At 52.0% G+C, this 141661-nt stretch overlaps 3 protein-coding genes across 5 annotated transcripts; 1 reads left to right on the forward strand and 2 right to left on the reverse strand.

Annotated features, from left to right (window-relative positions):
- Window positions 1-8888: 8888 nt before the first annotated feature.
- On the forward strand, window positions 8889-74840 carry LOC149433178 (putative sodium-coupled neutral amino acid transporter 10). Of its 2 annotated transcripts, XM_089664550.1 has the most exons (11): window positions 8889-8985; window positions 12957-13139; window positions 15345-15456; window positions 30960-31066; window positions 39712-39871; window positions 57453-57620; window positions 58439-59017; window positions 60064-60153; window positions 62232-62255; window positions 66216-66365; window positions 68785-74840. In XM_089664550.1, exons 1-11 carry the CDS (start codon window positions 8932-8934, stop codon window positions 69795-69797), a joined length of 2640 nt encoding a protein of 879 aa, XP_089520676.1. In that variant the 5' UTR covers window positions 8889-8931; the 3' UTR covers window positions 69798-74840. The 2 variants fall into 2 exon arrangements, with proteins under 2 accessions (XP_089520676.1, XP_089520677.1); XM_089664551.1 differs by lacking the exon at window positions 62232-62255.
- Window positions 74841-76987: 2147 nt separating this feature from the next.
- On the reverse strand, window positions 76988-104789 carry LOC149433179 (Fanconi anemia core complex-associated protein 100-like). The gene is made up of 10 exons (XM_089664552.1): window positions 104735-104789; window positions 103881-104059; window positions 102087-102205; window positions 94791-95677; window positions 89602-89755; window positions 86463-87136; window positions 81964-82088; window positions 81068-81184; window positions 80516-80599; window positions 76988-77715 (listed from the first exon to the last, which is right to left on the reverse strand). The coding sequence occupies exons 2-10, from the start codon at window positions 104022-104024 to the stop codon at window positions 77584-77586; spliced, it is 2436 nt and encodes an 811-aa protein (XP_089520678.1). The 5' UTR covers window positions 104025-104059; window positions 104735-104789; the 3' UTR covers window positions 76988-77583.
- A 14261-nt stretch (window positions 104790-119050) lies between these two features.
- Window positions 119051-135015, reverse strand: LOC149433180 (uncharacterized). 2 transcript variants are annotated; one of them, XM_089664554.1, is made up of 4 exons: window positions 129769-129869; window positions 129122-129282; window positions 127372-127501; window positions 119051-120088 (listed from the first exon to the last, which is right to left on the reverse strand). In XM_089664554.1, exons 2-4 carry the CDS (start codon window positions 129216-129218, stop codon window positions 119815-119817), a joined length of 501 nt encoding a protein of 166 aa, XP_089520680.1. In that variant the 5' UTR covers window positions 129219-129282; window positions 129769-129869; the 3' UTR covers window positions 119051-119814. The 2 variants fall into 2 exon arrangements, with proteins under 2 accessions (XP_089520680.1, XP_089520679.1); XM_089664553.1 differs by lacking the exon at window positions 129769-129869 and adding an exon at window positions 134688-135015 and having other exon boundaries at window positions 119052-120088.
- Between the last annotated feature and the right edge of the window lie 6646 nt (window positions 135016-141661).

The following is a 141661-nucleotide window of genomic DNA, read 5'->3' on the forward strand; positions in this document are numbered from 1 at the left end:
CACTGTTGGAGGTAAGGGGCCCTGTGGGGGGGCTGGGATGCACTGTAGATCACTGTTGGAGGTAAGGGGCCCTGTGGGGGGCTGGGATGCACTGTAGATCACTGTTGGAGGTAAGGGGCCCTGTGGGGGGCTGGGATGCACTGTAGATCACTGTTGGAGGTAAGGGGCCCTGTGGGGGGCTGGGATGCACTGTAGATCACTGTTGGAGGTAAGGGGCCCTGTGGGGGGCTGGGATGCACTGTAGATCACTGTTGGAGGTAAGGGGCCCTGTGGGGGGCTGGGGTGCACTGCAGTGGGGTGGAGGCTCTTCAGGTCTGCATGGCCTGGCTGTTGAGAACCACTGGATTAGAGGGAGCCACCAATTGGCCCGCTCTTCCTGAACTTCGGTCCCCCCCAAAATTCTCTGGTACCACCTAACCAGGTCATGTGACCAACTGCCACATGTAGGTTAGGTTGCCATTCTCTCCACAAAGATGTCTTTTGATGCTCAGTTACCTTCTCTTTGTCCTTCTGACCCCCCCCCCCCCCCCGCCCCCTCCCCCAGTTACATAATGTACTCTAAAACAGGTGCCACTTAATTGCACTGCATACCCTTCACCTGACCGCCCTGTTACAGCGCTGACATCCGAAGACATGTCAATAAAGATTCCACGTCCGTGTCGCACCCCCCCCCCTCCCCCGACCATTGACAGAAGGTCATCTCTTCCCTTTCATCTCATCTGCTTTGCGGCCAACCCAAGTCTTAGAACTTCCCAAACGCCGACACAAACTGCCGCGTTCCACAATGTGAGCTATCTCTGCAGTTAAAGTGACGGTCAATCATCCGGCTGGTCCCGCGGGCCCCAGTTGTGCTGCAGCCGTTGACGTACCCCGATGACACATGTCACCCATCTGCTGTCCTGAACCCGGGCCCATCTGCAGTCCCCGAACCGATGACACGTCACCCATCTGCTGTCCTGAACCCGGGCCCATCAGCAGTCCCCGAACCAATGACACATGTCGCCCATCAGCAGTCCCCGAACCGATGACATGTCACCCATCTGCTGTCCTGAACCCGGGCCCATCAGCAGTCGTGTTTTCCTGGAACAGCCGCCATAAAACCATTGCCGCAGGAAGGTGCTTTATGGGATCTCACTGTGACCGAGGTGCAGGCCAGCTTCCTCTCCGCCACCGTGCCAGAGATCAGGTTGCATGGCCTGGCATATAACACTCCATCCTGTCACTGGAGGGGGGGGGGGTAATCACATGGGGACTGTGACTGTAACCAGATCATGGCCCAGCCATGGGGGGGGGGGCTGCTCTGTGTCCCTCAGCACCTCCGCTAAGTGTTCACAATTATGGAAATCCTGCTGACAACATTGACTGACCAAGTGCAGCCTGTGGAATGAGGTGTAAACAAAACAGCATTCTGTACCCCTTCCGCCCCCTCCCACCCCACCCCCGCCCGGCCCCTCATGGTGATAACACTGATATCAGCGCAGAAGGCCAGGAAATCCCAAATTGTAATTTCATCCGTAATAAAAGAGGCCATATTGTCAGAGAAATGTCGGAGCGATTCTTAAAGGATACGTTCACCTTTTCCAAAACACGCGCCCGGTACACACGCACCCGGTACACACGCACCCGGTACACGCACCCCCGGTACACACGCACCCGGTACACACGCACCCGGTACACGCACCCCCGGTACACACGCACCCGGTACACACGCACCCGGTACACACGCACCCGGTACACACGCACCCGGTACACACGCACCCGGTACACACGCACCCGGTACACACGCACCCGGTACACACGCACCCGGTACACCCCCCCCCGGTACACCCCCCCCCCGGGTACACGCGCCCGGTACACCCACCCCCGGTACACCCACCCCCGGTACACCCACCCCCGGTACACACACCCCCGGTACACCCCCCCCCCCCGGTACACGCGCCCAGTACACCCACCCCCGGTACACCCCCCCCGGTACACCCACCCCCGGTACACCCCCCCCGGTACACCCCCCCCGGTACACCCCCCCCCGGTACACACCCCCCCGGTACACGCCCCCCCGCTACACACCCCCCCGCTACACACACCCCCGGTACACGCACCCCCGGTACACGCACCCGGTACACGCACATATATGTTTGCAGGAAAAAAATACGCATTTATGATTTTTTTTGCAAATGAATTTGCAGCACATTCAACGATTGGGTCCACGTGGCACCGTGTGACGTGTCACGCCCTAAATGTGGTTGTAGCATGTAACACGGTCTGTAAAGGTGGGCCGAGCCATTAAAGCCTGACGGTTTCCGTTTCAGCACCAGAATTTTCATTTCGGTGCAGCACTAAAAAATATTACTTTTTTTTCCTCTAAATTGTTGGTTTTTTTTGTTTATAGCGCAAAAAATAAAACTGCAGAGGTGATCAAATATCACCGAAAGAAAGCTCAATTTGTGGAAAAAAGGACGTAAATTTAATTTGTGCAGCGTTGCATGACCGCGCAATTGTCAGTCAAAGTAATGCAGCGCCGTAATGCAAAAAGTGGCCTGGTCGGGGGGGGGGGGGGGGGATCCTCTGCAGGGGGGAAGGGGAATCCTCTGAAGGGGGGGGGGAATCCTCTGCAGGGGGGAAGGGGAATCCTCTGAAGGGGGGGGGGAATCCTCTGGAGAGCAAGTAGTTAATGATGTGGTTTTAGTGACACCTTTGATGGTACACGACTCATTCATTTGAAATTTTAGTTTTGCCTGGAGTGAAGTATTTTCTAACAGCAGATTTTGCAGCCCCCCTGTGTTCACAGTCCTGGAATATTCTGCAGAGCCGCAAGGGTTCATGTACACTGCAGCTCCTAAACTGACGTTCAGCAGCAGTTGTGCGTTTTTTCAGCAACCCCTGAACTGTCCTTTGTCTTCCTCTGTCTCCATGTACACGTCGTCCTTTACAGGCAGTTGAGTTTACAGTCCTTTTTTTAAACGCACCAAACTTGCTTTCAGGAGCAGATTTTACTGGCGTTTCAAACGCTTGTAAACGCGGATAACCACGTTTAGAAGCATCATCTCAACACATACTACTCTCCCCGCCTCTGCTCTCTCTCCCCCGCCTCTGCTCTCTCTCCCCGCCTCTGCTCTCTCTCCCCGCCTCTGCTCTCTCTCCCCGCCTCTGCTCTCTCTCCCCGCTTCTGCTCTCTCTCCCCGCCTCTGCTCTCTCTCCCCGCCTCTGCTCTCTCTCCCCGCCCTTGCTCTCTCTCCCCGCCCTTGCTCTCTCTCCCCGCCCTTGCTCTCTCTCCCCGCCCTTGCTCTCTCTCCCCGCCCTTGCTCTCTCTCCCCGCCCTTGCTCTCTCTCCCCGCCCTTGCTCTCTCTCCCCGCCCTTGCTCTCTCTCCCCGCCCTTGCTCTCTCTCCCCGCCCTTGCTCTCTCTCCCCGCCCTTGCTCTCTCTCTCCCCGCCCCTGCTCTCTCTCTCCCCGCCCCTGCTCTCTCTCTCCCCGCCCCTGCTCTCTCTCTCCCCGCCCTCTCTCTCCCCGCTTCTGCCCTCTCTCTGCCTCTGCCCTCTCTCTGCCTCTGCCCTCTCTCTGCCTCTGCCCTCTCTCTGCCTCTGCCCTCTCTCTGCCTCTGCCCTCTCTCTGCCTCTGCCCTCTCTCTGCCTCTGCTCTCTCTCTGCCTCTGCCCTCTCTCTGCCTCTGCTCTCTCTCTGCCTCTGCTCTCTCTCTCTCTCCCCGCTTCTGCTCTCTCTCTCCCCCCCCGCTTCTGCTCTCTCTCTCCCCCCCCCGCTTCTGCTCTCTCTCTCCCCCCCCCCGCTTCTGCTCTCTCTCTCCCCCCCCCCGCTTCTGCTCTCTCTCTCCCCCCCCCCGCTTCTGCTCTCTCTCTCTCTCTCTCCCTGCTTCTGCTCTCTCTCTCTCTCCCCGCTTCTGCTCTCTCTCTCCCCGCTTCTGCTCTCTCTCTCTCTCTCCCCCCGCTTCTGCTCTCTCTCTCTCTCTCTCCCCCCGCTTCTGCTCTCTCTCTCTCCCCGCTTCTGCTCTCTCTCTCCCCGCTTCTGCTCTCTCTCCCCGCTTCTGCTCTCTCTCTCTCCCCGCTTCTGCTCTCTCTCTCTCTCTCCCCGCTTCTGCTCTCTCTCTCTCTCCCCCCGCTTCTGCTCTCTCTCTCTCTCTCTCTCTCTCTCCCCCGCTTCTGCTCTCTTTTCCTCTCAAAATGTCTGAAATTGTTAATTTTTGTACTAATTTTCAGTGCATTCAGGGCATTTGTTAAGGTCTCCTGAGATCATATTTTAAAAACGCTCATATATTCTAAACGCAAACGCACATAAACTTGGTATGCAAACGCGGCTAAAGTGACATTTTTTAACCTCCGTTTTCCATCAGTTTCCATTGTTCAGAAGAGTTTTCCCAACGCCCCGCGTACATGAGCCCTAAGAGAGCCGTCTCCATACAATGACATCTTTATGTCGGTGTTGCTGTTTTCACCTTTACAATGTCCAGAGATGTAAATTCGGTGGATTCATTATAACGGGGAAAGCTGGGCGATGTCATGTGCAGCCGCTCTGTCTGTGTTCGGAAGGCACAGCGCAGCCTTGGTGTCCCTCCACCCCCCCAGTCATCTGTCAGCGCCTGTGCCGGCCTCTCACATCCAGCGGCAGCTCGTACATTTTCTCACACTCCGATAATGAAATGTTAACATTATCATGCTGCGTCTAATGCTCCATCGCAGCAGAGAGGATGGGGGGGGGGGGGGGAGCTGGACTCGGCCAGAAAATTCTTGAATACATCGAGTCACTTGGGTTAGTATGAAGGATCGCTCTCGTTGTATCAGAAAGGTAGCAGCCCAAAGATTTCTACTGTCTACCATTGGGGAACAGACAACCCTCCCCCCAACCCCCCCCTGAAAGTGATTCCTGCTTTACCCCTCACTAAGATACCCGCCCACAACCAGACATTTGGGGTACACGAGTCCAGCGCTGCACTCCGCTCACACCAGGTGGATGCATCTAGTGTCTGCCATCTGAAATCTATTTGGTGGCCTCTAACCTGGGGTTCTGGGTACACCTCATCAGGTGTGGTTCTGCTAGCTTGGGATTCCCAACTCCACCCATTTCTATGGAGACACCAGAACTAGGACCGCCCACTAACTATCCCTGGAACTAACTAAGGGAGCTGCATGTCCATTAAAGGGTTAGTTCACCTTTATAGGAAAACAATAAAAGATCAACACCATAAACCCCCCCAAAGTCCCTGCTGTACTTACCTCCCTGCGTGCTGAGCTGTTGGTTGGTGCAGCAGTCTGCGAATACGAAACCCCCCCGTTCCTTACCCTCTTCTCTGTGCTGCACTTCCAGGACGGATCAGAGTGATTCTGATTGGTCAGTGCCAGAACAGAGCATCATTCTGATCCATCCCAAGCACTGAACAAAGTAGAGCAAGGATTTCAAATCCCTGAACCGCTGCACCAGCTGTGTGGACACTCAGCAGCTATTGGGCCCCATTCACATCCGAGCGTTTGCGATCTCGGGCAGAATCGCTGTGGTCCTGTCCCATATTCCCCAAACTTTCTGCAAAAGGTGTACCGGCTCCTCCCCTTCAGTCTCACACTGATGTACCGCCTCCTCCCCTCCAGTCTTGCACAGGTGTACCGCCTCCTCCCCTCCAGTCTCGCACAGGTGTACCGCCTCCTCCCCTCCAGTCTCGCACAGGTGTACCGCCTCCTCCCCTCCAGTCTCGCACAGGTGTACCGGCTCCTCCCCTTCAGTCTCGCACAGGTGTACCGGCTCCTCCCCTTCAGTCTCGCACAGGTGTACCGGCTCCTCCCCTTCAGTCTCGCACAGGTGTACCGGCTCCTCCCCTTCAGTCTCGCACAGGTGTACCGGCTCCTCCCCTTCAGTCTCGCACAGGTGTACCGGCTCCTCCCCTTCAGTCTCGCACAGGTGTACCGGCTCCTCCCCTTCAGTCTCGCACAGGTGTACCGGCTCCTCCCCTTCAGTCTCGCACAGGTGTACCGGCTCTGCCATCACTTTTCTGTTTCTAAAATGACAAATCACACCACGCCTGTTCGGGGGCTATTCATGTTCAAGGGCACCAAAACGCAGTGCATTTCTGTCGTGCTGCAATTGAGGCGAAGTGGCATGCTCTTCTTTTGGGCGACAAGCTTTGCGTGATGGGGTTGGCCGCGATTGCAGAGCGATTTGCCTGAGATCACAAACGCCCAGATGTGATCTACTTTTAGGGCCCATTCACATGCGATTCAGTGCGGAGCAATTTGAGCCCTTCATTGTAAATCGGCTGAATTGCACCGGAACGCAGCAGAAGTACATGCAGCACTTTAAAAAATGCACTGCACCAGATCACATGATACTTCTGTATCCTGCGATCCGATACAAGGTGATATAATGTGCTCGTATGTACCGCATAGGAAAGACTTGCCTGCAAACGAAACCCTCCAGCGGTGCCCTGTCATGGTTGCAGAGGCTTCCATCCGATCCTTCTTCCGGGTTCTCAGGCTGCGGCTGCTTGAATGGCTGACGTCACGCCTGCACATGCACAGGAGTCTCGACCGCGCGCGCAGTTTGATTTGAACGTGGTGCCGATAACGGGCTTGGAACGTGGTGCCGATAACGGGCAGGGGACGTGGTGCCGATAACGGGCAGGGGACGTGGTGCCGATAACGGGCAGGGGACGTGGTGCCGATAACGGGCAGGGGACGTGGTGCCGATAACGGGCAGGGGACGTGGTGCCGATAACGGGCAGGGGACGTGGTGCCGATAACGGGCAGGGGACGTGGTGCCGATAACGGGCAGGGGACGTGGTGCCGATAACGGGCAGGGGACGTGGTGCCGATAACGGGCAGGGGACGTGGTGCCGATAACGGGCAGGGGACGTGGTGCCGATAACGGGCAGGGGACGTGGTGCCGATAACGGGCTTGGAACGTGGTGCCGATAACGGGCAGGGGACGTGGTGCCGATAACGGGCAGGGGACGTGGTGCCGATAACGGGCAGGGGACGTGGTGCCGATAACGGGCAGGGGACGCGGTGCCGATAACGGGCAGGGGACGCGGTGCCGATAACGGGCAGGGGACGCGGTGCCGATAACGGGCAGGGGACGCGGTGCCGATAACGGGCAGGGGACGCGGTGCCGATAACGGGCTTGGAACGCGGTGCCGATAACGGGCAGGGGACGCGGTGCCGATAACGGGCAGGGGACGCGGTGCCGATAACGGGCAGGGGACGCGGTGCCGATAACGGGCAGGGGACGTGGTGCCGATAACGGGCAGGGGACGTGGTGCCGATAACGGGCAGGGGACGTGGTGCCGATAACGGGCTTGGAACGTGGTGCCGATAACGGGCAGGGGACGTGGTGCCGATAACGGGCAGGGGACGTGGTGCCGATAACGGGCTTGGAACGTGGTGCCGATAACGGGCAGGGGACGCGGTGCCGATAACGGGCAGGGGACGCGGTGCCGATAACGGGCAGGGGACGCGGTGCCGATAACGGGCAGGGGACGCGGTGCCGATAACGGGCAGGGGACGCGGTGCCGATAACGGGCAGGGGACGCGGTGCCGATAACGGGCAGGGGACGCGGTGCCGATAACGGGCAGGGGACGCGGTGCCGATAACGGGCAGGGGACGCGGTGCCGATAACGGGCAGGGGACGCGGTGCCGATAACGGGCAGGGGACGCGGTGCCGATAACGGGCAGGGGACGCGGTGCCGATAACGGGCAGGGGACGCGGTGCCGATAACGGGCAGGGGACGCGGTGCCGATAACGGGCAGGGGACGCGGTGCCGATAACGGGCAGGGGACGCGGTGCCGATAACGGGCAGGGGACGCGGTGCCGATAACGGGCAGGGGACGCGGTGCCGATAACGGGCAGGGGACGCGGTGCCGATAACGGGCAGGGGACGCGGTGCCGATAACGGGCACGGGACGTGGGTTTCCCGCACTGCATTCTGGTGTGAACGGGCACCTAAAAGCCCCTCGAAGCTGGCAATTTAAAGGCGGTGGTGGGTGCAGTGTCATCACTTTCCGTATGGTGTCGGCCGGGGGTGTCAAACTCCATTCCATCGTGGGCCGTGCCGGCATCATGGTTGCCCTCAAAGGGCCGGTTGTATCTGTAAGCCTAGATGTCCAGCTCACCCCATCCCACCCCCAATACATCAGATGTCAAGAATCCCACCCCCTCCCTAACACCACCATGCACACCTATTGGGGGCGGAGCTGGAAAGCAGAAAGTGCCGGGTCTGGAGGAGGACCAGAGGAGGAGTGGAGTCAGTTACCAGAGTCTGCTGAATGCTGAGACCGGGGGGGGCAGAGATGAGGGGGAGCTGCAGCTGCACTGAGAGGTGCAGGATTTGGCAGAGGAGTTCTATTCTCCTCTCTGCTGCCGACTGCTGAGACAAGGTGGGGGCGGAGACTAGGGGGTACCTGCAGGAGAGGTGCAAGGGCCACATGAAATGGCCTGGAGGGCCGGATTTGGTCCCTGGGCCCTGTGTGTGACACCTGGGGGTGTAGGCAATGTTCACTAAGATTTGTTTTTATTGGGCTACTTGGCTATTAAAGCCCCATTGCCGGGATGATCGCCTGGCAACCATGAGAACCGCCTGGGCTTCCCAAGATCCCGGCACCCCTGCCAGACAGCACAGCGGAGTCCTGGAGCTTCCTGCAGATTGCATTGCAGCAAAAGAAATCCATCCTCCCCCTCCCCCAGTCTGTGCAAATCCGCATGCCTGCAGTCCTTTCCTCACTGCATAATGCTGCGACTGGCTGGTCGCTGGATCCGTTCCGGGGAGAGCGGCCCCAACATTCTGTGATGTCAGCTGCTGCCGTCCTCCTCATTTGGGGGTTTGTTGGGGACGTTTGCGTGGAGTTGACCTTTAAGTCTCACTTTATTCTGTATTATCTCTTCTTCTAGCCAAGTTCTACCCACATATGACAGCCTGGATGAACCTTCTGTGAAGACCATGAGTTCCATCTTCGCCCGCTCCCTAAATGTCGTCACCACCTTCTATGTGCTGGTGAGTATCCGCCCTCCCTGGACCCCGCGTTCACTGTATCCGCCCTCCCCGGACCCCGCATTCACTATATCCGCCCTCCCCGGACCCCGCATTCACTATATCCGCTCTCCCCGGACCCCGCGTTCACTGTATCCGCCCTCCCCGGACCCCGCGTTCACTATATCCGCCCTCCCCGGACCCCGCGTTCACTATATCCGCCCTCCCCGGACCCCGCGTTCACTATATCCGCCCTCCCCGGACCCCGCGTTCACTATATCCGCCCCCTCCGGACCCCGCATTCACTATATCCGCCCTCCCCGGACCCCGCATTCACTATATCCGCTCTCCCCGGACCCCGCGTTCACTATATCCGCCCTCCCCGGACCCCGCGTTCACTATATCCGCCCTCCCCGGACCCCGCATTCACTATATCCGCCCTCCCCGGACCCCGCGTTCACTATATCCGCCCTCCCCGGACCCCGCGTTCACTATATCCGCCCCCTCCGGACCCCGCGTTCACTATATCCGCCCTCCCCGGACCCCGCGTTCACTATATCCGCCCTCCCCGGACCCCGCGTTCACTATATCCGCCCTCCCCGGAACCCGCGTTCACTATATCCGCCCTCCCCGGACCCCGCGTTCACTGTATCCGCCCTCCCCGGACCCCGCGTTCACTATATCCGCCCTCCCCGGACCCCGCGTTCACTATATCCGCCCTCCCCGGACCCCGCGTTCACTATATCCGCCCTCCCCGGACCCCGCGTTCACTATATCCGCCCTCCCCGGACCCCGCGTTCACTATATCCGCCCTCCCCGGACCCCGCGTTCACTATATCCGCCCTCCCCGGACCCCGCGTTCACTGTATCCGCCCTCCCTGGACCCCGCGTTCACTGTATCCGCCCTCCCCGGACCCCGCGTTCACTGTATCCGCCCTCCCCGGACCCCGCGTTCACTATATCCGCCCTCCCCGGACCCCGCGTTCACTATATCCGCCCTCCCCGGACCCCGCGTTCACTATATCCGCCCTCCCCGGACCCCGCGTTCACTATATCCGCCCTCCCCGGACCCCGCGTTCACTATATCCGCCCTCCCCGGACCCCGCGTTCACTATATCCGCCCTCCCCGGACCCCGCGTTCACTATATCCGCTACCCCGGACCCCGCGTTCACTATATCCGCTCTCCCCGGACCCCGCGTTCACTATATCCGCCCTCCCCGGACCCCGCGTTCACTATATCCGCCCTCCCCGGACCCCGCGTTCACTATATCCGCCCTCCCCGGACCCCGCTGTTCACTATATCCGCCCTCCCCGGACCCCGCGTTCACTATATCCGCTCTCCCCGGACCCCGCGTTCACTATATCCGCTCTCCCCGGACCCCGCGTTCACTATATCCGCCCTCCCCGGACCCCGCGTTCACTATATCCGCCCCCTCCGGACCCCGCGTTCACTATATCCGCCCTCCCCGGACCCCGCGTTCACTATATCCGCCCTCCCCGGACCCCGCGTTCACTATATCCGCCCTCCCCGGACCCCGCGTTCACTATATCCGCTACCCCGGACCCCGCGTTCACTATATCCGCTCTCCCCGGACCCCGCGTTCACTATATCCGCCCTCCCCGGACCCCGCGTTCACTATATCCGCCCTCCCCGGACCCCGCGTTCACTATATCCGCCCTCCCCGGACCCCGCGTTCACTATATCCGCCCTCCCCGGACCCCGCGTTCACTATATCCGCCCTCCCCGGACCCCGCGTTCACTATATCCGCCCTCCCCGGACCCCGCGTTCACTATATCCGCCCTCCCCGGACCCCGCGTTCACTATATCCGCCTCCCCGGACCCCGCGTTCACTATATCCGCCCTCCCCGGACCCCGCGTTCACTATATCCGCCCTCCCCGGACCCCGCGTTCACTATATCCGCCCTCCCCGGACCCCGCGTTCACTATATCCGCCCTCCCCGGACCCCGCGTTCACTATATCCGCCCTCCCCGGACCCCGCGTTCACTATATCCGCCCTCCCGGACCCCGCGTTCACTATATCCGCCCTCCCCGGACCCCGCGTTCACTATATCCGCCCTCCCCGGACCCCGCGTTCACTATATCCGCCCTCCCCGGACCCCGCGTTCACTATATCCGCCCTCCCCGGACCCCGCGTTCACTATATCCGCCTCCCCGGACCCCGCGTTCACTATATCCGCCCTCCCCGGACCCCGCGTTCACTATATCCGCCCTCCCCGGACCCCGCGTTCACTATATCCGCCCTCCCCGGACCCCGCGTTCACTATATCCGCCCTCCCCGGACCCCGCGTTCACTATATCCGCCCTCCCCGGACCCCGCGTTCACTATATCCGCCCTCCCCGGACCCCGCGTTCACTATATCCGCCCTCCCCGGACCCCGCGTTCACTATATCCGCCCTCCCCGGACCCCGCGTTCACTATATCCGCCCTCCCCGGACCCGCGTTCACTATATCCGCCCTCCCCGGACCCCGCGTTCACTATATCCGCCCTCCCCGACCCCGCGTTCACTATATCCGCCCTCCCCGGACCCCGCGTTCACTATATCCGCCCTCCCCGGACCCCGCGTTCACTATATCCGCCCTCCCCGGACCCCGCGTTCACTATATCCGCCCTCCCCGGACCCCGCGTTCACTATATCCGCCCTCCCCGGACCCCGCGTTCACTATATCCGCCCTCCCCGGACCCCGCATTCACTATATCTGGTCTCCCACAGGACACACAACATGGAAATGCAATTAATTTAGTAAATATAAATTGCTAAACATCTTTCCCATCAGCAGTATATAGCAGTCTTGTGACTTCTATCAGTGTACAGCAGAGCACTGGTTAAAGCTTGTAGGAGGAGTTTTCTTTTTTCTCTAGCAGAATGCAGGACCCCCTGACCTTTTCCTGGACAGTGCTGATTGGTTCTGTTCTGATCACATGCACTCTCCCAGGGTAAACAAAAAAACCCCCCTTGCAATACACACTAAACTGAGCATGTTCAGCATGGCTATGGGTTCAGTCTGTTTTATCAGGAGATATGAGGTGGTAGCTTAAACAAGGTGAGGAACAGAGCAATCAGGATTAAACTGTCTTCTCACCCAATTCGGAGGGTTAACCCCCTTCGGTCCCACAGTATAACCAGCACACTTTCCTGCATCTACAGACGGATTGGACTGTTGGGGGTTCAGGAACACGCTAAAGTCTCTGCATTAAGGTAAAACGCCTTTCTACGTCAGGTTGCCCCACCCCCCCTTAAATACGTACCTGAGCCTGATCTCCATCCAGCGCTGTGCCTGTCTGCAGCAGCTCTTCTCTCTCCTCTTCTCATAGGACGCTTGGTAGCAGCGGAACCATTGGCTCCTGCTGCTGTCAATCAAAACCTGTGAGCAGAGAGTAGGAGGTGGGTCTGAGCTGCGCTGTGTGTGTCAGTAGACACACACAGCCTGGCTTGGGATTGAGCTTGTGGCTTGCTATGGGGGGGGGGGGGGGGGGGGGCATTTTAATGAAGAGGAGGAGCCAAGGCTGTGGGAAGGGGACACCAAAAGTGGAAGTTTGGGGCCACTCTGTGCAAAACCATTACACAGAGCAGGTAAGTGTGACATGTTTGTTTTTAAATTGTAAAGATTTAATTTCTATCACTTTTTTAAATAAATGTTGCTTGGGTTGTTAAATATGGAGCAGAGAAGGGGGTGGAGCCTCTGTCAGATGTTTACTGCCATCTACTGATCTGCTGTCACTTCCTGTAATGTCAGGAAGTGACAGTTAGTATTTCTGAAAGAGGGAACAAACAAAACCAAAAACCACAAAGTTACAACTCCTGACAATGTTTCTGTCCCGCCTTCCTGTCCTGGTGACAACTGCCCCCCCCCCCCCCCTCCAGAAAAGTGACCCTGTGCTTGCTCTGTCCAAAAAAACCCAAAAGCCGTAATCCTTGGATGGTGATTGGCTGTGAGTCTCCTGACATTGCGGCGTTCTCTCCCTTCCAGGTCGGCTTCTTTGGTTACGTCAGTTTCACAGAAACAATAGCTGGCAATGTTCTGTTCAACTTCCCGTCCAATCTGGTGACCGAGATGATCCGCGTTGGCTTCATGATGTCGGTGGCCGTCGGGTTCCCAATGATGATCCTTCCCTGCCGGCAGGCGCTGAATACGCTCCTATTTGAGCAGCAGGTGGGTGTGGCTATTGGGTGGAGGAAAGCGGAAACAAAGCGGAACTCCGCCACAAACCGAAAACACTGTTTAATGTATTGGTATTGAAAACAAACTCCCCCCATCCGTCCATCCCTCCCTCCCATCCGTCCATCCCTCCCCCCATCCATCCATGTCTCCCTCCCCCCATCCATCCGTCCATCCCTCCCTCCCTGTCTCCATCCCTCCTTCCATGTCTCCATCCCTCCTTCCATGTCTCCATCCCTCCTTCCATGTCTCCCTCCATGTCTCCCTCCATGTCTCCCTCCATGTCTCCATCTCTCCTTCCATGTCTCCATCTCTCCTTCCATGTCTCCATCTCTCCTTCCATGTCTCCATCTCTCCTTCCATGTCTCCATCTCTCCTTCCATGTCTCCATCTCTCCTTCCATGTCTCCATCTCTCCTTCCATGTCTCCATCCCTCCTTCCATGTCTCCATCCCTCCTTCCATGTCTCCATCCCTCCTTCCATGTCTCCATCCCTCCCTCCATGTCTCCATCCCTCCCTCCATGTCTCCATCCCTCCCTCCATCCATGTCTCCATCCCTCCCTCCATCCATGTCTCCATCCCTCCCTCCATGTCTCCATCCCTCCCTCCCTCCATGTCTCCATCCCTCCCTCCATGTCTCCATCCCTCCCTCCATTTCTCCATCCCTCCCTCCCTCCATTTCTCCATCCCTCCCTCCATGTCTCCATCCATCCCTCCCTCCATTTCTCCATCCCTCCCTCCATTTCTCCATCCCTCCCTCCATTTCTCCATCCCTCCCTCCATGTCTCCATCCCTCCCTCCCTCCATTTCTCCATCCCTCCCTCCCTCCATTTCTCCATCCCTCCCTCCCTCCATTTCTCCATCCCTCCCTCCATGTCTCCATCCATCCCTCCCTCCATTTCTCCATCCCTCCCTCCATGTCTCCATCCATCCCTCCCTCCATTTCTCCATCCCTCCCTCCATGTCTCCATCCATCCCTCCCTCCATTTCTCCATCCCTCCCTTCATGTCTCCATCCCTCCCTCCATGTCTCCATCCCTCTCTCCATGTCTCTATCCATCCCTCCCTCCATGTCTCCATCCGTCGGGGTTGTGCCATAGCCGACAGCAGCTGGGTGACCACCTTCCTTGTTTTACTATTAAAGCGGAACTCCGGGTACAGAAAACAATTCCCGGCTGCCAATACCTTAGTGCCAGGGTTCATTGCTTGTCTTTGTCTCTTGGAGATAAAGGGAGACATCTGATTCTCTGATACTTACCTGATTCTCCCCACACAACACCAGTCCCTGCAGCTCCTCAACCCCCCCAGTCTTCAGCAGTGGACTGTTCTGACATCATCAGCCCCACAGCATGCTCCATAGACCTCTGTGGATGTGAGGACAGCAGGAACAGTCCACCTCTGGATTGTGGGGGAGCACCGTTTGCTTTGCTGGTGGAGCAGAGGATCGGGTGAGACTTTCTCCTCTCCCCTAGACACAACCAGCGCTTAACACGTGCAGCATGACCACGGCCCCGCTCCAAGGGAAAACTTTTCTTATTGCTCAGAGTTGGGCTTTAGGGCCAGTTAACTACAAAAACGCATTCCGACTACATTTTTGCTGACCGTTCACACCACGCGCAGTTCCGGTGCAGTTTTGATGCAGTTTGCTATGTTCAGTACGGTTCTGTGCAGAAAAAATGCCGCGTGTTCTACTGACTGGAACTGACTGCACTGGTGTGAACTAGAGCCATAGGAATATATGGAAAACACTGCGCAGGCATTTTTGATGCAGAAACAAAGCGCACTGAGCTGCATCTAATGTGAACCAGTTCTTAGGGCCGGTTCACACTATAGAAACGCAGTCCAGCTGCATTCCGGATGTGTTTCCGCATGCGCGGTTTTGAAACGTTCTGGTGCGTTTTTTATGCATTCCATTCGGGACATGTGCTTTCCAGTGCATTTTTGATGCGTTTTACCACGTTCCAGTGCAGAAAAAATGCCGCCTGTTCTACTTTTTTCTTTTTTTTTTTTCTGCAACCGGAACGCACTGGAACTGCAAGCACTAATGTGAACTTCGACACCAACAACCATATCACCGACTTTCTGTGCGTTTTGGAGGCAGAAAAAAAGCAACTGAAACGCATGGAGTGTGAACCGATCCTTAATGTTTGGAGGACCTCTATCATCACATTAACACCTCCAATGTTCTTCTTTCCCACAGCAAAAAGACGGCACGTTTGCAGCTGGTGGGTACATGCCGCCTCTGCGCTTCAAAGTGCTGACGTTAGCCGTGGTGTTCGGGACCATGATGGGCGGGATTCTCATACCGAATGGTGAGTGTCGCTGCTTGTAAGGAAGGTTTGTAGTCTGTGACCACGGATGAGCTCTGATCCTAGTCTGCACCCACGTGAGAGAGCCCACCAAGGAGCTGCCACAGTCCTGAGACACTCCCCGCCCCTCGGCCACATATATACACGCTCCGCCCCTCCGCCACATATATACACGCCCCGCCCCTCCGCCACATATATACACGCCCCGCCCCTCCGCCACATATATACACGCCCCGCCCCTCCGCCACATATATACACCCCCCGCCCCTCCGCCACATATATACACGCCCCGCCCCTCCGCCACATATATACACGCCCCGCCCCTCCGCCACATATATACACGCCCCGCCCCTCCGCCACATATATACACGCCCCGCCCCTCCGCCACATATATACACGCCCCTCCCCTCCGCCACATATATACACCCCCCGCCCCTCGCCACATATATACACCCCCCCGCCCCTCGGCCACATATATACACGCCCCGCCCCTCGGCCACATATATACACGCCCCGCCCCTCGGCCACATATATACACCCCCCCGCCCCTCCGCCACATATATACACGCTCCGCCCCTCCGCCACATATATACACGCCCCGCCCCTCCGCCACATATATACACGCCCCGCCCCTCCGCCACATATATACACGCCCCGCCCCTCCGCCACATATATACACGCCCCGCCCCTCCGCCACATATATACACGCCCCGCCCCCTCGGCCACATATATACACGCCCCGCCCCTCGGCCACATATATACACGCACCGCCCCTCCGCCACATATATACACGCCCCGCCCCTCCGCCACATATATACACGCCCCGCCCCTCCGCCACATATATACACGCCCCGCCCCTCCGCCACATATATACACGTCCCCCCCCTCCGCCACATATATACACGCCCCGCCCCTCCGCCACATATATACACCCCCGCCCCTCCGCCACATATATACACCCCCCGCCCCTCCGCCACATATATACACGCCCCGCCCCTCCGCCACTTATATACACCCCCCGCCCCTTGGCCACATATATACACTCCCCGCCCCTCCGCCACATATATACATGCCCCGCCCCTCCGCCATATATATACACGCCCCGCCCCTCCGCCACATATATACACCCCCCGCCCCTCCGCCACATATATACACGCCCCGCCCCTCCGCCACATATATACACCCCCCGCCCCTTGGCCACATATATACACGCCCCTTGTGTACATGTGGGTAATGCCCTGGCTGCAAAGGACTGGCCAAGTACAGGTGACCCTTCCTGCTGGGCTTGCTGACACGGGGTCACACTAGGATCCAAACAGGCTTTCAGATCCATGCTGCTTGTAACACCTATATTTTCCCTTCCCTATACCCAGCGAGGCGACTGGCCTCAGGTGATACACAGAGAGGAAACAAATCCTACACAGTGCAGGAAATGTGTATTTGCCCCCCCCTGATGCTGAATGTTGGCCCCTCACACAGAAATGATCGGTCTAACAATGGAATGTTCGCCCCTCACACAGAAATGATCGGTCTAACAATGGAATGTTCGCCCCCCACACAGAAATGATCGGTCTAACAATGGAATGTTCGCCCCTCACACAGAAACGATCGGTCTAACAATGGAATGTTCGCCCCTCACACAGAAACGATCGGTCTAACAATGGAATGTTCGCCCCTCACACAGAAATGATCGGTCTAACAATGGAATGTTCGCCCCTCACACAGAAATGATCGGTCTAACAATGGAATGTTCGCCCCTCACACAGAAATGATCGGTCTAACAATGGAATGTTCGCCCCTCACACAGAAACGATCGGTCTAACAATGGAATGTTCGCCCCTCACACAGAAATGATCGGTCTAACAATGGAATGTTTGCCCCTCACACAGAAATGATCGGTCTAACAATGGAATGTTTGCCCCTCACACAGAAATGATCAGTCTAACAATGGAATGTTTGCCCCTCACACAGAAATGATCAGTCTAACAATGGAATGTTTGCCCCTCACACAGAAATGATCAGTCTAACAATGGAATGTTCGCCCCTCACACAGAAACGATCGGTCTAACAATGTAATGTTCGGTGTAACACTGAGAGACAGAATACAACAACAAATTCAGCAGAAATGCGTCTAACAAATGATGACGGATCTGCATGTTCATGAGGGAAAGAAGGATTTGATCCCCTATCATTCAGCAGGATTTCTGGCTCCCAGGTGTCTCTCATACAGGTAACAAGCTGAGATTAGAAGCAGTCTCTTAAAGGGAGTGCTGCTAATCTCATTGCGTTACCTGTATAAAAGACACCTGTCCACAGGAGCCATCAAACCATCAGATTCCAAACTCTCCACCATGGCAAAGACCAAAGAGCTGTCCAAGGAGGTCAGGGACAAGATGGTAGACCTACACAAGGCTGGACTGGGCTACCAAACTATGGCCAAGCAGCTTGGTGAGAAGGTGACAACAGTTGGTGCAATCATTCGCAAATGGAAGAAACACAAAACAAGTGTCAGTCTCCCTAGGTCTGGTGCACCATGCAAGATCTCACCTCGTGGAGTGTCAATGATCATGAGAACAGTGAGGAATCATCCCAGAACTACACGTGAGGATCTTGTCAATGATCTCCAGGCAGCTGGGACCACAGTCACCAAGAAAACAATTGGTAACACACTACGCCGACAAGGACTGAAATCCTGCAGTGCCCCCGCACGGTCCCTCTGCTCAAGAAAGCCCATGTCCAGGCCGTCTGAAGTCTGCCACTGAACATCTGAATGATGCCGAGGAGGACTGGTGGGAAGTGTTGTGGTCAGAGGAGACCAAAATCCAGCTCTTTGGCATCAACTCAACTCGCCGTGTTTGGAGGAGGAGGAATGCTGCCTATGACCCCAAGAACACCATCCCAACTGTGAAACATGGTGGTGGAAACATTCTGCTTTGGGGGGTTTTCTGCTAAGGGGACAGGACAACTGCACCGCATCAAAGGGACGATGGACGGGGCAATGTACCCTCAAATCTTGGGGGAGAACCTTCTTCCCTCAGCCAGGGCATTGAAAATGGGTGGTGGATGGGTGTTCCAGCATGACAATGACCCAAAACACACGGCCAAGGCAACAAAGGAGCGGCTCAAGAAGAAGCACATTAAGGTCCTGGAGTGGCCTAGCCAGTCTCCACACCTTCATCTGATGGAAAATATGTGGAGGGAGCTGAAAGTTCGAGTTGCCAAACGTCAGCCACCAAACCTTAATGACTTGGAGAGGATCTGCCAAGAGGAGTGGGCCAAAATCCCTCCTGAGATGTGTGCGAACCTGGGGGCCAACTCCAGGAAACATCTGACCTCTGTGATGGTCAACAAGGGATTGGCCACCAAGTACTAAGTCATGTTTTGTGAAGGGGATCAAATCCTTCTTTCCCTCATGAACATGCAGATCCGTCATCATTTGTTAGACGCATTTCTGCTGAATTTGTTGTTGTATTCTGTCTCTCAGTGTTACACCGAACATTCCATTGTTAGACCGATCGTTTCTGTGTGAGGGGCGAACATTCCATTGTTAGACCGATCATTTCTGTGTGAGGGGCGAACATTCCATTGTTAGACCGATCATTTCTGTGTGAGGGGTGAACATTCCATTGTTAGACCGATCATTTCTGTGTGAGGGGCGAACATTCCATTGTTAGACCGATCATTTCTGTGTGAGGGGCGAACATTCCATTGTTAGACCGATCATTTCTGTGTGAGGGGCGAACATTCCATTGTTAGACCGATCATTTCTGTGTGAGGGGCGAACATTCAGCATCAGCCGGGGAGCAAATACACATTTCCTTCACTGTATATGTTGTACCTAACAGTAACCAGAAAGCGGCGCTCAAATCTCTCTTGCTGCACTCAAAACGGAATCCTGCCCTTGCTGAGGGTTCTGTAGCACAAAACGGGGCGCACTCTCCTCCTGCATTACCGTGATAATATGAAAATTATTTATAAATACAAAAACATTCTCACAAGCCAAAAAGGTCATAAAAACAGAGACAAGAAGTCAAAGGATGCCAGTCGTGGACAGTATGGGTCCTCCGGTAAAGTGCTAACGCGTTTCGGCAGTCGAACTCCCTTCCTCAGAGCAATAGATGAAAACGCAATGCGTGGGAAGGATTCTTATATGTGGAACTAAATGGTAATGAGAACCCCGGCCACTCCCCCTCTGTAACAAAGGAGGGGCTGGATTCTGCAAGAAACGCCTCCAATGACGCTAAAAAAAATGAAATACATTGTACCAGTTTATCTGCAGCCTTCTCTCCTCTATGTGCACAGATCAAAGGATATTTCTGTGCAGGAGACAAGGGGGAGGGGATCTCACTTCACACACTACCCAAGTCTTTGGTATTACAGAACAAGTCCCGGGTCATACCGGTGAGATTTGCAAATTGAAATCGCATCTCATGAATGTGAATGTCTGAACACGTGCGATTTGCTGCAACGTCATTCCTCAGGTAGTTCTCGCATGACTTTTGCTGCAGCGTCATTCCTCAAGTAGTTCTCGCATGACTTTTGCTGCAGCGTCATTCCTCAAGTAGTTCTCGCATGACTTTTGCTGCAGCGTCATTCCTCAGGTAGTTCTCGCATGACTTTTGCTGCAGCGTCATTCCTCAAGTAGTTCTCACATGACTTTTGCTGCAGCGTCATTCCTCAGGTAGTTCTCACATGACTTTTGCTGCAGCGTCATTCCTCAGGTAGTTCTCACATGACTTTTGATGCAGCGTCATTCCTCAAGTAGTTCTCACATGACTTTTGCTGCAGCGTCATTCCTCAAGTAGATCTCGCATGACTTTTGCTGCAGCGTCATTCCTCAAGTAGTTCTCGCATGACTTTTGCTGCAGCGTCATTCCTCAGGTAGTTCTCGCATGACTTTTGCTGCAGCGTCATTCCTCAGGTAGTTCTCGCATGACTTTTGCTGCAGCGTCATTCCTCAGGTAGTTCTCGCATGACTTTTGCTGCAGCGTCATTCCTCAAGTAGTTCTCACATGACTTTTGCTGCAGCGTCATTCCTCAAGTAGTTCTCACATGACTTTTGCTGCAGCGTCATTCCTCAGGTAGTTCTCACATGACTTTTGATGCAGCGTCATTCCTCAAGTAGTTCTCACATGACTTTTGCTGCAGCGTCATTCCTCAGGTAGTTCTCACATGACTTTTGCTGCAGCGTCATTCCTCAGGTAGTTCTCACATGACTTTTGATGCAGCGTCATTCCTCAAGTAGTTCTCACATGACTTTTGCTGCAGCGTCATTCCTCAAGTAGATCTCGCATGACTTTTGCTGCAGCGTCATTCCTCAAGTAGTTCTCGCATGACTTTTGCTGCAACGTCATTCCTCAAGTAGTTCTCGCATGACTTTTGCTGCAGCGTCATTCCTCAGGTAGTTCTCGCATGACTTTTGCTGCAGCGTCATTCCTCAGGTAGTTCTCGCATGACTTTTGCTGCAGCGTCATTCCTCAGGTAGTTCTCGCATGACTTTTGATGCAGCGTCATTCCTCAGGTAGTTCTCGCATGACTTTTGCTGTAGCGTCATTCCTCAAGTAGTTCTCGCATGACTTTTGCTGCAGCGTCATTCCTCAGGTAGTTCTCGCATGACTTTTGCTGCAGCGTCATTCCTCAGGTAGTTCTCGCATGACTTTTGATGCAGCGTCATTCCTCAAGTAGTTCTCACATGACTTTTGCTGCAGCGTCATTCCTCAGGTAGTTCTCGCATGACTTTTGCTGCAGCGTCATTCCTCAGGTAGTTCTCGCATGACTTTTGCTGCAGCGTCATTCCTCAAGTAGTTCTCGCATGACTTTTGCTGCAGCGTCATTCCTCAGGTAGTTCTCGCATGACTTTTGCTGCAGCGTCATTCCTCAAGTAGTTCTCGCATGACTTTTGCTGCAGCGTCATTCCTCAAGTAGATCTCGCATGACTTTTGCTGCAGCGTCATTCCTCAAGTAGTTCTCGCATGACTTTTGCTGCAGCGTCATTCCTCAGGTAGTTCTCGCATGACTTTTGCTGCAGCGTCATTCCTCAGGTAGTTCTCGCATGACTTTTGCTGCAGCGTCATTCCTCAGGTAGTTCTCGCATGACTTTTGCTGCAGCGTCATTCCTCAAGTAGTTCTCACATGACTTTTGCTGCAGCGTCATTCCTCAGGTAGTTCTCACATGACTTTTGATGCAGCGTCATTCCTCAAGTAGTTCTCACATGACTTTTGCTGCAGCGTCATTCCTCAGGTAGTTCTCACATGACTTTTGCTGCAGCGTCATTCCTCAGGTAGTTCTCACATGACTTTTGATGCAGCGTCATTCCTCAAGTAGTTCTCACATGACTTTTGCTGCAGCGTCATTCCTCAAGTAGATCTCGCATGACTTTTGCTGCAGCGTCATTCCTCAAGTAGTTCTCGCATGACTTTTGCTGCAACGTCATTCCTCAAGTAGTTCTCGCATGACTTTTGCTGCAGCGTCATTCCTCAGGTAGTTCTCGCATGACTTTTGCTGCAGCGTCATTCCTCAGGTAGTTCTCGCATGACTTTTGCTGCAGCGTCATTCCTCAGGTAGTTCTCGCATGACTTTTGATGCAGCGTCATTCCTCAGGTAGTTCTCGCATGACTTTTGCTGTAGCGTCATTCCTCAAGTAGTTCTCGCATGACTTTTGATGCAGCGTCATTCCTCAGGTAGTTCTCGCATGACTTTTGCTGCAGCGTCATTCCTCAGGTAGTTCTCGCATGACTTTTGATGCAGCGTCATTCCTCAAGTAGTTCTCACATGACTTTTGCTGCAGCGTCATTCCTCAGGTAGTTCTCGCATGACTTTTGCTGCAGCGTCATTCCTCAGGTAGTTCTCGCATGACTTTTGCTGCAGCGTCATTCCTCAAGTAGTTCTCGCATGACTTTTGCTGCAGCGTCATTCCTCAGGTAGTTCTCGCATGACTTTTGCTGCAGCGTCATTCCTCAAGTAGTTCTCGCATGACTTTTGCTGCAGCGTCATTCCTCAGGTAGTTCTCGCATGACTTTTGCTGCAGCGTCATTCCTCAAGTAGTTCTCACATGACTTTTGCTGCAGCGTCATTCCTCAGGTAGTTCTCGCATGACTTTTGCTGCAGCGTCATTCCTCAAGTAGATCTCGCATGACTTTTGCTGCAGCGTCATTCCTCAAGTAGTTCTTGCATGACTTTTGCTGCAGCGTCATTCCTCAAGTAGTTCTCGCATGACTTTTGCTGCAGCGTCATTCCTCAAGTAGTTCTCGCATGACTTTTGCTGCAGCGTCATTCCTCAAGTAGTTCTCGCATGACTTTTGCTGCAGCGTCATTCCTCAGGTAGTTCTCGCATGACTTTTGCTGCAGCGTCATTCCTCAGGTAGTTCTCGCATGACTTTTGCTGCAGCGTCATTCCTCAAGTAGTTCTCGCATGACTTTTGCTGCAGCGTCATTCCTCAGGTAGTTCTCGCATGACTTTTGCTGCAGCGTCATTCCTCAGGTAGTTCTCGCATGACTTTTGCTGCAGCGTCATTCCTCAGGTAGTTCTCGCATGACTTTTGCTGCAGCGTCATTCCTCAGGTAGTTCTCGCATGACTTTTGCTGCAGCGTCATTCCTCAAGTAGTTCTCGCATGACTTTTGATGCAGCGTCATTCCTCAGGTAGTTCTCGCATGACTTTTGCTGTAGCGTCATTCCTCAAGTAGTTCTCGCATGACTTTTGCTGCAGCGTCATTCCTCAGGTAGTTCTCGCATGACTTTTGCTGCAGCGTCATTCCTCAGGTAGTTCTCGCATGACTTTTGCTGCAGCGTCATTCCTCAAGTAGTTCTCGCATGACTTTTGCTGCAGCGTCATTCCTCAGGTAGTTCTCGCATGACTTTTGCTGCAGCGTCATTCCTCAAGTAGTTCTCGCATGACTTTTGCTGCAGCGTCATTCCTCAAGTAGTTCTCGCATGACTTTTGCTGCAGCGTCATTCCTCAAGTAGTTCTCACATGACTTTTGCTGCAGCGTCATTCCTCAAGTAGTTCTCACATGACTTTTGCTGCAGCGTCATTCCTCAGGTAGTTCTCGCATGACTTTTGCTGCAGCGTCATTCCTCAAGTAGTTCTTGCATGACTTTTGCTGCAGCGTCATTCCTCAAGTAGTTCTCGCATGACTTTTGCTGCAGCGTCATTCCTCAAGTAGTTCTCGCATGACTTTTGCTGCAGCGTCATTCCTCAAGTAGTTCTCGCATGACTTTTGCTGCAGCGTCATTCCTCAAGTAGTTCTCGCATGACTTTTGCTGCAGCGTCATTCCTCAGGTAGTTCTCGCATGACTTTTGCTGCAGCGTCATTCCTCAGGTAGTTCTCGCATGACTTTTGCTGCAGCGTCATTCCTCAAGTAGTTCTCGCATGACTTTTGCTGCAGCGTCATTCCTCAAGTAGATCTCGCATGACTTTTGCTGCAGCGTCATTCCTCAGGTAGTTCTCACATGACTTTTGCTGCAGCGTCATTCCTCAAGTAGTTCTCGCATGACTTTTGCTGCAGCGTCATTCCTCAAGTAGATCTCGCATGACTTTTGCTGCAGCGTCATTCCTCAAGTAGTTCTCGCATGACTTTTGCTGCAGCGTCATTCCTCAAGTAGTTCTCGCATGACTTTTGCTGCAGCGTCATTCCTCAGGTAGTTCTCGCATGACTTTTGCTGCAGCGTCATTCCTCAGGTAGTTCTCGCATGACTTTTGCTGCAGCGTCATTCCTCAGGTAGTTCTCGCATGACTTTTGCTGCAGCGTCATTCCTCAAGTAGTTCTCACATGACTTTTGCTGCAGCGTCATTCCTCAGGTAGTTCTCACATGACTTTTGATGCAGCGTCATTCCTCAAGTAGTTCTCACATGACTTTTGCTGCAGCGTCATTCCTCAAGTAGATCTCGCATGACTTTTGCTGCAGCGTCATTCCTCAAGTAGTTCTCGCATGACTTTTGCTGCAACGTCATTCCTCAAGTAGTTCTCGCATGACTTTTGCTGCAGCGTCATTCCTCAGGTAGTTCTCGCATGACTTTTGCTGCAGCGTCATTCCTCAGGTAGTTCTCGCATGACTTTTGCTGCAGCGTCATTCCTCAGGTAGTTCTCGCATGACTTTTGATGCAGCGTCATTCCTCAGGTAGTTCTCGCATGACTTTTGCTGTAGCGTCATTCCTCAAGTAGTTCTCGCATGACTTTTGCTGCAGCGTCATTCCTCAGGTAGTTCTCGCATGACTTTTGCTGCAGCGTCATTCCTCAGGTAGTTCTCGCATGACTTTTGATGCAGCGTCATTCCTCAAGTAGTTCTCACATGACTTTTGCTGCAGCGTCATTCCTCAGGTAGTTCTCGCATGACTTTTGCTGCAGCGTCATTCCTCAGGTAGTTCTCGCATGACTTTTGCTGCAGCGTCATTCCTCAAGTAGTTCTCGCATGACTTTTGCTGCAGCGTCATTCCTCAGGTAGTTCTCGCATGACTTTTGCTGCAGCGTCATTCCTCAAGTAGTTCTCGCATGACTTTTGCTGCAGCGTCATTCCTCAGGTAGTTCTCGCATGACTTTTGCTGCAGCGTCATTCCTCAAGTAGTTCTCACATGACTTTTGCTGCAGCGTCATTCCTCAGGTAGTTCTCGCATGACTTTTGCTGCAGCGTCATTCCTCAAGTAGATCTCGCATGACTTTTGCTGCAGCGTCATTCCTCAAGTAGTTCTTGCATGACTTTTGCTGCAGCGTCATTCCTCAAGTAGTTCTCGCATGACTTTTGCTGCAGCGTCATTCCTCAAGTAGTTCTCGCATGACTTTTGCTGCAGCGTCATTCCTCAAGTAGTTCTCGCATGACTTTTGCTGCAGCGTCATTCCTCAGGTAGTTCTCGCATGACTTTTGCTGCAGCGTCATTCCTCAGGTAGTTCTCGCATGACTTTTGCTGCAGCGTCATTCCTCAAGTAGTTCTCGCATGACTTTTGCTGCAGCGTCATTCCTCAGGTAGTTCTCGCATGACTTTTGCTGCAGCGTCATTCCTCAGGTAGTTCTCGCATGACTTTTGCTGCAGCGTCATTCCTCAGGTAGTTCTCGCATGACTTTTGCTGCAGCGTCATTCCTCAGGTAGTTCTCGCATGACTTTTGCTGCAGCGTCATTCCTCAAGTAGTTCTCGCATGACTTTTGATGCAGCGTCATTCCTCAGGTAGTTCTCGCATGACTTTTGCTGTAGCGTCATTCCTCAAGTAGTTCTCGCATGACTTTTGCTGCAGCGTCATTCCTCAGGTAGTTCTCGCATGACTTTTGCTGCAGCGTCATTCCTCAAGTAGTTCTCGCATGACTTTTGCTGCAGCGTCATTCCTCAGGTAGTTCTCGCATGACTTTTGCTGCAGCGTCATTCCTCAAGTAGTTCTCGCATGACTTTTGCTGCAGCGTCATTCTCAAGTAGTTCTCGCATGACTTTTGCTGCAGCGTCATTCCTCAAGTAGTTCTCACATGACTTTTGCTGCAGCGTCATTCCTCAAGTAGTTCTCACATGACTTTTGCTGCAGCGTCATTCCTCAGGTAGTTCTCGCATGACTTTTGCTGCAGCGTCATTCCTCAAGTAGTTCTCGCATGACTTTTGCTGCAGCGTCATTCCTCAAGTAGTTCTCGCATGACTTTTGCTGCAGCGTCATTCCTCAAGTAGTTCTCGCATGACTTTTGCTGCAGCGTCATTCCTCAAGTAGTTCTCGCATGACTTTTGCTGCAGTTTTGCCGTTTCACATACATCGTATATAATGGAAATCGCAGGAAATTGTTGAAACTCTTCACAAGTAGCAATAAATTCTTCAGAGATCACACCTGAAATGCACACAAATTGCGCAGTTTTATTGCAGCGGCGTGACCCAGTTGGATGGAAATAGCTACTTTTAGCTCCTCCGTGATCCCCGAATAAATGAGAACCTTACTGGGGGGCCGAGTTTAGATGCAGATGGGACTTGCGGAGTTCCTCTTTAATGTGCCCCTCTATAGCCTCAATTCCTAATATGTCCGGAGAGGAGAGATCCTATAGAAATATTCTGTGTAGTTCGGGAAGGTGATCTATCTCTGCCCCCCCCCCCCCCCCAGCCAGCTGTGTTCGCAGCGACGGTCTGTTCACAGATCACACGGAGCCATGATAACTCTCCCACAGCTGGTTCAGGAATAATGGATGTTTGTGAATCCGAAGCATTAATGGGAAGAAATGAAATGTTCCATTGTTGGGGAGGCCAGGAAATCTGTATCTTACCCCCCATCACAGGAGTGGTCCTGGACTTCGGTCCTCAAGGATTCCCGTCCGCCAGGCCCTACAAGGAACAGACCCGTCCGCTGCAAACAATACGTCTGTCATCACCAAGCCCATGTGCTCCGGAGATCCTTCCAGTGCTGCAAAATGCGATTATTTGGGGGGCGGGGTGTCGTCCCAGTTCTTCAGTTTAAAGTAGAACTCTAGGCAAAACTTGTTTTCATTTTGGATGGAGTGGGGGGGGGGGGGGTGTATAAGCCCGGTCCGATTTACTTTTTTGTCATCTGTGTCCCCAATGGGGAGGTTTCCCTTCACTTCCTGTCCCTTAGCCAAACAGGAAGTGAGAGGAAATCCCTGCAAATAAAGGGAATTGCTTGGGGGGCCCCCAGGTCATCAGAACCTGTGTCCCCATTGGAGGATTTCCCCTCTTACTTTGCTGGGGACAACCCAAAATTTGTGATTTTATTTTACTTTCACCTTCAATGATAATGTAGAGAGGGGGAATCTCCGTAATGGGGGCAGCAATAAAAAGCTGACAGGGGGTCCAATCCCTCTCCACTCCATCCAAAACTAAACAAAAGTTTTGCCTTTATTCTTTAATATACAAATCGATGAAGTACAGATTAATGGGTTAGTCCATCCACACACAGATGTACCGACTCCTCCCCTCCAGTCTTGCCCAGGCGTACCGGCTCCTCCCCTCCAGTCTTGCACAGGTGTACAGGCTCCTCCTTTCCAGTCTTGCCCAGGCGTACCGGCTCCTCCCCTTCAGTCTTGCCCAGGCGTACCGGCTCCTCCCCTTCAGTCTTGCCCAGTTATACCGGCTCCTCCCCTTCAGTCTTGCCCAGTTATACCGGCTCCTCCCCTTCAGTCTTGCACAGTTATACCGGCTCCTCCCCTTCAGTCTTGCCCAGTTATACCGGCTCCTCCCCTTCAGTCTTGCACAGGTGTATGGCTCCTCCCCTTCAGTCTTGCACAGTTATACTGGCTCCTCCCCTTCAGTCTTGCACAGTTATACTGGCTCCTCCCCTTCAGTCTTGCACAGTTATACCGGCTCCTCCCCTTCAGTCTTGCACAGTTATACTGGCTCCTCCCCTTCAGTCTTGCACAGTTATACTGGCTCCTCCCCTTCAGTCTTGCACAGGTGTATGGCTCCTCCCCTTCAGTCTTGCACAGTTATACTGGCTCCTCCCCTTCAGTCTTGCACAGTTATACTGGCTCCTCCCCTTCAGTCTTGCACAGTTATACTGGCTCCTCCCCTTCAGTCTTGCACAGGCTTACCGGCTCCTCCCCTTCAGTCTTGCACAGGTGTATGGCTCCTCCCCTTCAGTCTTGCACAGTTATACTGGCTCAGGGTCAGGTCAGATTTTACATCTGGATCAGACGAGAAGCCGTACTGAAATCGTGTCCACAAGCTCATGATGTGCGATTCAGAAGCGGTTCCCATAGAAGCCAATGAGCCTGTGACTTGCACCTGAAGGATCGCTCTGCTCAGAAATCGGACGGGACTCTTTTTCAGTCCACATTAATCTGCACTGGCAGTGCACCGGACATATGTGAACAGGCACCATAGGAAGCAGTTATTTCACATGTTGTGGATTGGATACGGTTCATACTCCATGCAATCCACATGTATGTGAACCGGCTCTCTGGGAGCTCATACAGAGTGCTGTAGATGTCTGCCCCTCAGTAGTGAGACAAATGTTGGAGCGATGGCCTCATACATGTCAGACGGAGATATCTGATTCTGTTGCCAAGTTACAACTCTTGACAGGTCTGTCATGCAGCAATGCAGCGCCCCCACCAGGTGACAGGCTTTCATACGTCGGGTAGGTATGTGGGAAGCCTCAATAGTGTTAACCCCTCCCCCAATCTCTATATTGTGGGCATTCAATGTCAAATCCTGGTCATGTAGCCTCTCTTCAGAAGAGGAGATTAGGGGGGGATGTGATCTCCATGTATAATACATAAGGGGGGATATGATCTCCATGTATAATACATAAGGGGGATATGATCTCCATGTATAATACATAAGGGGGGATATGATCTCCATGTATAATACATAAGGGGGGGATGTGATCTCCATGTATAATACATAAGGGGGGATATGATCTCCATGTATAATACATAAGGGGGGGATATGATCTCCATGTATAATACATAAGGGGGATATGATCTCCATGTATAATACATAAGGGGGGATATGATCTCCATGTATAATACATAAGGGGGGGATATGATCTCCATGTATAATACATAAGGGGGGATGTGATCTCCATGTATAATACATAAGGGGGGATATGATCTCCATGTATAATACATAAGGGGGGGGGATATGATCTCCATGTATAATACATAAGGGGGATATGATCTCCATGTATAATACATAAGGGGGGATATGATCTCCATGTATAATACATAAGGGGGGGATATGATCTCCATGTATAATACATAAGGGGGGGATATGATCTCCATGTATAATACATAGGGGGGGGGATATGATCTCCATGTATAATACATAAGGGGGGATATGATCTCCATGTATAATACATAAGGGGGGATATGATCTCCATGTATAATACATAAGGGGGGGATATGATCTCCATGTATAATACATAAGGGGGGATATGATCTCCATGTATAATACATAAGGGGGGGGATATGATCTCCATGTATAATACATAAGGGGGGATATGATCTCCATGTATAATACATAAGGGGGGGATATGATCTCCATGTATAATACATAAGGGGGGATATGATCTCCATGTATAATACATAAGGGGGGGATATGATCTCCATGTATAATACATAAGGGGGGGGTATGATCTCCATGTATAATACATAAGGGGGGATATGATCTCCATGTATAATACATAAGGGGGGATATGATCTCCATGTATAATACATAAGGGGGGGATATGATCTCCATGTATAATACATAAGGGGGGATATGATCTCCATGTATAATACATAAGGGGGGATATGATCTCCATGTATAATACATAAGGGGGGATATGATCTCCATGTATAATACATAAGGGGGGGATATGATCTCCATGTATAATACATAAGGGGGGATATGATCTCCATGTATAATACAAAAGGGGGGGATATGATCTCCCTGTATAATACATAAGGGGGGGGGATATGATCTCCATGTATAATACATAAGGGGGGGGATATGATCTCCATGTATAATACATAAGGGGGGGATATGATCTCCATGTATAATACATAAGGGGGGGGGATATGATCTCCATGTATAATACATAAGGGGGGGGGGGATATGATCTCCATGTATAATACATAAGGGGGGGGATATGATCTCCATGTATAATACATAAGGGGGGATATGATCTCCATGTATAATACATAAGGGGGGATATGATCTCCATGTATAATACATAAGGGGGGATATGATCACCATGTATAATACATAAGGGGGATATGATCTCCATGTATAATACATAAGGGGGGATATGATCACCATGTATAATACATAAGGGGGGGATATGATCTCCATGTATAATACATAAGGGGGATATGGTCTCCATGTATAATACATAAGGGGGGATATGATCTCCATGTATAATACATAAGGGGGGATATGATCTCCATGTATAATACATAAGGGGGGATATGATCTCCATGTATAATACATCAGTGGTTCATATAGTGATCTCGGTGTAGTTATTCCCCCTGAGGTCATCACAGAGGACAAGGGGGCGCTCTTTATGTCTGGAGGAAAAGAAATGTCATCTCCAAACACGGAAAGGTTTCTTCACAGTAAGAGCTGTGAGAATGTGGAATAGACTCCCTCCAGAGGTGGGTGTGGCCAGCTCAGTGGATTGCTGTAGGAAAGTCCTGGATTCTTTCTTGGATACACAGAATATAACTGGATATAACATTTATAGGGAAAGGTGATCCAGGGAATATCCGATTATCGATCCGGGAATATCCGATTATTGATCCAGGGAATATCCGATTATTGATCCAGGGAATATCCGATTGCCTCTCGGGGGATCAGGAAGGAATTCCCCCCCCCCCCCCGCAGGAGGAGATTGGATTGTGCTTTGCTGGTGTTTTTGCCTTTGTCTGGATCAGCTGTGGGTGAAGGATTATAACTTTTTTTTATGGATGGACTTTTTTTATCTGCCAGACTAACTATGTCACTGTGTAATAAATGTGTTGGAAATGCCGTACTGAGCGCCCCGCCTGTGTAAAGTGACTTGTTGTTGTTTTTCTCTTGATACTGAAAGTGATTTCTTTGCATTTCTCAGTGGAAACCATTCTGGGTCTGACTGGAGCAACCATGGGAAGTCTCATCTGCTTCATCCTTCCAGCCCTCATTTATAAGAAGATCCATAACAAGGGCCTGTCCTCACAGGTATGGAAAACATGGAAATTTTACCCAAATATACATGTTCCCCTCCCCCTCCCGTGTTCGCAAAAAGAATATTGAAAAGCACCTTTTTTTGGGGGGGGGGGGGAATTTTTTTTTTTTTCCTGGGTCTGGCGTAGGCCAGAAAGAGGCCGGGTACCACCAGAGGTAAAGGTTACAGTTCACTTTTAGGAACTTGTTACAGATTAAACCTATATTTATAAAGCTATAGTCATTTTTGTAAAAATTAACCCCTCCCCCTCCAGAGTATTCTCCCCCCCCCCCCCCCCTCTTCCTGACCAAGCCATCTTTTTGCAATACGGCGCTGTGTTACTTTAACTGACAATTTGCGGTCGTGCAACAGTGCACCCAAATTACATTTACATCCTTTTTTTTTTCCCCATAAATGGTGATTTATTTAGATGGTATTTGATCGCCTGTGTTTTTTATTTTTTGCACTATAAAGGAAAAAAAACCTATATTTTGGACTTTTGGCTATTAAACACGTCCAGTAAAAAAATGTAAAAATCAAATTTTGCGGCCAAAATGTCTCCCGCTCCGTGTCTTTGCTAAATAAAAATCCCCATACGTGTAAATTAATTGGTTTACGTGAAAGTTCTAGCGTCTACAAATGGCGGTATAGGTACTAGGGATTTTTTTGTTTGTTTGTTTATTTTTACTAGTAATGCCGGCGATCAGCGACTTATAGCGGGACTGCAGCGGGCATTCTGACACTGGGGAGGAAACTGGCTTGGTGTCACTGACATCCCCAGTGACACCAATGCAGTGATCAATGCTGATAAAAAGCACCAACACTGTACTAATGACACTGGAGAGGAAAGGGTTAACATCAAGGAGATCAAAGGGTTAATTGTGTGCTGTGTATGCGTGTTTCACTGTACGCATGCTGCTATGCTGATCCATACAAAGCAGTGTGCAGGAAGAGCTGACAGGGGAGAGATCTGTGTTGTTTGTACTCAGGTCTCTTCCCTGTCGGAGATATTCAGCAATCACCGGCCGGGACCCAGTGATTGACAGCCGAGGCCGCGAATGGCGGTGCTGGTAGGCCGCACACGCCCCCCACCTGGAACTGCAAAATCACATGTGTATATACGTGATCCACTGATCATGTTTCCAATGCTTTGCAGGATTCTGTGGGAAAAAAATAGAAAATGCCCATTTTGTTTTTTTTCTTGGAGAAATGTATTTATTTTTTTCATAAAGGTGAACGTATCCTTTATATTCCCCTTTAACTCCAGAACGTCATTCTCAGCTTCTGTGTTCAACTTTCATGCTGACACTCCAAGGATGCGATTACCTAAATTATAATGAGAAGCCCACAGTATATACTCCATACATGAGGCGGAAGGTCCTCTGAGTCCTCCATTAACCTCCTCAGTACAACAACTGCATGTATTGATTGCTGGGATACCCATGAGGAGAGTCTGTAGATGGCGGGGTGACTTCACCAATGCGTTTCACTCATAGCTTCATCAGGGATACCCATGAGGAGAGTCTGTAGATGGCGGGGTGACTTCACCAATGCGTTTCACTCATAGCTTCATCAGGGATACCCATGGGGCGAGTCTGCTGATGGCTGAGTGACTTTACCAATGCGTTTCGCTCATAGCTTCATCAGGGATACCCATGAGGAGAGTCTGTCAATGGCAGGGTGACTTTACCAATGCGTTTCGCTCATAGCTTCATCAGGGATACCCGTGGGGCGAGTCTGTAGATGGCTGAGTGACTTTACCAATGCGTTTCACTCATAAGAGCTTCATCAGGGTTACCCATGAGGAGAGTCTGTCAATGGCGGGGTGACTTTACCAATGCGTTTCGCTCATAGCTTCATCAGGGATTCCCGTGGGGCGAGTCTGTTGATGGCTGAGTGACTTTACCAATGCGTTTCGCTCATAAGAGCTTCATCGGGGATACCCATGGGACGAGTCTGTAGATGGCTGAGTGACTCTACCAATGCGTTTCACTCATACTGTAGCTTCATCAGGGATACCCGTGGGGCGAGTCTGATGGCTGAGTGACTTTACCAATGCGTTTCGCTCATAGCTTCATCAGGGATACCCGTGGGGCGAGTCTACTGATGGCTGAGTGACTTTACCAATGCGTTTCCCTCATACTGTAGCTTCATCAGGGATACCCGTGGGGCGAGTCTGATGGCTGAGTGACTTTAGCAATGCGTTTCGCTCATAAGAGCTTCATCGGGGATACCCATGGGACGAGTCTGTAGATGGCTGAGTGACTTTACCAATGCGTTTCACTCATACTGTAGCTTCATCAGGGATACCCGTGGGACGAGTCTGTAGATGGCTGAGTGACTCTACCAATGCGTTTCCCTCATAGCTTCATCAGGGATACCCATGAGGAGAGTCTGTCAATGGCGGGGTGACTTTACCAATGCGTTTCCCTCATACTGTAGCTTCATCAGGGATTCCCGTGGGGCGAGTCTGATGGCTGAGTGACTTTACCAATGCGTTTCCCTCATAGCCTCATCGAACATCCTATGAGCAGAACCAGTGCTGTAACACACATGCATGGGATTCTGGAAGGGTGGCAGAGTAGAGACAACTCACTGTTTGTTAGGAGCCACTAATGTCTGAAACAAGATGGCGGCACCCATATTAGTTGGCTGTTGGCTGCCATCTGCAGAAGTGATCTGAGGCCTAGTTTCAGTGAAGGTAAAACATGAGCATTGTATAAACGGGAGGAGAACGGGCACAACGTCTCTGTATGAAGTAATGGAGCTGTAAGTTACCATATTTGTTGCCATGCCCGAGGTGTTCAGTATATGGAAAGTTCCCGTATGACCAGCAGTACATATGGAGGCGCTGTATACAGCGCAGTGTCCTGCAGGGCCACCAAGTACCCCCAGGACCTGTGCAGTCCAGATGTTACAGCTGGACCGCCAACGCCTTATAATTCTGCCAACAAGTAGTTAATTAGAGAACACAGGAAGCCTTGCCTGGCGCGGTGGAGAGGAGGAGAGCCGCGGTCCAAGCAGGCCACAGGAAGTTGAAAAGGGCAAATTAGCAAAGCTGTGAAGAGATGAGAACCTGTGAAGGTCCTATTAATCCTTCGTTGTCCTCGGGTTCATGTAGCAACGTGGCCAGCGGGTCGCCCCGGGGACATTGACACCTGCGACTGGTGACGGGGTGCAGGTCTTACTGTGCAGTTCCTATTGTAAAGCAGGCGGTATTCACGTACCCCCATCGGAAGGAAGAGGTAGTAATGAAGTGCAAATCCTTCAGTCATGACCGCAGTGTGTTCTGGGTTATGTTTTGTCCTGAAAATAGATATTTATATTTGGCGTACGTGTGCCCATATATGCCACTGGCCTTTGGATCCCGGCAGAGACCTGCGGCGCATCTTCGCACATTCGGCATTCCACCCACTACAGAAAACTACAGGAGGGGGCGGAGACAAGACCAGCCACTCTGCACAAGTAAAGAGAGCCGAGCTGTGGGAGGGGCCCAGCAGACTCCACCCACTACAAAAAACCTACAGGAGGGGGTGGAGACAAGACCAGCCACTGTGCATGAGTAAAGAGAGCCGAGCTGTGGGAGGGGCCCAGCAGACTCTATCCACTACGGTGGAGATGAGACCAGCCACTCTGCACAAGGAAAGAGAGCAGAGCTGTGGGTGGGGCCCAGCAGGCTCCACCCACTACAGAAAACAACAGGAGGGGCTGAGACCAGACCAGCCACTCTGCACAAGGAAAGAGAGCCGAGCTGTGGGAGGGGCCCAGCAGACTCCACCCACTACGGTGGAGATGAGACCAGCCACTCTGCACAAGGAAAGAGAGCAGAGCTGTGGGTGGGGCCCAGCAGGCTCCACCCACTACAGAAAACAGGAGGGGCTGAGACAAAACCAGCCACTCTGCACAAGGAAAGAGAGCAGAGCTGTGGGAGGGGCCCAGCAGATTCCACCCACTACAAAAAAAACTACTGGAGTGGGGTGGAGACAAGACCAGTCACCCTGTGCAAGGAGAGAGAGCAGAGCTGTGGGAGGGGCCCAGAAGACTCCGCCCACTACAAAAACCCTACAGGAGGGGGCGGAGACAAGACCAGTCAGAGCAGAGCTGTGGGAGGGGCCCAGCAGATTCCACCCACTACGGTGGAGACAAGACCAGTCCTCCTGCACAAGGAGAGGGGGCAGCAGTGAGCGGTCTTTATTCCAGGAAGTCTCACACTGGGTGACGGCTCACCGAGGTTCCGGAAGAAGTCACATGACCGATGGATTTGTTATCCCGGAGTTCATCTTGGGGGGGGGAAAAAACTGCAATCTAATTAAAGGGTAGAAATGTGTTTTATATTGTGAGCGGTCAGAGATGCTAATTGGTAGATGTCTCTTCCCTGGTAAGAATGAATTGCCCCTCCCTGTTACCCCCACCGGGCAAAGACCACCTGCTCACTAGCTCCCTTGTCTCCTCCTCCCATGCTTGTCTCCAGGACTTCTCAAGAGCTTCCCCCATCCTCTGGAATTCTCTACCCCAATCTATCAGACTATCGCCTACTCTGCTCACTTTTAGGCGATCTCTGAAAACACTGTTCAACAGGTAAAAAGTTTTGGGCATAAAATTAGCTAATCTTACATAATTTTGGGGTGCTGAAAACGAAAATGACCCTAAAAAATGTTGATTGGCTCTAGTTTCCATGATATATTCACCCATCTAATGACGTAAGCCATTCAAAATTATGATGCAACTTCAGCTGCATATTGCGCAATTGATACTGGTGACCAATAGAAAATGTCATGTATACTGAGATGATGCAATATTAGCCTTTAATTGCATCACTTCACTGCATAAAAGCTGCAGTATCTGTAGCTGCTTGGAGTTCGTCTTTACATTTCGTTTTATGCTTATATAGGCTCCTCAGTAATGCCTCGAACTTGTGTGAATAAAGCAGATAATTTCTGCTATATCTGCGGTGAAATAACTTTTATCTCACAAAAAAGGAGGATAACAGGAATGATTAAGAAAGCCTACAACTTGTATTTTGGCTGCAAGATAGGAGACCAGGACAAGAGCTGGGCACCACATATATGCTGCAATTCTTGTGGGATGGCACTGGAGCAATGGTTGAATGGAAAAAAGGCATCTATGCCTTTCGCTGTGCCAATGATTTGGAGAGAGCCAACAGATCATGTTAGTAATTGTTACTTTTGTACGGTGCCTCCAATTGTAAAAGGGCTAAATAAGAAGAAAAAGTTATCTGTGCACTATCCAAATATTCCATCGGCAATACGTCCAGTTCCTCATGGAGAGGGGCTACCAATTCCTAAAGCACCAGAATCCTTCGTGGTTGAGTCAAGTGAGGAAGAACCTGAAGCGTGTCGTCACGTGCAGTTGTAAGAGATAGCCCTTTCCTCGAATACAAGAGAAAAGCCAAGAGAAGCAAAACCGACACAAACTGAAGACAAAACTAGTGAGAATCCTAAGTATTAAAATGATTCAACTTAGCTTATGGCTATAATTGTTCTTGGTAATCCTATGCAATATATTATGCCATTTAGGCTTTGTTATGTATCAATATCACTTGCTTTATATTTGTGGAAAGACATCTATCTATATAATTATTGTGCATTATGTAGTCATTACGCCTATAGTAGAAAACTTTCCGTTTACAGAAAAACTAGAGCCAATTGACAAATTTCATTGTTATATTTGAACTCAGAATGTGAAATTCATTAAGAAATGGATCCTTTTGTTTCCAAAACTGGCAAAAAATAAAAATTTGTTGAACAGTGAAACCGATCTCTTCAGGGAAGCCTATCCTGCCCTCAGCTAATACTGGAATCTTCTACTCCTCCTACCAGTCCATCCCCCACAGTTACTACCTTTTGTACCACCAGCCCCTCCCTCCTAGATTGTAAGCTCCCGGGATCAGCCCCTCCCTCCTAGATTGTAAGCTCCCGGGATCAGCCCCTCCCTCCTAGATTGTAAGCTCCCGGGATCAGCCCCTCCCTCCTAGATTGTAAGCTCCAGGATCAGCCCCTCCCTCTTAGATTGTAAGCTCCCAGGATCAGCCCCTCCCTCCTAGATTGTAAGCTCCCAGGATCAGCCCCTCCCTCCTAGATTGTAAGCTCCCGGGATCAGCCCCTCCCTCTTAGATTGTCAGCTCCCAGGATCAGCCCCTCCCTCCTAGATTGTAAGCTCCCAGAATCAGGGCCTCCCTCTTAGATTGTAAGCTCCCAGGATCAGCCCCTCCCTCTTAGATTGTAAGCTCCCAGGATCAGGCCCTCCCTCTTAGATTGTAAGCTCCCAGGATCAGGCCCTCCCTCTTAGATTGTAAGCTCCCAGGATCAGCCCCTCCCTCTTAGATTGTAAGCTCCCAGGATCAGCCCCGCCCTCTTAGATTGTAAGCTCCCAGGATCAGGCCCTCCTATCCCTCTTGTATTGATCTGTATTGTCTCCCATTATATTGTACAGCGCCGAGCACACTGTTGGTGCCATAAATCCTGTATAATAATAATAATAACACAGAGAGGCCCCTGCATCGGCCACAAGCGCCTTCATGGTACAGAGACCTTCTTTCCCTTCTATTCACAGCTGAGCTGAGAAGGGAGATTATGGAGGAGAGGGCAGCCGTGTGTTGGGAGAAATAGGTCAGGTCAGTGGAATCTCAGGCCAGATCCTGCCATGGGACTGACGTTCACTTTGACCCGCATCTTCCAATGGCGGATCCCGGACAGGCAGGAGGGAGGACAGACCTTAACCCTGTAGGAGCCAGCCGCTCCCGCCTCCTCCACAGCCTGATTGCTCCAGTGAGCATTGGGAGGGGCAGAGCAGACAGTCACCGCTCTCTGCTCAGAGCTGCATGGAGAACTGACGGATCAGCAGTGTCTGATCCCTCAGTTCTCACCCTTAGAGCCGGCGGGGAACAAATACAACATCCGCCGAGGTGAATATGATTTAAAATTTCTTTTAACCACTTCCGGTCCGGACGCTTTCCCCCCCTTCCGGTCCGGACGCTTTCCCCCCCTTCCGGTCCGGACGCTTTCCCCCCCTTCCGGTCCGGACGCTTTCCCCCCCTTCCGGTCCGGACGCTTTCCCCCCCCTTCCAGTCCGGACGCTTCCCCCCCCCTTCCGGTCCGGACGCTTCCCCCCCCTTCCGGTCCGGACGCTTTCCCCCCCTTCCGGTCCGGACGCTTTGCCCCCCTTCCCGTCCGGACGCTTTGCCCCCCTTCCCGTCCGGACGCTTTCCCCCCCTTCCCGTCCGGACGCTTTCCCCCCCTTCCCGTCCGGACGCTTTCCCCCCCTTCCCGTCCGGACGCTTTCCCCCCCTTCCCGTCCGGACGCTTTCCCCCCCCTTCCCGTCCGGACGCTTTCCCCCCCCTTCCCGTCCGGACGCTTCCCCCCCCCCCCCCTTCCGGTCCGGACGTTTCCCCCCCCCCCTTCCGGTCCGGACGTTTCCCCCCCCCCCTTCCGGTCCGGACGTTTCCCCCTCCCCCTTCCGGTCCGGACGCTTTCCCCCCCCCCTTCCGGTCCGGACGCTTTCCCCCCCCCCTCCCCCCTTCCGGTCCGGACGCTTTCCCCCCCCCCCCCTTCCCTTGGCCAATCAGTGATCACATGATCAGGACCTCGCAGAGAGGTCCCGTCCGACAATCGGTGTTTCACTGTGTCCGGAGGACACAGTGAGCACCGGATCGTGGTGCTGCGCACTCCCAGGGAGCACGCACAAGCAGGGAGCGGGGAGGACGTTTATAAACGTCCACCCGCCCTGCACTGCCCCCGTCTGGCCGTTTTATGTAATAAAAGCCTTTAGAACCTCTTTAGGGGCTGAAACTTCTCTTCCGGGCTGCTCAGTGATCGTACGTTTGAGTAAGGCAGCTTGTAAATATCCTTCCAGGTTCCATTTGTAAACGTCAGATAAGCAGAACCGTGTTTCTTGTTGTTTGTTGGTATTGTGTGCTGCACCCGGACATAGACTCTGCTGTAAAGCGTCCTGCTTCCGGACATGCTCAGCAATGTCTCCAGGATGTGGCTGGGTGTGAGGGGACAGAATGCATCCTGCGTTATGACGTCACATAATACTCAACTGCTGGGAACAACTGACGATTGGCAGCATTGGACGAATGTAAACAAGCCACAGGCCCCAAACCTCGAAGGTCTAGGAGTTGCAGCGGACGCATTGTCAAATGATGGCTGGGCGTGACTTTCTGCTTACCGGGTTGGATGTCATATGACGTCCTCTTGGAAAGGCGCCTCCCCACGGGCAATACTGCGGTGTCATTTTGTCACCAGCTGTGTCAACTGGACCCAACCGATGACAGATCACTATACTGGGCCGCTACCATGTGAGCGCTGTGACCAATCACAGCAGATCACATGACAATTGTAAACAATGAATGGCTTCAATTCATACCATTCATTGTGTACAATTGTATTGCTACTTTATTGCCATCATTAGGTGTGAAAGAGATACAATAGTCCCCTCCTGGATATTCTGTGATCTCCTGTGTATATAGGGATCGATCCCTATGAGGTTTTACCATTTGGGCATCACCTGTTCTTCCACCTTAGAACTCAGCCTGGGGGGGGGGGGGAGAGTTCCCAATTTCGTTTCTTTGCTCTGACTGTCCTTTGTGATGGATGTGGCTGCCTTTGACTCGTGTTTTCTGCTGTCCGTTTCCAGTTCATTCTGGGAGTTGGCCTGGTGATCCTGGTGATCAGCACCTACGCTACCATGACCGTTCCCCAGGAACCGTCGCTGCAAATCAAGTCCGAGGTGCTGGGGAGAGAAGGAATTAAAGACGGGGAGGTGGAGCTGGAACAGAACATTCCCAAAATATCAGGTAATGCTGCAAAAGAAGACAAACCAATCACGACGCATAATGCGGAATCATTTCAGAAGGAATGCAGATCTTCGGTATAAATCGGCAGTTGAGGTGATTGGAGCCGCATTGGGGAACTTGTAGCAATAAGAGTTTAGTGCCGTCTGTGATACTAACATCCACATTTTTAGGACAAGCTTTCAGGGTGTACCCCCTTCTTCAAGGTAGGTAGGTATTAAAGCGGAAGCAAACCGCAACAAAAGAAAAAAAATTGGACCCCAAGCAGTTTAAAGTGGAGCTCCACCCAAAAGAGGACGTTCCGCTTTACGCCTTTGTCCTCCGCTCCCTATTAAGGATTGGCACCTTTTGGGGGGTGGGGAGCAGGTACTTGAATTTGGCAGGTACCCACTCCCACTTCTGCTGCGATCGCCTAGGACAGGGGTAGGCAACCTGTGGCTCTCTAGCTGTTGTGGAACTACATTTCCCATGAGGCATTGCAAAAATTACTAAACTGACAGTTACAGCTATGACTTGCAGAGGCATGATGGAACTTGTAGTCCTGCGGCTCTCAGGTTGCCTACCCCTGACCTAGACGATCGGAAGCGGAAGCGGATGGGTTGGGGCAGGGAGTTCCAGAGGATGGGTGACACCCTGGAGAAGTCCTGGAGGCGGGCATGGGAGGAGGAGACCAGGGAACTAGAGAGAAGGAGGTCTTGTGAGGAGCGGAGTGTGCGTGTTGGGTGGTACTTGGATATTAGGTCGGTGATGTAGTTCGGGGCAGTATGGTGGACGGCTTTGTACGTCAGCGTTAGGATTTTGAATTTGATCCGTTGCGAAATCGGAAGCCAGTGGAGGGATTGGCAGAGGGGGGTGGCGGAGATGGAGCGTTTGGAAAGGTGGATGAGTCTGGCAGCCGTGTTCAGGATGGACTGAAGCGGGGATAGCCAGCGGCGAGGCAGGCCAGTGAGGAGGGAGTTGCAGTAGTCGAGGCGTGATATGATGAGGGAGTGGATGAGCTGTTTAGTGGTTTCTGGGGTTAGGAACGTGCGGATTTTGGCGATGTTGCGGAGGCGGAGTCTGCATGTTGCGGAGGCGGAGTCTACATGTTGCGGAGGTGGAGTCTGCACGAGTTTGTTAAAGATTGGACTTGGGGCTGGAAGGATAGGTTGGAGTCCAAAATGACACCCAGTACTCTGGCCTGCGGGGCGGGTTTGATGGTGGCGTTGTTGGACATGATGGAGAAGTCAGCGGGGGGTGGTGTCCGGGCTGGAGGGAAGACAAGAAACTCGGTTTTGGAGAGGTTCAGTTTAAGGAAGTGGAGCGACATCCAGTCTGATATGTCGCTCAACAGGTGTGTTATTCGGGCGGAGACCGAGGGAGTGAGGTGGGGGGTGGAGACCGAGGGGGTGAGGTGGGGGGTTGAGAGATAGATTTGTGTGTCGTCGGCATAGAGGTGGTAGTTGAAGCCGTGGGAGTGTATGAGTTGGCCAAGGGAGGAGGTATAGATGGAGAAGAGAAGGGGCCCGAGGACAGAGCCTTGAGGGACCCCAACAGAGAGGGGGAGTGAGGGGGAGGTGGTAGCATTATAGGTAACGCTGAAAGAGCGTTGTGACAGGTAGGATGAGAGCCAGGAGAGAGCAGAATCTCTGAGGCCGAGGGAGTGTAGTTTTTTGAGGAGGAGGGGGTGGCCGACTGTGTCGAAGGCCGCAGAGAGGTCAAGGAGTAGGAGCACTGAATAATGGCCATTAGCTTTGGCGGTTAGCAGGTCGTTGGAGAGTTTGAGTAAGGCAGTTTCGGTGGAGTGTAGGGGACGGAAGCCGGACTGTAGGGGATCGAGGTGGTTGTTGTCGTTGAGGTGAGAGCATAGGCGGGTGTAGACGAGGCGCTCGAGGAGTTTAGATGTAAGTGGCAGCAGGGAGATGGGTCTGAGGTTGTTCGGGTCATTGGGGTCCAGGGAGGGCTTTTTAAGTATGGGGGTGATGTGTGCATGTTTCAGATGGGAGGGGAAAGTGCCGGAGGAGAGGGAGAGATTGAAGATGTAGGTGAGGGAGCGTAGGATGGAGGGGGAGGGAGGTCGTAGGAGTTGTGAGGGGATAGGGTCGAGGGGGCAGGTGGTGAGGCGGGCATCAGAGAGGATCTTGGAGACTTCCTCGATGGTAGTAAGGTCAAAGGTGCGGAGTGTTGGGGGAGCTTCAGTATGAGGAATGTAGGGTGGGGTGGAAGTGGAGGTCAGAGCAGTGGTGGGGCCGTAGGAGAGGGGCGATGAGGGGGTAGCTGAGTAAGGGTGAAGGGGGTTGGAGAGAGTTTGAGCAGTGATGAAGTCCCTGCGGGTAATGTCGAGGGGGAGGGGGGATAAGGGGGTAGCTGTGTCAGAGGGGACGGGTTGAGAAGGCGTGTGAGTTGCGGCGATGTCCTTGCGAATTGTGTCAATCTTGTTTTTGAAGTGATTGGCAATCTCAAGGGCGGTGAGTGAGGTGCTGGGTGGAGGTGGGGGTGGAGAGAGTAGAGAGTTGAAGGTGGAGAAGAGTCGGCGAGGATTGGAGGAGAGGGCCTTGATGAGGGTCAGGAAGTAGGCTTGTTTGGCAGTATGGAGGGAGGAGGTGTAGGTGCGGAAGGCAGATTTGTAGCGGGTGAAGGCTTGTTGGGATTTGGTTTTGTGCCATAGTCGCTCCAGGGCACGACTGTGTCCTTGGAGGGTTTTGGTGTGATCAGTCTGCCAGGGCTGGAGCGGTCGGGGTCTGGTGTTGCGTGTGGTTAAAGGCGCTAGTGAGTCAAGGGCTGTTGACAGCGCATTGTTGTAGGCGGTCATAGCCAAGTCGGGGCAGGACAGGGGGGAGGATGCGGTCATGGAGTTGATCAGCTGCAGAGTGGAGGGGGGCAGGGTTAAGGTTGCGGAGGTTACGGCTGGTAGTAGTGTGACATTTGGAGGGGTAGGCGTTGGAGGACGAGGAGATAGAGAAGGTGATCAGGTTGTGGTCAGAGAGAGGGAAGGGGGTGTTAGTGAGGTTGTGGGGAGCGCAGCGGTTGGAGAAGACAAGATCAAGGATATTACCGTCGGAGTGGGTGGTGGATTGTATGCACTGTGCAAGTGCAAAGGAGGAGGTGAAGTGGAGGAGATGGGCTGTGTCTGGGTTGTCGAGGTTGACAGGGATGTTGAAGTCCCCAAGGATGATGGTGGGTAGCTCAGAGGAGAGGAAGAAGGGTAGCCAGGAGGAGAAGTCTTCCAGGAAGCGGGGTATGGATCCAGGAGGCCGGTATATCACAGCAATCTTCAGGGGGGTTGGGGAGAATAGTCGGACGCAGTGGGCCTCGAAGGAGGAGAAGGATAGGGAGGGGGGGTTTGGGAGGACTCGGAAGGTGCTCAGCGGTGACAGGAGCAGACCAACCCCACCACCTTTACGACCGTTGGGCCTGGGTGAGTGGGACCAGGCGAGACCTCCGTAGGAGAGTGCAGCAGGGGAGGTAGAGTCAGTGGGCTGGATCCAGGTTTCCGTGATCGCTAGGAGGTTGAGGGAGCGGGAAACAAAGAGGTCGTGGATGGCGGTAAGCTTGTTGCACACCGATTGGGCGTTCAGGAGTGCACATGAAAACGGGGGGGAGATTTTAGGGAGCAGGGGGACAGATACTAGGTTGCGGGGGTTGCGGCAGGACGTGAAGGCGGGAGGGTGTTGTGCGGGTGAGGGAGGTGGTGGAAGGCCAGGATTCGGGGAGATGTCCCCCGCGGCTAGGAGGAGGAGAAGGGTGAGAAAGGTGGCATGGGAGCGGGATGTGCAGGAGCGTGAGACACTACTAGTGGAGGTGTTGGGGTCAGTGGGAGAGGAGTAATAGGAGGAGGTGGTGGGTGCCATAGAGGGGTGAAGGAAGCAGTGAGGACACAATATACAAATGTTTGGGAGGAGCAGAGGGATATAGTGAATGGATTTTGGAACAGAGGAGAGGAAAATGAGAAGGAGGAGTGGAAGAGGCATTTTGGGGAGGTGATGAAAGCAATAATAGGGAGATGATAGCAATGAGGGGGAGATGTACAAGTTTTGGGGTGGAGCAGAGGGGTAAAGAAATGAGATTTGGGAACAGAGGATAGTAATATGAAGAGGAGAAGAGGAGTGTATTATATAAAGGTACACGGAGTGGGACTCAGGTATGTGAGAGATGTTTCCTTGCAGTCTGTCCAGCGTGCAGTAGAGTTTCTTGCTGTTGATGTGTCTTCCTGCTGCTTACGTTCTCCTGCTTTAGTTCAACTGCTGTGTTTAACTGCTCTGCACTCATTCAAAGCCGCACTCCATCATAAGCAGCACCCCCATCAGAGACTGTGCCCCCCATCAGTGATCTCCCCCCATCAGAGACTGTGCCCCCCATCAGTGATCTCCCCCCATCAGAGACTGTGCCCCCCATCAGTGATCTCCCCCCATCAGAGACTGTGCCCCCCATCAGTGATCTCCCCCCATCAGAGACTGTGCCCCCCATCAGTGATCTCCCCCCATCAGAGACTGTGCCCCCCATCAGTGATCTCCCCCCATCAGAGACTGTGCCCCCCATCAGTGATCTCCCCCCATCAGAGACTGTGCCCCCCATCAGTGATCTCCCCCCATCAGAGACTGCCCCCCATCAGTGATCTCCCCCCATCAGAGACTGTGCCCCCCATCAGTGATCTCCCCCCATCAGAGACTGTGCCCCCCATCAGTGATCTCCCCCCATCAGAGACTGTGCCCCCCATCAGTGATCTCCCCCCATCAGAGACTGTGCCCCCCATCAGTGATCTCCCCCCATCAGAGACTGTGCCCCCCATCAGTGATCTCCCCCCATCAGAGACTGTGCCCCCCATCAGTGATCTCCCCCCATCAGAGACTGTGCCCCCCATCAGTGATCTCCCCCCATCAGAGACTGCCCCCCATCAGTGATCTCCCCCCATCAGAGACTGTGCCCCCCATCAGTGATCTCCCCCCATCAGAGACTGTGCCCCCCATCAGTGATCTCCCCCCATCAGAGACTGTGCCCCCCATCAGTGATCTCCCCCCATCAGAGACTGTGCCCCCCATCAGTGATCTCCCCCCATCAGAGACTGTGCCCCCCATCAGTGATCTCCCCCCATCAGAGACTGTGCCCCCCATCAGAGATCTCCCCCATGAGCTGATCTAAATTTATAGGGAGATGCTCAAATGAGCATTCAACTCCACCCCAATTAGAAGCTGATAACACAGCTAATAACAGCTGATAATACTATCACATTATGACAGATTTCCCTGAAAACAAAGCCCTCCATTGGCGCGCTGTCACCACCGTAGATGCTTCCATGGTCACATGGCCTTCCTGCCGGGTTTGCGTGCTTTGGCGGTATGACTGGCCGAGCCGTGATGATGGTACTCCTGCGCATGTGTGCAGGAGTCACTGTTTACAGCACAGGACTCTGGAGGAACGGCACAGTATGGGCATACGCACCAGCTGCTTCTACAGTAAATATCTCCCTAAGCGGTGCTCCTTTCGGAGATATTTGCTGTACCTATAGGAAAGCCTTATCAACCAATAGCCTTCACTCCCACTTTAAAGGATTTATTGATCTGACTGGTCACACCGCTTACCTCGATTTGCCATTTTTGCACTCCTCTAAAAGTTACATAGAGGGATCTGCAAGTAAGGAATCTTGTGAATTTTAAAGTGGTTGTAAAGGCCATGTTCAGGTTTTATGCATGAAGGTAAAAAAAACCTTCTGTGTCCAGAAGCCCCTAACCCCCTCCCCCCAATATTTACCTGAGCCCGATCTCCATTCAGCAATGTGCATGAGAGCAGTGGCTCTCCCAGGTCTCTACCTCCTTATTGGCTGAGACAGCAGCGGGAGCAGTTGGCCCCTGCTACTGCCAATCACAGCCAGTGAGCCAATGAGGACAGAGTGGAGGGCAGGGCCAACCCACGTCTGTATGTGAATAGACACACAGAGCAGTGTGGGAGCTGCCATAGCAAGCTGCTTGCTATGGGGGCACTCGGCAGGAGGGAGGGGCCAGGAGCGTTAGTGGGGGGACCCGAGAAGAGGAGAATCGGGGCTGCTCTGTGCGAAACCATTACAGAGCCGGAAGTATAACATGTTTGTTATTTTTTTTAAAAATGTCATTTAATTGAGGAAATAAAACCACAACAGACACCAGGGTTCAAATAAGAACGCGCTCGGCTTTTTATGTGGAACTGCACTGCACCTGAGCACCACCTGAGCACATCAGAATAATTCATATTTAAGATTTAAAACAAACTCCTCCATCCATCCATCCATCCATCCATCCGTGTCTCTGCTCTATTTTGCTGAGAAATCATTTTGAAAAACAGCTCCTGGCATTTCTGGCAGTGGCCATCTTGACTAAGGGCGGATGGTTCATGTAGCAGTTACTTCCTAGGATCCATTATTATTATTATTATACAGGATTTATATTATTATTATTATTATTATTATTATACAGGATTTATATTATTATTATTATTATACAGGATTTATGGCCCCAACAGTGTGCTCAGCGCTGTACAATATAACGGGAGACAATACAGCAACAATACAGTTCAATACAAGAGGGATAGGAGGGCCTGATCCTGGGAGCTTACAATCTAAGAGGGAGGGGCTGATCCTGGGAGCTTACAATCTAGGAGGGAGGGGCTGGTACTGGGAGCTTACAATCTAGGAGGGAGGGGCTGATCCTGGGAGCTGACAATCTAAGAGGGAGGGGCTGATCCTGGGAGCTGACAATCTAAGAGGGAGGGCCTGATCCTGGGAGCTTACAATCTAAGAGGGAGGGGCTGATCCTGTGAGTTTACAATCTAAGAGGGAGGGGCTGATCCTGGGAGCTTACAATCTAAGAGGGAGGGGCTGATCCTGTGAGTTTACAATCTAAGAGGGAGGGGCTGATCCTGGGAGCTTACAATCTAGGAGGGAGGGGCTGATCCTGGGAGTTTACAATCTAGGAGGGAGGGGCTGACCCTGGGAGCTGACAATCTAAGAGGGAGGGCCTGATCCTGGGAGCTGACAATCTAAGAGGGAGGGGCTAGTGGTACAAAAGGTAGTAACTGTGGGGGATGGACTGGTAGGAGGAGTAGAAGATTCCATTATTAGCTGAGGGCAGGATAGGCTTCCCTGAAGAGATCGGTTTTCAGAGATCGCCTAAAAGTGAGCAGAGAAGGCGATAGTCTGATAGATTGGGGTAGAGAGTTCCAGAGGATGGGGGAAGCTCTGGAGAAGTCTTGGAGATGAGCATGGGAGGAGGAGACGAGCTAGAGAGCAGGAGGTTGTGGGAGGAGTGTAGAGGACGGTTTGGGTCAAATTTGGAGACCAGATTGGTGATGTAATTTGGGGCGGAGTTATCAGTGGCTTTATGTGTTATCGTTAATGTTTTGAATTTTATTTGTTGGGCAACGGGAAGTCAGTGGAGGGATTGGCAGAGAGGGGTGGAGGACACTGAATGGAGGCCAGTGGAGGGATTGACAGAGAGGGGAGGACGATACAGAGTAGAGGCCAGAGGAGGGATTGGCAGAGGGGGGTGGAGGACACTGAATGGAGGCCAGTGGAGGGATTGGCAGAGGGGGGTGGAGGACACTGAGTGGAGGCCAGTGGAGGGATTGGCAGAGGGGGGTGGAGGACACTGAATGGAGGCCAGTGGAGGGATTGGCAGAGAGGGGTGGAGGACACTGAATGGAGGCCAGTGGAGGGATTGGCAGAGGGGGGTGGAGGACACTGAATGGAGGCCAGTGGAGGGATTGGCAGAGGGGGGTGGGGGACACTGAATGGAGGCCAGTGGAGGGATTGGCAGAGAGGGGTGGAGGCCAGTGAAGGGATTGGCAGAGAGGGGTGGAGGACAATGAATGGAGGCCGGTGGAGGACACTGAATGGAGGCCAGTGGAGGGATTGGCAGAGGGGGGTGGAGGACACTGAATGGAGGCCAGTGGAGGGATTGGCAGAGAGGGGTGGCGGATGCAGAACGGTTAGTGAGGTGGATGAGTCTGGCAGCAGCATTCATGATGGACTGAAGAGGGGATAGCCTGCGATGAGGTCGGCCAATGAGGAGGGAGTTACAATAGTCAAGGTGAGAGATAACAGGGAGGGACTAAGTTGCTTAGTGGTTTCCGAGGTTATAAATGGGCGTTTTTACCCTCTGCCTCCCATTCATACATACACATATTAGGGCCAATTTAGACCAGACCCAATAAACCTACCAGCATGTCTTTGGAGTGTGGGAGGAAACCCACGCAGGCACAGGGAGCACATGCAAACTCCAGGCAGGTGGTGCTGTGGTTGGGATTTGAACCAACAACCCCAGTACTGCCAGGCTGAAGTGCTGCCCACGTAGTTTCTCTGCTGATTCCCCACGTGTTGTAGGCTCCATATTCCTCTCACCAGGCGCAGTCACAACGCATGTTTTCCTTCTTGCCGTTCACAATGTGCAGAAGCATTTTCTGTAATATTTGCAGCGCATGGCGCATCATTCAGACATACACAGCAGCTGCGGGGCCCCAGATACAATCGTATTATTGACGTCTGACCCACAAGGGGCTATAAATATCCTGGGGGGGGGGGGGGGCTTCTTTAAAAGCCTTTTCATGGCTAATCTATAACATGGGGAATGTTTTCCCTGCTGGTGGAGATTAGATCTGTAGATTCATTCTAATGACTCTTCAGGCTGTTGATAGAACAAGGACAGGGATGGCGGGTGAGCGGCACTGACAATGTTCCTGCTTGTAGTCAGGCCGTGAGGGATCTGAGCCGGGCAGCTGCTTCCTGACATTGTGCAGAGAGGAGCGAGGAAGCCGGGGTCATTGCCGCTACCTGCGTATCCTCTGATAGCTCTCCTCCAAGTGTCCACCGGGGAAAATCACGGCGTCCTGTTTACCAGCACAGGGAAGTTTTATCTCAGGCTGGTGATCCCGGATTTGTATGATGTGCCGGCGCTGCACATGTATGAAGTGCAATCCACACACATGTGCAGAACAGCCCAGAAAGCCCAACGCTTGCAGAATCAGCGACTGGACAGGTCCTGAATGCCGAGTTCCAGACTTTTCTCCCTTGAAAGACAATGGTCTCCATATTCACAGTCCATTTTGGCAATATAAATGTAGATTTTTTTTTTTTCCTAAATACCTTTTATTGATAATTTCTGTCTCCACTTCGGTCCCGCCCACCTAGGCGATTACATCATCTGGGATATAGGCGTCATCTATCCCAGCAGTCCTAGGGACTGCCTGATACCAAAATCTCGCGTTATGAGACCGGAAGTGACACGATCACGGGGATTTCATCTCACTGCGCAGGTGCAAGATCGCTCCTTGTTCACACTGCGCAGGTGCAAGATCGCTCCTTGTTCACACTGCGCAGGTGCAAGATCGCTCCTTGTTCACACTGCGCAGGTAGGAGATCGCTCCTTGTTCACACTGCGCAGGTAGGAGATCGCTCCTTGTACACACTGCGCAGGTAGGAGATCGCTCCTTGTTCACACTGCGCAGGTGCAAGATCGCTCCTTGTTCACACTGCGCAGGTAGGAGATCGCTCCTTGTACACACTGCGCAGGTAGGAGATCGCTCCTTGTTCACACTGCGCAGGTAGGAGATCGCTCCTTGTTCACACTGCGCAGGTGTGAGATCGCTCCTTGTTCACACTGCGCAGGTCCGTGATCGCTCCTTGTTCACACTGCGCAGGTAGGAGATCGTCCTTGTTCACACTGCGCAGGTAGGAGATCGCTCCTTGTTCACACTGCGCAGGTGCGAGATCGCTTCCTGTTCACACTGCGCAGGTAGGAGATCGCTCCTTGTTCACACTGCGCAGGTAGGAGATCGCTCCTTGTTCACACTGCGCAGGTGCGAGATCGCTCCATGTTCACACTGCACAGGTAGGAGATCGCTCCTTGTTCACACTGCGCAGGTGCAAGATCGCTCCTTGTTCACGCTCCTTGTTCACACTGCGCAGGTAGGAGATCGCTCCTTGTTCACACTGCGCAGGTGCGAGATCGCTCCTTGTTCACACTGCGCAGGTGCGAGATCGCTCCTTGTTCACACTGCGCAGGTCCGAGATCGCTCCTTGTTCACACTGCGCAGGTCCGAGATCGCTCCTTGTTCACACTGCGCAGGTAGGAGATCGCTCCTTGTTCACACTGCGCAGGTGCGAGATCGCTCCTTGTTCACACTGCGCAGGTGCGAGATCGCTCCTTGTTCACACTGTGCAAGTCCGAGATCGCTCCTTGTTCACACTGCGCAGGTAGGAGATTGCTCCTTGTTCACACTGCGCAGGTAGGAGATCGCTCCTTGTTCACACTGCGCAGGTAGGAGATCGCTCCTTGTTCACACTGCGCAGGTAGGAGATCGCTCCTTGTTCACACTGCGCAGGTGCGAGATCGCTCCTTGTTCACACTGCGCAGGTGCGAGATTGCTCCTTGTTCACACTGCGCAGGTGCGAGATCGCTCCTTGTTCACACTGCGCAGGTGCGAGATCGCTCCTTGTTCACACTGCGCAGGTAGGAGATCGCTCCTTGTTCACACTGCGCAGGTGCGAGATCGCTCCTTGTTCACACTGCGCAGGTGCGAGATCGCTCCTTGTTCACACTGCGCAGGTAGGAGATCGCTCCTTGTTCACACTGCGCAGGTGTGAGATCGCTCCTTGTTCACACTGCGCAGGTCCGAGATCGCTCCTTGTTCACACTGCGCAGGTAGGAGATCGCTCCTTGTTCACACTGCGCAGGTAGGAGATCGCTCCTTGTTCACACTGCGCAGGTGCGAGATCGCTTCCTGTTCACACTGCGCAGGTAGGAGATCGCTCCTTGTTCACACTGCGCAGGTAGGAGATCGCTCCTTGTTCACACTGCGCAGGTGCGAGATCGCTCCATGTTCACACTGCACAGGTAGGAGATCGCTCCTTGTTCACACTGCGCAGGTGCGAGATCGCTCCTTGTTCACGCTCCTTGTTCACACTGCGCAGGTAGGAGATCGCTCCTTGTTCACACTGCGCAGGTGCGAGATCGCTCCTTGTTCACACTGCGCAGGTGCGAGATCGCTCCTTGTTCACACTGCGCAGGTCCGAGATCGCTCCTTGTTCACACTGCGCAGGTCCGAGATCGCTCCTTGTTCACACTGCGCAGGTAGGAGATCGCTCCTTGTTCACACTGCGCAGGTGCGAGATCGCTCCTTGTTCACACTGCGCAGGTGCGAGATCGCTCCTTGTTCACACTGTGCAAGTCCGAGATCGCTCCTTGTTCACACTGCGCAGGTAGGAGATCGCTCCTTGTTCACACTGCGCAGGTAGGAGATCGCTCCTTGTTCACACTGCGCAGGTAGGAGATCGCTCCTTGTTCACACTGCGCAGGTAGGAGATCGCTCCTTGTTCACACTGCGCAGGTGCGAGATCGCTCCTTGTTCACACTGCGCAGGTGCGAGATCGCTCCTTGTTCACACTGCGCAGGTAGGAGATCGCTCCTTGTTCACACTGCGCAGGTGTGAGATCGCTCCTTGTTCACACTGCGCAGGTGCGAGATCGCTCCTTGTTCACACTGCGCAGGTGCGAGATCGCTCCTTGTTCACACTGCGCAGGTGCGAGATCGCTCCTTGTTCACACTGCGCAGGTAGGAGATCGCTCCTTGTTCACACTGCGCAGGTGCGAGATCGCTCCTTGTTCGTACTGCGCAGGTAGGAGATCGCTCCTTGTTCGCACTGCGCAGGAGTGAAAACGAGTAGTGCATGCTGGGTAGCCAGCTGCACAATTTCCCGGAAGAATGTCTGAGTGAGCTTCAGGTGCCCACACTTAAGATGGCAGCGTTCACCATATGAGGGTGCAGCAACTAGTGAAGCTCTAGGGCCAGGACGCACGGTGTCTGGACTGCACCACAGCAACCTATGGCACTGGTCCTGAACAATGCCGCCCAGGGCGAAGATGGCAAACTGAGAGGTCACATGACAAGGTGAGACAGGAAGAAGGCCAGTCTGTCCTTCAATCCTCAGCAGTGCCGTGCTGAGACTGAGGTCAGTTCTCAGTCTTGGCTCTGGTTGTCTTCCGCCCCCTGCAGGCTGGAGAAAGCAGGATCCTCTCTCTAGTAGCAGTCGGCTGCTGCTCCTGACAGCAATCACTGCTGCTAACAAGGTGTTTGAGAAGCAGCCAATGTGCCAGCATGCACCACTCCCCCCCCCCCCCCCCCCCCCATGTAGCAGCCGGGGCCCCTTCTACCCTCCCTTGTCCCAGCCCGGAGTCCAGGGCAGATAGCATGCAGGGCCGTCCCAACCATTCAGGGGAGGGCAGAGTACACCCCGTCCAGAAACCAACAGATGAATCCAAGATATTGAGGACATGAGGCTAAGGTGATGCCGAGGTCAATGCAGGAGAACCCACCGAATTCTGATCAACAGACGTGCTTCTCCAATACAGCCGAGAGGGGAAATCGCTGCACAGCAGGAAGAGGGCGCAGAGGCCTAGTGAGAAATGTATGACAACCAAACCGTGACAAAAACATTCTCACAGAAAGTCAAAATGTATGGAATGGAACCGAGCCCAGGTGGACGTCAGGTTCATGCTGTGTGCTGCATTCCACCAAGTAATTGCTTCATAGGGAACTATACAGGAGGAGCCGGCCGAACCTCCCGATGTAGTCTTCAGAACGCATGGAGGATACTACAACTCCAGCCTCCCTGATCAGAGGACCGGGCCCCTATGTACTGCCCCTATGTACTGCCCCTATATACTGACCCTATGTTCTGACCCTATATACTGCCCCTATATACAGCCCCTATGTACTGCCCCTATGTACTGCCCCTATATACTGACCCTATATACAGCCCCTATATACAGCCTCTATATACTGACCCTATATACTGCCCCATATACTACCTCTATATACTGCCCCTATGTACTGCCCCTATATACTGACCCTATGTTCTGACCCTATATACAGCCCCTATATACTGCCCCTATATACTGCCCCTATATACTGCCCCTATGTACTGACCCTATATACTGCCCCTATGTACTGCCCCTATATACAGCCCCTATGTACTGACCCTATATACTGCCCCTATGTACTGCCCCTATATACAGCCCCTATATACTGACCCGATATACAGCCCCTATGTACTGACCCTATATACAGCCTCTATATACAGCCTCTATATACAACCCATATACAGTTGCAAGAAAAAGTATGTGACCCCCTTGGGATTACGTGGAGTTTTGCATGAATTGGGCATAAAATGTGCTCTGAACGTCATCTAAGTCACAACAATAGAAGAACACAGTCTGCTGAACATAGTACTACACAAACATTAGATGTTGCCATGGTTTAATTGCACATAACATGTAAACATTCACAGTGCAGGGAGGAAAAAGTATGTGAGGCCCTAGCTTAATGACTTCTCCCAGAGGTAATTGGAGCCAGGAGTGAGCCAACCTTGACTCCAATCAGTGGGATGATATTGGATGTGTTGCTGACAGCTGTCCTGCCCTTAAAAAAACACACACCTGTTTTGGGTTTACTGGTTTCAAGAAGCACTGTCTGATGTGAACCATGCCTCGCAGAAAAGAGCTCTCAGAAGACCTACGATCAAGAATAGTTGACTTGCATGAAGCTGGAAAGGGTTACAAAAGTATCTCCTTGAGCCTTGATGTTCCTGTGTCCACGGTAAGACAGACTGTCTACAAATGGAGAAAGTTTAGCACTGTTGCTACTCTCCCTAGGCGTGGTCGTCCTGTAAAAATGACTGCAAGAGCACAGCGCAGAATGCTGCATGAGGTAAAGAAGAACCCCAGAGTGTCAGCTAAAGACCTACAGAAATCTCTGGCACATGCTAACATTTTTGTTGACACATCTACAACAAGGAAAACATGAAACAAGAATGGAGTACATGGGAGGACACCACGGAGGAAGCCATTGCTGTCCAAAAAGAATATTGCAGCACGTTTGAAGTTTGCAAAAGAGCACCTGGATGTTCCACAGCACTACTGGCAGAATATACTGTGGACAGATGACACCAAGATTGAGTTGTTTGGGAAGAACACACAACACTATGTGTGGAGAAAAAAAGGCACAGCACAACAACATCAAAACCTCATCCCCACTGTGAAACATGGCGGAGGGAGCATCATGGTTTGGGCCTGCTTTGCTGCCTCAGGGCCTGGACGGATTGTTGTCATTGATGGGAAAATGAATTCCAGAGTTTATCAAGACATTTTGCAGGAAAACGTACGACCATCTGTCCGCCAACTGAAGCTCCGCAGAGGATGGGTGATGCAACAGGACAATGACCCAAAGCATACAAGTCATTCAACAAAACAATGGCTGCAACAGCACAGAATACGCCTTCTGGAGTGGCCCAGTCAGAGTCCTGACCTCAACCCCATTGAAATGCTGTGGCATGACCTTAAGAGAGCGATTCACACCAGACATCCCAAGAATATTGCTACACTGAAACAGTTTTGTGAAGAGGAGTGGTCCAAAATGACTCCAGATGGTTGTGCAGGTCTGATCTGCAACTACAGGAAACGTTTGGTTGGGGTTATTGCTGCCAAAGGAGGGTCAACCAATTATTAAGTCCAAAGGTTCACATACTTTTTCCTCCCTGCACTGTGAATGTTTACATGTTATGTGCAATTAAACCATGGCAACATCTAATGTTTGTGTAGTATTATGTTCAGCAGACTGTGTTCTTCTATTGTGACTTAGATGACGTTCAGAGCACATTTTATGCCCAATTCATGCAAAACTCCACGTAATCCCAAGGGGTTCACATACTTTTTCTTGCAACTGTATACAGCCCCTCGCACCAATCCACAAGTCCAAACCTTGACCCTCTGCCATGGGCACCTCTAGTAATGAGACATCCAAGGCGGCACTTCCTCTTAAGTCTTCACCGGCAGAGAAAAAAATGTCATTTATTGGATGGAAAAATAATATTCTACAAATCGGGAGACCAGACTTCACTGCGCCCCACACAGCCCCCTCTGCTGCCGCCTCCCTTCCTCTGTATTCACCTTGCTTTCCTTTTTCTCTCTCTCTCTGTGCACCCCATCTCTTCCTTCTCTCTCTGTGCACCCCATCTCTCTCTCTCTGTGCACCCCATCTCTCTCTCCTCTCTCTGTGCACCCCATCTCTCTCTTCTCTCTCTGTGCACCCCTTCTCTCTCTGTGCATCCCATCTCTCTCTTCTCTCTCTGTGCACCCCATCTCTCTTCTCTCTCTGTGCACCCCATCTCTTCCTTCTCTCTCTGTGCACCCCATCTCTCTCTCCTCTCTCTGTGCACCCCATCTCTCTCTCCTCTCTCTGTGCACCCCATCTCTCTTCTTATCCCTCATCCTTCTCTCTCTGTGTACTCCCCATTTCTCATCCCTCTCCATGAACCCCCTTCTGTCTTTCCTCTCTCTCTGCACCCACATCTTTCTTTTCTTTTCCCTCAACTTTCTCTCTATGGGTACCCCCCGCCCAATATCTCTGCACCTCCCGACTCTCATCCTCTGTGTACCCCCATCTCTCATCCATCTCTCCGTGTACTCCAATATCTCTTCTCTCGTCCCTCTCTCTGTTCACCCTCCATTTCTCTTCTGTCATCCCTCTCTCTGTGTACCCCCCATCTCCCTTCTGTCCGTGCACCCCCATATCTCTTCTGTCATCCCTCTCTCTATGCACCCCCATTTCTCATCCCTCTGTGCACCCCCATCTTTTCTCTCATCTCTTTCTGTGCACCCCCATCTCTCATCCCTCTCTCTGCACCCCCCATCTCTCTTCTCCAACCCCCCCCTCTCTCTCTCTCTACACCCCCCATCTCTCTTCTCCAACCCCCCTCTCTCTCTCTACACCCCCCATCTCTCTTCTCCAACCCCCCACTCTCTCTGTGCACCCCCATCTCTCTTTTGTCATCCCTCTCTGTGCACTCCCAACTCTCATCTTTCTCTCTGTGTACCCCCATTTCCCATTTGTCTCTCTGTGCACCCCCATATCTCTCATCCTTCTCTCTGTGCACCCCCATGTCTGTTCTCCCATGTCTTTCTCTGTGCACCCCCTATCTCTCTTCTGTCATCCCTCTCTGTGCACCCAACCCCCCCGACTCTCATCCCTCTCTCTGTGCACCCCTATCTTTTTTTTCTCCTATCCCTTTCTCTATGCACCCCCATCTCTCTTCTGTCATCCCTCTCTCTATGCACCCACATTTCTCATTACTCTGTGCACCCCCCATCTTTTCTCTCATCTCTCTTTCTGTGCACCCCCATCTCTTTTCTCCCCATCCCTTTCTCTCTGCACCCCCATCTTTTTTCTCCCATCCCTCTATTTCTGCACCCCCATCTATCATCCATCTCTCTGTGCATCCCCATCTCTTTTCTCTCATTCCTCTCTGTGCACCCCCATCTTCCATCTGTCTGTGCACCCCCATATCCCGTCTCTCATCCCTCTCTCTGTGCACCCCCGATCGCTCATCCCTCTCTCTGTGCACCCTCCATCTCCCATCCCTCTCTCTCTGCACCCCCCATCTCCCTTTCCTCTCTCTGTGCTCCCCCCCCCCATCTCCTGTCCCTCTCTCTCTGTGCCCCCCATCTCCCATCCCTCTCTCTCTGTTCACCCCCCATCTCCCATCCCTCTCTCTGCATCCCCCCCATCTCCTATCCCTCTCTCTCTCTCTCTGTGCACCCCCCATCCCTCTCTCTCTGTGCACCCCGCCCCCCCATCCCTCTCTCTCTGTTCACCCCCCCCCATCTCCTATCCCTCTCTCTCTGTGCACCCCCCCATCCCTCTCTCTCTCTGTGCACTCCCCCATCTCTTTCTCTGTGCACCCCCCCATCTCTCTCTATCTGTGCACCCCCATCTCCCATCTCTCTATCTGTGCACCCCCATCTCCCATCTCTCTCTCTGTGCACCCCCCATCTCTCTCTCTCTGTGCACCCCCCATCTCTCATCTCTCTCTCTCTGCACCCCCCATCTCCTATCCCTCTTTGTGCACCCCCCATCCCTCTCTATCTGTGCACCCCCATCTCCCATCTCTCTCTCTGTGCACCCCCCATCTCTCTCTCTCTGTGCACCCCCCATCTCTCATCTCTCTCTCTCTGCACCCCCCATCTCCTATCCCTCTTTGTGTACCCCCCCTCTCCCATCCCTCTCTCTCTGTGCACCCCCCATCCCTCTCTCTCTGTGCACCCCCCCTCTCCCATCCCTCTCTCTGTGTGCACCCCCCATCCCCCTCTCTCTGTGCATTCACTCCCTGTCCTTGCTTCTGCTCCCAAGTCCTTGCCTTCTCCTTTTGCCCTTTGGCTTTATCTCTGATGCCCAGATATATATTACAACCTCTGACAGACTTTCCTCTGCTCATTACAGACATATTTCTGCACGGATAACTTGTGCCCTCATCCAATAATCCAGAGGGAATAAAAACAAATAATTAACAGACGTTGTCCGGTACTCGGGGTCATTGTCCTTCAGAGCACTCACACTGGAATGGGGCTAAACAGCTCAGAATTCTGTATAACTGGACACACTGGCCTGTATGTGCTGCTCACATAGCGCCCCCTGCTGCTGATGTGAAGAACTGCACACAGTGGTAGAGGTCCGGCAGTCACAGAAAGTCTTGTGCTCATCTCCATGTCTCCATGTTCTCTATCTGATGGTTTGTTCTGTGTTCTCAGTCCAGAAACCTGCCGTGGAGGAGCCCGCCGATGACCGGGACAAGCCCAAGTTACCTTCGAAGAAGGATGAAGTGGAACAGCCTCAGATTAAGGGCCCCATTGATGTCCCCCAACCAGTAGAGGAGAAGAGGAAGCAGGAAGAGGTGCAGCTGGACCGACCTGACAAAGGTACCCTGGAGGCAGGAGATGGGGATTCCCCCACAACAGATCCTAGACAATGAGGACAAATAATCCCATAATAATGTGTTTTCCAAACCTTCGGTCCCTTTGTGCGACACTAAAGTGCAGAAAGTCCATTCCCATGATTTAGATATTTCTCCTGTGTCACCCTTTGCTACATCTATCACTGTGCCGTCATATCACCCCCCCCCCCCCCGCAGAGCGTGACCACTGCCCCTTCATCTCCTCTCCAGGACATTCATTGTCCATATGGAAAAAGTGTTTGCGTTTTGAACTGATAAGACTTTTTTTTTACTTTTTTCTCACCTCTGGAATGGATTCATTGGTTTTCAACGCATTTACGAATATTTTTCGCAATACAAACGGATTAATTGGTTTTCAGTGCATTTACAAATTAATTTTTAATCGCGTCCCTGTACAGTATTTAGTTTGCACTTAGTTTTGAGCAGATAAGACTTTTTTTTAAACTTTTTTTCTGACCTCCGGAACGGATTAATTGGTTTTCAATGCATTCCTATGGGAAACCGCGTTTCGGTTTACGAGTTTTTCGCAATACGAAAAGTCCCGCAGAACTAATTAAATTCGTAAACCGGAGGTACGCCTGTATAAAAATAAAAAAAAGACCTTGGCACTGCCAGTGGGGCCACATGAGAGTAAAGGGATGTTGATAAAGGGGGGGGGGGACCAAGGCTGAGCTTTCAGAGTAAGGGAGAAGGTACAAGTCAGGTTGACTATTCTTCTTTTCCTCTGGTAATCGGCATCCGATGGGCTTTATGTTTCTACATTTTCCTGTCTTCTTGACCCAGGCATTGCTGTACCCGTCGGAGAGGCCCACCGCCATGAGCCCCCAGTTCCGCAGGACGGAGTAGCTGTCGATGAAGGGAAGGACCACGAGGAGTCCGAGGAGAAGGTAGTCCCCGAGGCCAAGGTAGATGCTGGTCTCAAGGATGATCAATTAGAGGGCAAAATTGAACAGCAACTTCCACCCCAAAAGGAAGATCATGGACCCCCACCTCAGCAGCCTCCCCAGGAGGAAGGGGTAGCGAAAAAAGATCTAGAGAATGCGCCTGCCGTCAAAGAATTGGAGGTCCCACCTCCGAAGAAAGATCTACAAGGAGACAAAGCTGAGAACGAAGTGGTGGATTCCAAGAAGAATGCAGACCCGGCGCCAGGAGACCAGATAGATTTGGCCGAGGCGGAGAAAGTTCTAGAAAATCAGCTGAAGAATGCCGAGGGGGTGGCTGGGGAGAAGGATGGAATCGATCTCGCCCTGGCAGAGAAAGTTCTAGAAAAGCAGCTGCAGAAGGCCGAAGTGGCAGCTGCGGAGAAAGAAAAAATCGACCTGGTGGTAGCTGAGAAAGTCCAAAAGAAACAAACTCAAGAAGGTAAAGAGAAAGTGTTCTCATGTAAATATATGACAACTGCCTCTTTGCTGTTCCATCTTTCCTGAGAACATTGCTGTCTTCTCACAAGTCCGAATATTGAGCGAAAGAATTGTATCCAAATTTCCCACAATTCCTTTTCACTGACTATTTTACACACCAACTCGGATATCTCCTCTGCTCTGTATGACAGAATTGATTTCTGCAAATAAAACGAATCAAAATAATGACCAGAGTAGGAAAACAGACAATGTTAAATGTGATGTTTACCTTACATTGGTGGTCAGTGAAGCCCCCTTACATTGGTGGTCAGTGAAGCCCCCTTACATTGGTGGTCAGTGAAGCCCCCTTACATTGGTGGTCAGTGAAGCCCCCTTACATTGGTGGTCAGTGAAGCCGCCTTACATTGGTGGTCAGTGAAGCCCCCTTACATTGGTGGTCAGTGAAGCCCCCCCCTTACATTGGTGGTCAGTGAAGCCCCCCCCCTTACATTGGTGGTCAGTGAAGCGCCCCCTTACATTGGTGGTCAGTGAAGCCCCCTTACATTGGTGGTCAGTGAAGCCGCCTTACATTGGTGGTCAGTGAAGCCCCCTTACATTGGTGGTCAGTGAAGCCGCCTTACATTGGTGGTCAGTGAAGCCCCCCCCTTACATTGGTGGTCAGTGAAGCCCCCCCCCCTTACATTGGTGGTCAGTGAAGCGCCCCCTTACATTGGTGGTCAGTGAAGCGCCCCCTTACATTGGTGGTCAGTGAAGCGCCCCCTTACATTGGTGGTCAGTGAAGCTCCCCCTTACATTGGTGGTCAGTGAAGCTCCCCCTTACATTGGTGGTCAGTGACGCTCCCCCTTACATTGGTGGTCCGTGAAGCCCTGATCCTCCGAGAGGCAGTCGGATATTCCCTGGATCAACTTTCCCAATAAATGTTCTATCCAGTTATATTCACATTGCAGTACATGGTGGTAAAGGGTTACCACGACGATCCGTATGATCGCATCCTACAGTGAAAACATTGCAGTTAACACTCTAACCTTCCTCTGCTGTCTTTCCAGAAGACCAGAAGGCACCAGCGCCTGGCGATGCAGAACCTGAGCAGCGTGAAGTTCGAAATGCTGACGGGAAGGCAGCGGAGAGCCAAGAAGGTTGGTGCTTTTCTTTAGGTCTGCCCTTCCATGACAGCCTCTCCTCATTGCACTCCACTAAGTCAGGCGTTGCGGGTATTCTGGAGTTTATAAATATCATTCTCCTTGTGCTGAGCATCTGTAGCTTTAAAGTGAACCTGTGTCTTCCTTCCTCAGGGCAAAGCAACTGGTCGCAGCTTGTACACTATATGGCCAGAACACCAATGTCAGCTTGTTGGATATCCCATTCCAAAACCATGGCGTCGCCCCTCCTCTTGTGACTATAACGTCCTCCACTATTCTAGGACGACTTTCCACAAGATGTTGGAGGGTGTCTGTGGGAATTTGTCTCATTTGTGAGGTTAGGTACTGATGTTGGATGAGAAGACCTGGCTCACCATCAGTGTTCCAACTCATCCCAAAGGTGTTCAGTAGGGTTGAGGTCAGGTACTGATGTTGGATGGGAAGACCTGGCTCACCATCAGTGTTCGAACTCACCCCAATCGTGTTCAGTAGGGTTGAGGTCAGGTACTGATGTTGGATGAGAAGACCTGGATCACCATCAGTGTTCCAACTCATCCCAAAGGTGTTCAGTAGGGTTGAGGTCAGGTACTGATGTTGGATGAGAAGACCTGGATCACCATCAGTGTTCCAACTCATCCCAAAGGTGTTCAGTAGGGTTGAGGTCAGGTACTGATGTTGGATGGGAAGACCTGGCTCACCATCAGTGTTCCAACTCATCCCAAAGGTGTTCAGTAGAGTTGAGGTCAGGTACTGATGTTGGATGAGAAGACCTGGCTCACCATCAGTGTTCCAACTCATCCCAATGGTGTTCAGTAGAGTTGAGGTCAGGTACTTATGTTGGATGAGAAGACCTGGCTCACCATCAGTGTTCGAACTCACCCCAATCGTGTTCAGTAGGGTTGAGGTCAGGTACTGATGTTGGATGAGAAGACCTGGCTCACCATCAGTGTTCCAACTCACCCCAATTGTGTTCAGTAGGGTTGAGGTCAGGTACAGATGTTGGATGAGAAGACCTGGCACACCGTCAGTATTCCAACTCATCCCAATGGTGTTCAGTAGGTTGAGGTCAGGGCTCTGTATAGGGCACTGAAGTTCCTCCACACATCACATCTATAGGTGCTTGGTGGACACCCCATTCCAAAATCATGTCCATTATTATAGAGTCCCTCTTTGTGGCTATAACCTCCTCCAATCTGCTGGGAAGGCTTTGTACGAGATATTGGAGGTTGTCTGCGGGAATTTGTGTCCATTTGTGAAGTCAGGTACTGATGTCGGGGAAAAAAAGAACTGGCTCACCATTTGCTTTCCAGTTGATCCCAAAGGTGATCAGTAGGTTGAGGTCAGGGCTCTGTACAGGACACTGGAGTTCCTCGACAACAAACTGGTCCTCCATGTCTTTATGGAACTAGCTTTGTACACAGAGGACAGTCATGGGGGGGATAGAAAAGGGTCTTTATCACACTGTTACCACAAGGCTGGAAAAGCACTACTGTGTACAATGTCTTTGTATGATGGAGTATTACCAGGACCCTTCACTGGAGACACCTGAACTCAATAATTTGGAGGAGGTCCATATACTTTTGGCCATACAGGTAGGTGTGATGGTCAGGTGTCAGCCTACTTTTGGCCTTCTAGTGTACTTGCCTTCCTTATGGTCCCCAGCTGCTCCATTTGCTGCTTGGAGTGAGACAAAGACCTGCGAAAGCTCTAAGTTGGTCCTAGTCAGAGCTTCCACAGTGCTGGGGACTCGCTCCCTTTCCTCCCTAGGGATGTCACATGCCTGGAAGTGCCGGGTGGTTCTCTTTGCTCCACGAGGTAACCAGAAAGCTGGGAGAGCAAAATGAAGGCGAGTGTAAGGTGCTGCAACCTGCTGGGGAGGTGGGCTGTCAGCAGACCTTGTCACCAGATCTCCTATTATTGTTTTCATTGTGTCCGATATCTTCTCAGGAATAGGATTTCAGTTTCTATTAGTCCTCCAATCAGAAGCAGCGAGGGAGGTGTATTCTGTGCTTTGTTGTAACCAGCTTTTCTCTCTCTCCTCTCATCTTTCCACGCTGTCCCCGGGATGCTCACAGCCGAGCTCAGGAGGCTAGAGCAACGTAAGCATGGCGTGTAACACGATGCATGTGTAGCTGTAGACCTGTGTGCTAACATGTACTAAACCTGTGCAGACATGTGCCATGCGGTACTCCATAGCAGCCAATAAGATAGAAGCTTTCATTAGTATAGAGCAATCAGAATGATGAAAAGTGCGCTGATTGGTCGCCGCGCGTTTTTTACTTATTGCACATAGCATTAGGCCTATCCGATCGCTAGAGACCAGTGACATCACCAAGACTCTACATATTCATGATGGCGCAGCCTATCCGATCATTAGAGACCAGTGACATCACCAAGGCTCTACATATTCATGATGACGCAGCCTATCCAATCGCTAGAGACCAGTGACATCACCAAGACTCTACATATTCATGATGACGCAGCCTATCCGATCATTAGAGACCAGTGACATCACCAAGACTCCTTATATTCATGATGACGCAGCCTATCCGATCATTAGAGACCAGTGACATCACCAAGACTCTACATATTCATGATGACGCAGCCTATCCGATCATTAGAGACCAGTGACATCACCAAGACTCTACATATTCATGATGGCGCAGCCTATCCGATCATTAGAGACCAGTGACATCACCAAGGCTCTACATATTCATGATGACGAAGCCTATCCAATCGCTAGAGACCAGTGACATCACCAAGACTACATCTTCATGATGACGCAGCCTATCCGATCATTAGAGACCAGTGACATCACCAAGACTCCTTATATTCATGATGACGCAGCCTATCCGATCATTAGAGACCAGTGACATCACCAAGACTCTACATATTCATGATGACGCAGCCTATCCGATCATTAGAGACCAGTGACATCACCAAGACTCTACATATTCATGATGGCGCAGCCTATCCGATCATTAGCCTATCCGATCATTAGAGACCAGTGACATCACCAAGACTCCTTATATTCATGATGACGCAGCCTATCCGATCATTAGAGACCAGTGACATCACCAAGACTCTACATATTCATGATGACGCAGCCTATCCAATCGCTAGAGACCAGTGACATCACCAAGACTCTACATATTCATGATGACGCAGCCTATCCGATCATTAGAGACCAGTGACATCACCAAGACTCTACATATTCATGATGACGCAGCCTATCCGATCATTAGAGACCAGTGACATCACCAAGACTCTACATATTCATGATGACGCAGCCTATCCGATCATTAGAGACCAGTGACATCACCAAGACTCTACATATTCATGATGACGCAGCCTATCCGATCATTAGAGACCAGTGACATCACCAAGACTCTACATATTCATGATGGCGCAGCCTATCCGATCATTAGAGACCAGTGACATCACCAAGACTTTTCATATTCATGATGACGCAGCCTATCCGATCGCTAGAGACCAGTGACATCACCAAGGCTCTACATATTCATGATGACGCAGCCTATCCGATCATTAGAGACCAGTGACATCACCAAGACTCTACATATTCATGATGACGTAGCCTATCCGATCATTAGAGACCAGTGACATCACCAAGACTCTACAGATTCATGATGGCGCAGCCTATCCGATCATTAGAGACCAGTGACATCATCAAGACTCTACAGATTCATGATGGCGCAGCCTATCCGATCATTAGAGACCAGTGACATCACCAAGACTCTACATATTCATGATGGCGCAGCCTATCCGATCATTAGAGACCAGTGACATCACCAAGACTCTACATATTCATGATGGCGCAGCCTATCCGATCATTAGAGACCAGTGACATCATCAAGACTCTACAGATTCATGATGGCGCAGCCTATCCGATCATTAGAGACCAGTGACATCACCAAGACTCTACATATTCATGATGGCGCAGCCTATCTGATCATTAGAGACCAGTGACATCACCAAGACTCTACATATTCATGATGACGCAGCCTATCCGATCATTAGAGACCAGTGACATCACCAAGACTCTACATATTCATGATGGCGCAGCCTATCCGATCATTAGAGACCAGTGACATCACCAAGACTCTACATATTCATGATGACGCAGCCTATCCGATCATTAGAGACCAGTGACATCACCAAGACTCTTCTTATTCATGATGACGCAGCCTATCCGATCATTAGAGACCAGTGACATCACCAAGACTCTTCTTATTCATGATGACGCAGCCTATCCGATCATTAGAGACCAGTGACATCACCAAGACTCTACATATTCATGATGGCGCAATCTATCCGATCATTAGAGACCAGTGACATCACCAAGACTCTACATATTCATGATGACGCAGCCTATCCGATCATTAGAGACCAGTGACATCAGCAAGACTCTTCTTATTCATGATGACGCAGCCTATCCGATCATTAGAGACCAGTGACATCACCAAGACTCTTCTTATTCATGATGACGCAGCCTATCCGATCATTAGAGACCAGTGACATCACCAAGACTCTACATATTCATGATGACGCAGCCTATCCTTTCCATATCCAGCATATACATACTATACAGTGCATTCATAAAGTATTCAGACCCCGTTTACTCTTCAATGTTGTGTTGCAGCTAAATTCATTTTTTTCTCATTAATCTACACTCAGCACCAGATAATGACGAAGTGAAAACAGAATTTCAAAAATATTTGTGAATTTATTAAAAAGGAAAAACTGATATCACATTGGCATAACCATTTCCGCGCCGCCCTATAGCAGAAATACTGCGACAGGGCGGCACGGGTGTGCAAAATCACGTATATGTGCAGTTCCGGGTAGGGGGTGCGTGCGTGCCTTACCTGTGCTGCCTTTTGTGGCCTCGGCCGTCAATCACCGGGTCCCGGACGGTGACCAGCACCCAGCAATCTCCAAGAATTACCGAATGGGGAGAGACCCGTGCAAAAAAACAACACAGATCCCTCCCCCGCCAGCTCCTGCACAGTGCTTTTGTATGGCTCTGCATAACAGCATGCGTACAGTGAAACACACCCAGCACACAGTTAACCCTTTGATCGCCCCACATGTTAACCCCTTCCTGCCCAGTGCCATTAGTACAGTGTCTGTGCGATCAAATACCACCGAAAGAAAGCGCTGTTTGTGGGAAAAAATTTCATTTGGGTGCGGCGTTGCATGACCGCGCAATTGTCAGCTAAAGTAATGCAGCGCAAAAAATGGCCTGGTCGGGGGGGGGGGGGGGGGGGGAATCCTCTGAAGTGGGAGGGGTTAATGAGAGAAATGGATTGAAACAACTGTGGTATCAGGCTGCAACATCACAACATTGGAAACAGTGACGGGGGTCTGAATACTTTAGGATTTCTCAGTATATAATCTCCAAACACGGAAAGGTTTCTTCACAGTAAGAGCTGAGAATGTGGAATAGGCTCCCTCCAGAGTTGGTTGTGGCCAGCTCAGTGGATTGCTGTAGGAAAGTCCTGGATTCTTTCTTGGATACACAGAATATAACTGGATATAACATTTATAGGGAAAGGTGATCCAGGGAATATCTGATTGCCTCTCGGGGGATCAGGAAGGAATGTTTCCCCTGCAGGAGCAGATTGGATCGTGCTTTGCTGGGTTTTTTGCCTTCCTCTGGATCCACTGTGGGTGTAGGGTTATAACTTTTTTTTTTTTTTTTTAATGGTTGAACTGGATGGACTTTTGTCTTTTTTCAGCCAGACTAACTATGGAACTATATTGCCTGCCTTAGAAAAGCCTAACACCTTTCAACTTTTCATAATCCTTAATACCTCTATATAAAACCAATCGCCTATAAATATAGAAATGCATAAAATGTGGTCAAACGCTAAAAGGACAATTTCCCGTAAAATTTTGGTTGAAAAGCAAAATCCAGAAAATCCATCAGGTGTTCAGTGAAGGGAAATGATTGGGGCAAATCTAGAAGTTCGATTTGTGGACGGAGAACATTGACTTGTCTTCTCACTGAGTGTTTGTGTTCTTTGTTGCGCACGCAGAAGCCGGGAAGGCGGAGCTGTTGGATCACGCCATCTTGTTACAAGTCATTAAAGAGCAACAAGTGCAGCAGAAACGTCTTCTGGACCAGCAGGAGAAGCTGTTGGCGGTGATCAAAGAGCAGCACATGGAGATCCACCAGGAGCAGCAAGGTGAGGTCAATGGGAGCCGTCAGAAGGGAGGAGATGACACCGAGGGTCTAGGATAACGCACATTTCTGTTTTTTTTGGGCTTGAACTTGATGAACATTTACTTACATCTAAGTTAGCAGTGGCTGATGTGTCGTGGACCGCGATGACAGCATCTGAGTCAGGTTCCAGCCTATTGCGTTCAGGTCTGGGACATTTTTTGATTCATTTGAACCAGCCATTGTGTATGGCGGCCTTTCTTAACCGAGGTGCCTTGAGGTTTCTTCAGGGGTGCCTTGAGGTTTCTTCAGGGGTACCTTGAGGTTTCTTCAGGGGTGCCTTGTGGTTTCTTCAGGGGTACCTTGAGGTTTCTTCAGGGGTGCCTTGAGGTTTCTTCAGGGGGGTGCCTTGAGGTTTCTTCAGGGGGGTGCCTTGAGGTTTCTTCAGGGGTGCCTTGAGGTTTCTTCAGGGGTGCCTTGTGGTTTCTTCAGGGGTGCCTTGAGGTTTCTTCAGGGGTACCTTGGAAAAATGTCTAAAAATTTCCCAAAACAAGCCAGCGGGTGGAACAAGCCGGCCTTTTAGTTACACAAAACCCCCGGTTTTCATTTTGCACCGTAACGACCTTCTAGCCACCGGCGCTCTGACAACCAATGACATCATCAGTTGATAAAGAGCATGTCAGCTGCCTGCACAGCATCCTAGGTTGACCCTCCCCCACCCCTCTCCATCAGCGCTGGGGTCAGGAGCGAGCACACATGTCTGCCCCTCTAGCAATGTGGGTTGCTCTGGAGGCACTTGGAGGGGTAGAGGAGTCAGGAGCACCAGCAGGGGGACCGCGCAATTGTCAATTGAAATAAACCAGCGCCGTATCACAGAAAATGACCTGGTCGGGATCCAGGGGGGAGGGGGGGGGGGGGTGAAATCCTATGGAGGGCAAGTGGTACACTTATTGGGATTTGCACCAGAATACATTTTGGCCTAAATTTTTTGAATACATTTGATTTTTTTGATACTTTTCATTATAGAAAGTAGAAAATATAGGTTTTTTTTTCCATTTTAGGCCTTTTTTTGTTTATATAGTAAAAAGTAAAAAAACAAAAAGCGGTGAATAAAGGCCACCAAAAGAAAGCTTTATTTGTGTGAAAAAAATTGTATAAATGTCTTTTGGGTACAGCGTTACATGACCGCGGTATTGCCAGTTAGTAGCGCAGTGCTGAGTAGCAGAAAATGACCTGGTCATGAAGAGAGGTAAAAACCTTCCAATGTGGAAGTGGATAAGGACTGGGGGGCCATATATCTGCAACAGTTTGGGACTGTCAGGAGCCTTCACCTGATGCCAGAGGGAGGGTATGCCTGTATGTAACGGAACTGACCCTGGACTGCACTGGGGTACTTCCGTTAGACTACCGCTTCCCCGTCCGAACACCAACCACTGACACCACTGCTGACCATACAAGACTAGATGACACCAATCTTGAAGTAAACCAGGAAACAGACTAGTTTATTTTAACACAGATACAAGATATATACACTCAGGGGAACAACCCCCCTCCCTGCATAATGACACAGGGTGTGGCAATCTACCTTTAGTAACAAGAGACACACCAACAGACAGTCCCATCAGGAGGGAGGGCTGCTGGAGACAACCCTTCCCCCCCCCCCCCACCACCAAGCCAATACACAAACACATACATCCCATAATAGTTTGCTCCCAAGCAAGACGCACAATAGAACAATGGGATGCAATCACATGGCATTAAACAATCAACAACCCCCCACCCCAATATTAGAACAGGTCACCCTGTACCCCTAATAGGCACAGGGTGACTTACACATAAGAGGGATATGGGGAGCTGAGACAGGGGTCTCCCCACCTCACCAATGTGAGCTGTGTTCCATGGGCCCCCCACCCAAAGTGAGCTGTGTTCCATGGGCCCCCCACCCAGAGTGAGCTGTGTTCCATGGGCCCCCCACCCAGAGTGAGCTGTGTTCCATGGGCCCCCCACCCAGAGTGAGCTGTGTTCCATGGGCCCCCCACCCAGAGTGAGCTGTGTTCCATGGGCCCCCCACCCAGAGTGAGCTGTGTTCCATGGGCCCCCCACCCAGAGTGAGCTGTGTTCCATGGGCCCCCCACCCAGAGTGAGCTGTGTTCCATGGGCCCCCCACCCAGAGTGAGCTGTGTTCCATGGGCCCCCCACCCAAAGTGAGCTGTGTTCCATGGGCCCCCCACCCAAAGTGAGCTGTGTTCCATGGGCCCCCCACCCATAGTGACTCCCGTCACACTGTAACAGAACACAATTCTTTTTAATAATTAGCAGGGGTTCCTGAGAAGTTACTTCAAGGGTTCTTCCTTGTTAAAAAGGTTCAGAAAGGCCGGGGTATTGTTCTGTTGTATTGGACCAATCACAATGTCACCACATGGGCTCCTTTGTATTGTTTTTAGGTGACAAGGCAGAGGGCCTCGCTCCAGAACATCCGCGGAGTAAAGAAGAAATGAAAGCGGGAAAAGCAGATGAAAAAGATCCCGTTAATAACAAGGAGCCCATTGCAAACCCCCGGAAGGAAGAGCAGAGAAAAGACACAAATATAGCTGGCTTGCCTGTTCCTGAGATGAAAATCGCCAAGGAAAACTCTGTGCTGCAGAACAATAAAGATCCGAATGTCATGAATAAGGCCCCGGAGCCTGAGATGGTGAAGAAGACAGAGGATCACCCTGCTCTTCAGAGGGTTGACATTCCACAACAAAAAGCAGAAGCTGAGCAGGTTGTCCACATACAGAAGCCAGGCCATGAAGAGGACAGGGCACTGAAGAAGCAAAACCAGGACAAGAACCTGCTCAAAAACCAAGATGGTGACCTGAAAGCCAAAGTGAATGAGGCCTTGCCTGGTCCTCCGGAGCACAAGCTCGTTGTAGAACCGCATGCCCCGGGGGATAAAGTGGTAAAAATAACAGCGGGAAGCTTGGAGCAGCAGAAAGCCCAGCCTCACGAGGGGGAAGGACCTAAAGAGGTCAAAGTTCAAAGAGTGGACCGAGATCTGCAAAGACCAAGTTCTAACATCAATGTTCCAAAGGAACCCAACCCTAAGGAACTTCACAACCAGGCTAATGCAGCAGCAGGGAAAGAGCCCGCAATACCAGCCATTGCTGAGAAGGTTGCTGGTGAGAACAAGATGGAAGACAGCAAAGACGGGGCAGCGCCAGATAACGAGCAGGGCAAACCCAACCGAGACCTGAAGCTGCAGAACGAATTGGATCTCCGGAGACGGAAGAGAGAACTTGCGAATGAAGCGATGGAGAGCGACGGGTCCCAAATCATCGGCTTCAACCACGCCCCTGACCTGAGAGTCAACGACCTCCACGCGGCACTCGAGGCTCATCTCAATGCCAAAGCCGGAATACAGGTGGTCTACAGCCGACAAATCAAACAGCTGACAGAGGAGAAGAAGAGGAGATGACAGCTGATAGGACAGCAGATCAATGGGACAGTGGGGACCAAAATGGGTAACGGCTCAGAGCCACAAGCTGCGCTCTTTGAGCCGCCAGGAGGACCAAACGAAGTGAAATCCTGCCAGTACTTGTATTCCGCCCTCACATTTGTCACACTCCAGTCACATGACCAAAATACCTGAACTGCTCGCTGCCTCAGAAGGTTTACCTGATTTAAAGGGGACCTGTCAGCAGAGGATTATGGGAGCTGCCACAGGTCATTTAAAGAGAATCTGTCACTTGTGGCAGGCTGTCTTTTTAGAGAACCCCCCCACCCCCACCCACTGATTCCACTTCTTTTCTGCTCCATTAGAGCCCTCAGCACTTCTGGGTACGAGGAGCATGTGACCTCCACCCACAATGCAGTGCTGCGGCCTGGAAAGCCAAAATGTTTCACATGAGGAAGGGCAGCCAGAAGATGAACTCTGTCCTGTGTAATCTGCATGTTGGATGGTGTTGGAGACAAAGGAATAATGCATTGGTGGGGGAGAGCAGAAAAGAAGAGTGTCAGTGGGTGGGGGGGGGACCCGACACTTCCCTCTGAGGTTCATTTACATTGCTGTCCATGTCTGGGACTATCTGCATGGGTGATGAGCTCCACTCATCTGTGCACCCCCAAACCTCTGCATGCAGCATTGTAGGTGCACTTCATTTGGGGTGCAGGGAGAGGCGCCCTCCTAGAATGGCATTGCCACATCTAAACCACACCCGACCCTTGTAAACCAGTCCTAAAGCGGAGTTGCACCCAAAAGGGAAGTGAGGAGAGAACACCCCAATGGGGTTATCACCGAGAGTGAAAGAAAATCTAAAATTTTGGGCTGACACCAGAACAGGCACAGAGGGGCCAATCTTTCAATGGGGACACAAGTTCTGGTGACAAGGCTCACTTTGGAGGCATAGATTGGCCCCTCTATGCCTGTTTTGGTGTCAGCCCAAAATTGTAGGGAAAACATGTCAGAGATGGTGAATCTCCAGAACGGTAGATTCACTCTCTCTGTTCTGTTTACCGATCTCACCAAGAGTGAAAGTGAAGGAAAATCCCAGATTCTGGGTCTGGCTCTGGGACAGGAAATGAAGAGAAATCTCCCGAATGGGACACAGAAATTAGATCCTGCCGGGTTCTGACCTCTCTGCCTTTTAGTTATACATTGAAAGCGAAAGCTGCACCGCCGTCTCTCACTTCACTCCTCCGTAATTTCCTGACCGGGACCAAGTTCACCGTTCTTGTACAAAGTCCCGAATTCAGTCGCTTCATAGCTGCAGGTCACTAATTTGTAAAGAGAGAGAAAGAAAGAGAGAGACAGCTGGAGCCTGCAGCCCAAGGCCTCATTCACACGGGCAAGAGGAAGACAGCAGAGGGCGCATCTAAGTGTAGTGGTTCAAAACACATGTTGTAGTAGACAGCAGGCAGGGGGCAGCGTTCACGTCAGAAAACAAATGCTTCCGGGGTGAGTCTTCTGTGGGCACAATACGTAGTTCCTCCACCGAGATGAGCAGCACAGCCACGCCCCCACATCTGGACAAACGTGACATCACTTCTGGTGCCACCCTGGCCAACTTATGGTCCTGTGGCGTTCTCCAAGGCTCTCTCCATAGAATCCCAATGGCTGCTGTACTCTGCTACATCTCGGCCAGCCTGAGGACCTCCATCATAGAATCCCAATGGCTGCCGCACTCTGCTATATCTTGGCCATCCTGAGGGCCCCCATCATAGAATCCCAATGGCTGCTGCACTCTGCTACATCTCGGCCATCCTGAGGGCCCCCATCATAGAATCCCAGTGGCTGTCGTACTCTGCTACATCTCGGCCATCTTGAGGGCCCCCATCATAGAATCCCAATGGCTGCCGCACTCTGCTACATCTCGGCCATCCTGAGGACCCCCATCATAGAATCCCAATGGCTGCCGCACTCTGCTACATCTCGGCCATCCTGAGGGCCCCCATCATAGAATCCCAATGGCTGCCGCACTCTGCTACATCTCAGCCATCCTGAGGGCCCCCATCATAGAATCCCAATGCACTCTGCTACATCTCGGCCATCCTGAGGGCCCCCATCATAGAATCCCAATGGCTGCCGTACTCTGCTACATCTCGGCCATCCTGAGGGCCCCCATCATAGAATCCCAGAGGCTGCCGTACTCTGCTACATCTCGGCCATCCTGAGGGCCCCCCATCATAGAATCCCAATGGCTGCTGCACTCTGCTACATCTTGGCCATCCTGAGGGCCCCCATCATAGAATCTCAATGGCTGCTGTACTCTGCTACATCTCGGCCATCCTGAGGGCCCCCATCATAGAATCCCAATAGCTGCTGTACTCTGCTACATCTCGGCCATCCTGAGGGCCCCCATCATAGAATCCCAATGGCTGCCGCACTCTGCTACATCTCGGCCATCCTGAGGACTCCCATGAGACGCAGAGACCGGGGCCACAGTGACTTATTATTCATGAGCTTCTCCACCTAACTTTCCCAGTTGAGGAACTGCCCACAGAAGACCCCACAGAGGAATTTGTTCAGCCGTGAGCGCTGCCCCTTGTGTGTTGTGTAAGTTGTCGCTTGTCTACTCCAATAAATGTTTTAACCCGCCACACTTAGATACGCCCTCTGCTGGCTTCATCTTGCATATGAAGGTTTGCCTGTGTGAATGATGCCTTGGGATGCGCCCCGTCTTACCGCTCAAGATAACCTTCAGGCCTTAAGAGGTGCTGCAATAAAGTGTCCTGGAATCCCCGCAAAAGTCCCTCTGAACTACAGAACCTTTCCTTGGGTCATAGGTCATTTACACTTCTACGCCATGACTTGAACCCCGGTATCCAAGTGTGACTGTTCACACGGCTTCTTGTGGCTGGAAACCGGTGCTGAGTCTGAAGTGTTCCCTCCAAGGAATCCGAAACACAGCTGAGCAGCACCCGGCGTAATCTGTAAGACGAAGATACTTTATTGGCCACGTGGACAATACACTGGTAATAGCTAACGCGTTTTGTCTGTAACAGCCGAAACGTGATTCTTCTTTGTGTCAGCCGAAAAAAGTGATTCTTCTTTCTGTTTCAGCTGAAATGCGTAATTCTCTGTGGGCAGTGTGTTTCAGCCAAAACACATGACTCTTCTTTCTGTGGGCAATATGTTACAGCTGAAACGCGTTATTCCTGTTACAGCCGAAACGCGTGATTCTTCTTTGTTTCATCCAAAAAGCGTGATTCTTCTTTCTGTTTCAGCCGAAACGCGTCATTCTTCTTGTTTCAGCCATAAAACACGACTCTTTCTGTGGGCAGTATGTTACAGCCGAAACGCGTTATTCCTGTTTCAGCCGAAACGCATAATTCTTTCCGTTTCAGCCAAAAGGCGTGATTCTTCTTTCTGTGGGAAGTATGTTTCAGCCGAAACGCGAAGATTCTATTTCAGCTGAAACGCGTAACTCTTTTGGGGCAGTATGTTACAGCCGAAACGTGTTAGGGTATTACCAGTGTGTTGTACATGTAGCCAATAAAGTATCTTCATGTTACGGATTCCCCTGAGCGCCGGCTCCGCTGTATTTTCGATGACTGCCTGTACCTGTCTGCCCCCCTTGGGAAGTGCCGTCTGCGCCCCCCCGTGGGAAGTGCCGTCTGCGCCCCCCCGTGGGAAGTGCCGTCTGCGCCCCCCGATGCACAGGTCTTCCCAGTGTCCCCATGCAGGCCGTCTCATGCGTGTTTTGATGCAGCGCAGACGGCGTGTAGGGGCGTGTCCCTGAATGCACACTGACTGCTTTTCGGGGAAGTGCAGCCGCTGGACATGAATGGGAATGGCTGCATGCTGATACACGGAACTCCTGTGCGGGAAGAGACGGCCCTTCTCATGGGGGGACGGATTGGTACACCCGTGTGAATGAGATCCTGAAAGTGAAGCGGTGGAATCTCCCATCATCCTCTCCTGACAATGTCCCACCCTCCAATATGCTGCAACTATCACACACTGTGTATCCCCATAGGTGCCTCAGGTACGGGGGGGGAGGGGACATACCCCAGAAAATGAATGCAGTGGCTGAGAAGTGGATTAATGGACGGTCTGTGACCACGACGGACAAAATTCAATACTTCCTGCTTGTCAGAAGAAGGGATGGACGCTGCTCAGCCGACCCCAGGAGTCCAATGTTGAGGAATGGCTGTGCTGGCCGTGCCCACTGACGCGTTTCACCCCTCCCACCGGGGGGTGTAGTCACAGAGGTTCCTGCTTGTCAGATGAAGGGATGGATGCTGCTCAGCTGATCCCAGGAGTCCAATGTTGAGGAATGGCTGTACTGGCTGTGCCTACTGACACGTTTCACCCCTCCCACTGGGGGGCGTGGTCACAGAGGTTCCTGCTTGTCAGATGAAGGGATGGATGCTGCTCAGCTGACCCCAGGAGTCCAATGTTGAGGAATGGCTGCACTGGCCGTGCCTACTGATGCGTTTCACCCCGCCCACTGGGGGGGGGGCGTGGTCACAGAAGTTCCTGCTTGTCAGATGAAGGGATGGATGCTGCTCAGCCGACCCCAGGAGTCCAATGTTGAGGAATGGCTGTACTGGCCGTGCCTACTGACGCATTTCACCCCGCCCACTGGGGGGGCGTGGTCACAGAAGTTCCTGCTGGTCCTCGCATTCTCAGTAATTGCACTTCCTGTGCGGACAATGACGGAGTCCACAGACATGAACTGCAACAGTCGCACCACAATGAACCTGAATGAGCAGTTTCTGTCTTCTATGACCAAACATTGCATTCTGGTTTAGTCGCATTTCCGATATGTAATGGCTCCTTACCCTCGCAGAGAGGGACTTCTTCCTCCCGGACACTGTGCCTTCTCCTCAAACTTTCCTGGTTTTACCTGCCAATGTCGGATCTCTTGAACCCTCCACAACTTGCTGAGCCGTCATTGCTGAAACTGTCCAGTAGGGGGCGAGCGTTGCACACAGGGCTTTTCCCGGGTTTGGTGACAATCATTGATATCCGTGATACACAAACTGTTCTGTTATTAAAGAGTTTCCTTTCCACCTCCGTCTGCATCCCAATCGTCATTTCCTTTTTTCTCCCTTTCCCTAGCTCCACGTTCTTCACCCCTCATGGAAGTCCTCGCGATTTCCTCTTCCACTTTACACCTTTAATTATACACATCCTCTCATCTCTATTTCCGCATATTTATTTGATCTCTTAAACTCATCATTTTTCCCACCTTTTATGGAATCTCTCCATTTTATCTCCATCTATGATAAAGTTCCTCCATTCTATACAGAGTCCACCCTTCCTATCCAATCCTTTGTTTTTGGTGCCTCTCGTTCCTTCCACAATTTGGGTATCGGACCTTTTTGCTGCATATATGAGATGGAACAACCCCGAGTTTTTATATTTTTCCTCTGTAAGCTCAGTTCCATGAAGCAGACAGACCTCTGGGAATTTTGGAATTTTAATCCCAATTATCTCCTGAATCTGGTGAATTATTCCCGCCCAATACTCCTGGATTTTAGGACACTCCCACCAAATGTGTGCCATCGTGCCCCTTTCCCCACATCCACGCCAACACAAAGGTGAGTTATCTCCACCTTGCCTATGTGCTACACTCCGTGTAATATATCCCCTCGCTGAACATTTATAGTTCATGTCCACCTTCATATTCACAGCCCCGTGTATAAATCTTTTTTTGTTGCTCATCTAATAATAGACCCAATTCCCTCTCCCATCTCTCCATATATACAAAGGGTCCGTGATGACGTCATTCTAGTGAGAATTTTATACGTGATTTTCAATCTAAACTTATTTCAGAATTTTGTTTCCTGAGCAACCATGGCAACGGTATTCCATTTAGAAATTGAATTCTGAAAAACCTTATTCTCTGATCTCCTGTCCTGAGCCTGTGGAAGTTGGCATCTCCTGTGGCGAGAACGTTGGCATCTCCTGTGGCGTGGAAGTTGGCATCTCCTGTGGTGTGGAAGTTGGCATCTCCTAGGGCGAGGACGTTGGCATCTCCTGTGGCGTGGAAGTTGGCATCTCCTGTGGCGTGGAAGTTGGCATCTCCTGTGGCGTGGAAGTTGGCATCTCCTATGGCATGGAAGTTGGCATCTCCTATGGCGAGGATGTTGGTATCCCCTGTGGCGAGGATGTTGGCATCTCCATGTCACAGGAGATGCCAACGTCCGTGCCATAGGAGATGCCAACTTCCATGCCATAGGAGATGCCAACTTCCATGCCACAGGGGATACCAACGTCCTCGCCATAGGAGATGCCACCTTCTGTGCCATAGGAGATACCAACGTCCTCGCCATAGGAGATGCCACCTTCTGTGCCATAGGAGATACCTGGGTTAAAAATAAATTGAGCTTTCAGTTTAATGTTTTGTACTTTAAAGTTCTCCCAGCACAGACTAAATTTCCTCTCGTCTGCACCCCTCCCCCTCCTCTTATACATTTTCAGACATTTTGTTTAGCACCCCCCCTTCCCCATCCATACCTCAGCCCCCTCCAATTCAGCGACATTCTCAACAGCCTCTGCTACCTGGGGACTCTTCTTCCGCATTGGCTGAGGCAGCAGAGGGGACCCGTTGGGGAGCTGCTGTCAATCACAGCCAGTGAGCCAATGAGGAGGGGGCGGGAGTCCAAGACTCGGCTCTATGTGTCTTATGGATGCAGAGAGCAGCGGCTCGGGGACGAGCATGTAGCGGTGCCTCCAGGGCGAGCAGCTCTTCCTGGGGACAGTGCCTGAGGGGAAGAAGCCAACAGGGACCCAAAGAAGAAGGATGGGGGCTGCTCTGTGCAAAAACCGCTTCACGCTGCAGGTAAGTATAGACGTGTTTGTTGTTTTAGTGTCACTTTAAATAGAGGTGTGGCCCACCACTTCCTGATTCCTTGCCTAGGCACAGGTGACAGTTATCAGCCACCTGCAGCCTTCTGGGATGTCCATGTCACAAATGGCAGGAGGCCATGGTTGGGTAAGGGATGAAGTATTTGGTGCAATTCAAATATCTGGGATCTGGCATAGAGCCGAGTGTCATATCTGTCCATATGTAAGATGGCACTATACATCCTCAGGGAGCCACCTATGAAAAGCAGGAAGCAACAGCCGTCCCCCATTATGAGGAAATCCAAGATGGCAGCCTGGAAGCAGAACACCCCCACTGAGAACCTTGGCTACACCAAACACTGGACTCCATGGACTGGGACGGTTTGTGTTTTTATTATCAACAACCTACAGAGACACTTAGAAGCAGCTCTTTATTGGTACAATATCTATAAAAAATGAAATGTCAGTTTTGGGAGGAGGAGCTAGTGTAAATTATGGGAGGAGCCATACACCGCAAGGGCCCTAGAAGAAGTATATCGATGGGATAAACACTGACTTGGCAGTGCAGATTCCCTCTCTGACCTCCATGTTTCCGCTTCCAGTCTATTGGTACTTACAGGAGTTCCACCTGGACTATGGAGGAGAAACCCGGGGGGAGGTCGTACCGAGGAGGGGCCCGGGGGGAGGTCGTACCGAGGAGGGGCCCGGGGGGAGGTCGTACCGAGGAGGGGCCCGGGGGGAGGTCGTACCGAGGAGGGGCCCGGGGGGAGGTCGTACCGAGGAGGGGCCCGGGGGGAGGTCGTACCGAGGAGGGGCCCGGGGGGAGGTCGTACCGAGGAGGGGCCCGGGGGGAGGTCATACCGAGGAGGGGCCCGGGGGGAGGTCATACCGAGGACGGGCCCGGGGGGAGGTCATACCGAGGACGGGCCCGGGGGGAGGTCATACCGAGGACGGGCCCGGGGGGAGGTCATACAAAGAACAGGCCGGGGTCTCGGAGCTCGCTGTAGATATGGAGGAGTCTCTCGGTGGCTGTAATGGAAATAATATCCTCATCTACACTCAGACGCTCCTTCAAGGTCTTCAGTTCTTTCAGTAACGGCTGAAAACAGAGATTGGAGAAAAGGGGCATCAAACACTGGAACATGAAGAACATCTCATTTGTCTAAATCATTCCATGCAAAGCAGAAAAATGTAACCCGGATGGACAGACAGTCCTAGAGAAACATCGGCCGGCACTGCTGACCTCTCCTGAAAATGCTGGGCGCCCGGCTGTCAACTGATTGTACAATTCCAGCTAAAGCCGAACTTGTCTTACAAATCCCCCTCCCCCTCCCAACAGCAAAACCCAACCTGTGTAATAAACATGTATATACTTACCAATTGTCAGCCGGCTCCAGTCTAGTCACATGATCCCGTGTAAGCCAGTGGTGGCTGCATGGTGTAGTATATTGTGTGATTATATATATATATATCATACACAGAAGGAAATGCGTATTTGCCCCCGATGCTGAATATTCGCCCCTCACACAGAAATGATCGGTCTAACAATGGAATGTTCACCCCTCACACAGAAATGATCGGTCTAACAATGGAATGTTCGCCCCTCACACAGAAATGATCGGTCTAACAATGGAATGTTCGCCCCTCACACAGAAATGATCGGTCTAACAATGGAATGTTTGCCCCTCACACAGAAATGATCGGTCTAACAATGGAATGTTCGCCCCTCACACAGAAATGATCGGTCTAACAATGGAATGTTCGGTGTAACACTGAGAGACAGAATACAACAACAAATTCAGCAGAAATGCGTCTAACAAATGATGACGGATCTGCATGTTCATGAGGGAAAGAAGGATTTGATCCCCTTCACAAAACATGACTTAGTACTTGGTGGCCAATCCCTTGTTGGCAATCACAGAGGTCAGACGTTTCCTAGAGTTGGCCCCCAGGTTCGCACACATCTCAGGAGGGATTTTGGCCCACTCCTCTTGGCAGATCCTCTCCAAGTCATTAAGGTTTGGTGGCTGACGTTTGGCAACTCGAACTTTCAGCTCCTCCACAGATTTTCAATCAGATGAAGGTGTGGAGACTGGCTAGGCCACTCCAGGACCTTAATGTTCTTCTTCTTGAGCCGCTCCTTTGTTGCCTTGGCCGTGTGTTTTGGGTCATTGTCATGCTGGAACACCCATCCACCACCCATTTTCAATGCCCTGGCTGAGGGAAGAAGGTTCTCAGCCAAGATTTGGGGGTACATTGCCCCGTCCATCGTCCCTTTGATGCGGTGCAGTTGTCCTGTCCCCTTAGCAGAAAAACACCCCCAAAGCAGAATGTTTCCACCACCATGTTTCACAGTTGGGATGGTGTTCTTAGGGTCATAGGCAGCATTCCTCCTCCTCCAAACACGGCGAGTTGAGTTGATGCCAAAGAGCTGGATTTTGGTGTCCTCTGACCACAACACTTCCCACCAGTCCTCCTCGGCATCATTCAGATGTTCAGTGGCAGACTTCAGACGGGCTGGACATGGGCTTTCTTGAGCAGAGGGACCGTGCGGGCACTGCAGGATTTCAGTCCTTGTTGGCGTAGTGTGTTACCAATTGTTTTCTTGGTGACTGTGGTCCCAGCTGCCTGGAGATCATTGACAAGATCCTCACGTGTAGTTCTGGGATGATTCCTCACTGTTCTCATGATCATTGACACTCCACGAGGTGAGATCTTGCATGGTGCACCAGACCTAGGGAGACTGACACTTGTTTTGTGTTTCTTCCATTTGTGAATGATTGCACCAACTGTTGTCACCTTCTCACCAAGCTGCTTGGCCATAGTTTGGTAGCCCAGTCCAGCCTTGTGTAGGTCTACCATCTTGTCCCTGACCTCCTTGGACAGCTCTTTGGTCTTTGCCATGGTGGAGAGTTTGGAATCTGATGGTTTGATGGCTCCTGTGGACAGGTGTCTGTTTATACAGGTAACACAATGAGATTAGCAGCACTCCCTTTAAGAGACTGCTTCTAATCTCAGCTTGTTACCTGTATGAGAGACACCTGGGAGCCAGAAATCCTGCTGAATGATAGGGGATCAAATCCTTCTTTCCCTCATGAACATGCAGATCCGTCATCATTTGTTAGACGCATTTCTGCTGAATTTGTTGTTGTATTCTGTCTCTCAGTGTTACACCGAACATTCCATTGTTAGACCGATCATTTCTGTGTGAGGGGCGAACATTCCATTGTTAGACCGATCGTTTCTGTGTGAGGGGCGAACATTCCATTGTTAGACCGATCATTTCTGTGTGAGGGGAGAACATTCCATTGTTAGACCGATCGTTTCTGTGTGAGGGGCGAACATTCCATTGTTAGACCGATCGTTTCTGTGTGAGGGGTGAACATTCCATTGTTAGACCGATCGTTTCTGTGTGAGGGGGAACATTCCATTGTTAGACCGATCGTTTCTGTGTGAGGGGGGAACATTCCATTATTAGACCGATCATTTCTGTGTGAGGGGCGAACATTCACCATCGGGGGGGGGGGGGGGGGGGGGGCAAATACACATCTCCTTCACTGTAGTTACATAGTTAGTCTGGCTGCCAAAAGTCCATCCAGTTCAACCATTAAAAAAAAAAAAAAAAAGTTATACTCCTCCACCCACAGTGGATCCAGAGGAAGGTAATAATCCCAGCAAAGCACGATCCAATCTGCTCCTGCAGGGGAACAATTCCTTCCTGATCCCCCGAGAGGCAATCGGATTGGTGGATGGGGTCCTGCGTGTGTCCGTATTGTATGACATTTCTATAAGGGGCCGATCTGTTCATAGAAGGTGATTGTGACTTTATTAGAAGAAAAGATGTTTTCTGGTACATTATTGGGTAACAATCACCTCGATATTCGGGAAAAGTGACTTACCTCCTGAGCGCTAAACTGCTGCTGGACCTTCCCCAAATCCAGGTCTGGGGGGTGACCGCCATTTTGGTTTTGCTGAAGTAAGGTCTGGAGAATGAATTCAGAAGTCACATGAAACTCTTATCATGGTTTGTGCCACTAACCATCACACGCCCACTACACGCCCACTACACGCCTACTACACGCCTACTACACGCAGGGCTCCTTTACAGTAGTTGAGGGGTGGTAAAAACCAAATGGTTGAGACATGTTTATCGCCTCTCGACCATCCCCATCAGCTAGAAAGACAGCGGCCAGGGGTGTACACAGGCTGCTGCCGCAATGATTTGCTTCGTGGCTATGGCAGGAATTACACCCCCCGCGTCTTTCAGCAGATGCTACCACCCACCAAATGCAGCCCAATCAGGTGAATGGGGCCACACTGCAACCGCATCCATTGCCTGGTAGTACAGCTTTTAGGGGGTTCAAACCGAAGGAGAGACACCTCCACTACATGTCAATGGCTGAACCCCTCAAAGTATGTCCCCAATATCAGGAATTCATCTGTATTCATACCTGGAGACGACGGATCACTGCCAGGTGTAGTGCAGCCACAACGTGGACCTGGGAGCCGAGGATCTGTATTTCAATGGCCGGGACACTTCCTGCTGCAGCCAGACCTGCCACTGCTACCTGTAGGAAGAGAAATCACCGAAAAATCACCATCTGCACATTAATACCCCATTCCCGATTAAATCCCCCCTCCAGCTTCCCCTTCAGTCTGGCACAGGTGTACCGGCTCCTCCCCTTCAGTCTTGCCCAGGCGTACCGGCTCCTCCCCTCCAGTCTTGCCCAGGCGTACCGGCTCCTCCCCTCCAGTCTTGCACAGGCGTACCGGCTCCTCCCCTCCAGTCTTGCACAGGCGTACCGGCTCCTCCCCTCCAGTCTTGCACAGGCGTACCGGCTCCTCCCCTCCAGTCTTGCACAGGCGTACCGGCTCCTCCCCTCCAGTCTTGCACAGGCGTACTGGCTCCTCCCCTGGACTGGAATGACTTCCTCTGATGTCACTGCACACTGGGAGCTTCTCACAATGTGCATTAGAAGCTGCAGCCAGTCAGATAGAACTCCGTCTCACTTCCTGTCTGAAGAACAGCCAGCATCATCTAGCTCTTTCCTCCCCAGCCTGGCTGTCCCTAGCCCCGGGATGTAAAACACCGGGTCCCAGCTGGCACTCGACGATCGTCAGGTAAAGCGGACAGGGGAGAGGTCTGTATGTAAACAACACAGCTCTCTCTGCTGTCAGCAAGGACATGCTGCTTTGTATCTCTGCACAGCATATCTCCCTAGTAACAGCACACAGTTAACCCTTTGATCGCCCCTCACATTACCCCGTTCCTGCCCAGTGCCATTAGTACAGTGTCAGTGATTTTTTATTAGCACTGATTGGTGTCACTGGGGATGTCAGCACTGACCTCTTGTATCTGCAAACCGAACTCCTTCCCATCTGGGGTGACACCTTGCACCTCCACCAGGTTCTGCTCCTTCACCAGGTCCATGGACAGCAGCCAGTGCAGTACAGCCGGACACAGGGGGCTCCCTGGAAGAAAAAATAAAAAATGCAAAATGGCAATCGGCAGATCTTCGTCTTCCTGCAGCGCGGTATTTGTCCTTTGTAAATGGAAGATATCGGGTGGCAGCGGTGATCCCTGTAGCAGCAATGACACCACCACACTGCATGTGACTCCGGCACATGCAGACCTACGTTGGGCTGAGCTGGATCCATGACATAACTTCTATACCTGCAGTTCAGCTTTTACCTCCCGCTGCCCACGTAACACACATGTGCGTCAAGAAAAAGGGGCGGGCTTTAAAGCTCACATGCCACGCCTGCGCATCCGTGGGCAGCAGAGCTTTCTGTGCTGGGAGCGCAGGGACCGAGCTGGCAAAGACAGATCTCAGTCTTTACTAATGATTAGGAGCCGGCGGGACTGGCTTCTGTTCATTTGACCCCCTATGGTAGCCAATCACAGCAGTCAAACAATCAGTCAGTCCTGCCTGCCTCCCCCCCTACATAGACTTCAATGAGAAGTCGCGCCCCATAGGCTCCCGTGGGAAGTCGCGCCCCATAGGCTCCCGTGGTGAGTCGCGCCCCATAGGCTCCCGTGGTGAGTCGCGCCCCATAGGCTCCCGTGGGGAGTCGCGCCCCATAGGCTCCCGTGGGGAGTCGCCTCCCAAAGGCTTCCGTTGGAAGTCGCCTCCCATAGGAAGTTGCCTCCCATAGGCTTGCATGGAAAGTCGGGCCCCCCGTAGGCTTCCATGGGAAGTCGGGCCCCCCGTAGGCTTCCATGGGAAGTCGGGCCCCCCGTAGGCTTCCATGGGAAGTCGGGCCCCCCGTAGGCTTCCATGGGAAGTCGGGCCCCCGTAGGCTTCCATGGGAAGTCGGGCCCCCCGTAGGCTTCCATGGGAAGTCGGGCCCCCCGTAGGCTTCCATGGGAAGTCGGGCCCCCCGTAGGCTTCCATGGGAAGTCGGGCCCCCCGTAGGCTTCCATGGGAAGTCGGGCCCCCCGTAGGCTTCCATGGGAAGTCGGGCCCCCCGTAGGCTTCCATGGGAAGTCGGGCCCCCCGTAGGCTTCCATGGGAAGTCGGGCCCCCCGTAGGCTTCCATGGGAAGTCGGGCCCCCCGTAGGCTTCCATGGGAAGTCGGGCCCCCGTAGGCTTCCATGGGAAGTCGGGCCCCCGTAGGCTTCCATGAGAAAAGTCCTGTCAATAGCAGTCCTATGTGAACACGGATCTCCGCATGCCACTCTATCACTTGGAGTCTGGAACGCAGCGCCACAAACGCACACACCACCCTTTTCATAAAGGCCCTCAAAACACAACGCATGTGGATCGCATCTGTAAGAACCACCTCAATAGGAACATAATATCCAGCCTGTCATGGGAATCTGTGAGTTTCAAAACGAATCCAGACACGCATGTGTGTGGACCAGGGAGGTGCCATTCACACCCGGACATATGGGGATCACGGCAGAATCACGGCGATAGCAAAACACAAGTTCAGGCGCCATTATTTTCAGTGGCGCCTAAAAGGTGGTGCAGTTTTGCCACGATTGTCATGTGGCAAATCGCATCGTATGAAGTCCCGGACGCGGACAACCCACGGTACGCTACAAAAAAAACCTGGCGCCTAGATTCAAAGCAAATTTGTCAAGTCCTGCAGTACTCACCTGACCAGAGGATCCAACCTTATCCCGCTATTATCTGCTGATCAGGTGCCGCAGCTTGGGACCCAGGCCACCATCTTGGTCCTCCTCAGTCATCGGAAGCTGGATGCCTCTTATGGCATTAACTGAGCGTCCCAATCATGTTATCTTAGTGATTGGCTGTCACAACGGTCACATGATCAGGAGACCATCCCGCAGGCCACCATAAACAGATTCGGAGCTGCGTAGTCACTGTGCTGGAGGAAGGAGATTGAGCGCAGAACAGCGTACATATACACTATATTGCAAAAAGTATTGTCCCCCGTCCTCCAATCATGTGATTCAGGTGTCCCAATCTCCTCCAATCATGTGATTCAGGTGTCCCAATCTCCTCCATATCATGTGATTCAGGTGTTCAATCCCCTCCAATCATGTGATTCAGGTGTTCCAATCCCCGCCATATCATGTGATTCAGGTGTCCCAATCCCCGCCATATCATGTGATTCAGGTGTCCCAATCCCCTCCCAATCATGTGATTCAGGTGTCCCAATCCCCTCCATATCATGTGATTCAGGTGTCCCAATCCCCTCCATATCATGTGATTCAGGTGCTCCAATCCCCTCCCAATCATGTGATTCAGGTGCTCCAATCCCCTCCCAATCATGTGATTCAGGTGCTCCAATCCCCTCCCAGTCATGTGATTCAGGTGTTCCAATCCCCTCCCAGTCATGTGATTCAGGTGTTCCAATCCCCTCCATGTCATGTGATTCAGGTGTTCCAATCCACTCCATGTCATGTGATTCAGGTGTTCCAATCCCCTCCCAGTCATGTGATTCAGGTGTTCCAATCCCCTCCCAATCATGTGATTCAGGTGTTCCAATCCCCTCCCAATCATGTGATTCAGGTGTTCCAATCCCCTCCCAATCATGTGATTCAGGTGTTCCAATCCCCTCCCAATCATGTGATTCAGGTGTTCCAATCCCCTCCCAGTCATGTGATTCAGGCGTTCCAATCCCCTCCCAATCATGTGATTCAGGCGTTCCAATCCCCTCCCAATCATGTGATTCAGGCGTTCCAATCCCCTCCCAATCATGTGATTCAGGTGTTCCAATCCCCTCCCAATCATGTGATTCAGGCGTTCCAATCCCCTCCCAATCATGTGATTCAGGTGATCCAATCCCCTCCATATCATGTGATTCAGGTGTTCCAATCCCCTCCATGGACACAGGTGTATACAATCACGCCCCTAGGCATGCAGACGGCTTCTACAAACATTGGTGAAAGAATGGGTCGCTCTCAGGAGCTCAGTGACTCCAAGCGTGGTCCCGTGATAGGTGGTCACCTGGGCAATAAGTCCATCCGTGACATTTCCTGGCTACTAAATATTCCACGCTCAACTGTTAGTGGGATTATAACAAAGTGGAAGCCACTGGGAACAACAGCCACTCAGCCACCAAGTGGTAGGCCACGTCACATGACAGGGCGGGGTCAGCGCATGCTGAAGCGCACAGTGCGCAGAAGTCGCCAACTGTCTGCAGAGTCAATAGCTAAAGACCTCTAAACTTGGTGTGGCCTTCAGATGAGCCCAACAACAGTGTGTAGAGAGCTTCATGGAATGGGTTTCCATGGCCGAGCAGCTGCATCCAAGCCTTCCATCACCAAGTGCAATGCAAAGTGTCGGATGCCGTGGTGTAAAGCACGCCGCCACTGGACTCTAGAGCATGGAGATGTGTTCTCTGGAGGGACCAATCACGCTTTTCTGTCTGGCCATCCGATGGACATGTCTGGGTTAGGCGGTGGCCAGGAGAACGATACTTGCCTGACTGCATTGTGTAAAGTTTGGTGGAGGGGGGATTATGGTGTGGGGGTTGTTTTTCAGGGGTTGGGCTTGGCCCCCTAGTTCCAGTGAGGGGAACTCTTAAGGCGACATTTTAGACAATTTCATGCTCCGAACTTTGTGGGAGGAGTTTGGGGATGGCCCCTTCCTGTTCCAACATGACTGCCCACCAGTGCACAAAGCAAGGTCCATAAAGACGTGGAGGAGCCAGTTTGGGGTGGAGGAACTTGACTGTCCTGCACAGAGTCCTGACCTCAACCCCATAGAACACCTTTGGGATGAATTAGAGCGGAGACTGCGAGCCAGGCCTCCTCCCCCGACATCAGTGCCCCTCCCCCGACATCAGTGCCCCTCCCCCGACATCAGTGCCTGACCTGACAAATGTGCTTCTGGAAGAATGGTCCAACCTTCCCATAGACACCCTCCTAAACCTTGTGGACGGCCTTCCCAGAAGAGTTGAAGCTGTTATAGCTGCAAAGGGCGGGGCCAACTCAATATTGAACCCTACGGACTAAGACTGGGGGGCCATTAAAGGTCATGTGTGTGGGAAGGGCGGGGCCAACTCAATATTGAACCCTATGGACTAAGACTGGGGGGCTATTAAAGGTCATGTGCGTGGAAAGGGCGGGGCCAACTCAATATTGAACCCTACGGACTAAGACTGGGGGGCCATTACAGGTCATGTGCAGGGGAAAGGGCGGGGCCAACTCAATATTGAACCCTACGGACTAAGACTGGGAGGCCATTAAAGGTCATGTGTGTGGAAAGGCAGGCGGACCAATACTTGGGGCAATATAGTGTATGTATGGGGGGGGGGGGGGGGGGACAATACTTGGGGCAATATAGGGTATTTTTGTGGCATTAAAGCTATACTTCCCCATAAGGGGTTAATTTTAATGAAAATAAAACCCATTTGTCCCCGTCTGCTCACCGGAAGTTCCATTCTGCAAGGCGTGGGCCAATAAGGAGGCGGATACATGAAGTCGTGTTCTTAGCGGTGCTCCTTGGTCATCAATGGCTGCACGCCGCGTCTCATCTGACGCCTCCATAAAGACTCGGGCCACATCCTCCGGCATCACATGAAGAGACTCAAGATGGCGGCTTGTTTGGGGACCAGTGCGCAGACACTGCAGTAAGTCCACACTGTGCTCCTGTAGAGGTATACACACCCCATGCCGGGCCGGGGAAGGAGCTGCAGGCAGACCGGAGTCCCTGAAAAGTCCCTCTAAGTCATAAAACAAAGTGAAGGCCATTTTGATGGGGAAATCCAGACAGCGGTAGGTGTGAGCAGGCAGAGGGAAGGTCATCCCCGTCCTCTCTCCGGGTTTTAGCGATGGAAGAGGAAAGGAATAGGAGGTGTTGGAGGAGATCAGGACACACACAGTCCATCCTTCCTCCAGGACACAGTCAGTCCCGTTCTCCAGGGTGCAGGACACGGTGATACAGTCCGTCTGCAGCATCCGGGTCCACGACGTCCTCACGTCACACTGCAAGGGACCGCTCGTCCAATCACCGGACAGGAGCTGGCGGCTGAGTGACATCGCCTGGTTCAGCTTCTGTAATGACCTTCTCTTCTCACCGACGGCCGACTTCAGGCGAGATACTCTGCAGAGACACAACACAGCCTTACAGAAAGGGGAGGAGCGAGATACTCTGCAGAGACACAATGCAACCTTACAGAAAGTGGAGGAGCGAGATACTCTGCAGACACAACACAGCCTTACAGAAAGGGGAGGAGCGAGATACTCTGCAGAGACAACGCAACCTTACAGAAAGGGGAGGAGCGAGATACTCTGCAGAGACACAACCTTACAGAAAGGGGAGGAGCGAGATACTCTGCAGAGACACAACGCAGCCTTACAGAAAGGGGAGGAGCGAGATACTCTGCAGAGACAACGCAACCTTACAGAAAGGGGAGGAGCGAGATACTCTGCAGAGACACAATGCAGCCTTACAGAAAGGGGAGGAGCGAGATACTCTGCAGAGACAACGCAACCTTACAGAAAGGGGAGGAGCGAGATACTCTGCAGAGACAACGCAGCCTTACAGAAAGGGGAGGAGCGAGATACTCTGCAGAGACACAACGCAGCCTTACAGAAAGGGGAGGAGCGAGATACTCTGCAGACACAACACAGCCTTACAGAAAGGGGAGGAGCGAGATACTCTGCAGAGACAACGCAACCTTACAGAAAGGGGAGGAGCGAGATACTCTGCAGAGACACAATGCAGCCTTACAGAAAGGGGAGGAGCGAGATACTCTGCAGAGACAACGCAACCTTACAGAAAGGGGAGGAGCGAGATACTCTGCAGAGACACAATGCAGCCTAACAGAAAGGGGAGGAGCGAGATACTCTGCAGAGACAACGCAACCTTACAGAAAGGGGAGGAGCGAGATACTCTGCAGAGACAACGCAACCTTACAGAAAGGGGAGGAGCGAGATACTCTGCAGAGACACAACCTTACAGAAAGGGGAGGAGCTACTGCAAGAGTCTATTGGCAACCAATCTGATTGGTCAAGAGGTCCAAATGGGCATTTCCAATATTTTTCAGTTTTCGTGAAAATGTTTCCTGGTGATCCCGCCATGTAGGCCGTTGCCCAGCCACGTCCTCTTATAGGGGCGCTCACCTTTTTGTCAATAGTTCAGAATTTAAATCTTTTTATTTTGAACGGCATCATGAATATTTTCCTCCTGCAGCTGCTGAATGCTGGTGGGAGGGAGAGGAGGAGAAGCCGGCTTTCAGCAGCTGCAGGAGGAAAATGGAGAGGATCGGTTTCTGTATATGCCGACCCCGTTGCCCCTCCAGTCCATATGTAAAGTGACAGGGAGGCCACATATACAGGAACCGATCCTCTCCATTTTCCTCCTGCAGCCGCTGAAAGCCGGCTTCTCCTCCTCTCCCTCCCACTAGCATTCAGAGGGTTGCAGGAGGAAAATGGAGAGGATTGGTTCCTGTATATGCCGACCCCGTTGCCCCTCCTGTCCATATGTAAAGTGACAGGGAGGCCGCATAGGCCCCCCTGGAGCATGGGGCGGGGTCGATATTGCGACCAATGACATTACACCAGTGGCTGGGGTGTGTGGTAAAAATACGTCTCAACTATGGGGTTTTACTGACCCCCCCCACCTCAAACCGCACATGTAAATGAGCCTTTACTATCCTGAGCCGGCTGCTTTCACACTGATGCGGTTTATCGGCACCGCGGGTGCAGTGCAGTGAGTCTGTGGCTTTGCTGCGGGTTGGCTGCGCCTTGCCTTAGACTTCTATTATATCCTGCAGGTGTGGGGCCTTTTCAGAGAGCAAACCAAAACTCCTGCAATCAGGTGCGCAGCACCCCCGCAGGATATAACAGAAGTCTATGGCTCGCTGCAGCTAACCCGCAGGAAAGCCGGAGGTGCGCTGCGAGGATCAGTGTGAAAGCAGCCTGATGGTTGTTATCCCCCTTATAGGGGCTCATATTCGCTGCCAAGTCTGTGTGTCGGAGGGACCGGCCAGCACCGGCTGCAATACACAATCCGGGGGGTGCGGAGTAATTGGGTCTCACGCCATCTTGTTCTCCGGGGTGTCTGCGTTCAGAAAATAGATCGTTTCGGGGGTTTTGTTTAATCTTCAGGCCTAAAATTATTTTTTTTAAATGTGTGCGAAAAATGGAAAAAACGGCTCTGGCTGCGAAAGGGTTCAAGTGGAACTAAACCTTCAGATTTCACAATTTCCCAAAAAAGTTACACTGAAGGCGTGGTGTGAATGGGAGCGGGCACAGTTGCTCGTGTTCTCAGCCATCAAATGGCTGCTGTCATAGCTGACCACATGTGCAGCACTATGGAAACGGCAAACGGGGGCCAAGATGGCAAACGGGGGCCAAGATGGCAAACGGGGGCCAAGATGGCAAACGGGGGCCAAGATGGCAAACGGGGGCCAAGATGGCAGCTTCCTTGGCTGTGAAGAATAGGAGGGTTTAGTTCCATTTAGAGTAACGGCGGGCAAACAGAGGTCGATCTTATAAACGTTTCCTGGCGATCGTTGTCCTGATGGAAGGTCACCTGTGAGTCCCAATAAACAAAGTGCTCACCTGTCTGACACGGAGCCAATCCCGGACAGCAGCTCCCTAATCCGGAGTCCAGTGTTGTCACTCTCCAGTCCAGGCCTCTGACCGCAGCTTCCCTTCTGATTTAACCCGCGCAGCATGAGGCGCCCTCTGCTGGATAGGAGGACCAGCTCTGTGCCTGTAAAGAGAAAGATATAAAAGTTACAACAACTTCTGAAGGGCGACACAATTATCAAGTCGCAGCTCTGCAGTCGCAGTTGCCAGAAGTGTGGCTGCAAAAGAAGGGAGTAGTTATCTCTCACTGTTGGCCGACAGCTCTACTGAAGAGGAATCGCTCCCCAGCGCAGCGTGCCTTTTTGTCAGGACTAGCTCCGCCCAAACGTAAGAAGCCCACAAAACGGAAACCACGATTTAACAAATATTTAATATTCAAGCAAACTCCCCCCATCCATTCATGTCTCCATGATTTATTCTGCTGAGAAATCAATTTGAAAAACACCCCCCTTAACATTTCTAGCTGCGGCCATCTTGAGTAAGGGCAGATAATTCATGACTTCCCGAAGCTAGGAAAGCCCCTCCTCCCCTCCTGGAGACTCCTGGGATGTAAGACATAATTTTGGCCTGAAACCATGAAGACACTGAAGAAATCTGGGGAATGACACCGGAGTACATACAGTGCAGGATATAAGTATTTGCTCCCCTGGACTGTATACAATGTATGTCATCATTACAGACAAATATATACATACAGTGCAGGAAATGTGTATTCGCTCCCCGGCTGATGCTGAATGTTCGCCCCTCACACAGAAACGATCGGTCTAACAATGGAATGTTCGCCCCTCACACAGAAACGATCGGTCTAACAATGGAATGTTCGCCCCTCACACAGAAACGATCGGTCTAACAATGGAATGTTCGCCCCTCACACAGAAACGATCGGTCTAACAATGGAATGTTCGCCCCTCACACAGAAACGATCGGTCTAACAATGGAATGTTCGCCCCTCACACAGAAATGATCGGTCTAACAATGGAATGTTCGCCCCTCACACAGAAATGATCGGTCTAACAATGGAATGTTCGCCCCTCACACAGAAACGATCGGTCTAACAATGGAATGTTCGCCCCTCACACAGAAACGATCGGTCTAACAATGGAATGTTCGCCCCTCACACAGAAACGATCGGTCTAACAATGGAATGTTCGGTGTAACACTGAGAGACAGAATACAACAACAAATTCAGCAGAAATGTGTCTAACAAATGATGACGGATCTGCATGTTCATGAGGGAAAGAAGGATTTGATCCCCTATCATTCAGCAGGATTTCTGGCTCCCAGGTGTCTCTCATACAGGTAACAAGCTGAGATTAGAAGCAGTCTCTTAAAGGGAGTGCTGCTAATCTCATTGTGTTACCTGTATAAAAGACACCTGTCCACAGGAGCCATCAAACCATCAGATTCCAAACTCTCCACCATGGCAAAGACCAAAGAGCTGTCCAAGGATGTCAGGGACAAGATGGTAGACCTACACAAGGCTGGACTGGGCTACCAAACTATGGCCAAGCAGCTTGGTGAGAAGGTGACAACAGTTGGTGCAATCATTCACAAATGGAAGAAACACAAAACAAGTGTCAGTCTCCCTAGGTCTGGTGCACCATGCAAGATCTCACCTCGTGGAGTGTCAATGATCATGAGAACAGGGAGGAATCATCCCAGAACTACACGTGAGGATCTTGTCAATGATCTCCAGGCAGCTGGGACCACAGTCACCAAGAAAACAATTGGTACCACACTACGCCGACAAGGACTGAAATCCTGCAGTGCCCGCACGGTCCCTCTGCTCAAGAAAGCCCATGTCCAGGCCCGTCTGAAGTCTGCCACTGAACATCTGAATGATGCCGAGGAGGACTGGTGGGAAGTGTTGTGGTCAGAGGAGACCAAAATCCAGCTCTTTGGCATCAACTCAACTCGCCGTGTTTGGAGGAGGAGGAATGCTGCCTATGATCCCAAGAACACCATCCCAACTGTGAAACATGGTGGTGGAAACATTCTGCTTTGGGGGGGGGGGGGGGGTTTCTGCTAAGGGGACAGGACAACTGCACCGCATCAAAGGGACGATGGACGGGGCAATGTACCATCAAATCTTGGGTGAGAACCTTCTTCCCTCAGCTAGGGCATTGAAAATGGGTGGTGGATGGGTGTTCCAGCATGACAATGACCCAAAACACACGGCCAAGGCAACAAAGGAGCGGCTCAAGAAGAAGCACATTAAGGTCCTGGAGTGGCCTAGCCAGTCTCCACACCTTCATCCGATGGAAAATCTGTGGAGGAGCTGAAAGTTCGAGTTGCCAAACGTCAGCCACCAAACCTTAATGACTTGGAGAGGATCTGCCAAGAGGAGTGGGCCAAAATCCCTCCTGAGATGTGTGCGAACCTGGGGGCCAACTCCAGGAAACGTCTGACCTCTGTGATGGCCAACAAGGGATTGGCCACCAAGTACTAAGTCATGTTTTGTGAAGGGGATCAAATCCTTCTTTCCCTCATGAACATGCAGATCCGTCATCATTTGTTAGACGCATTTCTGCTGAATTTGTTGTTGTATTCTGTCTCTCAGTGTTACACCGAACATTCCATTGTTAGACCGATCATTTCTGTGTGAGGGGCGACCATTCCATTGTTAGACCGATCATTTCTGTGTGAGGGGCGAACATTCCATTGTTAGACCGATCATTTCTGTGTGAGGGGCGAACATTCCATTGTTAGACCGATCATTTCTGTGTGAGGGGCGAACATTCCATTGTTAGACCGATCGTTTCTGTGTGAGGGGCGAACATTCCATTGTTAGACCGATCATTTCTGTGTGAGGGGCGAACATTCAGCATCAACCGGGGAGCAAATACACATTTCCTTCACTGTATGCGGGGTCCAGGGAAATCGGATACAGTGAACGCGGGGTCCGGGGAGAGCGGATACAGTGAACGCGGGGTCCGGGGAGAGCGGATACAGTGAACGCGGGGTCCGGGGAGAGCGGATACAGTGAACGCGGGGTCCGGGGAGAGCGGATACAGTGAACGCGGGGTCCGGGGAGAGCGGATACAGTGAACGCGGGGTCCGGGGAGAGCGGATACAGTGAACGCGGGGTCCGGGGAGAGCGGATACAGTGAACGCGGGGTCCGAGGAGAGCGGATACAGTGAACGCGGGGTCCGGGGAGAGCGGATACAGTGAACGCGGGGTCCGGGGAGAGCGGATACAGTGAACGCGGGGTCCGGGGAGAGCGGATACAGTGAACGCGGGGTCCGGGGAGAGCGGATACAGTGAACGCGGGGTCCGGGAAGAGCGGATACAGTGAATGCGGGGTCCGGGAAGAGCGGATACAGTGAATGCGGGGTCCGGGAAGAGCGGATACAGTGAATGCGGGGTCCGGGAAGAGCGGATACAGTGAATGCGGGGTCCGGGAAGAGCGGATACAGTGAATGCGGGGTCCGGGGGGGAGCGGATATAGCGAATGCGGGGTCCGGGGAGAGCGGATATAGTGAATGCGGGGTCCGGGGGAGGGGATACAGTGAATGCGGGGTCCCGGGGGGAGCGGATATAGTGAATGCGGGGTCCGGGAAGAGCGGATACAGTGAATGCGGGGTCCGGGAAGAGCGGATACAGTGAATGCGGGGTCCGGGAAGAGCGGATACAGTGAATGCGGGGTCCGGGAAGAGCGGATACAGTGAATGCGGGGTCCGGGAAGAGCGGATACAGTGAATGCGGGGTCCGGGAAGAGCGGATACAGTGAATGCGGGGTCCGGGAAGAGCGGATACAGTGAATGCGGGGTCCGGGAAGAGCGGATACAGTGAATGCGGGGTCCGGGGAGAGCAAATACAGTGAATGCGGGGTCCGGGGAGAGCGGATATAGTGAATGTGGGGTCCGGGGAGAGCAAATACAGTGAATGCAGGGTCCGGGGGGAGCGGATACAGTGAATGTGGGGTCCGGGGGGAGCGGATACAGTGAATGTGGGGTCCGGGGAGAGCGGATATAGTGAATGCGGGGTCCGGGGAGAGTGGATACAGTGAATGCGGGGTCCGGGGAGAGAGGATGTAGTGAATGCGGGGTCCGGGGAGAGAGCATACAGTGAATGCGGGGTCCGGGGAGAGCGGATATAGTGAATGTGGGGTCCGGGGAGAGCGGATATATGGAATGCGGGTCCGGGGAGAGAGGATATAGTGAATGCGGGGTCCTGGGAGAGCGGATATAGTGAATGCGGGGTCCGGGGAGAGCAAATACAGTGAATGCGGGGTCCAGGGGGAGCGGATACAGTGAATGTGGGGTCCGGGGGGAGCGGATGTAGTGAATGTGGGGTCCGGGGAGAGCGGATATAGTGAATGCGGGGTCCGGGGAGAGTGGATACAGTGAATGCGGGGTCCGGGGAGAGAGGATGTAGTGAATGCGGGGTCCGGGGAGAGAGCATACAGTGAATGCGGGGTCCGGGGAGAGCGGATATAGTGAATGTGGGGTCCGGGGAGAGCGGATATATGGAATGCGGGTCCGGGGAGAGAGGATATAGTGAATGCGGGGTCCTGGGAGAGCGGATATAGTGAATGCGGGGACCGGGGAGAGCGGATATAGGGAATGCGGGGTCCGGGGAGAGCGGATATAGTGAATGCGGGGTCCGGGGAGAGGGGATATAGTGAATGCGGGGTCCGGGGAGAGCGGATATAGGGAATGCGGGGTCCGGGGAGAGCGGATATAGGGAATGCGGGGTCCGGGGAGAGCGGATATAGTGAATGCGGGGTCCGGGGAGAGGGGATATAGTGAATGCGGGGTCCGGGGAGAGCGGATATAGTGAATGCGGGGTCCGGGGAGAGCGGATATAGTGAACGCGGGATCCGGGGAGAGCGGATATAGTGAACGCGGGGTCCGGGGAGAGCGGATACAGTGAACGCGGGGTCCGGGGAGAGCGGATACAGTGAACGCGGGGTCCGGGGAGAGCGGATACAGTGAACGCGGGGTCCGGGGAGAGCGGATATAGTGAATGCGGGGTCCGGGGAGAGCGGATACAGTGAATGCGGGGTCCCGGGGGGAGCGGATATAGCGAATGCAGGGTCCGGGGGGAGCGGATACAGTGAATGCGGGGTCCGGGGGGAGCGGATACAGTGAATGTGGGGTCCGGGGGGAGCGGATATAGTGAATGCGGGGGAGGGGATATAGTGACTGGGACCTACCATCAGAATTGTGAATGTTCTGGGATACGGCTGCAATCATAGGCACATGATGTCGGACTGATGACACAACGGAACCCCTTGGTGCAGAGGCAGTGGCTCCATCCTCGGCTCCGGGAATGGTGATGGAGAAGAGGTCGGAGTGGTTGCTGTAGGTGACCCCGGCTGTGGAGTACAATGTGCAGCACACTGGAGCGTGCACAGGATACCTCCGATATTCACAGGCTGCACCTTCCTCTTCACCTCCAGACGTCACCGACACCAAGGAGCCCCTCTGTCCAATCAGCAGCACACAGTCACAGGGAACCTTCCCAGAGCCCCCGATTGGCTGCTCAGTGCCGCCATCAATCGGTCCCATCTTAGTTGCCCCAACAGAGACCACCGGCTGCTCCAAGTGGTAGAGAAGTGTCAATGAGCTCTGATTGTCGTAACAAGAACCGGAATTCTTCAATGGAAAATATGCCACCCGACCGTCGGGGAAGCCGCAAAGGATTATGGGGGAATCGAGCATAGCCAGATCAACGCCAAACAATCGACTGAACAACCGAGCTTCCAGAAGGAAGGCAGACGGGATTGCGTTCACTTTGTCTTCTTTCCATAATGAGACACAGCACAGGACGGGGTGCGGAGGAGGAGCGTTCAGAGTGACCACCATGCCTGGTAATGTCACCTCTCTGGACGGCGATGGGTTCGGGTCTTCATAACGGAGCGATTTCCTGGGAAAGACTTTCATTTTCCATTCTTTGGATTGCTGCACAGCGAGGACCAGAACATCACCGGCCAATGTCAAGGAGCAGACGCCGGGGTCCTGCAAGCAGCAAAAACCGGGTCCAATATGGTGGACAGTCACCCCTCCCTTCTGTGTTGTAGAATCTGCTTCCAGCAACAACCTGCAGAGATAAAAACGAATATCCAAACGATTAGAGAACGACTTCAGATAACAGGAGGAACCAATCAGAGAACTGTCAGTGCAGCTTTCCTCAATCAGGGATCCTGCTGAGGGTGACAGGAGCACCACTGACACCAGCTGCATGTAAGGGACATTCTTCCCACTGACCCCCAATGTAAGGGACATTCTTCCCAGTGACCCCCAATGTAAGGGACATTCTTCCCACTGACCCCCAATGTAAGGGACATTCTTCCCACTGACCCCCAATGTAAGGGACATTCTTCCCACTGACCCCCAATGTAAGGGACATTCATCCCACTGACCCCCCAATGTAAGGGACATTCTTCCCACTGACCCCCAATGTAAGGGACATTCATCCCACTGACCCCCCAATGTAAGGGACATTCATCCCACTGACCCCCAATGTAAGGGACATTCATCCCACTGACCCCCCAATGTAAGGGACATTCTTCCCGCTGATCACCAATGTAAGGGACATTCTTCCCACTGACCCCCCAATGTAAGGGACATTCTTCCCACTGATCCCCAACGTAAGGGACATTCTTCCCACTGACCCCCAACGTAAGGGACATTCCTCCCACTGACCCCCCCAACGTAAGGGACATTCTTCCCACTGACCCCCAATGTAAGGGACATTCTTCCCACTGACCCCCAATGTAAGGGACATTCTTCCCACTGACCCCCAATGTAAGGGACATTCTTCCCACTGACCCCCAATGTAAGGGACATTCATCCCACTGACCCCCAATGTAAGGGACATTCATCCCACTGACCCCCAATGTAAGGGACATTCTTCCCACTGACCCCCCAATGTAAGGGACATTCTTCCCACTGATCCCCAACGTAAGGGACATTCTTCCCACTGATCCCCAACGTAAGGGACATTCCTCCCACTGACCCCCCCAATGTAAGGGACATTCTTCCCACTGACCCCCAATGTAAGGGACATTCTTCCCACTGACCCCCCCAATGTAAGGGACATTCTTCCCACCGACCACCAATGTAAGGGACATTCTTCCCACCGACCACCAATGTAAGGGACATTCTTCCCACCGACCCCCAATGTAAGGGACATTCATCCCACTGACCCCCCAATGTAAGGGACATTCTTCCCACTGACCACCCAATGTAAGGGACATTCTTCCCACTGACCCCCCAATGTAAGGGACATTCTTCCCACTGACCCCCCAATGTAAGGGACATTCTTCCCACTGACCACCCAATGTAAGGGACATTCTTCCCACTGACCCCCCAATGTAAGGGACATTCTTCCCACTGACCCCCCCCCCAATGTAAGGGACATTCTTCCCACTGACCACCAATGTAAGGGACATTCTCCCCACTGACCCCCAATGTAAGGGACATTCTTCCCACTGACCCCCCCCAATGTAAGGGACATTCTTCCCACTGACCCCCAATGTAAGGGACATTCTTCCCACTGACCCCCCAATGTAAGGGACATTCTTCCCACTGATCACCAATGTAAGGGACATTCTTCCCACTGACCACCAATGTAAGGGACATTCTTCCCACTGATCACCAATGTAAGGGACATTCTTCCCACTGACCCCCCCCCCAATGTAAGGGACATTCTTCCCACTGACCCCCCAATGTAAGGGACATTCTTCCCACTGATCCCCCCAATGTAAGGGACATTCTTCCCACTGACCCCCAATGTAAGGGACATTCTTCCCACTGACCCCCAATGTAAGGGGCATTCTTCCCACTGACCCCCAATGTAAGGGGCATTCTTCCCACTGACCCCCAATGTAAGGGGCATTCTTCCCACTGACCCCCAATGTAAGGGGCATTCTTCCCACTGACCCCCAATGTAAGGGGCATTCTTCCCACTGACCCCCAATGTAAGGGGCATTCTTCCCACTGACCCCCAATGTAAGGGGCATTCTTCCCACTGACCACCAATGTAAGGGACATTCTTCCCACTGACCCCCAATGTAAGGGAAATTCTTCCCACTGACCCCCAATGTAAGGGACATTCTTCCCACTGACCCCCAATGTAAGGGACATTCTTCCCACTGACCCCCAATGTAAGGGACATTCTTCCCACTGACCCCCAATGTAAGGGAAATTCTTCCCACTGACCCCCAATGTAAGGGACATTCTTCCACTGACCCCCAATGTAAGGGACATTCTTCCCACTGACCACCAATGTAAGGGACATTCTTCCCACTGACCCCCCAATGTAAGAGACATTCTTCCCACTGACCCCCAATGTAAGGGACATTCTTCCACTGACCCCCAATGTAAGGGACATTCTTCCCACTGACCCCCAATGTAAGGGACATTCTTCCACTGACCCCCAATGTAAGGGAAATTCTTCCCACTGACCCCCAATGTAAGGGACATTCTTCCACTGACCCCCAATGTAAGGGACATTCTTCCACTGACCCCCAATGTAAGGGACATTCTTCCACTGACCCCCAATGTAAGGGACATTCTTCCCACTGACCACCAATGTAAGGGACATTCTTCCACTGACCACCAATGTAAGGGACATTCTTCCCACTGACCCCCAATGTAAGGGACATTCTTCCCACTGACCACCAATGTAAGGGACATTCTTCCCACTGACCCCCCAATGTAAGGGACATTCTTCCCACTGACCCCCCAATGTAAGGGACATTCTTCCCACTGACCACCAATGTAAGGGACATTCTTCCACTGACCACCAATGTAAGGGACATTCTTCCCACTGACCCCCCAATGTAAGGGACATTCTTCCCACTGACCCCCAATCTAAGGGACATTCTTCCACTGACCACCAATGTAAGGGACATTCTTCCACTGACCACCAATGTAAGGGACATTCTTCCCACTGATCACCAATGTAAGGGACATTCTTCCCACTGACCACCAATGTAAGGGACATTCTTCCCACTGACCCCCCAATGTAAGGGACATTCTTCCCACTGACCCCCCAATGTAAGGGACATTCTTCCCACTGACCACCAATGTAAGGGACATTCTTCCACTGACCACCAATGTAAGGGACATTCTTCCCACTGACCCCCCAATGTAAGGGACATTCTTCCCACTGACCCCCAATCTAAGGGACATTCTTCCACTGACCACCAATGTAAGGGACATTCTTCCCACTGACCACCAATGTAAGGGACATTCTTCCACTGACCACCAATGTAAGGGACATTCTTCCCACTGACCACCAATGTAAGGGACATTCTTCCCACTGACCACCAATGTAAGGGACATTCTCCCCACTGACCCCCAATGTAATGAAGCCCTTGGTTCTTGGCCCACACACAGTAAACGGTACAATCAGCTCTGCATATCGGGAAGGATGTGATGTTTGGTGTCAGTATGACATGAAGTGGACCTAAATCTGACCCAATATTTACATTCTGGAGGAATCAGTTGTATTGTCTTCTCCTTCCTGGGAATGTTGGTCCGGAGAGATCACTGGTTCTGATTTCCTGATTATAGGACTCTCAGCCCGCCCAGCCAATGCCATACAGATGGAGGAATTCCCACCTGAATAGACTGTTTTGTTAAGGAGGAACTCTGAATCCAGCCAAGCTTCTCACATCTTCATAAAGCTGAACCAGGAGGAACAAATACCTACGTCTGCTGCATTGGTCAGACAGCCGCCAGGTCCCACGCCATCAGCTCCCTGGATTCCTCCAGGTGTCAGTCTTCATCTGCCCTGATTGGCTGGCATGGGATGACGTCACACGCATCAAGACTTGGGAAGAAGCCGAGATGCCATGAACAGGCCCAGGAGTAGAACAGTGGCTTGGTGGTTAGCACTTCTGCTTTGTGGCCCCCCAGGTTCAAGTCCTGGTCGGGACACTATCTGCATTGAATTAGCTCTCCCTTGGGGTGTCCTCCAGGCTTTGCTCATGCTGGTTCCTAATATTTAGACGAGATATACGGCCTTCAACTGTAAGCTCCTCGAAGACAGGGACTGACGCACTGAGGGATCAGGTGACTCAGTCTACAAGGCACATTCGTTTCTCCGCAATTGCTGAGGGTGAAATCACGCTAATGGGTGAAATAAATAAACAGCTGCTAGCATGCCCATAGATGCCCATAACTATAGCAATGCTCATGACCGTCACCAATGGAGAACAAGAAAGTGAGGGCCAAGCCAACACTTGTGACGTCACCACGCACTGGAGAACAAGAAAGTGAGGGCTGAGCCAACGCTTGTGACATCACCACGCAATGGAGAACGAGAAAGTGAGGGCCGAGCCAACGCTTGTGACGTCACCACGCACTGGAGAATGAGAAAGTGAGGGCTGAGCCAACGTCTGTGACGTCACTACGCAATGGAGAACAAGAAAGTGAGGGCTGAGCCAACGCTTGTGACGTCACCACGCAATGGAGAACAAGAAAGTGAGGGCTGAGCCAACGCTTGTGACGTCACCACGCACTGGAGAACAAGAAAGTGAGGGCCGAGCCAACGTCTGTGACGTCACTACGCAATGGAGAACAAGAAAGTGAGGGCTGAGCCAACGCTTGTGACGTCACCACGCACTGGAGAATGAGAAAGTGAGGGCTGAGCCAACGCTTGTGACGTCACCACGCAATGGAGAAAAAGAAAGTGAAGGCTGAGCCAACGCTTGTGACGTCACCACGCAATGGAGAACAAGAAAGTGAAGGCTGAGCCAACGCTTGTGACGTCACCACGCAATGGAGAACAAGAAAGTGAGGGCCGAGCCAACGCTTGTGATGTCACCACGCACTGGAGAACAAGAAAGTGAGGGCCGAGCCAACGCTTGTGATGTCACCACGCACTGGAGAACAAGAAAGTGAAGGCTGAGCCAACGCTTGTGATGTCACCACGCATTGGAGAACGAGAAAGTGAGGGCTGAGCCAACGTCTGTGACGTCACCACGCAATGGAGAACAAGAAAGTGAAGGCTGAGCCAACGCTTGTGACGTCACCACGCAATGGAGAACAAGAAAGTGAGGAGCTGAGCCAACATTTGTGACATCACCACGCACTGGAGAACAAGGAAGTTAGGGCGGAGCCAAAGTTTGTGACATCACCACACATTGGAGAACAATGAAGCTAGGGCAGAACCATAAGTCCGGGCCTAGTCGCGGTCCAAAGTCCGGGCCTAGTCGCGGTCCAAAGTCCGGGCCTACTCGCGGTCCAAAGTCCGGGCCTACTCGCGGTCCAAAGTCCGGGCCTACTCGCGGTCCAAAGTCCGGGCCTACTCGCGGTCCAAAGTCCGGGCCTACTCGCGGTCCAAAGTCCGGGCCTACTCGCGGTCCAAAGTCCGGGCCTACTCGCGGTCCAAAGTCCGGGCCTACTCGCGGTCCAAAGTCCGGGCCTACTCGCGGTCCAAAGTCCGGGCCTACTCGCGGTCCAAAGTCCGGGCCTACTCGCGGTCCAAAGTCCGGGCCTACTCGCGCTCCCAGTCCGGGCCTACTCGCGCTCCCAGTCCGGGCCTACTCGCGCTCCCAGTCCGGGCCTACTCGCGCTCCCAGTCCGGGCCTACTCGCGCTCCCAGTCCGGGCCTACTCGCGCTCCCAGTCCGGGCCTACTCGCGCTCCCAGTCCGGGCCTACTCGCGCTCCCAGTCCGGGCCTAGTCGCGCTCCCAGTCCGGGCCTACTCGCGCTCCCAGTCCGGGCCTGCCCCCGGGTCATCAGTGTGGAGTCACATGTAAATGATGGGAGGAGAATTGTTGTGACCGCTCCGGCTTGTGCAGCGCTTTGTAACATGTCGGTGCAATCAACGGTTTTGTATGTAGGCGCACGTGTTTACATTCCTACGTGGGGGTGGGGGTGGGGGGGGGGTTCTCAAAAATATTTTGTGGGGTTAAGTGCTTTGGTGTAACAAATTTTTTCCACTTTTGTTTTTAATAAACTTTATTTTTAGCATCACATAAGGGACAAAAATATGATTATTTTTGAAGACAGGTTCTCTTTACGGAGGCTTAAAAGGCCAATAAGACCCCTGAAGTCTCACCTCCCCCCCCCCAGTGAAGCTGGAGTACAGATTAGCTTCTTACTAGGTGGGGACAGTGACACCGAGACCCGGAGTGACATTTTACACATGGCTGCTGGATCATTAGCAGGAAGAGGAGATCAGCGAGTGGATGTTCTCTGATCTCCCTCCCCTTTAGGAGGCCCCCGCTATGCCGTCCCAGGTCAGCCAATGGGCGCACGCATCCTGGGAAACATGGTGGAGGAAACATAAATGTCACTCACTGGATTCGTGGAATCGACTTGGCAGCTGCACAGCCACTGGATTGCCAGATTTACACAACCCCCGGCGGCTGTATCTACACCCCTCCCCCGCAGCGGCGGTAAAAGGGTTACTACATTATAATATACAGAATAGAAGTCCATAGCGACACTTGCGGGACGTGTGAGAATATCGGCAATGTCAGGTGACTCACCTCCCCGCCTCATCCCATTCCAGGCGGTAGACTCCGCGCCGCGCACACACGACGTACAGCTGCCGGTGACCGGCGTCCACTTCCACATGGAAGATTCTGGAAGGAAATAAATATACAGCCTGGAAGAAAAAAAGTGTCTATTATCAATAAACTGAGTCATGTGACTGAGGAGGGCCATCACCAACGCAGCATCTGTGCTGTTCATTGTCAATAAAGATTTATTTCCATGAATGGGTTCACCTTCGTGCGATGCGGTTTGCCGCGTGATTGTTATGGCCGGTTGCAGTGCGTTTTATCACGTGGTGAATGTGCGATTGAGGCCCCATTCACATGTCCTTAGCGTGTTCCCACGTGAACGGGCTGCTCTATGCACATCTGTTGCTCCAAAGAAGCTCGGGGACAAAACGCTGGTCCTGAACCCGGCACCGTCTGACTATTGGGCCGCATTCGGGGGGGCGCTCCGGATACGTGGCACCAAATGCGTGTCGTGCGCTTTTCTGTGATTTAGAATCTGCCCACTATTCCCAATCACCTTTATGTGAAGGGGGCCTTAAAGAGACGGTCAGGCTGCCCCCCACCTGTCCCCGCTGCCCCCCACCTGTCCCCTCTGCCCCCCACCTGTCCATGCTGCCCTCCACCTGCCCCCCACCTGTCCCCGCTGCCCTCCACCTGTCCACGCTGCCCCCCACCTGTCCCCTCTTCCCTCCACCTGCCCCCTCCTACCCCCACTGTCCCCTCTGCCCCCCCACCTGTCCCCTCCTACCCCCCACCTGTCCCCTCCTCCCTCCACCTGCCCCCTCCTACTCCCACTGTCCCCTCTGCCCCCCACCTGTCCCCTCCTCCCCCCACCTGCCCCCTCCTACCCCCACTGTCCCCTCCTCCCTCCACCTGCCCCCTCCTACTCCCACTGTCCCCTCTGCCCCCCACCTGTCCACGCTGCCCCCCCACCTGTCCACGCTGCCCCCCCCACCTGTCCACGCTGCCCTCCACCTGCCCCCCACCTGTCCACGCTGCCCCCCACCTGTCCACGCTGCCCTCCCCCTGTCCCCCACCTGTCCCCTCTGCCCCCCACCTGTCCCCTCTTCCCTCCACCTGCCCCCTCCTACCCCCACCTGTCCCCTCTGCCCCCCACCTGTCCCCTCTTCCCTCCACCTGCCCCCTCCTACCCCCACTGTCCCCTCTGCCCGCCCACCGTCCCCTCCTACCCCCCCACCTGTCCCCTCCGCCTCCCAGACTGTCCCCTCCGCCCCCCACCTGTCCCCTCCTCCCTCCACCTGCCCCCTCCTACCCCCACCGTCCCCTCCGCCTCCCACCTGCCCCCTCCTACCCCCACCGTCCCCTCCGCCTCCCACCTGTCCCCTCCTCCCCCCACCTGTCCCCTCCGCCTCCCACCTGTCCCCTCCTCCCCCCACCTGTCCCCTCCGCCCTCCACCTGTCCCCTCCTCCCTCCACCTGCCCCCTCCTACCCCCACTGTCCCCTCCACCCCCCACCTGTCCCCTCCTCCCTCCACCTGTCCCCGCTGTCCCCTCCGCCCTCCACCTGCCCCCTCCTACCCCCCCACCTGTCCCCTCCACCCTCCACCTGTCCCCTCCGCCCCCCTCTTCCCTCCACCTGTCCCCGCTGTCCCCCACCTGTCCCCTCCGCCCTCCACCTGTCCCCTCCGCCCCCCACCTGTCCCCTCTTCCCTCCACCTGTCCCCTCTTCCCCCCACCTGTCCCCTCTTCCCCCCACCTGTCCCCGCTGTCCCCCACCTGTCCCCTCTGCCCCCATATTGTGCGTTTCGAATCTCTTACCGTTATCGCCTTCCTCTGCAGGCAGAAAACATGGAGGGATTCCCCACCCCCACACACATAGAGATCGCTGCCCCGGGGGGCAAGGAGGCCTCTACCTGAGGGCAGACCACCGGCCGGGCACTGCAACTGCACCAACTGCTCCATTTTGGGAATCGTGCGTCTTCATCCCACAGTCAGATCTACGGAGGAAAGAGAGGCCATGGGGTCAGAACGCAGATCGCCCAATCGCTGGAATCTCAGACAATCTACCATACTACAGCAGACGTCAGCCTGGACTGGGCGGCCTTCACTCCGCTCCGTGTTTTCTCAGCAATCCTCAGATTTCTAAATATAAAGTTCAATTTCTTTTTTTTTTGTCTTCTCTCAGAGCCGCCGATCCCCTGCAGCCTCTTTGCTGCCACTTCCTGTCTCCGTACCCTCCAGTGACGGCTGCTTGGCATTTCTCAGGGCGGGTTTCCATATCGGAGTCATGTGTTTCCAAACAGCCACTGGAAGCCCATGTGGTGGGGTGACAACACAGGAATGCAATAAGGGGACAGGAGGTTAAGTGTTGTCACCCCATAACAGGAAGTGCCTGAACAAGCAGCTTCATGGCAGGATCACCAGGGAAAGCAGTGGGTCATGTCCGTAGAATGTGTGTTAAAAGTGGCCGCTTGTTGTCTCCATTGGAAGCCTGTGACAGGGTGACAACACAGGAGCACAACAGGGACACAGAGTTGTCACCTTATAACAGGAAGTGCCTGAACAAGGGCCTTCATGGCAGGATCACCGGGGATTATGCTAATGAAAGTTGAAGACTGGAAAAAAAAAAAAAGGAGGCGAGGGGGGAGGAAGGGGAGAGGGGGGGGTCCTACCATAGAAGCCGCTTGAATCTCCCGCTATCCCCCTTTTCCGTAAGAGAATATTCCATCACTAGAGGCCGCGCTGCCTTATAGACTAATAATCTTCGGGAAAATGGCGTCTCAATGAAATACAGCATGTGACCTACAGAAAAATGGCGGCATGAGACCGCGTGTCTCATTCCTGTCACAGACACACTACTTCCACAGGACACGTGACGAAGTTCCCCTTCGGCTCACTTCCACTGAGAAATACTCCACCACTAGAGGCCGCGCTGCCATGAGGAAGTGATCCTCGAGAAAATGGCGTCCTCAACAGCCAAAACCTCTTTAGCAGCAGTTGGGCTACAAAAACATGGCGGCCGAAAGGACGTGTTGCATTGCCATTCTCACAGACACGCCCCTTTGACAAACATTCGTGATTAAATGTAGATTCCACCAAAAAACTAGCCCTACATAGACCTAAAGCTGGCGCCAAGCTAGCTCTAGGTAGACATACATTCAACGCACATCCTGCGCCGGTGTAGCGGCAAGATGAACATCCCATGAAAAGCGTTATCGGCTGAAGCTACTGCGCATGTGCCGGAACTACAGGGGAATCAGAAAGTGGGCGCGATGAAAGCGTCTCTTTTAGAGGTCACGTGTTTCAGGAAGCTGGAAAACGGGGCAAATATGCGGCCGCTCGGCGTCAAGGGGTTAATGGTCCCCCAGTCTTAGTCTATAGGGTTCAATATTGAGTTGGCCCCGCCCTTCCCACACACACGACCTTTAATGGCCCCCCAGTCTTAGTCCCTAGGGTCCAATATTGAGTTGGCCCCGCCCTTCCCACACACATGACCTTTAATGGCCCCCCAGTCTTAGTCCGTAGGGTTCAATATTGAGTTGGCCCCGCCCTTCCCACACATGACCTTTAATGGCCCCCCAGTCTTAGTCCGTAGGGTTCAATATTGAGTTGGCCCCGCCCTTCCCACACATGACCTTTAATGGCCCCCCAGTCTTAGTCCGTATGGTTCAATATTGAGTTGGCCCCGCTCTTCCCACACACATGACCTTTAATGGCCCCCCAGTCTTAGTCCGTAGGGTTCAATATTGAGTTGGCCCCACCCTTTCCACACACATGACCTTTAATGGCCCCCCAGTCTTAGTCCGTAGGGTTCAATATTGAGTTGGCCCCACCCTTTCCACACACATGACCTTTAATGGCCCCCCAGTCTTAGTCCGTAGGGTTCAATATTGGGTTGGCCCCGCCCTTTGCAGCTATAACAGCTTCAACTCTTCTGGGAAGGCCGTCCACAAGGTTTAGGAGGGTGTCTATGGGAAGGTTGGACCATTCTTCCAGAAGCACATTTGTCAGGTCAGGCACTGATGTCGGGGGAGGGGCACTGATGTCGGGGGAGGAGGCACTGATGTCGGGGGAGGAGGCCTGGCTCGCAGTCTCCGCTCTAATTCATCCCAAAGGTGTTCTATGGGGTTGAGGTCAGGACTCTGTGCAGGACAGTCAAGTTCCTCCACCCCAAACTGGCTCCTCCATGTCTTTATGGACCTTGCTTTGTGCACTGGGGGGGCAGTCATGTTGGAACAGGGAGGGGCCATCCCCAAACTCCTCCCACAAAGTTGGGGGCATGAAATTGTCCAAAATGTCACCTTAAGAGTTCCCTTCACTGGAACTAGGGGGCCAAGCCCAACCCCTGAAAAACAACCCCCACACCATAATCCCCCCTCCACCAAACTTTACACTTGGCACAATGCAGTCAGGCAAGTACCGTTCTCCTGGCCACCGCCAAACCCAGACACGTCCATCGGATTGCCAGACAGAGAAGCGTTATTGGTCTCTCCAGAGAACACGTCTCCAAGGCTCTAGAGTCCAGTGGCGGCGTGCTTTACACCACGGCATCCGCCGCTTTGCATTGCTCTTGGTGATGGAAGGCTTGGATGCAGCTGCTCGGCCATGGAAACCCATTCCATGAAGCTCTCTACGCACTGTTGTTGGGCTCATCTGAAGGCCACACCAAGTTTGGAGGTCTTTAGCTATTGACTCTGCAGACAGTTGGCGACTTCTGCGCACTGTGCGCTTCAGCATGCGCTGACCCCGCCCTGTCATGTGACGTGGCCTACCACTTGGTGGCTGAGTGGCTGTTGTTCCCAGTGGCTTCCACTTTGTTATAATCCCACTAACAGTGGAGCGTGGAATATTTAGTAGCCAGGAAATGTCACGGATGGACTTATTGCCCAGGTGGCCACCTATCACGGGACCACGCTTGGAGCCACTGAGCTCCTGAGAGCGACCCATTCTTTCACCAATGTTTGTAGAAGCCGTCTGCATGCCTAGGGGCTTGATTGTATACACCTGTGTCCATGGAGGGGATTGGAACACCTGAATCACATGATATGGAGGGGATTGGAACACCTGAATCACAGGATATGGAGGGGATTGGAACACCTGAATCACATGATATGGAGGGGATTGGAACACTTGAATCACATGATTGGGAGGGGATTGGAACGCCTGAATCACAGGATATGGAGGGGATTGGAACACCTGAATCACAGGATATGGAGGGGATTGGAACACCTGAATCACATGATATGGAGGGGATTGGAGCACCTGAATAACATGATTGGGAGGGGATTGGAACACCTGAATCACATGATATGGAGGGGATTGAAACACCTGAATCACATGATATGGAGGGGATTGGAACACCTGAATCACATGATATGGAGGGGATTGGAACACCTGAATCACATGATATGGAGGGGATTGGAACACCTGAATCACATGATTAGAGGGGATTTGAACACCTGAATCACATGATTGGGAGGGGATTGGGACACCTGAATCACATGATATGGAGGGGATTGGAACACCTGAATCACATGATATGGAAGGGATTGGAGTACCTGAATCACATGATTGGGAGGGGATTGGAACACCTGAATCACATGATTGGGAGGGGATTGGAACATCTGAATCACATGATTGGGAGGGGATTGGAACACCTGAATCACATGATTGGAGGGGATTGGAGCACCTGAATCACATGATTGGGAGGGGATTGGAGCACCTGAATCACATGATATGGAGGGGATTGGAACACCTGAATCACATGATTGGGAGGGGATTGAAACACCTGAATCACATGATATGGAGGGGATTGGAACACCTGAATCACATGATATGGAGGGGATTGGAACACCTGAATCACATGATATGGAGGGGATTGGAACATTTGAATCACATGATATGGAGGGGATTGGAACACCTGAATCACATGATTGGGAGGGGATTGGAACACCTGAATCACATGATTGGGAGGGGTTTGGAACACCTGAATCACATGGTATGGAGGGGATTGGAACACCTGAATCACATGATTGGGAGGGGTTTGGAACACCTGAATCACATGATATGGAGGGGATTGGAACACCTGAATCACATGATTGGGAGGGGTTTGGAACACCTGAATCACATGATTGGGAGGGGTTTGGAATACCTGAATGACATGATTGGGAGGGGTTTGGAACACCTGAATCACATGATTTGGGGGATGGGGACAATACTTTGGACAGTATAGTGTAGATACCTGACAACATGCCTGTGAAATGGTAGCAGACTTCAGTCCTCTACTTTCCATAGGTGACAACTGTGAATAATGGGCTGAGAATGATTGATCTGACTCCAGCGTGTGCGGTAGTATGTAACGTGTAGCCCAGTCAACATTTCCATGTGTAGGCGTCCCTGACGCGTGTTTTTACATTAGTACGGAAGGGCGGGGCTCAAACATTTTTTGGGGGTGAGGAAATTTTAAGTCTTTGGGTGTAACTTTAACTTTTACATTTAAATATTTTTTTTCACTAAACTTGATTCTGGCACGGGTCTGTTGTTGCTGGGGGTCTACTGTTGTTGCTGTGGTGGGTCTACTGTTGTTGCTGAGGTGGGTCTGTTGTTGCTGAGGTGGGTCTGTTGTTGCTGGGGGGGTCTTATGTTGCTGGGGTGGGTCTATGTTCCAGTTGGGTCTACTATTGCTGGGGTGGGTCTGTTGTTGCTGAGGTGGGTCTACTGTTGTTGCTGTGGTGGGTCTGTTGTTGCTGTGGTGGGTCTTATGTTGCTGGGGGGTCTTATGTTGCTGGAGGGGGTCTATTGTTGCTGTGGTGGGTCTATTGTTGCTGTGGTGGGTCTTATGTTGCTGGGGGGGTCTTATGTTGCTGGGGTGGGTCTATGTTCCAGTTGGGTCTACTGTTGCTGGGGTGGGTCTGTTGTTGCTGAGGTGGGTCTACTGTTGTTGCTGTGGTGGGTCTGTTGTTGCTGTGGTGGGTCTTATGTTGCTGGGGGTCATATGTTGCTGGAGGGGGTCTATTGTTGCTGTGGTGGGTCTTATGTTGCTGGGGTGGGTCTATTGTTGCTGAGGTGGGTCTATGTTCCAGTTGGGTCTACTGTTGCTGGGGGTCTTATGTTGCTGGGGTGGGTCTATGTTCCAGTTGGGTCTACTGTTGCTGGGGGTCTACTGTTGCTGGGGTGGGTCTGTTGTTGCTGAGGTGGGTCTACTGTTGTTGCTGTGGTGGGTCTGTTGTTGCTGTAGTGGGTCTTATGTTGCTGGGGGGTCTTATGTTGCTGGAGGGGGTCTATTGTTGCTGTGGTGGGTCTATTGTTGCTGTGGTGGGTCTTATGTTGCTGGGGGGGTCTTATGTTGCTGGGTGGGTCTTATGTTGCTGGGGTGGGTCTATGTTCCAGTTGGGTCTACTGTTGCTGGGGTGGGTCTGTTGTTGCTGAGGTGGGTCTACTGTTGTTGCTGTGGTGGGTCTGTTGTTGCTGTGGTGGGTCTGTTGTTGCTGTGGTGGGTCTTATGTTGCTGGGGGGTCTTATGTTGCTGGAGGGGGTCTATTGTTGCTGTGGTGGGTCTATTGTTGCTGTGGTGGGTCTTATGTTGCTGGGGGGGTCTTATGTTGCTGGGGTGGGTCTATGTTCCAGTTGGGTCTACTGTTGCTGGGGTGGGTCTGTTGTTGCTGAGGTGGGTCTACTGTTGTTGCTGTGGTGGGTCTGTTGTTGCTGTGGTGGGTCTTATGTTGCTGGGGGGTCTTATGTTGCTGGAGGGGGTCTATTGTTGCTGTGGTGGGTCTATTGTTGCTGTGGTGGGTCTTATGTTGCTGGGGTGGGTCTATTGTTGCTGAGGTGGGTCTATGTTCCAGTTGGGTCTACTGTTGCTGGGGGTCTTATGTTGCTGGAGGGGGTCTTATGTTGCTGGGGGTTGATCTTTCACATACACCCCCCTCCCCCACTAGAAGATAGAGCTCCCCCCCCTGTTTGGTGCTGGCTCTGCCCCTTTCCTGCTTTTGTATTTTGCGTCCATAAGCTGCAACCAATCAGTGTGAATGCGATGACGCACAATGAGAGGCTCCGCCCATGCTGCACAGCGTGTACACATTTTATTACATTGTATTACATTTTATAGAAACGTTCAATAAATGTGGAGAAAATACTGAAGAATAACAAAACGTATCTCTTTGTTGTCATATTGGCGGTGACCCAAAAGTCCCCCATTGGGGCTCATTCACACCACAGATGGAGTAAAGGACACTTCCATGTATTATATAACCCCTCCCCCTCCAACCCACCTATCCTCATCTTCTCCAATGTCCCATCAGAGCCTGCATCTGGTGATCCTGCCATGAAGTTCCCTGTTTAGGCACTTCCTGTCACAGAGTGACAACACTTTAGCCCTGTCTCCCAGTTATGCAATGCGTTGTCACCCTAAAAACTTTGATGGAGCGTACATGTGGCTGTTCCAGCACTTCCTGTCATAGAGTGACAACGGCCTGACCCTGTCTCCCAGTACGTGTGAGCGTGTGATCTCCTCCCATGATGCCTCCAGCCCATCCCTGTTCAAGCCTGAGTATTGCAGGAGGAACACCGGGGCAGAAAAGTGTGTGATGGGGCCCATGTACATGTGTGGGGTGTGTGAATCCATATGCATCAACTCTCTGTATGAGGCGGGATCAGAAAGTTTGGATACTTGCTTTGTAAAATGCCAACAGATGGCAGCACAAGGCTGCACGCACAGTCACAGGGAGCACCGACCTTCACAGGTCAAGAGATCAGGAAGACCTTCAATGAGCTCAACCCCCAAAAATGTCCTCTTCCTGAAGATGAAGATCCAGCTCAAAGGTCTCTGTTCTGACAACAAAGAGCCAACGTGAAATTCTGCGTGAAACTGGGGCACATCGGGAGCTGTGCAACTGGTGCTATTCTGACCACATGCTGCACACACAGTCACAGAGAGCACTGACCTTCACAAGTCAGTGTGCCAAAAGACATCGTCCTGTGTACATCGGGAGCTGTGCAACTGGTGCTATTCTGACCGCGTGCTGCACACACAGTCACAGAGAGCACTGACCTTCACAAGTTAGTGTGCCAAAAGACATTGTCCTGTGTACATCGGGAGCTGTGCAACTGGTGCTATTCTGACCGCGTGCGTTACCACGTCTGATATTTTATCATGAACAGCAAGCTAGATCAAAGCGCAAACATGAAATTCTGCATGAAACCGTCAGGTCTGCCACAGAGACGTCTGACATGACTCGGCAAGTCTATGGCATTGCTGCGATGAGTCGATCGAGGTGTTCTGAGTGGCACGTGCGCTTCAAGAGCGGAAGAACATCACTGGAAGATGACGAGAGATCAAGAAGACCTTCAGGGAGCTCAACCCTCGAAAATGTCCTCTTCCCGAAGATGAAGATCCAGCTCAAAGGTCTCTGTTCTGACAACAAAGAGCCAGCGTGAAATTCTGCGTGAAACCGGGCAAATCTGCGTCAGAGACGTCTGACATGATTCGGCAAGTTTATGGCGATGCTGCGACAAGTTGATCGAGGTGTTCTGAGTGGAACGTGCGCTTCAAGAGCGGAAGAACATCACTGGAAGATGACGAGAGATCAGGAAGACCTTCAGGGAGCTCAACCCCCGAAAATGTCCTCTTCCCGAAGATGAAGATCCAGCTGAAAGGTCGCCGTATTGACAACAAAGAGCCAACATGAAATTCTGCATGAAACCGGGCAAATCTGCGTCAGAGACGTCTGACATGATTCGGCAAGTTTACAGTGATGCTGCAACGAGTTGATCGAGGTGTTCTGAGTGGCACACGTGCTTCAAGAGTGGAAGAACATCACTGGAAGATGACGAGAGGAAGACCTTCAACTGGCTCAACGCCTGAAGATGAAGATCCAGCTCAAAGGTCGCCGTATTGACAACAAAAATTCCACATGAAATTCTGCATGAAAACTGGCAGATCTTCTGCAGAGACGTCTGACATGACTTGGCAAGTTTATGGCGATGCTGCAACGAGTCGATCGAGGTGTTCTGAGTGGCACGTGCGCTTCAAGAGTGGAAGAACATCACTGGAAGATGACGAGAGATCAAGAAGACCTTCAACGAGCTCAACCCTCGAAAATGTCCTCTTCCCGAAGATGAAGATCCAGCTCAAAGGTCTCTGTTCTGACAACAAAGAGCCAGCGTGAAATTCTGCGTGAAACCGGGCAAATCTGCGTCAGAGACGTTTGGCATGATTCGGCAAGTTTACGGCGATGCTGCGACAAGTCGATCGAGGTGTTTTGAGTGGCACACATGCTTCAAGAGCGGAAGAACATCACTGGAAGATGATGACAGATCAGGAAGACCTTCAACTGGCTCAACTCCTGAAGATGAAGATCCAGCTCAAAGGTCGCCATATTGACAACAAAGTGCCAACGTGAAGTTCTTTGTGCAACCGGGCAGATCTTCTGCAGAGACGTCTGACATGATTCGGCAAGTTTATGGCGATGCTGCGACAAGTTGATCGAGGTGTTCTGAGTGGCACGTGCGCTTCAAGAGCGGAAGGACATCACTGGAAGATGAGGAGAGATCAGGAAGACCTTCAACGAGCTCAACCCCCGAAAATGTCCTCTTCCCGAAGATGAAGATCCAGCTGAAAGGTCGCCGTATTGACAACAAAGAGCCAACATGAAATTCTGCATGAAACCGGGCAAATCTGCGTCAGAGACGTCTGACATGATTCGGCAAGTTTACAGTGATGCTGCAACGAGTTGATCGAGGTGTTCTGAGTGGCACACGTGCTTCAAGAGTGGAAGAACATCACTGGAAGATGACGAGAGGAAGACCTTCAACTGGCTCAACGCCTGAAGATGAAGATCCAGCTCAAAGGTCGCCGTATTGACAACAAAAATTCCACATGAAATTCTGCATGAAAACTGGCAGATCTTCTGCAGAGACGTCTGACATGACTTGGCAAGTCTATGGCATTGCTGCGATGAGTCGATCGAGGTGTTCTGAGTGGCACGTGCGCTTCAAGAGTGGAAGAACATCACTGGAAGATGACGAGAGATCAAGAAGACCTTCAACGAGCTCAACCCTCGAAAATGTCCTCTTCCCGAAGATGAAGATCCAGCTCAAAGGTCTCTGTTCTGACAACAAAGAGCCAGCGTGAAATTCTGCGTGAAACCGGGCAAATCTGCGTCAGAGACGTTTGGCATGATTCGGCAAGTTTACGGCGATGCTGCGACAAGTCGATCGAGGTGTTCTGAGTGGCACACATGCTTCAAGAGCGGAAGAACATCACTGGAAGATGATGACAGATCAGGAAGACCTTCAACTGGCTCAACTCCTGAAGATGAAGATCCAGCTCAAAGGTCGCCGTATTGACAACAAAGTGCCAACGTGAAGTTCTTTGTGCAACCGGGCAGATCTTCCGCAGAGATGTCTGACATGATTCGGCAAGTTTATGGCGATGCTGCGACAAGTCGATCGAGGTGTTCTGAGTGGCACGTGCGCTTCAAGAGCGGAAGAACATCACTGGAAGATGAGGAGAGATCAGGAAGACCTTCAACGAGCTCAACCCCCGAAAATGTCCTCTTCCCGAAGATGAAGATCCAGCTGAAAGGTCGCCGTATTGACAACAAAGAGCCAACGTGAAATTCTGCGTGAAACTGGGGCACATCGGGAGCTGTGCAACTGGTGCTGTTCTGACCACTATAGAAACACACAACCTGTGAAAAAACGTGGTAAAATCTCTGCAAAATCAGCCATTTTCAGCTCCATTATCGGCATCTTTTTTTCCTGTCCTGCAAAAGGCTGCAGACACCATTTCGGTCGCTACATTTTGGCCGGCGATATATCTGTGCATCCCTAGTTCTAACGCATGTGGTCAGAATAGCACCAGTTGCACAGCTCCCCGATGTCTTTTTGCACACTGACTTATGGAGGTTGGTGCTCCCTGTGACTGTGCGTGCAGCCTTGTGCTGCCCTCTGTTGGCTCGAAACGTTGATACCACTTCACACTCTTTAGTCTGCTCCAGTCATGTGATCCGGCAGCTCCAGCTCCTCCGTGTCATGGAGCGCTCGACTACAGCTTGGAATCTGAGAGCCATGAGGTCACCCATAGGTGTCCATAGCCCAGTCGTTGTCAGAGCTCCCTCCTCTCCCCTGCAGCACCCGCTCACTGAGGAAGAGAACTCACAGGGATCCCTCCTCTCCCCTGCAGCACCCACTCACTGAGGAGAAGAGCTCACAGGGGATCCCTCTTCTCCCCTGCAGCACCCACTCACTGAGGAGGAGAGCTCACAGGGATCCCTCTTCTCCCCTGCAGCACCCACTCACTGAAGAAGAGAACTTACGGGATCCCTCCTCTCCCCTGCCCTGTAGCACCTGCACACTGAGGAGGAGAGCTCACAGGCGATCCCTCTCCTCTTCTGCAGCAGCCGCACACTGAGGAGGAGAGCGCACAGGGGATCCCTCTTCTTCCCTGCAGCACCCGCACAATCAGGAGGAGAGCTGACAGAGGATCCCTCTTCTCCCCTGCAGTACCCGCACACTGAGGAGGAGAGTTCACAGGGGATCCCTCTTCTTCCCTGCAGCACCCGCACACTCAGGAGGAGAGTTCACAGGAGAGCTGGAGCTGCAGGATCATGTGACCGGACTCATAATAGGTCATGCAGGTTAAAATCACTAAACTGCGAATGCACCAAAAATCACATTTCTAACACAATACAGTGCGTTAGATTGCAGGGCTGGAGTGTGAGAGGAAGACGCAGCACAAGGAGCCAATCAGTTCCTGTGTTGACAAGAAGCATGCTGATAGGAGGAGAGGGCAAAGTGACAGAGTTCAGGAATTTGTACGGCCTGCATAGCATGGCATTTGTCTGTCAAACGTTTTATAAATAAAACGTATAGTGACAATTTTGTTTTCTTTTTTGCTGTCTTGCTAAGGTGATCGCTCCTCACTTCCTGTCTTCCACACCACAGGAAGTCACAGGAAATCTCCCCAATGGGTTATGAAATCCTCTCTTAGTTGTCACCAGAACCTTTCTACCCATTGGAGGACTTTCCCTCGCCTCTCCCAACCACATTCACCGCTTCCGGTCCGGGCCAATCCTGACACTCTTCTCCTACATGAGGACCCCCAAACAGTATACAGTTGCAAGAAAAAGTATGTGACCCCCTGGGATTTTGTGGAGTTTTGCATGAATTGGGCATAAAATGTGCTCTGAACGTCATCTAAGTCACAACAATAGAAGAACACAGTCTGCTGAACATAATACTACACAAACATTAGATGTTGCCATGGTTTAATTGCACATAACATGTAAACATTCACAGTGCAGGGAGGAAAAAGTATGTGAGGCCCTAGCTTAATGACTTCTCCCAGAGCTAATTGGAGCCAGGAGTGAGCCAACCTTGACTCCAATCAGTGTGATGATATTGGATGTGTTGCTGACACCTGTTTTGGGTTGACTGGTTTCAAGAAGCACTGTCTGATGTGAACCATGCCTCGCAGAAAAGAGCTCTCAGAAGACCTACCATCAAGATTGTTGACTTGCATGAAGCTGGAAAGGGTTACAAAAGTATCTCCTTGAGCCTTGATGTTCCTGTGTCCACGGTAAGACAGACTGTCTACAAATGGAGAAAGTTTAGCACTGTTGCTACTCTCCCTAGGCGTGGTCGTCCTGTAAAAATGACTGCAAGAGCACAGCGCAGAATGCTGCATGAGGTAAAGAAGAATCCCAGAGTGTCAGCTAAAGACCTACAGAAATCTCTGGCACATGCTAACATTTTTGTTGACACATCTACAATCAGGAAAACATTAAACAAGAATGGAGTACATGGGAGGACACCACGGAGGAAGCCATTGCTGTCCAAAAAGAATATTGCAGCACGTTTGAAGTTTGCAAAAGAGCACCTGGATGTTCCACAGCACTACTGGCAGAATATACTGTGGACAGATGAAACCAAGATTGAGTTGTTTGGGAAGAACACACAACACTATGTGTGGAGAAAAAAGGCCCAGCACACCAACATCAAAACCTCATCCCCACTGTGAAACATGGCGGAGGGAGCATCATGGTTTGGGGCTGCTTTGCTGCCTCAGGGCTGGACGGATTGTTGTCATTGATGGGAAAATGAATTCCAGAGTTTATCAAGACATTTTGCAGGAAAACGTACGACCATCTGTCCGCCAACTGAAGCTCCGCAGAGGATGGGTGATGCAACAGGACAAATGACCCAAAGCATACAAGTCATTCAACAAAACAATGGCTGCAACAGCACAGAATACGCCTTCTGGAGTGGCCCAGTCAGAGTCCTGACCTCAACCCCATTGAAATGCTGTGGCATGACCTTAAGAGAGCGATTCACACCAGACATCCCAAGAATATTGCTACACTGAAACAGTTTTGTGAAGAGGAGTGGTCCAAAATGACTCCAGATCGTTGTGCAGGTCTGATCTGCAACTGCAGGAAACGTTTGGTTGAGGTTATTGCTGCCAAAGGCGGGTCAACCAGTTATTAAGTCCAAAGTTCACATACTTTTGCTGCCCTGCACTGTGAATGACATGTTATGTGCAATTAAACCATGGCAACATCTAATGTTTGCGTAGTATTATGTTCAGCAGACTGTGTTCTTCTATTGTTGTGACTTAGATGACGTTCAGAGCACATTTTATGCCCAATTCATGCAAAACTCCACGTAATCCCAAGGGGTTCACATACTTTTTTCTTGCAACTGTATATATATATATAGGCAGAGGCCCTGGGGAATAAAATGGCGGTTGTTACATATTTTGATGTCACGCGATATTTGCGCAGCGGTTTTTCAAACACAAATCTTTTGGGAAAAGGATACTTCAGTGAATTGTAACCGCAAGTGTATATACAGAATACGTCGCGGTTACTAGCGGTTACGGGTGTCATAGCGGAAGATCTCATACCAGAACCCGGGGATCTTTTTTTTTTTGCAGCCAGCTGACAGCTAATGAAATCGGTCTGAGCGGCTCATAGCCACTGGATCCCTTTCAGTAGGACGTCCCTCCCGCCGCTCGCCAGTGTTTTTTCGGGTCACCATTTCATCCGGCGCGCCCTTAAAAAACGATCCAACGGTTGGTCACAGAGGCAGTGAGAGACTCTATGGTCTCTGATTGCCTCTATGGCCTTGGAGGACCGAAGCGACGTCATGACGTCACTTCTGGGACGGGGCGGATGTAAACCATTTATTTTTTTTTTTTAAAAAAAAAAGCAAAACTTTTTTTTTTTTGTATCTTTTGCTTTTAAAGATAAAAGGAGAAATTTTGGGTCTATTTGACCCCAGATCTCTCCTTAACGCCTTGACGCCGAGCGGCCGCATATTTGCGTACCGTTTGAAAATACATATGTGCTGGAAGCGTGTGCCGTGCGCGCTCCCAGCACATATGTCGGTGTCTCACGGTAAGGTCGGGTCCGACCATGTGACAGCGAATCACGGCGGTCACATGACCCTAAAACCCCGCCCTGCCTGCCAGCGTCTGAAACCCCTGAAAGGAGCGTGAAGAGGTTAAAGAGGACCTGTCATCCTTATCCCTATTACACGAGATGTTTACATTCCTTGTAATAGGAATAATAAAAGTGATAAAAAATGTTTTTATATATATATGACAAAGTAAAAATAAAAAATAAATCTGGAAACAAAAATGTAAAGCTCCCCCATCCCTTCCTGCTCGTGCACATATGTAAGTCACGCATGCATACGTAAACGGTGCTCGCAGCACACATGTGAGGTATCGCCGCGGACGTCAGAGCGAGAGTGATAATTCCAGCTTTAGACCTCCTCTGTCACTTTAATCTGATAACCTGTAAATTTTTTTAAAATGTCGCCTATGGAGATTTTTAGGTATCATAGTTGTCTTTTCACAAGCATGCGCAATTTTAAAGCGTGACACGTTGGGTATCTATTTACTCGCCGTAACATCCTTTTTTATATTTTAGGAATAACATTGAGATGTATAGTGTGTTTTGTTTTTTTTTAATTCATTAAAGTGTATTTTTTTTTAAAAATGTGTTTGAAAAACCGCTGCGCAAATACCATGCGACGTAAAAAATTGCAACGATAGCCATTTCATTCTCTGGGGTCATTGCTAAAAAATATTTAATGTCTGGGGGATATAAGTGAATTCCTAGCAAAAAATACTGATTTAAACTTGTAAAATAAAAAGTACCAGAAAATGCCGGGTCTTGGGTGCAAAAACAGAATGTCATTCCCAATCGTTTGGTAAAATATAAAGGATGATGTTATGCCGAGTAAATAGATGCCAAACACGTCATGATTTAAAGTTGCATACGCTCGTGGAACGGCGCCCAACTACGGTACCTAAAAAAATCTCCATAGGAGACACTTTAACCCTTCCCGTTCGGCCCATGTACATAAACGGCTGGACGGGAGCAGTGCAGGAGCGGGTGGACGTATATAAACGGACTACGCAATCCCTGCCTGTGCGCACTCCCTCCTCTGGACACAGCGGAACACCGATCGTCATATGGGACCTCTGTGCGAGGTCCCGATCATGTGATCACATGAAGAGTAGTAAGCAAGATGTCACTTCTGACATCATTGCTTACTACTTGTGAAATCTATGAATGATCACCGAGATCACATGGTACAGGGCCATTCACAACAGCCTTGTACCATGTGACAACTGGAAGGGGGGGAAAGTGTCCGGACTGGAAGGGGGGGAAAGTGTCCGGACTGGAAGGGGGTGAAAGTGTCCGGACTGGAAGGGGGGGGAAAGTGTCCGGACTGGAAGGGGGGGGAAAGTGTCCGGTCTGGAAGGGGGGGGGGGAAGTGTCCGGACTGGAAGGGGGGAAAGTGTCCGGACTGGAAGGGGGGGAAAGTGTCCGGACTGGAAGGGGGGGGAAAGTGTCCGGACTGGAATGGGGGGAAGTGTCCGGACTGGAAGGGGGGGGGGAAGTGTCCGGACTGGAAGGGGGGGGAAAGTGTCCGGACTGGAAGGGGGTGAAAGTGTCCGGACTGGAAGGGGGGGGAAGTGTCCGGACTGGAAGGGGGGGGAAGCGTCCGGACTGGAAGGGGGTGAAAGCGTCCGGACTGGAAGGGGGGGAAAGCGTCCGGACTGGAAGGAGGGGAAGTGTCCGGACTGGAGGGGGGGGGGGGGGGGAAGTGTCCGGACTGGAAGGGGGTGAAAGTGACCGGACTGGAAGGGGGGGGGGAAGTGTCTGGACTGGAAGGGGGGGGGGGAAGTGTCTGGACTGGAAGGGGTTAAAGGACCTTTACAGGTTACCAGTTTGGAGATACAGAGGAGTTCTGGGGACATAAGTATTGATCTCGCTCTGACGTTCGCGGCGATACCTCACATGGGTGGTGCGATCGTTGTTTACGTATGCATGCGGGACCAACGTCACCACGGAGGGATGGGAGTACTGCTAATTTTTTTTTTTTTTTTTTGTACCACTGTACCTTTTTTAATATTTTTTCTTGGTTCAGCTTTATTACTATCACATCATATGAACAACATCCCTTGTGATAGAATGGGTCGTGACAGGTCCTCTTTATGGAGAGATCTGGGGCCTATTAGACCCCCAAATCTCTCCTCTGGCCTCCAAAGCATTCGCAAGCCGATAAAAACCCAAAAAACGTGTCATATATCCCACAAAACAATCCCTTGCACCTCTGGACCGATATGCCGCCAGAGTATACAAGGCAGAAAACGATTTCCTAAGAAGTGCGGGAGATCTTGTACAAGCCAATGAAGTCGGACGTTTCTGGAAGCCCCCTTCGGTCTGCAGGTCATCTATGATTGGTTAGCGGAAGGTCGGACTTTTTTGACTCTCCGTGTCTGTGTGCCTTGGTTGGTCAGGACTCCTCCCGATAGTTGCAGAGTCGGGACATTGGACGATTGATCCGTGTTCTGGGGAGGCCTCATGGGTTGGATTTGTCGGCCAGAGCTCATTTGATCCACGACGGCCTCCACGGAGTCGAACTTGGTGGTCAGCTCCCCCAGCCGTTCCTTCAGGGCATTGAACTCCTTGTAGAGGTCATCCAAGGCTTCAGAGAGGGACTTAATCCTGGGGGGGGGGGGGGTGGAAGAAGAGATCGGGGGGGGGGGGGTCATAAAAATCTCCCAACAGAAGGCATATTACAGTTCAGTATAAGTAGAATAACCTGCAGCCAGGGGCGGACTGACCATTTGGGTGCTTGGGCACTGACCGAGGGCCCAGGGTCAGTAAGGGGCCCCATGAGATGCCCCTGGTGGTACCTTTCATAGGCTTTTTTGGGTGTGGTTTGAGTGTGGGCGAGGACACAGGGGGCCCATGATCCCCTAATGCCTGGGAGCCCCATGAGTTATCAGTCCGCCCCTGCCTGCAGCTTTAAACCCATAAATGGTGGCAGAAGACCACGGGCCATTGGTTGAACCCCATTTACTATGGAAGTCACATGACCATACGCCACGTTATTTGGTTGTATGTTCTCTGCGGAAGGCGATTCGCGGGTTCAGATTGGCCAATCCCTCCTTGTGGCAGAGATAATGGAACCAATGGCCTAGCCAGCTGGTCTCGTGACTTCCTGTCATGGGGACAAGCAGCAGTTTCTCCATCTGAGGTGACCTCCACACGCCTCATTACTACACTTTAGGTTCTTATTTTATGATTTAATAGTCATTTCAACGTTTTTAATCAATATGTACGCAGAACCAGCCTAACAGAACAGAAAAACCCTATCATTTGTAATGACATACAGCGCTCAGCATAAATGAGTCCGCCCCTTTAGAAAAGTAAGATTGGAATCAATATCTGAATGAACACAAGAACGATCTCCACCATCGGGACAGATCGGAGTTCTATAGAACATTTGTTCGGCTCATGACAGGAAGGTTCGTAATAGAACTTCGATGACAAAATATTCAGTCTTGCTTCAATGAGTTGATGCAAAAATGAACACGCCCCACAACAAGAACGCCTCCATCGAGTATTCTGTAGGACCTCCATGATTGGTGAGGACGGCACCGAGTCTTCTAGGCATGGAATGGACAAGTTGGTGACATATTGCGACATCGTTCTTTTTCCATTCTTCAAGAACGACCTCTTTTAGAGCTTGGATGCTGGATGGAGAGCGATGCTCAGCTTGTCTCTTCAGAATTCCTCCCATAGGTGTTGGATTGGGTTCAGATCAGGATACAGACTTGGCCCCCGAATCCCTGTCACCCGGTTTGCCTTCAGAAATGCAACAGTGGCCTTAGATGTGTGTTTTGGATCGTTGTCATGTTGGAAAAGTGCACGACGATCGAGGGCACTGAGTGATGGGAGCATCTTCTCTTCCAATATAGAGCAGTACATCTGTGAATTCATGACACCATCAATGAAATGCAGCTCCCCGACACCAGCAGCCCCACAGGACGACACTGCCACCACCATGTTTCACAGTAGGCGTCATGCATTTGTCTTTGTACTCCTCACCTTTGTGACGTCATACAGTTTTGAAGTCATCCGTTCCAAAAGCATTTATCTTGGTGTCATCACTCCAGAGTACAGATTCTCAGTAGTCATCTTCTTTTTCAGCATGGGCCCTGGCAAATTATAGACAGGATTTTTTATGCATGGGCTTTAGGAGAGGCTTCCTTCGTGGACGACACGCATGCATGCCATTCCTCTGCAGTGTACGCCGTATTATGTCACGGGAAACAATCACCCCAATTGGCTTTCTACTTCTTTAGCTAACTGCAGTGAACTTGCATGGCGATTGTCTTCAACCCTTCCCATCAGAAGACGCTCCTGTCGAGGTGTTAACTTTGATGGACGGCCTGGACGTCTCTGTGAGATGGTTGCAGTTCCATCTTTGTTACATTTTTGTATCACTTTTGCTCCAGTATTCTGACTGATAAGTGAAGCTTTGCTGATCTCCCTGTAGCCGTCACCTTTCTTGTGGAAAGGAATGATTTTTTTTCTAAGGCCTTGTGACATTTCTCTTCCATGTGGCGCAGTTGCTGACAGCATGAAATGGGCGGAGTTTTCTTTAAGTAACACCCTTTTATAATCACCTGTCTGCTGGACTCCTGTTTAATGAATAATTAGACTCACCTGGAGATGAATTCTTGTTAACTAGGATTTTGTTGCCTAAAATGTAGCTTTGCTCCTGAGACTTTCATTGGGGTGTGTTCATTTTTGCAACATGGTCTGGGATAAATTTGTTGGGAAAAATACTTTTTTTGTGTGCAAATGAACAAATCTTGTGTGCAATCAATGGCCGGCATTTGTGGGAGGAGCTTGTAGTATCGTGTCCCATAGAAAATGTGGATTCTGGAAGGAAAGGTTTTCTGACAGTACTGTTGTCGTGGACTCATGTATGCTGAGCACTGTAAGTACCTGGGACCAGCCATACTTGCTCCCTATACACAGTGCAGGAAATGTGTATTTGCTCCCCGGCTGATGGTGAATGTTCGCCCCTCACACAGAAATGATTGGTCTAACAATGGAATGTTCGCCCCTCACAAAGAAATGATCGGTCTAACAATGGAATGTTCGGTGTAACACTGAGAGACAGAATACAACAACAAATTCAGCAGAAATGCGTCTAACAAATGATGACGGATCTGCATGTTCATGAGGGAAAGAAGGATTTGATCCCCTTCACAAAACATGACTTAGTACTTGGTGGCCAATCCCTTGTTGGCAATCACAGAGGTCAGACGTTTCCTGGAGTTGGCCCCCAGGTTCGCACACATCTCAGGAGGGATTTTTGTTTTCTTGGTGACTGTGGTCCCAGCTGCCTGGAGATCATTGACAAGATCCTCACGTGTAGTTCTGGGATGATTCCTCACTGTTCTCATGATCATTGACACTCCACGAGGTGAGATCTTGCATGGTGCACCAGACCTAGGGAGACTGACACTTGTTTTGTGTTTCTTCCATTTGTGAATAATTGCACCAACTGTTGTCACCTTCTCACCAAGCTGCTTGGCCATAGTTTGGTAGCCCAGTCCAGCCTTGTGTAGGTCTACCATCTTGTCCCTGACCTCCTTGGACAGCTCTTTGGTCTTTGCCATGGTGGAGAGTTTGGAATCTGATGGTTTGATGGCTCCTGTGGACAGGTGTCTTTTATACAGGTAACACAATGAGATTAGCAGCACTCCCTTTAAGAGACTGCTTCTAATCTCAGCTTGTTACCTGTATGAGAGACACCTGGGAGCCAGAAATCCTGCTGAATGATAGGGGATCAAATCCTTCTTTCCCTCATGAACATGCAGATCAGTCATCATCCACGACCTCTTTGTTTCCCGCTCCCTCAACCTCCTAGTGATCACGGAAACCTGGATCCAGGCCACTGACTCTACCTCCCCTGCAGCACTCTCCTATGGAGGTCTCATCTGGACCCACTCACCCAGACCCAACGGTCGTAAAGGTGGTGGGGTTGGTCTGCTCCTGTCACCACAGAGCACCTTCCGAGTCCTCCCAAACCCCCCCTCTCTATCCTTCTCCTCCTTCGAGGGCCCACTGCATCCGACTATTCTCCCCAACCCCCCTGAAGATTGCTGTAATCTACCAGCCTCCTGGATCCATATCCCGCTTTCTTGATGACTTCTCCTCCTGGCTACCCTTCTTCCTCTCCTCTGAGCTACCCACCATCATCCTTGGGGATTTCAACATCCCTGTCAACCTCGACAACCCGGACACAGCCCGTCTCCTCCACTTAACCTCCTCTTTTGCACTTGCACAGAGCATACAATCCACCACCCACTCCGACGGGAATATCCTGGACCTTGTCTTCTCCAACCGCTGCGCTCCCCACAACCTCACTAACACCCCCTTCCCTCTCTCTGACCACAACCTGATCACCTCCTCTATCTCCTCGTCCTCCAACGTCTACCCCTCCAAATGTCACACTACTACCAGCCGTAACCTCCGCAACCTGAACCCTGCCCCCCTCCACTCTGCAGCTGATCAACTCCACGACAGCATCCTCCCCCTGTCCTGCCCCGACTTGGCTATGACCGCCTACAACAACGCGCTGTCAACAGCCCTTGACTCACTAGCGCCTTTAACCACACGCAACATCAGACTCCGACCGCTCCAGCCCTGGCAGACTGATCACACCAAAACCCTCAAACGACACAGTCGTGCCCTGGAGCGACTATGGCGCAAAACCAAATCCCAACAAGCCTTCACCCGCTACAAATCTGCCTTCCGCACCTACACCTCCTCCCTCCACGCAGCCAAACAAGCCTACTTCCTGACCCTCATCAAGGCCCTCTCCTCCAATCCTCGCCGACTCTTCTCCACCTTCAACTCTCTACTCTCGCCACCCCCACCTCCACCCAGCAACTCACTCACCGCCCTTGAGATTGCCAATCACTTCAAAAACAAGATTGACACAATTCATAAGGACATTGCCACAACTCACACACCCTCTCAACCCGTCCCCTCTCACACAGCTACCCCCTCATCCCCCCTCCCCCTCGACATAACCCGCAGGGACTTCGTCGCTGCTCAAACTCCCTCCAACCCCCTTCCCCCTCACACAGCTACCCCCTCATCACCCCTCTCCCTTGGCCTCACCACTGTTCAGACTTCCACCTCACCTAACATTCCTCACACTGAAGCCCCCTCAACACTCCACTCCTTCGACCTTACTACCATTGAGGAGGTCACCAAGGTCTTCTCTGAAGCCCGTCCTACCACCTTGTCCCCTCACAACTCCTACGACCTCCCTCCTCCTCCATCCTACGCTCCCTCACCCACATCTTTAATCTCCCCCTCTCCTCCGGCACTTTCCCCTCCCCTCTGAAGCATGCACACATCACCCCCATACTTAAAAAGCCCTCCCTGGACCCCACTGACCCGAACAACCTAAGACCCATCTCCCTGCTGCCATTCACATCCAAACTCTTCGAGCGCCTAGTCTACAATCACCTAAGCTCCAACCTCAACTACAACAACCTCCTCCATCCCCTACAGTCCGACTTCCGTCCCCTACACTCTACCGAAACCGCCTTACTCTAACTCTCCAACGACCTTCTAACCGCCAAAGCCAATGGCCACTATTCAGTGCTCCTACTCCTTGACCTCTCCGTGGCCTTCCACACAGTCCACCACCCCCTCCTCCTCAAAAAACTACACTCCCTCAGCCTCAGAGACTCCGCCCTCTCCTGGCTCTCATCCTACCTGTCACAACGCTCTTTCAGCGTTAGCTATAATGCTACCACCTCCCCCTCACTCCCCCTCTCTGTTGGGGTCCCTCAAGGCTCCGTCCTCGGGCCCCTTCTCTTCTCCATCTACACCTCCTCCCTTGGCCAACTCATACACTCCCACGGCTTCAACTACCACCTCTATGCCGACGACACACAAATCTATCTCTCAACCCCCCACCTCACCCCCTCGGTCTCCGCCCGAATCACACACCTACTGAGCGACATATCAGACTGGATGTCACTCCACTTCCTTAAACTGAACCTCTCCAAAACCGAGTTTCTTGTCTTCCCCCCCCAGCCCGGACCCCACCCCCCTTGACCTCCAACAACGCCACCATCAGTCCCACCCTGCAAGCCAGAGTACTTGGTTCATTCTTGACTCCAATCATTCCTTCCAGCCCCAAGTCCAATCTTTAACAAACTCATGCAGACTCCACCTCCGCAACATGCAGACTCCGCCTCTGCAACATGCAGACTCCGCCTCCGCAACATGCAGACTCCACCTCCGCAACATGCAGACTCCACCTCCGCAACATCGCCAAAATCCGCACGTTCCTAACCCCAGAAACCACTAAACAGCTGATCCACTCCCTCATCATATCACGACTCGACTACTGCAACTCCCTCCTCACTGGCCTGCCTCGCCGCTGGCTATCCCCGCTTCAGTCCATCCTGAATACGGCTGCCAGACTCATCCACCTTACAAACCGTTCCGTTTCCGCCACCCCCCTCTGCCAATCCTTCCACTGGCCTCCACTCAGTGTCCTCCACCCCCTCTGCCAATCCCTCCACTGGCCTCCACTCAGTGTCCTCCACCCCTCTCTGCCAATCCCTCCACTGGCCTCCACTCAGTGTCCTTCACCCCTCTCTGCCAATCCCTCCACTGGCCTCCACTCAGTGTCCTCCACCCCCCTCTGCCAATCCCTCCAATGGCCTCCACTCAGTGTCCTCCACCCCCCTCTGCCAAACCCTCCACTGACCTCCACCCCCCTCTGCCAATCCCTCCACTGACCTCCACTCAGTATCCTCCACCCCCCTCTGCCAATCCCTCCACTGACCTCCACCCCCCTCTGCCAATCCCTCCACTGACCTCCACTCAGTATCCTCCACCCCCCTCTGCCAATCCCTCCACTGACCTCCACCCCCCTCTGCCAATCCCTCCACTGGCTTCCGATTGCCCAACGGATCAAATTCAAAATCCTAACACTGACGTACAAAGCCGTCCACCATACTGCCCCGAACTACATCACCGACCTAATATCCAAGTACCCCCCAACACGCACACTCCGCTCCTCACAAGACCTCCTTCTCTCTAGTTCCCTAGTTTCCTCCTCCCATGCCCGCCTCCAGGACTTCTCCAGGGTGTCACCCATCCTCTGGAACTCCCTACCCCAACCCATCAGACTATCGCCTACTCTCATCTCCTTTAGGCGCACCCTGAAAACCCACCTCTTCAGGGAAGCCTACCCCACCCCCTGCTAATTTGCCGACCTCCTCCACTCTTCCTACCACTCCATCCCCCACAGCTATCTCCTCCTGTGCCACCATCCCCTCCCTCCTAGATTGTAAGCTCCAAGGATCAGGGCCCTCGATCCCCTCATGTATTGTATTGTTCTGTCTCATGTATTGTCCCCCTCTGTAATGTACAGCGCTGAGCGAACTATCGGCGCTTTATAAATACTGTATAATAATAATAATAATAATAATTTGTTAGACGTATTTCTGCTGAATTTGTTGTTGTATTCTGTCTCTCAGTGTTACAGCGAACATTCCATTGTTAGACCGATCGTTTCTGTGTGAGGGGCGAACATTCAGCATCAGAGGGAGCAAATACACATTTCCTTCACTGTACTCAAAGTCCGCCCCTTGCTCTGCGGTGCTATACAATGGTTGTGCTTTACCGTTCCTTCTCAAAGAGTCAGCTGACCCAGAAAAAAAACAATGCACTCCCTGTGTGGCTGGTAAGTTTTTTCAACAGCTGTTAAGCAGGGAGGCTAGACAAAGCTGATTCTAATGCAGAGCGCCCTCTAGTGGCTGATGTATAAATCTCTATATTATATGTAAAAATGGAAAGGCCACATGAGACATGGCAGTACAAGGGTTTGATGAGGGGGCAACTATTATCATTGGATGAGCTTACTAGAACATTGCTAGAAGGACACTCACCTTCCGTAGTCGGGCAGCACAGTGTGATGGTCATAGAGAAGAAGGTTCCGGAACTGCGTCATAATGGCGAACTTCCAGTTGTCCAGCACATTGGTGAGATTTGCACATCCCCGCATATTCACCTTCTCCGCTGTGGAGACAAGTGTTGGGTTAGAAAGGGTTAGTGTTGGGGTTACAGGGAGGATCAGTGTTGGGGTTACAGGGAGGATCAGTGTTGGGGTTACAGGGAGGATCAGTGTTGGGGTTACAGGGGGGGTTAGTGTTGGGGTTACAGGGAGGGTTAGTGTTGGGGTTACAGAAAGGGTCGGTGTTGGGGTTACAGGATGGGTCGGTGTTGGGGTTACAGGAAGGGTCAGTGTTGGGGTTACAGGAAGGATCAGTGTTGGGGTTACAGGGAGGGTCAGTGTTGGGGTTACAGGAAGGATCAGTGTTGGGGTTACAGGGAGGATCAGTGTTGGGGTTACAGGGAGGGTTAGTGTTGGGGTTACAGGGAGGATCAGTGTTGAGGTTACAGGAAGGATCAGTGTTGAGGTTACAGGGAGGGTCGGTGTTGGGGTTACAGGGAGGGTCAGTGTTGGGGTTACAGGGAGGGTCAGTGTTGGGGTTACAGGGAGGGTCGGTGTTGGGGTTACAGGGAGAGTCAGTGTTGGGGTCACAGGGAGGGTCGGTGTTGGGGTTACAGGGAGGGTCAGTGTTGGGGTTACAGGGAGGATCAGTGTTGGGGTTACATGGAGGGTTAGTGTTGGGGTGACAGGGAGGGTCAGTGTTGGGGTTACAGGGAGGGTCAGTGTTGGGGTTACAGGGAGGATCAGTGTTGGGGTTACAGGCGGGTCAGTGTTGGGGTGACAGGGAGGGTTGGTGTTGGGGTTACAGGGAGGGTCGGTGTTGGGGTTACAGGGAGGATCGGTGTTGGGGTTACAGGGAGGATCGGTGTTGGGGTTACAGGCGGGTCGGTGTTGGGGTGACAGGGAGGGTCAGTGTTGGGGTTACAGGGAGGGTCAGTGTTGGGGTTACAGGGAGGGTCAGTGTTGGGGTTACAGGATGGGGTCATTGTTGGGGTTACAGGGGGGTTAGTGTTGGGGTTACAGGGAGGGTCAGTGTTGGGGTTACAGGGAGGGTCAGTGTTGGGGTTACAGGATGGGTCAATGTTGGGGTTACAGGATGGGTCAGTGTTGGGGTTACAGGGAGGGTCAGTGTTGGGGTTACAGGATGGGTCGGTGTTGGGGTTACAGGGAGGGTCGGTGTTGGGGTTACAGGGAGGGTCGGTGTTGGGGTTACAGGATGGGGTCAGTGTCGGGGTTACAGGAGGGTCAGTGTTGGGGTTACAGGATGGGTCAGTGTTGGGGTTACAGGGAGGGTCAGTGTTGGGGTTACAGGGAGGGTCAGTGTTGGGGTCACAGGGGGGTTAGTGTTGGGGTCACAGGGAGGGTCAGTGTTGGGGTTACAGGGAGGGTCAGTGTTGGGGTTACAGGGAGGGTCAGTGTTGGGGTCACAGGGGGGTTAGTGTTGGGGTCGCAGGGAGGGTCAGTGTTGGGGTTACAGGGAGGGTCAGTGTTGGGGTTACAGGGAGGGTCAGTGTTGGGGTTACAGGGAAGTTTTGGGGACATCGGGGTAGAAGCTCGGTGATGAATAGTACCAGTCCTGAGTAGAAGGCGAGTGATGCTCTCTCATTGGACAGATTTACAAGGTATCCTGTATGCACCCCACACCATTATACCCCCCCAAACCCCACCCCCCAGGTGGATCTCACCTTCTGAGCGATAATCCCACTCCAGGGGTTCCCTCTTCTGCTTCAAGGCGAAGCCGACGGCCAGAACCAGCAACAGACACAGCAGACTCCTCTCCATGGCTGCACCCAGCAAGCTGAAGGATGTAGATACTCTCCTGTCTTTGCTGCCCTGGACCCCCGCGCTGTAAGGAGGAGGGAGGGGTTAAAGTACCATTCCAAGAAAACCCGAATCCTGCCCTCAGCCCGGCTATGGCCGACATACGTGATGAACCGACATACGTGATGAACCGACATACGTGATGAACCGACATACATGATGAACTGACATACGTGATGAACCGACATACGTGATGAACCGACATACGTGATGAACTGACATGTGATGAACAGACATACGTGATGAAGTGACATACGTGATGAACCGACATACATGATGAACTGACATACGTGATGAACCGACATACGTGATGAAGTGACATACGTGATGAACCGACATACGTGATGAACTGACATACGTGATGAACCGACATACGTGATGAAGCGACATACGTGATGAAGTGACATACGTGATGAACAGACATATGTGATGAAGCGACATACTTGATGAAGTGACATACGTGATGAACAGACATATGTGATGAAGCAACATACGTGATGAAGTGACATACGTGTGCACTATAACATTCCTCTGCCGTGGAGAAGGATCAGCGGCTGGATAGTCAGCAGTGGCCTTGCAGCACCAGGCGCTGGGTTCAGACTGCAGCCGGCATTGTGATGGATTCGTGCAGATTTCCTGTATAATGTTTCTGCTGTTGAATGATTTAATATCAATCTAATTGTGATGGGGGGGGAGGGGGGGGGGACTCTCGTGTATAGGGGTTCTGAACTCTGCAATGGGGAAATCTGTGGTGAAGAAGGGCCTCTAACAAATAGATGGGACTCTGACATGATAGGGGCTTCTGATCCAATGGGGGGGATCTCTGATGTGAAAGGGGGGGGGTTCTGATGTGACTGGAAAATCTGTGATGTGATGGGGGACCTTTGATGTGAAGGGGGGTCTAACGTGATGGGGGGACTCTGAAGTGATTGGGGGACCGCTGTTGTGATGGATGACCTTTAATGTGAAGGGGGGTTCTGATGTGAAGGGGGGCTCTAATGTGATGAGGGACCACTAGTGTGATGGGGGGTCCTCTGATGTGATGGGGGGTCCTCTGATGTGATGGAGACCTCTAATGTGATAAGGGGGGACTATGATGTTATGGGGGGGAGACTTTGATGAGAAGGGAGGATTCTGATGTGATGGGGGGGGAGACTCTGATGTGATGAGGGACCTCTGATGAGAAGGGGAGACTCTGAGGAGAAGGGGTCCTCTGATGAGAAGGGAGGACTCTGATGAGAAGGGGGGACTCTGATGGGAAGGGGGGACTCTGATGAGAAGGGGTCCTCTGATGAGAAGGGAGGACTCTGATGGGAAGGGGGGACTCTGAGGAGAAGGGGGGACACTGATGAGAAGGGGGGACTCTGATGAGAAGAGGGGGGGACTCTGAGGAGAAGGGGGGACTCTGAGGAAAAGGGGGGACTCTGAGGAGAAGGGGGGACACTGATGAGAAGGGGGGACTCTGCTGAGAAGAGGGGGGGACTCTGAGGAGAAGGGGGGACTCTGAGGAAAAGGGGGGACTCTGAGGAGAAGGGGGGCTCCTTTTAGCGGTGTGTACAGATGGGATGGATGATGTCAGTGTAGCACAGGAAGTGGGATCTGTAGCCACATAAAACACATCTGTGTTGGAATATTTGAAGCACGCAGAAGTATTTCCCGCAGCGTCCAGGACTGCGCCGGACAGATTTTATTGGACAGATTCTGCTCCCTGTGAGGACATACGGAGGGAAGATGCGGCTCGGATGGATTCGTGGAAAGCGTTTGAAGGTTTTATTGCGATGAGATCATTGTTCAGTAAACACGATAATACGACTCATGGCGAGCGAAACGGCGGCAGAGACACGCAGGAGACGCGCTTAATGCGTCCAATCAGGTGTTCGACTTTGAGGCGTATTTATAAAGAATGAACAGCCAGCAATCATTTGCCACATTCATAACCGACGTGTGATGACGGGGATTGTCCAATCAGGTATCTTTATCTTTCCAAGATCTGGATTGGCCACACATTCGCTGGAAAACGTGGCCAATAGAATCCCGACAATACACACCCCATGCAGTGATACACACCCCATCCAGTGATACACACCCCATGCAGTGATACACACCCCATCCAGTGATACACACCCCATCCAGTGATACACACCCCATGCAGTGATACACGGTGTCCTGTCACTGGTGCTTGAGGAATAATCCTCTTCATGTCTCGGCAGATTGTAGAACTACACGGAATATTCAGGAAAAAATGTCTTCCAAAAATGCTGTTTATGGTGACCCAAAAATGGTCATAATATGTGGAAGTCCATGGAGGCGGGGGCCAGATGCAGTCCATGTCGCACACCAATGAGAAAACAGAATGTACAGTAACAACAAGCCTCCCCATTACTTCAAATGGTAAAGCATGGGCGGGCTCAGACACAGCACACCTCCCACAGACGCCTGATGGCAAAGCATGGGCGGGCTCAGACACAGCACACCTCCCACAGACGCCTAATGGTAAAGCATGGGCGGGCTCAGGACACAGCACACCTCCCACAGACGCCTAATGGTAAAGCATGGGCGGGCTCAGACACAGCACACCTCCCACAGACGCCTAATGGTGAAGCATGGGCGGGCTCAGACACAGCACACCTCCCACAGACGCCTGATGGTAAAGCATGGGCGGGCTCAGACACAGCACACCTCCCACAGACGCCTAATGGTGAAGCATGGGCGGGCTCAGACACAGCACACCTCCCACAGACGCCTGATGGCAAAGCATGGGCGGGCTCAGACACAGCACACCTCCCACAGACGCCTAATGGCGAAGCATGGGCGGGCACAGACAGAGCACACCTCCCACAGACGCCTAATGGTGAAGCATGGGCGGGCTCAGACACAGCACACCTCCCACAGACGCCTGATGGCAAAGCATGGGCGGGCACAAACACAGCACACCTCCCACAGACGCCTAATGGTGAAGCATGGGCGGGCTCAGACACAGCACACCTCCCACAGACGCCTGATGGTAAAGCATGGGCGGGCTCAGACACAGCACACCTCCCACAGACAGCCTAATGGTAAAGCATGGGCGGGCACAAACACAGCACACCTCCCACAGACGCCTAATGGTGAAGCATGGGCGGGCACAAACACAGCACACCTCCCACAGACGCCTAATGGCGAAGCATGGGCGGGCACAAACACAGCACACCTCCCACAGACGCCTAATGGTGAAGCATGGGCGGGCACAACACAGCACACCTCCCACAGACGCCTAATGGCGAAGCATGGGCGGGCACAGACACAGCACACCTCCCACAGACGCCTAATGGCAAAGCATGGGCGGGCACAGACACAGCACACCTCCCACAGACGCCTAATGGTAAAGCATGGGCGGGCACAGACAGAGCACATCTCTGAGTCCATATGACAAAGCAAGGACGGGCATGGACCAATCACTCCTCCCACTGACACCCAATAATAAAGCAGGGGCAGGCACAGACAGCAGCCCCCCCACTGACACCCAATCATAGATGAGCCAGAGCTCACCAATCAGCAGGAAGCATGAGCTTTACTGATAGGACAGCTATTCAGCATGTTGTAGAGCAGGGTCTCCAAACTGTGGCCCTTGGGGCACTATTCCATCCACTGACACCAATAATTGTAATTGGACTTGTGTCCCCCCCGATTGACACCAACAACGGCACAATTCCCTCTCAATGACACCAACAACAGGACACAATTCCTCTCAATGACACCAACAACAGGACACAATTCCTCTCAATGACACCAATGATGGGGAACTATTCCTCCCACTGACACCAATGATGGGCACTATTCCTCCCACTGACACCAATGACGGGGCACTATTCCTCCCACTGACACTAATGATGGGGCACTATTCCTCTCACTGACACCAATGATGGGGCACTATTCCTCCCACTGACACCAATGATGGGGCACTATTCCTCTCACTGACACCAATGATGGGGCACTATTCCTCCCACTGACACCATGATGGGGCACTATTCCTCCCACTGACACCAATGATGGGGCACTATTCCTCCCACTGACACCAGTGATGGGGCACTATTCCTCCCACTGACACCAATGATGGGGCACTATCCTCCGACTGACACCAATGATGGGGCACTATTGCTCCCACTGACACCAATGATGGGGCACTATTCCTCCCACTGACGCCAATGATGGGGCACTATTCCTCCCACTGACACCAGTGATGGGGCACTATTCCTCCCACCGACACCAATGATGGGACACTATTCCTCCCACTGACACCAGTGATGGGGCACTATTCCTCCCACCGACACCAATGATGGGACACTATTCCTCCCACTGACACCAATGATGGGGCACTATTCCTCCCACTGACACCAATGATGGGGCACTATTCCTCCCACTGACACCAATGATGGGGCACTATTCCTCCCACTGACACCAATGATGGGGCACTATTCCTCCCACTGACACCAATGATGGGGCACTATTCCTCCCACTGACACCAATGATGGGACACTATTCCTCCCACCGACGCCAATGATGGGGCACTATTCCTCCCACTGACACCAGTGATGGGGCACTATTCCTCCCACCGACACCAATGATGGGGCACTATTCCTCCCACTGACACCAGTGATGGGGCACTATTCCTCCCACTGACACCAATGATGGGGCACTATTCCTCCCACCGACACCAATGATGGGGCACTATTCCTCCCACTGACACCAGTGATGGGGCACTATTCCTCCCACCGACACCAATGATGGGACACTATTCCTCCCACCGACACCAATGATGGGGCACTATTCCTCCCACTGACACCAGTGATGGGCACTATTCCTCCCACCGACACCAATGATGGGACACTATTCCTCCCACCGACACCAATGATGGGGCACTATTCCTCTCAATGACACCAATGATGGGACACAATTCCTCCCACTGACACCAATGATGGGGCACAATTCCTCTCAATGACACCAATTCATTCAGAATTCAACACACTGAAGCTGAACTCCGGCTCACACACTATAATCAGTAATCGTTTTGCTGCTTCTGGGATGAAGGTTTTCCATCAATAAATAAAAGTGGATCATGGTCAGCCCCCCTGTCAGTGGTGAATGGTTTGTCTCATCCCTCTAACTGCTACATCTACAGGATAGCTTGTTCTGTTGAAAAACAACAGACTTGCTGGCCAGATCACCAGATGAAAATAGAAGAAAGAAAGTCTAAAAAAGAAAACGAATGCAGCCGCCACATCTAAGAATCGGTAAGCTGCGATATAATCGATGCTTTCTTTTGGATTTAATAACGGTGAGCAGTCTTGGGTGCAGGTGGGGGTGCAGGTGGGGGTGTTGAAGCCTACAGCGCTCCATGGGGCCCGCTAATAAAATCTAATAGGGTACGGGCCCCTATGTTCGGGGTCTTACCTGACACCAGCTCCTCTCCTCCTGATCTTCTCTGGTCGCTCGCTCTTCTCTCTCCAGTTAAAACGTCCCAAATCCTCGCCCACCAGTTTTTTTTTTCCTCTGTCCTCCTTCTCCACCCTTTGAGGGCCGTTCAGCCTCCTGGAGGCTCAGATCAGACCCACGCAGGCTGCAGAGGAGAGAGTCACCTAAGGGCCCCTGTGTGCGAGTAGTTTAGGGCCCCCCATCCAGATACTGGCATTTCTTCCTCGTGTATTCACTGACAGCTCCATAGAAGTCTGTGTGACAGCAGGAGGGCCACCAGCACCCATCTGACCCACATCTGCTATGAACTGGCCCCTAAGTCCCAAGGGGCCCCTGTGCAGCTGCACAGCCTGACAGGTGGTGGCAGCTGAGAGCTCTGCTGTCCAGGAGGCCGGGAGGGTAAAGCAGATGTGACCCCGACCACCGAAAACGTGTTTTATGACACAAATAGCAAGAGGAGAAAATCAGAACCACATCAAATCTCAACGTTTCAGTTGTTACAAAGTAACCCGATGATCACCGGCTGAGAACAAAGTAACACAATAATAATAATAATAATAATAATATATAATATTAATGACATTATTAAAGATATAGATTTATTATTAAACATTATAATTTTTTATTATATATTACTATTTTTTATGAGATCTCTCCCCCCTCCTCCTCTCTTTCTCTCTCCCCTCTCTCTCCCCCCCTCCTCCTCTCTTTCTCTCTCCCCTCTCCCCCTCTCCTCTCTCTCCCTCTCCCCCTCTCTCTCCCCCTCTCTGTCCCCCCTCCTCCTCTCTGTCCTCTCCCCCCCCTCTCTCTCTCCCTCTCTCTCTCTCTCCCACCCCCCTCTCTCTCCTCTATCTCTCTCCCTCCCTCTCTCTCTCTCCCTCTCTCCCCCCCTCTCTCTCTCCCTCTCTCTCTCCCACCCCCCTCTCTCTCCTCTATCTCTCTCCCTCCCTCTCCTCTATCTCTCTCCCTCCCTCTCTCTATCTCCCCCCCCTCTCTCTCTCTCTCCTACTCGGGTCGTTGGTTCGAATCCCAGCCACGGCACCACCTCCCTGGAGTTTGCATGTTCTCCCTGTGCCTGTGTGGGTTTCCTCCAGGTACTCCGGTTTCCTCCTACACACCAAAGACATGCTGGGAGGTGAATTGGCTCCTGTCTATATTGTCCCTAGTATGTGTATGTATGATGAGAGTTAGGGACCTTAGATTGTACGCTCCTCGGGGGCGGGGACTGATGTGAATGTAATATATATGTAAAGCGCGGAGTACATTGATGGTGCTATATAAGTACCTGAAATATATATATATAAAATTATATTTTATTAATAGTAATAATATTATTATTATATTTATTATTATTGTTATTATATTATATTCATTCATTTGATATGTACACTTTAATCTTTGCAAATCTGCAGCATTCATTAACATAATCCCCGGTGATCCCGCCGTGGAGGTCTTTGTTCAGGCACTTTCTATTACAGGGTGACAACCCTCTGTCCTGTCTCCCAATTGGGCTCCTGTGTTGTCACCATGACATATGCTCTTCCTGTGGGGATTACACAGACACGCTGTTGTCACCTTCAGGAAATCTGCTCTGAGAAGTGCCATGGAGCCAATGTTGGAGTGCATGAAGACGGGAAGCGGCTGCAAAGTGGCTGCAGGAGATCAGCAGCATTTCAATGTAAGAAATGGATGAAAAAAGTGAGAAGAATCATTTTTTTTATTGAAAAAGACAAATTAAAGAGCAATTCTAGGCAAATGAAAAAGCAGCCCCCGCCAATGTTCACAATAAATAAAAAAAAAAGCCCTCCACGCCTCCTGTACAGCTCCGCCCTCAGCAGGACCACTTCACTGCCACAAGATGTCCTCAGTCTTCCAGATTGTATGACACCCAGCATACTTCATGCTGGAAGACTGAGGATGTACAGTGAGTACGGGGAATCCTATTACTGCCCAAAGGGGCAGAACCCCGGGGCCGTGTACTCACAGGGTCATGATACTATCAGGAAGATATGTACAGCACCTACCGGCCCCTCCTACCAGCCATCATCTGCCCGCATTGCATAGAAAAGCACAGAGACCCAGTAATGACATCACAAAGTCTAAAATGAGACGTCTATTAATAGGGGGGAACCAGGAAGGACACAAAATACGCAGATTAAACTTCAGCCTTAATATATCGCCTCCCGGGACTGGAGCTGGGATCCCGGCATTACCGTGTCGTGTCAGACACAGGGGCGGACTGACCATTTGGAAAACTCGGGCAATGCCTGAGGGCCCGGGGTCAGTAGGGCGCCCCATGAGATGCCCCTGGTACCTTTTCATAGGCTTTTTTGAGTTTGGGCAAGGACACAGGGGCCCCATGATCCCCTATTGCTCGGGCCCTATGAGTTGTCAGAACGCCCCTGGTCAGACGTTCACTCTAATTACGATATCGCCGCAGCGATAACCTGCTGGATCTCGGAGGGCCCCACATCTCGGAGGGCCCCACATCTCAGAGGGCCCCACACCCCCCAACCAGCAGATAGGACATATGGCGGCACTAATGGGAACTGACAGGTTTGGCGCTCAGGAAGGTGTTTATTCTCAGATCGCAGAACCGCTCCTGAAAGTCCTGCGCCGTAAATCCATCATCACTAATCCCTTCAAGATGAGGGGGGATATGGGGAGGAACTCGGAGGGGGGGTGAGGAGGAACTCGGAGGGGGAGGATGAGGAGGAACTCGGAGGGGGGGGTGAGAAGGAACTCGGAGGGGGGGGGGGTGAGGAGGAACTCGGAGGGGGGGGGGATGGGGGGAGTGAGGAGGAACTCTGAGGGGGAGGATGAGGAGGAACTCGGAGGGGGGGGGGTGAGGAGGAACTCTGAGGGGGGGTGAGGAGGACTCGGAGGGGGAGGATGAGGAGGAACTCGGAGGGGGGGGGGTGAGGAGGAACTCTGAGGGGGGGTGAGGAGGAACTCGGAGGGGGGGGGGTGAGGAGGAACTCGGAGGGGGGATGGGGGGGAGTGAGGAGGAACTCGGAGGGGGAGGATGAGGAGGAACTCGGAGGGGGGGGGTGAGGAGGAACTCTGAGGGGGGGTGAGGAGGAACTCGGAGGGGGGGGGGGGGTGAGGAGGAACTCGGAGGGGGGGGGTGAGGAGGAACTCGGAGGGAGGGTGAGGAGGAACTCGGAGGGGGGTGAGGAGGAATTTGGGGGGGGGGGGGTTAGGGGTGAGGAGGAACTCGGAGGGGGGATGAGGAGGAACTCGGAGGTGGGGATGGGGAGGAACTGGGAGGGGGGGTGAGGAGGAACTCGGAGGGGGGGGGGTGGAGGAGGAACTCGGAGGGGGGGGGGGAGGAACTCGGAGGGGGGGAGGATTGGAGGGGATTACTCGTCTGGAATCCATTCCCACATGACAGCCGGGAGAAGACGGAGAATGCGGTTCTGGAGGGAATCAGCGTTTTAAGATTCAGAACCAGATCAGATCTTCATGAAGGGAAACCCGGGAGAGTTGGAACATCCGCAGGTCCATTCTGGCCGGGACTCCATTTGGGAGATTTCCCAAGGGAGCCCCCAAGAAATCAGAGGAATAGGGGGAGGGGGGGGGTCTCTGGTACAGGAAGGATCAAAAACCTGGCAGAGGCTCCATCCTCTCCATACTGTAGTATTAATGTGTTTTCTGTCTCTGTTGGAGAGATTGTACATCACTTCCTGTGTGTGTGACTCCAGATCATCGACAGGAAGTGAAGAAAAGTCTCCCAAGGTACAGCGTTGCAGTTAAAAAATAAATAAAAAAGCCACGTGATATCCTCTCTTAGACGCACTTCCCTCGCCCCCTATAGGGCCACGGCGTTGGAGCAGCTTTGTGGGACTTCTCCGGGTGCCCCGGGCACTATCTCTCTCCTGTCTCCTGTCTCTTGTTGGGAGGGGGGGGGGCGTGAGGGGGGGAGCTTCTGTACTCCAACACCCTGCAGTATAGCATGGCCCACCATGGAGGCAGCCAACAGAGTCCTTCTGCGATGGCATTGGGTTCCAGACCGCATTGTATGTGTCAATCCCAGTCCTACGGATACAGTGCAGGAAATGTGTATTTGCTCCCCGGCTGATGCTGAATGTTTGCCCCTCACACAGAAATGATCGGTCTAACAATGGAATGTTCGCCCCTCACACAGAAATGATCGGTCTAACAATGGAATGTTCGCCCCTCGCACAGAAACGATCGGTCTAACAATGGAATGTTGGCCCCTCACACAGAAATGATCGGTCTAACAATGGAATGTTGGCCCCTCACACAGAAATGATCGGTCTAACAATGGAATGTTGGCCCCTCACACAGAAATGATCGGTCTAACAATGGAATGTTCGCCCCTCGCACAGAAACAATCGGTCTAACAATGGAATGTTCGCCCCTCACACAGAAATGATTGGTCTAACAATGGAATGTTCACCCCTCACACAGAAATGATCGGTCTAACAATGGAATGTTGGCCCCTCACACAGAAATGATCGGTCTAACAATGGAATGTTCGCCCCTCACACAGAAACGATCGGTCTAACAATGGAATGTTCGCCCTCACACAGAAATGATCGGTCTAACAATGGAATGTTCGGTGTAACACTGAGAGACAGAATACAACAACAAATTCAGCAGAAATGCGTCTAACAAATGATGACGGATCTGCATGTTCATGAGGGAAAGAAGGATTTGATCCCCTATCATTCAGCAGGATTTCTGGCTCCCAGGTGTCTCTCATACAGGTAACAAGCTGAGATTAGAAGCAGTCTCTTAAAGGGAGTGCTGCTAATCTCATTGTGTTACCTGTATAAAAGACACCTGTCCACAGGAGCCATCAAACCATCAGATTCCAAACTCTCCACCATGGCAAAGACCAAAGAGCTGTCCAAGGATGTCAGGGACAAGATGGTAGACCTACACAAGGCTGGACTGGGCTACCAAACTATGGCCAAGCAGCTTGGTGAGAAGGTGACAACAGTTGGTGCAATCATTCACAAATGGAAAGAAACACAAAACAAGTGTCAGTCTCCCTAGTCTGGTGCACCATGCAAGATCTCACCTCGTGGGGTGTCAATGATCATGAGAACAGTGAGGAATCATCCCAGAACTACACGTGAGGATCTTGTCAATGATCTCCAGGCAGCTGGGACCACAGTCACCAAGAAAACAATTGGTAACACACTACGCCGACAAGGACTGAAATCCTGCAGTGCCCCCGCACGGTCCCTCTGCTCAAGAAAGCCCATGTCCAGCCGTCTGAAGTCTGCCACTGAACATCTGAATGATGCAGAGGAGGACTGGTGGAAGTGTTGTGGTCAGAGGAGACCAAAATCCAGCTCTTTGGCATCAACTCAACTCGCCGTGTTTGGAGGAGGAGGAATGCTGCCTATGACCCCAAGAACACCATCCCAACTGTGAAACATGGTGGTGGAAACATTCTGCTTTGGGGGTGTTTTTCTGCTAAGGGGACAGGACAACTGCACCGCATCAAAGGACGATGGGGCAATGTACCCTCAAATCTTGGGTGAGAACCTTCTTCCCTCAGCCAGGGCATTGAAAATGGGTGGTGGATGGGTGTTCCAGCATGACAATGACCCAAAACACACGCCAAGGCAACAAAGGAGCGGCTCAAGAAGAAGCACATTGAGGTCCTGGAGTGGCCTAGCCAGTCTCCACACCTTCATCCGATTGAAAATCTGTGGAGGAGCTGAAAGTTCGAGTTGCCAAACGTCAGCCACCAAACCTTAATGACTTGGAGAGGATCTGCCAAGAGGAGTGGGCCAAAATCCCTCCTGAGATGTGTGCGAACCTGGGGGCCAACTCCAGGAAACGTCTGACCTCTGTGATGGCCAACAAGGGATTGGCCACCAAGTACTAAGTCATGTTTTGTGAAGGGATCAAATCCTTCTTTCCCTCATGAACATGCAGATCCGTCATCATTTGTTAGATGCATTTCTGCTGAATTTGTTGTTGTATTCTGTCTCTCAGAAAGCCCGGTTAGGCATGTCAGACATATTGTAGCCGGGCCTTCTTGTGGCATTGATGCAGTAAAGGCTTCTTTCCGGCACCTCCACCATGCAGCCTCTTTTTTGTTCAAGTGTTATCATATTGTGCTTCTTAAACAACCGCACCATCTTTTTCCAGAGCAGCCGGGATTCCTCCTGCGGTCACCTGTGGGGGGTTTCCCTTTGTATCCCGGACAATTCCTCTGTCAGTTGTGGCTGCCATCTTTTTTGGTCTCCCTGACCTCGGCTTGGTATCCGGAGATCCCCGAACTTTCCACTTCTTAATAGGAGATGTAACAGAACTGATTGGCAGATTCAAGGCTTTGGACATCTTTTTATGTCCTTTTCCATCTTTATAAAGTTCCATTACCTTGTTACGCAGGACTTTTGACAGTTCTTTTCTGCTCCCCATGGCTCTGTATCTAGACTAGTCAGTGCTTCCATGTGAGAGCCAACAAACTCACCGACTATTTATACACTGACACTGATTGTGATGTAAGAAGCCACAGATGTGGGACATGAACCCCTAATTGGCATTGTACCCGTGTGTGTCACCTTGTGTGTCTGTACCAAGGCCCAACATTCCAGGGGGCGGAGACTTCTGATCCGGGGGCGGAGACATTATCTGGGCGCGGGGGCATTATCTGGGTGGGGGCATTATCTGGGCAGGGCGGCATTATCTGGGTGGGGGCATTATCTGGGCAGGGCGGCATTATCTGGGTGGGGGGCATTATATGGGCAGGGGGGTATTATCTGGGCAGGGGGGTATTATCTGGGTGCGGGGGTATTATCTGGGCAGGGGGGCATTATCTGGGCAGGGGGGTATTATCTGGGTGCGGGGGCATTATATGGGCAGGGGGGCATTATCTGGGTGGGGGCATTATATGGGCAGGGCGGCATTATCTGGGTGCGGGGGCATTATATGGGCAGGGGGGCATTATATGGGCGGGGGGCATT

The sequence above is a fragment of the Staurois parvus genome, unplaced genomic scaffold (genome assembly GCF_062004578.1).
Source record: "Staurois parvus isolate SC_StPar_1 unplaced genomic scaffold, SC_StPar_1.0 ptg001943l, whole genome shotgun sequence".
NCBI classification, from domain to species: domain Eukaryota; kingdom Metazoa; phylum Chordata; class Amphibia; order Anura; family Ranidae; genus Staurois; species Staurois parvus.

Bases quoted from the DNA above. Each gene is read 5' to 3' on its own strand.
- LOC149433179 (XM_089664552.1), bottom strand. From the start codon at position 104,024: ATGGAGCAGTTGGTGCAGTTGCAGTGCCCGGCCGGTGGTCTGCCCTCA. The intron at 102,206-103,880 runs GTAAGAGATTCG...TTTTTCTTCCAG, and splicing joins TGCAGAGGAAGGCGATAACG to GCTGTATATTTATTTCCTTC. The intron at 82,089-86,462 runs GTGAGCAGACGG...TTTTTCTTCCAG, and splicing joins CTTGCAGAATGGAACTTCCG to GGAGCCCCCTGTGTCCGGCT.
- LOC149433178 (XM_089664550.1), top strand. From the start codon at position 8,932: ATGAGTTCCATCTTCGCCCGCTCCCTAAATGTCGTCACCACCTTCTAT. The intron at 8,986-12,956 runs GTGAGTATCCGC...TCTCCCTTCCAG, and splicing joins TCACCACCTTCTATGTGCTG to GTCGGCTTCTTTGGTTACGT. The intron at 59,018-60,063 runs GTAAAGAGAAAG...CTGTCTTTCCAG, and splicing joins AAAGAAACAAACTCAAGAAG to AAGACCAGAAGGCACCAGCG.
- LOC149433180 (XM_089664554.1), bottom strand. From the start codon at position 129,218: ATGGAGAGGAGTCTGCTGTGTCTGTTGCTGGTTCTGGCCGTCGGCTTC. The intron at 127,502-129,121 runs GTGAGATCCACC...TTGTCTCCACAG, and splicing joins GTGGGATTATCGCTCAGAAG to CGGAGAAGGTGAATATGCGG. The intron at 120,089-127,371 runs GTGAGTGTCCTT...CCCCCCCCCCAG, and splicing joins GTGCTGCCCGACTACGGAAG to GATTAAGTCCCTCTCTGAAG.